This window comes from Cataglyphis hispanica, chromosome 11 (genome assembly GCF_021464435.1).
Source record: "Cataglyphis hispanica isolate Lineage 1 chromosome 11, ULB_Chis1_1.0, whole genome shotgun sequence".
NCBI classification, from domain to species: Eukaryota; Metazoa; Arthropoda; class Insecta; order Hymenoptera; family Formicidae; genus Cataglyphis; species Cataglyphis hispanica.
Window position 1 is genome coordinate 329,990 of NC_065964.1, and position 137,816 is coordinate 467,805.

Below are 137,816 nucleotides of genomic sequence, written 5' to 3' on the forward strand. Positions count from 1 at the left end.
GTCGGTCGATTTTCGTCTAATGTTTTTCATATTGGCGATAGTAACGACATCAATGGTTATAGCGATAGCAAAGTTGATAGACGGCAATGGTGATAGTGATAATGGTGATGGTGGTGATAGTGATGATGGTAGTGATCGCGTGGTGGTAGTTCTACCACAGCGGGCGAAAGGGAAAATCTGATTGAATGAGTCTCTTTTTCCTCTCGAACGTTGGCAAGCAAGATTTTTGAGACGGCCGACGTTCGAGCGGCATTTGTCTCGAAGCATTCTACCGATTATCGTCTCGACTTCCGAACGCGCGAAAAATCGGCGACGCTTCCAAAAATGCGCCACGTGAATTGTCTTATCTAATAATTTTGCCACTATTGTTCGCACGCATCCTACGATCTGCGATTTTTTCTTTTTATCGCAAACTCTTTTATCGCTGTAATCTCTATTGAAAAAGTGTTTATCTTTTTCCAGCGCCGTTTTTGTCCAAAAATATATTGTAATTTATTTATTCTTCCGACTTAAAGTTTCTTTGCTTCAACTCGAAGATTATTGGAGAAAGTATTACGAATTGCGGCGGTGAATTGTGTCGTGGTGACTTGAAATGAAATATTAGGATTAGACACAATTGCAAGGTAAGCATTGCTGAATCAATATTTTTTGTTTTTAAAATATACCCTATGATCAAATTTTAAACTATTTATAATTGATGATATCTGTAATTGATTACACGAAGATAAGATGATTATTAAAAACTTATATTTGAAGTCTGTTTGAATTTATAATAATGTAATTTTTTTATAATAATTTATTAAGATTTGTCATTGTTAATTTGTCATTGTTAATTTGTCATTTTTATAATTTGTCGTTATACATTGTGGTTGATATTTCTCGTGGATCGCAAAACGTGCTTTGCAATGTTAACAGATCAGGCTCAGAATTAACTAGCCATTCCTCAACTGGCCGATACAACTAGGCAAACCACTTTCACGTGCACGAATCGCCAGCTGTACGACCTCCGTTTCTTACATAAAACTCGGGCACCCGTGTAATCATAACGATCAGTTAAACGAAAATTTTTTGCTTCCGTTCAGCTTGTACTTTTTTGTATTTTTATTTAATGACATTTTATTTTTAATTATAATAACACAATTTTGATAAAACTAATCTAGGTTCTAAAATTCCCTAATTATTATTTTGAACTTGTAAAATACATATGTCAAAAATGAATATAATTGAATCATATTTTTCATATCTTATGTTATACACTTGATTTCTATACATGTGCATATTGTATAAATAAATACATTATATCTACATATATATATATATATATATATATATATATATATATATATTCTCTGTATAATATAAATTATGATATAACAGCTGTATTACAAGCCGCACAATGTTGATAATAATTTCTAAATAAAATTGTTGCGTATGTGGTTTTACTATTTCTATTAATTAAACGTTTAAATATGAAATTCTGTCATTATAATTAAAAATTAAAATGTTATTCTATAATTCGAAAAATATAATTTTAAATCACAATAAAATTAAAACATTTCATAATATTCCTTAGATATTTTTGGCACATTTGTGGTATCAGCCACTTGCTTATAAATATATAAACACTTAAAAATATAGTTAGTTGCATTCTTTGCAGCTTTTACGCCACAGAGAATAAAGCATTCCAAAAACCAGTACAATATCTGCATAAAACTTTACTTTCTATCGAGACTAGAAATGCAATCACACTCGATCTTGCATGCGTAAACAATCTCGCTTTCTGCTTCTTTTTTTAACAATATTATTATCTACAAATATTTTTCTTTCCAAAATTAACTCAAAATATGAAATGCCGTTATATATAACGGCAAATATCTCCAACAGGTATAGATAAGATAAATAATTATTAATTTGGCATATGCTATGCGTTATTGCCGAATTGAATGAAATAAATGAATTGCTAAACATTACGATTTAAAATAATAGTATAGTACAAACATGTATGTTAATATAACAATTGTTAATCCATTTTAATATTAATTTCTTCTTTTTTAAGTAAAATTTTAATAAATTTTTTTCCTCAAGTCGAGATTATAAATATTTATAATTGTAAATTATAAAGAGAATATTTGTAAATTTAAAAATAATATTTTTAAATTAAAATGTGTTAATTAAATTGAATTAATATTTTGTGTGTCTTTTAACTTACGTAGAAATTGATATACCAATTGATATATCAATTACGTAATTAATAAATAAATTTTTCGATGTAATAAAGTAAATGTAACAAATTTTCTTTATCAAAATTACTATATACAGTTTTAAATTAAACTGAACAAACTAAAATGTCTGCGTCGAGAGCAATATTGCCAGATTATTCTGAAAATGAATAGCTGATACAGGGGCTAACGACTGGCAAGATTAAAAATTAGTTTAATCAGTCCAAATAATATAGGATTGTGTTTAATTTATATATAATAATATATTAAATAACTCCAGCACATTCAATTTGCATTGGAAACTATTCATTCTATTTAAATGAAAATCAACATTATGGGTTGGATGTAAAAATAATATCACATAACTATCTTACAATTGTTATTAATTTTAAAAACATAGAGTTCATTTATGTACAATATTCTTCAGATTGGAAAGTAACGTTTGACGCCGTTACAATTACATTCATTTTTCTCAATATCTATAATGTTAATTGTGTTACAAATTTCTTATGTGACGAAAAAAGTAACTTTAATATATTGTTTCAATAATGATTATCGAATACAATTATTTTTATTAATTTTTGAATTTATATGGTATGATTTTCATATAAAATGACATAAAGAATATAATATAACATTACATGAAAAAGTGCTGGTTTTTTAGTATTTTCAGTGGTAGTTGAAACATGTATTTAAAATAAATAAATAGAATTTAAAATTATTATCAATAATACAAGTCGTTATTTTTTAAATAACGGTAAGTTACTTTTTAAAATAAAATTATTTTTTTAAACAAGGAAAGATAATGATAACAATTTACTTTATAATAACATATTTTACTCTAATTTTGTAGTGACAATACATTGAAAAACATACCATCTACTCAAAATTATATCAGTTTCAATTTTTATTTTGTATTGAAATTATTTTATTAAAAAAATTATTTTTATTTTATTTTATTTAAAAAATTTGTGATTAAATTGAAATTTCTTAAGGCTTCTGATCCCTTATTGACGTCATACTGATTTGTATCGTCAAAAGTAAAAAGCCATAAATTTTTTTTTTTGTAAAATACATAAAACTAAATAAATTTTTTTGACTGCGATCACTAGTGTTCGATCACTAGTTCGATAATATAGATTAGTAAGATATATCGAAAAAGCCTTTTTCTATTCATGGATTAATAAATAACTATAAATTTTTGTCAATTGTCATAAATTTTCGTCGAAAATGTAGAACAAATGCAAGTAAGTTAATATATCATATAAGTACAATCATTAAATATCAGTAAATATTGATAAAACGGATCTGCCTTCTCGTTGCAATGACGTTCACCTTGATATATATTGCCAAGGTTATTATCTTGAATAACTCGAAAAATTTGTAAAATAATATTTAAAAATAAATTGTTAATAAAAAATTTAATATTAGATACAATTTATATATGAATATTAATTAGACAAAATAAATCTTTATATAGAAAGTTGAAGAATCACCTAGATAGTGATATTCATATAAATGGTGTCGAATTTTTTGTTGCCAGTTTATGTTCGAATTTTGCTCTTTGCATGAAACTTTATCTGTTAATAACTTTTTAATAAATAATGAATAATAGCTAAAATTTTTTGGAAATTGTTCAGGATCATATAATCTTGACAATATATGTTAAGATCAAAATCATTGAAATTGGATCCTTTCATGTCCTTTTAGATCTTTTTTGGATCTTTTTTAGATCCTTTTAATTATTAAATTATTTATTAATGCAGGATAATAAGAAAGAGAGAGAGAGAGAGTTTTCGACATATTTTACTAATTCATATTATTGGATATGAGTGATCCCACAATACCTATTTATTTTGATATATTTTGTAAGAAAAAAACATTTATGTTTTTTTGCTTTTGACATCGCAATTCAATATGGTTGCAGTAAAAACATAAGAGCTTCAAAATGTTAAATATCTTTGGGTACTAAAGTTTGGTATCCCATGAATTGATAAATGTCAGAATTTAACAAGACTAGTAGTGAAAATCGAGATATTTTAAGGAGATGCATAATTCTGATAATATGAAGGATTAATAAATGAGTCAAAAACATTTTCTTTCCATTAATGTAACGAAAATATTAATGTATTAATAAATTTTTCACAGAAGATAATTTTTATAGCTTTTGAGATTAAAGGTTTTTATATATTGAATATTTCTTTTTTTATTCTCTTCAACATCACTCAGTTTATTTAATTTTGTGTAAGTCAGAAACACCAATTTATATAATTAACGTTCTTTTCTACTTACTTGTTTCTTGCGTAATAAAACAATCTCTTGACTTTAAGTCTTATGTTAGTAAACCTTAACATTTAGTAATATTGATTCATAAAACTCCAAAAAAAACTCCAAAAAATAAAGATTATTTTTGAATGTTTTTGAACTTTTATCAAAGTAGCTTGATAAATCTTAGAATTTATATGTAAATTTATATAAATATGTAAATTTTATTCTAGGTTTTTATATGTTGCAAAGCTAATAATATAGCATTAATATTTACACAACATTTGTAATTCTTAAATATGTAAATCTTCTTTCAATATTTTTGTTAAAGATACTTTAATGTACATTGCAATTTTCAAGTATATATGTTTATCTTAATTGATTCTTTAATGATTTCACTAAAAAAGACATCTTAATATTTTTCAGAATGGCAAGACAATTTATGTTATGCTTGGTAGTGACGTTGCTGATGGTTTTCGCTGTTATCAGCGTCTCTTGTGAACAGACTAATCAGGTAACTTAATTATTATGGTACATGATTGTGATTGAATTTACATGAACATTAATTATCTAATAATATGAATATAAGAAATGAATTTTACTGTTTATTCTTTTTTAATACATTTAAATATTTGAAATTATATAAGTGTATCACAGAATCGTGCGATAATATAATATGCTGCTAATCAAAATTTTTTTAAATCAAATTTATTCAGAAGATGCAGAGAGAAAGTTATTTATGTATATGCAATATAAAATTTAGAAGGAATGAACGATGAGATATTTTTATTTTTAATTACATTTTGTATATGGCGAAGGATATACATAAGCTTCAGTGTTTTTTCCAATGCTTTGCATTACAAGAAATAATGTTATATAATACAAACGTAAAGACAAATTGAAAACAGTTACAAGAGAAGGCCGTTATAAAATAATATATGAGATATACAGTATACGAAAATATATGAAAACCAGTATATGAAAACCGGCAAGATCTGTTTTACACGTGTTTTATGTCAAGGATGTGTGTGTATTTAATATCGACATTTACGATATTGCAACGTGCTAATTTTCTTTCTTTCTTTTTTTCTACGAAGGCCATCGACTTAGCGGAACGAGTCGATTCGCATTATTCGACTAAATCGTACAGGTGAAGTTGCATGCACTAGATAATTAGAGATCGACAAAGGAAACAGTTATTTATGATAATTACTTGTATAACGATGAAAAAGAAAATTTTTCGCATCATATGAGTAATTCAAGACAACAATACTTCTTTCTCATGAAATTAAATGTTGTTCAGTTGTATATAGACTATTTCGATTTATTTTAATGGTAAAAAATTGACAAATTCTGAATAACAAAATTTTATTAATTATTTAATTTCTCGATTGAAATTTTTATTTTCTCAGAATTTTAATTTGTAATAAAATCCGATTTACTCGATTTGAATGAACATTTACGTTTTAGTAAACAATTATCAATGCTGTAACTTTTTTTAAAGAGAAATCGACATCAAATTTAAAAAAAAAAAAATTTTTATTAAGATTAAGATGGAAAATTCTGCATATAAGATAAGTTGCAATTTATTTTATAAAATTGTAACATTTATTAGCATATAGCAATTAACTATAATTTATACATTTGGCACATAGCAAAAATGAGAGTGTGCATAATTGTATAGAAGAAAAACTATATTAGAAATATACATTAAATTGTCACTATGTTGAATCATTTATTTTTCTCTTACGATCATACTCAAATATTCAGTTTCAAGTTATTTGTTTTGCCTTTATCTATAATAATTTGTCAAAGATTTCGGACGCTTTCTCCGACTTTTTCACTGTAAAGATTGAAACGTGTTTTAATATGCAAAAGTATCATAGTATTTCTTATCAATAGGATCAAATTGTTATAAAAGCAAGTTTATGTATTTTCTGGTTATATTCAAAAGAAAACTTTAATAGTAAAAAAGTTTAAAGTAAAAGTAGCCTAACATGTATATTGATTATATAGTTAAAATTATTAAGAAAGTGCAAAATCGTGAAACTCTTTTAGCATTTCAAAGCTTGCTTACACATGCATACATATGCATACGCACGCATACATGTACACTCACACACGCATACACATATACATACATAATTCTTATTAAATATTTAAAAAAAAATTTTTAACATTTTTTATTTAATCATTTTATATTTCATACTGATGTATATAAAGATTTTTAAAAGAGAAAGAACTTTGAAAATTAATATAAAAAACTAGTATTTTATTGCGGATATACATATAATACTGTCTTATCTATTATTATATATTGATTATATAATAATGATATTTAGAATCCTTCATCGTTGTTATATATTTAATATAATACATAATTTGAGGATATACAATTAAAAACTGCCACTTGGATGAGCATAGATGTTTAAATAATATTTAACAAGAGAAAATTGTAATTTGCAAATAAAGTTAAATTTAATTCATAAAAATTATTAAATATAATATGATATAAATATAATATATATGATTTTATTGTGAACACTTTTTTATATAATCAATATGTTTTAAAGGAATTGTTATACATTAAATTTGCGCATATTCCACATACTTGCTACTATCTAATATACATTTTAATTCAATAGGTTAAGCATTCATTATTTTATTAAAGAAAGAATATGAAATTCTAAAATCGGAAAGGAATTTTCTTTTTCTTTCAATACGTGTATCTATTATTTGTACACTTTCTATGTAGTACTTATTTCATTATTTGATAGTTAATTATCATTATCTATCAAATAATACACATATAAATCTCAATGCAATTCAAGTTTAAACGAACAGTAATGATTTGATACGTATGTACTTTTGGTTATTCACACTCTGTTTTATACATTTTCCGCGGTAGAGAAATATGTATGCCTATACACGATAGATATACACGATGGATACAAATTGTAAAAAGTAATTTTTTAAAAGTTTTATAATAATTTTTTTTAAATATTGATTGCATTTTAAAACACATAATAATCTATGAATATATATATATATATATATATATATATATATATGAATACATATATATATATATATTTTATGATATATAATAATATCAGATAGATAAATATTAGGATTCGGCATAAATATTATTTTAATCTTTGTTGCTTACTTTATGGTAATCTCTTATTCTTATTATTATCATTTATATACGACTGTGATTTTCATATTTATTTTCAAGCATACCAAAAGTTTGCGCACTAATATATGTATTAAATCATGTAACAGATACAACGCAAAAATTGTACATATATATATATATATATATATATATATATATATATATATGAACATATATAACATATATGAACAGTGTAACAGATACAACGCAAAAATTGTACATATATATATATATATATATATATATATATATATATCATATATATATATATATGTACAATTTTTGCGTTGTATCTGTTACATGATTTAATACATATATTAGTGCGCAAACTTTTGGTATGCTTGAAAATAAATATGAAAATCACAGTCGTATATAAATGATAATAATAAGAATAAGAGATTACCATAAAGTAAGCAACAAAGATTAAAATAATATTTATGCCGAATCTAATATTTATCTATCTGATATTATTATATATCATAAAATATATATATATATATATATATTCATAGATTATTATGTGTTTTAAAATGCAATCAATATTTAAAAAAAATTATTATAAAACTTTTAAAAAATTACTTTTTACAATTTGTATCCATATATATATATATACACGAAAGTGAGAGGATACAAGAAGAAAAAAATGGATCGTAAAGGTTTGCATGGACCACGCCTAGTTGTGCACCATTCACTTTTAGTGAATGATGTACACATAATGCATAAACAAAAATATGTTTTCTTCATGTTTATTCTATTTTGTAAGGATATTATTTTGTAAGTGTATTATAATATTGTTTACAATTTTTTTTAAGAAATTAATATAAATTCCGAAAATAATTAATATTGTTATTAATTATTATAATAATATTTAATCATTACAAGTGTTAGATATTATTTTTATTAGTATTCGCGATTATTAGCAAAGTAACGTGTACATTCTTTTAATGAATATAAGCGCTCGAAGTTGATAATTATTCTGCTGTATACATCGATGATCGCAATCTCTACTGAAAGCAAGAATGAGATGATTTTCTTATTGATTTAGTGATGCGTTACGTAAAGCAAACTATATAACTTTCTTATTCTAGGACAGTTTTTATAAGTGAGTTGCTCTTATTGTAATAAGTGAATGGCTCTTCACAAAGTGTGCTAATATTCAATGACATCTTTCATATCGTCATATAATAATGAATAATTTGTATAATAATATGTATGTAGATCTCTATATTTTTTTTGTAAAGTATCTTAGAAATTCTTGCACAATTCAAGGCCTCTTACAACATAATTTTTGCAATATTATTTTGCATAAAGTATCAGAGAACATAGTTTAACAAATTACATTATTGAATTACAATAAATTATCTTCGCGTATATGTAATTATTAGAAATTATTAGATATTAAACTTCTCTTTATTTATATTTAAAATTTTATGATTTATTATAATTTTAAGAGGATTAAAGCATACACGCTGATTAGATCAAACTTTACATGTAAGTAATTGATAAGGAGCAAAAATAAGACAATCATATTCAATTTTGCAAATATCTCAAATTTATTCTTTGATTTATTATCCCTAAATAAAATGTCAAAGTTTTTAACTAATTTTAATATCTGCATATAAAATAAATGATACACTTCATGAGGTGTATTATTATCTTCATCTTCACTATGTTGTCTTCATATATTTAACAAAAGATCGTGTTGCAAGATTTTTAATTAAAAATATAAAATTATATATATACATGCAATATGTAATCTAGTAAAACACGATGAAATCAATATTAAAAAAAAGACACCGTTACATAAAAATCTCAGATTTCAACTTCCTTGAAAGAAAAATTTCATAATTTTTCAACACATTACATAGCCTTCGTTCAATATTAGAATGTTCATACATGTACTCACATAGATTGCGTATATTACACTAAAAACGCTCGCGGCACAATGTTTTATTGCGTATACGGATATGCGCGCGCCGACAATGTGCTCGCGGATGTAGCGAGCATTGCACAAGCGCGCATGAGTGCAATTTTAATCGGATTTTCTATCGGAGAGAGAGAAAGCGCTTCTCTTCTGCTGCATCGGTCATTTCAGCGGATTTCCTGATTTATTCATCTCTTATAAACTCTGATCTTTTTCTATATATTTCCATAATTGTTTCTAAATAAAAAATATTATATTATTAATTAAACATTTCATTATTAATTGAGAATATAAACAAATGACAAAGAATTATAAGTAATTAAATTTTTTAATTCATGAATTACATCTAGGATAGGGAAGGGGGAAGGGGAGAAGGATCTAAGATAATATGTATACACATATATATATATATATATATATATATATATATATATATATATATGTGTATATATATGTATATGTTTTATGAGAAAAAGCCAAAATTAAATATATATTTTCAATATATATAGTATCTTCAAAATAGAAGCTGCAGACTTTATTGTAACGTATATATATTATATATGTATAAATATGAGTATAATAATGAGTTTGAATTTAAAAAAATATAAATAATTATGTAATATAGCAGTTTTTTATTATCACATTCATATACATAATATAATGTGTGTGTGCGTGCATGCGTGCGCGTGCGTGTGCATGCGCGTGCGCGTGCGCGCGCGCGCTTGTGTGTGTGTATGTGTACATGAATCAGTTTAACTTGCAAGAACGATCATCTTCTTGCAAGTTAAACTAATTGTTAGTAACACGACCCACTTACACAAACTGGGAACTCAATTGTAACAATAAAATATTTCTTAGTTTTAACACTTGTTAAAGAGATGATACTTGATCTTAGCGATTTTTATTAATTATGAGAATAAATATATATTGTTTTCAGTGTCAGTTCAATCTAAGAAATAAGGAAAGAAAAACAAATTTTATTTGCAAAAAACTCAAGAATACTTCCTTTTGATATAGAATATATAGAATACATACACACTCAATTAAGAATCAAAATTGTTTTCCATATATATGCAATATTGAATGCAAGCTAATAAATTTTTTGTTCAACATAAAATCCGTTATTATAATTAATTTACCGATAATGGTAAAATGTAATAATTGTTATACAACTGTTATATTATAATTTTCACTGTTATACAATTCATTGTTATACAATTGTTATATTACAATTTTCACCGGTTCACTTAGACTTAAATGACATCTCGTATTAGTAGTTGTGATATAAATCTATAATGCATTATATGAAATTGCGGGCAGAATAAGAATTATGACCTATAATAAAAAAATTCAATTTATTTGATTTTTTTTTCACGTTACATTATAAAATTATTATAAGACGTTTATAAGATGCGTTTGGGCATTTAAATTTTAAATATATTTAAATTGTAAATAACATCAAGCAAAAATGGAATCACACTGATTATGCAAATTTCTCGCAAAGTATTTTGATATATTTTATACGTTTCCTTTTTTGAAAAGATTTATATTGTAGAAGATGTGCTTTCTCTTTTATGACCTTTCCAATAGTTACTTCCGTCTTTTTTATTAAGCCGGCTTCACACAACATGGCTAATATATACTAATGTGTTGGCCAATATGATATTGACCATATTATGTGTATGAATTTCATATAATCAACTTACAATTATGTATTGTCGTCAACTATTGTTCAACACTACCATGATATACATAGTATATAGCCAATATCATATTCATCAATACATTGGTCATGTATATTGATCGTGTTGTGTGGGTGCATAAAATTGAGATTAATTTTTAGAATAATCATAAAGATCTCAAGTACGAGATAACGTAAATTCATCATCACAAATTTAAAGCATATGATAATTGACTTAAAAGGCCAGAAGTCAAAAAGCTGTTAACCTGTTACGTCGTTTATGCATGCGTTCAATTTTATAATGTTTACATGTGGACAAGTGTTTTTTAACTATTATTTAAATTTCCTTATTACATAGTACGAAATTTACTTTATATCTTGATATTTCAACTTTTAATCAAGATTATTACAAACACTTTTCACAACACTTTTCGATTCCATACTACTTGTGTACGTCAGATATAGAAAGCTTCGAGAAGCATTACTCTGACGTAGATTTATGTTTTTTTATATCAACCTGATATCATCTGATGCTAATTTTGTATAACTTTAAATTTAAAATTAATATATATATTTACATTTTTTTGCATAAGAAGCAAAAATATATATAAGAGAAAGTGACGATTTTTAAGTAATCACACACACAAATACATTTTAGCATAAAGAATTTGACCCAGCAAAAAGACCACACCTCAAAAGTGGTTCTCTTAAACCAGTTTTTTGTAGGTCGCATTTATGTATATGCTCCCATTAAATATACACAAGAATACTAAGATAATAATTCACAAAAATATTTTTATCGTCATGTGCCTTAAAATAATCCCTATTATTTAAACGAAATCGACGAATTAAACGAATTAAACGAATTTAAACGAAAAATCAGGTTCGAAAATATTGCATAATTAAGTGTTAGCATAAATTTATTGTTCCTATCCTATAGCAGAAAAAATTAATATTGAAAAATTGATAAAGATGAGAATGATGACTTGCTATTATTCTAGCAACTTCCTTTTTTAAATAAATACTTACAGCAAGTTGCAAATCAAATAACAAATACATTAGAATTTGTTGCTAATTAATTGTTTAAAGTTGTTTAAACAAACAGATTTTGAAAATATTAAATTCTTATAGACGCTCCAACATGAATATTATGAACATATAAAAATAAGAAGCTAATAATATCAATTTATTATATAATTGATTCCTAAGTTAATTGTTCTCAAAATAAATTATTTGCAAATTTATTACTCACAGCTTAACTTATTGTTAGAGAAACGAACCAAATGTGTGATGGTATAAGCTTGCTTACAGGAGCATATTAACGCAATTAATTGCTACAATAATTTTGGTCTTAAAATTTTTCTAGAATTAATTACTATCAAGATATAGAATATTGAATTTATTGCTCTTGGTTTGACTTCAAAAAAATGAGTCAAACATATAATGTGCTAGCTACCCAAGAAAAAAATGGGTTCCTGTGATTATATAAGACCATATATATTAAAATATTTTCCGAACTAATTTAGAGCATTCAAAATGATCTACATTTGTCTCGCTTAAGAATGTGCTACATAAACAATTCAAGTATTTTTTTTATTTATCTTAATTATGATTAAATATATAATATATTTTGTTTTTGTTTTTTTAATAATATCATAATAATAGAGTTTACAATAGATTTTATCTGGAAAGGAAATACATTGATTTTTATACTTACTTCTGAAAATAAACGAGCTTTTAAAAGTATTTGATATACAATCCAGTTATAACAATTTTAATAATTATATAAAAATTAAAATATAAAACATATATATAATACTAAAATAATCTTATTTATTTATTCATTTGTTTTATTTATTTTTACGATTATTTTTCACCATTATTTCTTATTGCTTGCAATCATGGTCATTGATCTTGCTGATATCTTAAAGTCAATTACGTAAAAGAAAAAAAATCACAAAACTTCAAATTATAAATTGTAAGCGAAGATGAAACAACGGCAATAAAAACAAGTTTACAATACAATTGTGCAAATTTTCAACAAATAAATAAAGAATCAGTAGTTCAATAATACAAACTAACGTGAATTAAATGAATTAAATATAATATTACAAACGCAAATTTTATCGAACTTAAAGACAAGGATAATGTCTCCGAATATAAACAACTCTTTCGATTTGACACTATAAAAGTAGTCTACCTTCGGGAACTAGCATCTTTTAATTGTTCAAAAAAACATTTCCCATTTGTAACCATCTGTATTATAGATATGGCGTGTGATTTTGCAATAGTGTCAAACATTCAAGAAAATCTAAAAAAATTATGTCGTCTAAAACATTTTTGTTAATTTAAAAATGTAAATTTATTAAATTAATTTAATTTTTGCATTATTTTCTTTTAGGTCATTTTTTTCTTTCTTTTTTAGTTATAAATTCCTTTAGAAATATAGCATTTTTCTTTTAACAAACATTTGACTATATAATGTATCTTAACATATTTTAATATATTTACATATATTTTACATATTTTATAATATATTAATATTAAATATATGAGATTTGACAATTTGATTGACGATGCGCTGAAGTTATGTGAAATTAAACCAAAAATAGAATTGCACATAATAGTTCACAATTTTAGATACACACAGTTCAATAGATCGAACGAAGATCGAACAATTGTTAGTTTCTGAGATGATGAGTAGCTTCGTGGTAGAAGGCGCTGTTAGTCGATAGGTTCTAGTGATCCTCCAGGGAGTGATCGGTCTAATTGTCGTCATTTATTTCAAAAGCGGAAGTGGTATATTCAGCAGGAAAATTCAAACGTGTTTCAATGTAAATGTATATAATAAGTTTGTTTCATTGTCTTTTTCTTGAATTCTTTCTATCTCTCTTACTTGCTCGCTCCTTTTCTCTCTGTCTTGAAATAGATGGCCGCCGATCAATAGAAAACGATACCTCTTATACCAATCATTCCCTGGAGGATCACTAGTAGGTTCTAGTGATCCTGCAAAGCAAATCACGAAACTTAATTGTTTGACAGTGTATATTAAAAAAAAAATAACTGTTAGTTTTTGCGTAGGACGCTAGCTGTACATTGAATTCTTGTCAGACTTCACGGAGCAACGAGCAAATATAAAATTTATAAAGCTATTTCTCATCAAAACACGGCGATGTTGAGATCAGTCGGATTTGACATCATATTTTTTTTCTTTCCTAAAGTGAAAACTCTATTATAGATAAAACTCTACTATTCTCAAAGGGAAATGATTTTAGGCCGTAAAAAGACATTTAAAAAAATGTAATTGCCGAATTGAAAGTAGTTTCTTCGAATGCTTCTTCCAAAATTTTTAGAATGTTATTATATAACAATAAGTATATTAAAGTAAATAGAAATTATTTTTAATAAATAAAACATTTTTCGTGTTATTCAAATTGTTTTTTTTTTATTGTGCCAATCAGGGAATATAAATATAAATTAAATATTGCCAAACCTTGTACATAATATATATAATTTAAATTAATAATAATTTAAATTTAATAAGAATTTTAATAATAATTGTAATTTTTGATTATTGCTTTTCTTAGAGACATTTATATTATAATGATTTCTGAAAGAATTTGAAAGAAAAGAAAACCATTATTTTATTGAGGGACTTTTGTTATTGTTCTTTGAGTATTGCTTAATATGTTGCTTAATAAATGACTTTAAATATCTTAGATCATTGAAATTAAATTGCATTTTGTTTGTAGAACTTCGGAATTTTTCAAATTTTTTTTATCTTAATTATATGTAAATTCGAGCATGTTCGCGGTAATTCATTTTAGATATGCATGACGCAATTATGTGGCGGAATATTATACTGACTATAATTGTCAAAATGTCGATTGTACTATTAAATACACTTAGATAGTAAACAAAACTAAAACGTACGTAATATATGTAACATGAATCATCATGTTTGTAAGGCCACAATTGTTGTTCTAAAGAAATTCAATTTACACAGGTCTGCACAATATAAAATATATTTACATTAGAAATTTAATAAAATATATATTTAGATATTTTTTTAAATATTAATGAGAAAGGAGAATTTTGTTAAAATTAAAGTTAATGATCATTTTGCTAAAAATCATGAATATCCAAAAGTAAAAAAATTGTGATATTCCTCTTCCCTCCTCTCTCTCTCTCTTCTAATTGTTATATTTATTGCTCTTTATTTCTGGATCAATGATTTGTCAGATTTATATATAAATGGATTTAGTTCTATCAATTTGTTGCAAATTAATTTGATACGCAAAATTATAAAAACTATTTCAATACACGAAATACTCGATAGATCAACACGAGTACTATTATTCGCTTCTATAAATTTTCAAAATTCAAAATCTTGTTGCAGGCACGAAGAATAAAGAAAAAAATACATCAAATAAAAAATGCACACGCTAAAACTATTTTTTTCTAAGCATTAATAAGTCATTGCAATCACGAATGTTTTAATGTCGCAACCTAAGTGAGTGAAGGTATAATCTGTGACGAGAGTAAAGTCTATTTGCCGTAATGATTCGGACCGCGATCCATCAGACATTATCGTCAATAACAACCGATTAATCTATCAAGATCAGTTATTATTATTTGTGTTAATCGTAACTCCAGAGGATTCTTCTAATTGTATAATTGGTATCTTCCCGTAATTTCCAGATGTAGCAATCGATCTACAAATATCACTACAATTTTACTTTCTCCTGACGAAGTCTTGATTACGTAATACATTTCATCTTTTTCTACTAGAGATCACAATTTCCTGTCCTTTATAACATAACATAATCAAAAGATTATGATTACCGATTGTTTATCAATCAATGTAAATGACATTTCTAACTAGAATGTTTCTTGAAAATTATTTTATGTATTATTTTATGTATTCATGTTTATATTTTTGTTTAATTATTGATAATTTAAACAATTTTATTTTCTAATATTTTGGTAATCCATTCTAAAAATTTTTATGCTACTTATTTTGCGTTTATGGATGTCTTTGATTAATAAATGCAGATTACAGACATAAATAAATGTCTTGATTATCTATTATATAAAATTATTACAATAATTTTTTGAAAGAATGATTAAAAAAATCCTGTTTTTAATTTTTTGAAAATATGCGGCCAACATGCTTCCCAATTTTTCTTCAATTGATTTACAAATTAATTTTATGATAAAATCAAGATAATTATGAGTAGATTAAAAATATAAGTTTCAGAGTAGCTTTGTACCATTCCACAGAAAATGGATTCCAAACGTATCAAGTTCGACAGATGGTGCCAGAACATAAACAATAAAAAAATTAATAAAATTTATAATTTATAAAAATAAAACATTTTTATTATAATTATTGTTGATATCAAGTGTTATATCATTTAAATTCTCCTCAAGAATGACAAAATCATGGTTGTGGCTATATAACTTGAACATTTGTAGTACATTTTCTTTGGAACGATAAAAGATATTCTGAAACTTATATATTTGTAATCTACTCATAATTATCTTTAGCTTTATCATAAAATTAATTGACAAATTAAATAAAGAAAAGTTGGAGGACATCACCAATGGCAATTTGGCTTCACTTTTTTATAACATATTTTCATTTCTCTCAGAATTGTAAATGAAAAATAATATATGTACGATAATATTAGTTAACATCTTAACATTAGTTATACACTTTTATATATTTCGTATTTTAAAATAAAACAATTTTTATTACATTGTCAAAAATACTAGTATTTGTAATATATTTTTTAGGATGGACAGAAAATACAGAATCGTGGTACTGCACGATATCATTTCAAATTAACATCAGAATCGACTGACTTTACAGCACTGACAACCAAATCGCCCCGCAATAAAAGTTCTCGTGCAGAAACAGCTTTCAATTTAGAGAAACATGAAACACATTTTATGAAGGAAAATTCATTCAGATCACGATCAAGAATGGCTGATGGCGCCGCTGTTACAACACGAATAAATGCAAAATATTTAAATTCTAATGTTAATAATTTACAAAATCGTTCAAAGTTGCATACCTCACAAGTATTTAAAAAAGAAATAATGAATAGTAGACACGGTGATAATAAAGAAAATACGCCTGAATCACAAAGGTTGAAACAGCAAACGGCTTCTCCACGAATATCTTTAAGCGCATCTTCTGTTTGGATAGATAGTGCGAAATTGGATCACGAGGTATTTACAAAATCACCTGATTACTCGAGATCAAGAACTGGAAGAAAGATTTATACAAATTACAATGGAAAAGAATTAAAAAGTCAAATAATTCCATCTAGAAAGTTAGCAAATGAAAATATAGAAAAGGAAAAAAATCCGATCGATAAACTGGAAGAGAAAGAAGTGCAATTAAAAAATCCGAGAGTCGAGAATATTGCCTTAATAGCTAACATATCCAAAGTGATAAATACAAAAAACATGAACGACTCTAATAAACGTAAAGAAGAAAGTATAAAAGAACGAGACGTTCTGCCATTAGATTTCGAGAGTGTTTTAAGAGTAAACATTCCTCTAACAATTAAAAATGACGAAAATGCCAATCTTCTGACATCCGCGACAATCTCATCTGTCAAGATGTCTCTGAGACCAGCTTCAAGACTGATTAAGGAGAAAGTGGAGAGCAACGATATCGTGGGCTCGAACACGAAGAAGAGTAAACAGTCCGATCGATCGAAATCCCGCCGCACATCCAATGCAAACAATCTCGAGACAGTGAATTCCGAAAGCATCTCCCGACGGAGTTCGCCCAGATCCGCCGAGATTGCGAATATGGGGATAAACGGACGATCTTCTAGTGCTAGACGTAGATCTAATGCAAAAAATGTTAATTCCAGGAATCGATCCGCGCATAAATTAAGAGACATGAACACGACAGAGACAAGAAATAATGATAGAAAAAAAGATGTGGATACTAATTTTGAGACAAATGTAAATGAACAGACAAAAACACGACGAAAATTATCCAATAATGAACGCACATCTGAAGGAAAACGGAGATCCAGGAATAATCGCAAATTAAAAGTTACAGAAACCAAAATAAACCAAGATAAACAAAATGCTCGGGCGCAATCTGGAAATTGGTCGCGCACAGTTAGCAACCTTGGTAAATAAATTTTTTTTTATCATAGTTGAATAAAATTCGGTTAATAATAAATAATTTATAAATAAATCACGGGAAAATTATTTATTACTACTATTTAGTTAATTAATAATATATGTCCTAAAAAGGATATTATTCTTATTTATTTATAAAAATCAGTGTTTAATAATAAGATTTTCAAAAATATATATTTATCAAAAATATTTTATTTGAATCAAATATAATATATAAATATATAAATATATATTTTTTATATGCTTTACATATAGTTTTTGTAATTTAAATTTAATATCGTAATTAATAATAACAATAATAAAAAGTAATATATTTTTACATAATATTTTACAAAGGTTTTAATAATAATTATATATTTTTTCCAGACATTACCACTAGTATTCCAAAGGCGACCATTGCCGAAGCTACGACTATTTCTTCTTTGAATATAAAAATTGCGACAGTCAGTTCTCTTTCTACGACGATCAAATCATCAACACCCGCACGAGTATTCTCTTCAACCGAGCAAACTTCTCGGAACAAGGAAAAAAACAGAAAAGAAGACTCTCAAATAAAGAAACCCATGAAGGAAGATTTTTTTAATCATGGTTTAGGCTTTCGGGGCCGGAAGATCTCTATCGAGGAATCTTCTACGGCTATTGCAGATTTAAGGACTACTACATTTAAAAGCGAGACGCAATTACATGGCAATCCCGGGTGGACTCTTAGACGCCGACCTAATTACATCAATCACGATACTCCATCGACTACCTCTGCATCAGTTAATCAAAATCAGACTAACGAAATCATCTTGTCTAATGATTTATCGAAGAGTACCGAAACGCCATTAAGTAATGCAAAAGTTTTAAGAAGAGGCACTAAAAGACCAAAAGCGAAAGATGAGAACAATACTCTGTCGAGTGTTGCGCCAAAGAATGTAACGAGAGGTAGAAAAACCTTTAACAAATCCGAAAACTTCGGTTTACCTAAGAGCATAGAATTGGAGGAGAGCGACAATTATCCTTTGGCATTCCGAGATAGATTATCTCAATTGGTGAGTCTGAATTTATTTATGCTAAACATATTGCTTTTTTATCTTAAATTTTTTTTTCTGGTTTTTTCTGGTTTTATCTTAAATTTTTTTTTCTGGTTTTTCTTCTGGTTTATTTATCCTAATAATTTTTTTTATCATATAATATTCTACTCTGAAAAAGAAATGTTGATTTAATTAAATCCGTCCAACTAAATACCATTTTGTTAATTCAAATATTTAAGTATTCAAGTCAAATATATATCATAGATTTAACATATTGTATTTGACTTAAATACTTAAATATTTGAATTAACAAAATGATATTTAGTTGGACGGATTTAGTCAAATCAACAACATTTTTTTTTTTAGTGTAGAAATATAAAATATAGCTTTTTTTAACTTTGATTCTTGACTAAATTAAGAAAAGAAAAAAAATGATTTTATTGAGAAATTTAAACATTCATAATTTAATACGTAATATACACATACGAAGCGCATATTGGACAACCAATCATAGAGACATTATTTTACGACGTTTATTAAGCATTGTATATTAGCATGTATTACCGGTATATATACCGGTAGCATACAACGTCGGGAAAATGTTGATATATATCAGGTTAGAGACATAATATATGGAAATCAAGTGCAGTTATTTTGTAATGTAATTACATTCATACATTAAATTATTATATTTATTATACATAAGATTACTACATTCATTTATTGCAAAAAATTAGTAATGTTATAAAAATACATTGCTCAAAAAAAAAATTGGGAATACTTTTTATATCCCAAAAATTGATATTTTTAAAACTGACTATTTTTGAAACTCGACGAGAAATCATCGTAAACAAAAAATTAAAAAAAAAAAACATTTTAAAGCTTGAAGTTTCAACTTTAACGTGCTATCGGTGATTTTTAAAAATATTTTTGTCTTTCTTGTTCAGTGGTTTAATAATAATACATTGTTTTATTCTTTAAAATTATGTGTTTTTGACACTTTGTAACTCGATAAAATTTTTTTTTTAAATTCAACTTAAATTACATAAATTCAATTTAAATTCCACTACAACATTTTGCAGACAAAATGTTGTAGTGGAGTTTTTTTTTAATTTTCCTACGAAAACGTTTTTTTTTAATTTTCCGATTTTTTTTGACCGAGTTATATGATTTTAAAATTAAAGTGTATTTTTTAGAAATAATGTCGACACTCAGCGAAAAATCATCGTAGACAAAAAATTAAAAAAGCATTTTGAAGCTTAAAGTTTTAACTTTAACGCGCTATTAGCGGTTTTCAAAAATTTTGTTATTTTCTTATTTCTAGAAAATACAAGTTTAGATTCAAAATCGTGTAAAAAAATCGGTCAAAAAAATTATAGGAATATTTAAAAAAAAGCAATTTGTAGGCAAAATATTGTAGTTTATGAAACTTAAGGTGAATTTTTCAAAAAATTTATTTATCGAGCTGCAGAGTGTCAAAAGTACATAATTTTAAGAAATAAAATAATTTTTTTTTTTAAAACACAAAACAAAGAAAATAAAAAAAAATTTTTAAGATCACTGGTAAGCTGTTAAAGTTGAAACTTCAAGCTTTAAAATGCTTTTTTAATTTTTTGTCTACGATGATTTTTAGTCGAGTGTCAATGGTTTGAAAATAAGTCAATTTTTAGGATATAAAAAGTGTTCTCTATTTTTTTTTAGTAGCGTATATTAAACACATTTCAAAATTATTTTAATAAGCTTTTCATAATTCTGAATTTTTTCATGAACTGTTTCCATAATATTTGTTAAAATAATGTGAAAAAAATAATTAATAAGACAAGCGCTTATTTAATTAAAGAATATTTTCAGAAAAATTCTAACTTGAAATTTACTGGGGAGAAGAGTACAACAAGGACTAGCTTGCAGGTAAGGCATATTAGTTGAGATATACTCATTAAATTAACTAATAATTATTGCGTTGAATATATTAACGATTCATATTTGTATGCATCCTAAATCTCGTAACTTAAACTATTTACAAGTCATTGAATTTACCAAATACTGTATATTTAGTAGAAGTAGTGGTTCATTTTTGAACTTTTATCTTGGACTGATTAGCATATATATTTAAGTTAATTGTGATAATAATTTTTTTTTAGAATATATAATTCTTATACATTTGTATAAAGCTTGAAATATCACTCATAGGATCTTCTGAAAAAACAAAAGTTATGGACATACTCGACATACTCAGCATGAAACTAATGCATGTATTAAAAAAAATATAGAAAATGTTGTGTTTGCAATAGACATAATCTCACAGGTCGTTTTTACGAATTCCTTAATTCTGATATTCAAAACAAACGCAATATGTAATACATATAATAATATGTAGATACATAGCGATATAGTTAAATTAGATTTTTAAAGAGAATTTTTGAAATGTATACACATAAACTCTGGACTAGCTAAGAAAATACTTCGTATTTGAAATACTTTCCTATTTGATTTTATTCGCGTTTCGGAAAATTTCCGGATGTCTCTTACATTATTTAAACAGATGTCCGTGTACGAGAAAAATATCATTCTCTTGATATTATATATGTCTTTTAAATATTATCACATTTTTTCCAGCTGCGGATGGAAAGATTTTAAAGGAAAGATTTAAGTCTGATTATATTTTTTATCAGGAAATGTTTTATAAAAAAAGATTATTTCTCACAATCATCGATTGTGGAACATTAAATACTTCTTGAGATTACAATCGGAATAATAATTCAACACAAGAGATTACAATACGAAATAAGATTACAATACGAAATAAGGAATGATGTACTGATCGCTGTAATATAAACGCAAACTCACATAAATGCATCATTAAAAACCAATCAAAACTGGACAATGATGCCTTATTAACATCTTTACGATTATAGTGCTGTCAGTGAAGCTTATTTGGTGATTGGTAACGGTAAATATTGAAAAACCTACTTTTCAAAACTTTCGCCGAAAAGCTTACGAAATGCAAGAAGCTTTAGAACCTGGGTACAACAAAGATTATCAAACAAAATCAGATTAAACGATCGTGATGGAGTGGCGAATCTTCGACGAGAAGTTCTCTCAAGATATATTAATTACAAAAAGCAATAATTGTATTTTATAGCCGTTTCCAATTTTTAAATTTTTTATAAAAATCTTTTATCGATCTTTATTGATCGCAATTTAAATTTTGCTTTCTAGCATTTTTAATGAAATAACAGAAAATAGAAAATAAATAGATGTTTATTAATGATGTGCAATGAATGAAAAATATTTAACACATAAACTAGTTTCATATAATCAATTTTGATATAATCAACTTATACTATCTTATGCTGTTAGTTCGGAAAAGAAAGTACACTCGAAATAAATCATTAGAATTAAATACAGATACTGTTTATTCAAACAAATAAACAGTATCTTAAATTCAGTATCATAAATTTGATTCATTTTTTTATATGATTCATTTTTATTTGATTCATTTTTTGATATTGTTACGTCCGCGCAACGACGAAATAAATCGAATCGAATCGCGCACGATACAATCGGCACTCACGCTCCGCGTCATAAATAATAAGAAACAAAAGGAACTTTAATACAACACAAAATACAGAATACAGAACACAGAACAGATAAACTCGTTAATCACAAATACGTCCACATGTAATCAAATCCTCCGTGAGACTAACGTGGCGGTTCTAAACAAGATGGATGCTATTGTTTCCAAAAGAACTCCCTTAGCGATATGTTAGAAAATCATCTCCTAGAGACGATATAGCAAACTGCCATAGACGACACGCACGGACAAAATATATAAGGACGGACGTAACGTAACAATATAGAAACTTATTATTAGGATTTCGCTAACTGGGACACTAAATAGACTTTTTAAATACAGCTTTTCGCGAAATATCATATATCACTCAAAGTAATATTGTGTAATACTTCATACACTCACACCTACACCCGCACTCACATCCATCCACCTAACACACACACACACACACACACGCACATACACACACACACACACGCAGGCGCACGCGCACACACACACACACACACACGCAGGCGCACGCGCGCGCGCACCACACACACGCACACGCACACGCACACGCACACACACACACACACACACGCAGGCGCACGCGCGCGCGCACCACACACACGCACACGCACACGCACACGCACACGCACACGCACACGCACACGCACACACACACACACACGCAGGCGCACGCGCGCGCGCACATCACGCGCGCGCGCGCACACGCCACGCACACGCACACGCACACGCACACTATATATATATATATATATATAGGTGTCGATATTCGCGGATTACCTTTGCGGAAGGTAGATGTTATTCTGAATAGAAAGTCCTGTACCATTTTGTGATTTCTCAATATTTAAGAAAATATTAATTTTAAAGATCAGCCAACGAAGTGCCGCGAAAGCTGTGGCGCGAAATGTCTCCCACTGTCAATTGATATTGATCAGGCGAAGCAATGGAGGAGCAGTTTGCGAGCATGCTTCGCTATGGCAACCGAAAAATACACACATAATGAAAAGATCACATACATAAAACGGAGCACGCATTATGTGTGTATTTCTTTGGTTGCCATAGCGAAGCATGCTCGCAAACTGCTCCTCCCATTGCTTCGCCGCGACCGAGTATCAATTGACAGTGGAGGCATTTTCGCGCCACGAGCTTTTCGCGGCACTTCGTTGGCTGATCTTTAAAATTAATATTTTCTTAAATATTGAGAAAATCACAAAATGGTACAGGACTTTTCTATTCAGAATAACATCCTCTACCTTCCCTTAAAGGGTAATCCGCGAATTATCGGACACCCTGTATATATATATATATATATATATATATATATATATATATATAATTATTTATTTAATTATTAAAAATTAATTATTAAAAAATATATTACAGTATTCAAAAGTTTAAATCGTTTTATTTTTATCTTAGTTTTTGTAATAATAATTTGTTTTACTATATAATGAAAAGGATGATTACGATAACTACGGCCCCCTATTTAAAGGATCGTTTCTGAAGGCATTTTTGAAAAGGAACACGGGAAAAATAGTAAAAAAAATTTCGACTAATAGTTTTCGAGATATGCAATTTCACAGTTTTAATGCATTTTCTGTTATAAAATAAGGAAAAATAAAGTTTGTTTACATTGTAATTGTGTAAAGCAGACGTGGAAAAGGTGTTTGTTTACATTTCCAGAGACAAAACTCCTTGAGTTTTTCCACTTTCTACGCAAAGTAAAGTTCAACGCAAACTTATGTGTCTAATTTTTTGATAGTGTACCCCCCTGTAGAGGGAGGGTGGAACATACTGCCTTTACAGATATAGTTTTTAATGCAAAATGAGATTTCGCATGTTTCACAACTTCCCACTTTATATTTACCAAAAAATTATATAAATAACACTTCAATCAATACAAAGATTTGAGTTGAATCTCGATTTGTGTGGAAAGTGAAAAAGCCCAAGGAGTTTCATCCTTGGAAATGTAAACAGACACTTTTTTCACATCTGCTTTACACAAATTCAACGTAAACAAACTTTATTTTTTCTTATTTTATAACAGAAAAAAGCATTAAAACCGTGAAACTTTAAAGTCGCATATCTTGGAACTATATAAACTATTGGTCAAAAATTTTATTATTTTTTCTGTGTTCTTCGTCAAAAATGCCTTCAGAAACGATCTTTCAAATAGGGGACCGTAGTTATCGTAATCGTACCCATTAATTTTATGTTACAATTCCGATAAAGATTTCCGATAAAATATCGACCGTTATCTTGTCACTAGATATGTGAGTTATCTTTACATGTTTCTGTGCAAGTATTTTCCATACGAAATGATGGCATATATCAATATGTTTAGTGTGTTGGTAATTGCAATTATTCTTTGATAAATTTATTGTTCCATTATTATCACACTTGATTTTTAGTGTTTCTTTAGCGATCTTTGTGATTTCATGTGAAATATTTCTCAACCATATAGTTTCAACAATTAAAGGCGAGCACTTTGTATTCTGCCTTTATTAGATTGATTTTTCTATTGTACTTAGGTCAGCCGTGCATTTCTCCGATGTCATATATGCTATGTATCTTGTTCTGTTTAGTGATTTCCATTTGCGTTCGGATCTTCTAAATATAGCTTTGTGTTCGGCGTTTCTTTGTTTAATCAATTCGCCCTTCCTGCGCCAACTTTTGAATTTCTTTCATATTTCCACCTGTTTCCAGGAAATATCTTGATTTCTGTTCTTGTTGTTTTCTTCATCTGAGAAAACTGTGTCAAAATTTTCGTCTTGGTTACGCTCCTCTTGTGATTTTTTGATTAATTGATAGATCACAACCTTCTGCGTCCTTTATTCTTTTTTGAGACTTTGTTATGATAACCTTCACAAAATTCACCATCTCTACTTACAATTATCTTCTTTATTTGGATCGATTAACCAGTATTTTATAATATTTTCCATAACCAATAATAAATATTAACTCTTGTGCCTTTGAATCCTACTTGTCTCTTTTTTCTCGTGATACGTATGTCAAATACTCGTAGGCATTTTATTATCTTTTCCGCTCCTCTAGGATTCTTCCCCATAGAGAGTGCGCTAGCTGAACTTTTGTTAAGCAAATAAACCATCGTAGATCTTGCTTCAGCTCAGTAATGTTTTGGTAATTTTGTATCTATTAACATACATCAACAGTTCGCTTTATAATATTATGATTTGCAGGTTCTACTAAACTATTTTGTTGAAGATTGTACGAAACTATTGTTTGATGCGCTATTCTTAATAATTGTAGCATATTTTTGAATTCTTTACTGAAGTATCCGCGGCCGTTGTCCCTCTAAATTTTTTTTTTTTGTTAGTTTATTTTTCCTTTATAGTTTATATGTTTTAAAATTTTTAAATAGTTCAATTGCCTCATTTTTATATTTTGAGAAATATACAAATTTTTTTGTGATTCTAGTCATCTATGAAAATTATAAAGAATTTCGCGCCGCCTAGCGATTCTTTGGATATAGCCGCAAATATCCGAATATATTAATTCGAATATATTAAGTCGCACTGGTAATCAGATATGCATTCTTCCGCGTATTTCTTGAATTTATTGTTGATAGTAATTTGTATGTTACATTGAGCAAAAAGTTATGAGTCTGTAATTAGCGCACTCTGATCTGAAACTTTTCTTGTGAATCGGGACTATTAATCCGTTTTTCCATTTCTCAGGCATTGTTTCCGATTGCCAGATTTTGAGAATAAGATTATATATCCCGAGCTGACATTCTCTACCTGCATTTTTTAAAAGCTTGGCTGTTATTGTGTTTTCTTCGGGCGTCTTACTGCTCTTCAGGTTTTGTATCTTTGATTACTTCTTCGGGAGGTGTGAGCCCTGCTTCTTCCGTTTATGTTTCCTTATTATTATAAGGCAAGACTGTTTGGTCTGTCTGTAGTTCCGTTCAATCCTTCCTTCGTTGAGCACGTTTTCAAAGTACATCCTCCTCCGTCTGCGATCTTTCTTCGTCCTCAATTAACATCTTACTTGTGTCATTTTTTATATTATATAATCTTGGTTAGAAATCTTTTTGCTTACTTTTGATCTTTTCATACATCTCTCGCACTGCCGCTTAGTGTATTGATTACTAATCTGCTGCAATCTTTTATTCATAGCATTCTTCTTCTTAGTCTTACATCTTCACAATCTTCACAATCTTCTTTGCTATTTTTCTGTTCACATTGTATTTCTCTTACATTCATCTGGTACGTCGCTGTAGCAATCTTTTTCTTGCCATGTTTCTCTTGCATTCAGAGCATCAGCACATTCCAAGTCAAAACAATCTTCGTTACGTCTTTTTCTCTATTATATGACTAGTAGCATTAGTTATTGCACTTTCTATATTGCTCCATTCTTTTTCTATATCTTCGTTATTGTGTGCTCCTGCTAAAACCTCAGCTACCTTGTTTGGTATTCCTTCAATACCTCTTCACTTTTTAATTTTTCTATATTCCATTTTATTCGTCTCCTCCTTTAACTTTTGCTGAGCTGAATATTTTTTGCCTTATCTTTGCTTTCACAAGGTAGTGATCACTGTCACAGTTTGTACTTCTACAAGTTTTTACATCTATTACGCTGGATCCTCTTCTTGTGTTCACCAAAACATGGTCAATTTGGTTTACTATCCATTCCAGGTATTTGCCACGTGCTTTTTTGGATGTCTTTATGTTGGAAATCAATGCTTACAATTCTTAAAGAGGACTTTTCTGTCCACTGGCATAGCCTTAGTCCATTTGTTGATGTTTTATTATGTAAAGGAAATCTGCCAGCAACTGAGCTGACAATTTCTCTTTCCCTATCCTTGCATTAAAGTCGCCTAATATAATTAGTGAATCGTATTTATTAACCCTATTGCATACATTTTCCAATGTATCATATATAATAGGTCTATTTCTATTTCTTCATTAGCTTCAGTAGGCGCATATATACATATAAGTGATAGGTTCCTAAATTTTCCTCTCAATCTGAGCTTGCATATCCTTTCGTTAATTGATTCAAAACCTAAGATTTTGTTCTTAATGTTCCGATTTATTCAGAATGTATTCTTTTGTTCTGATTTTTTTGGAGTTCCGCTGTAGTACAATGTGTAATCCTTTTTAACAATAGCTCCTGCATCCTTCCATCTAAGCTCCTGCAGGGCTACAATATCTAATCTGTATTTGCTGAGCTCCGCCGCTATTTCGTTCATTTTATCTATCTGTAACGTTGTTCTAATATTCCATGTTCCGATAGTCAAGTTTATCTTGTTAGAATATCGGATCTAGGTATCCATAAATTCATTTCTAATCCGAAGCCGCAGTGTTGGGTTCATGATAAGTTTCATTAGATAGGATTGTCAGCCCTATGCTAACTAGACCTGGTATTTAAAACCCTCAAGGTCAGAGTGGCCCAGATATTCCCCTGAGCACTTGGATGCCAGAGTCTTTTTCATAGGAGCAGGGATCCCCGCTGGCAGGCAAGGTTGACATTTGACTCGTAGAGGCTATAGGTTGCGCTTAACAAGCCCTTGACCTCTAACTATGATCTCTACAGAGAGCAAATTTGCAGCTAGTCTTGGATCATATATTTTTAACACAAATAAATTTTTTGGCTCCGTTCATAGTGACCTCAACTTCTGCTTTCCGTTGCCGGACTGCTTTTAATTGACTGTAATTTACTGCCATTATGGTTCTATTGTACTTCTTCATTTCTCTCAGATAATTTGCGTAGCCTGTCATGTGCGCCGTTGCTCTGGAATATCACTCGTCACTTTTCGTGGTTGCTCGAGTTGCGAATATGTATCAAACTTTCCTTCTCCTTGGATTCTTCTTTTATTAGAACACTTGACTGCAAAGTGTTTGATCTTACTGCATGTGTAGTCTTTTTTTTCTTTTCTTCTTCCTTTTTACGTACCACTTTCACCTTCGAATATAATGCCGCTTCCGTTTTTCCTGTTTGTTTTCCGTCCGTTCTCTCATGTGTTTCTCCGTATCTGATCTCTTGATTGCACTTGACGTAACGATTGTATTGGCGTTCTCTAGACTTATGATCATGAGCTTGTGCTCGTCGGATAATTCGGATAGTAGCAACGCGCCTATTATTTTTTCTTTAACTTCAAAATCAAGTTCTTTCAAAGTATAGGCCATTGTTATTGTATTAACTTCCATGGAATTATAATCTTGTAGTTTGGTTTAAATTAAAGTGTGTAATAAATTTACTTCTCACGTAACTTCTACTTCTCTCTTTTATCCTCGAACGCGTTATTTAGATTCTCTCACACTTTTCTCAGGGTTTCTGATTTATATATGCCTTCCCTGCTGAAAATGTTGAATTAAAATCGATTAAAACATAATCCGTTTTAATCGGTTTTAATTGATTCAATCCGTGACGGGTTAAAAAATAATCGATTTTCCGAACAAATTATAATCGGTTTTAATATCGCTTTCGCGGATTATTTCCAATCCAAAATTATTATATTCTAATCCATATTGTTGTCAATCCAAATAAACATGAATAATCGGATGGATATATAATCCAAAATAATCCGTCTAAATCGTATATTTGTTTTTAATAGTTGCCGAAAATGTTCGATTGAAACATAATCGATTTTAATACCGTATTTTTGGTGCAGAAATCCCGATCGATTCGGATTACTTCTTTTTTAATCAGTTTTAATCGAACATTTTCGATAGGGTTAATTCTTTTTTTGCATCGCTAAGACAATCTTCGCTCTCGCCTTAATCTTCTTTATATCCGTCACATACGTCTCCTCTCTAAGCACACATCTTTACAAACACCGCTTCCAAATACGTTTGTATAGCGAGTTTATTAAATGTATTTTGTTTTAATAAATTTTAATACAATCAATGCAATTTTTGTCAATCAAAATCATTGTTCTATTATGAAAAAAAGTTTATTTCTTATCGATCAAAAGTATTTGTCTCAAAAATAATTTTTAAAATAAAATAAAAGTACATTTTTTTAAAAAAGTATGTGTATGTGTATATAAAGAATCTAAAAAAAATTTAAATAAAACAAACATACGTATTTCAAAGTTTTGTAGGTTTGTAGAAGACTCCCATAGACATATAAAATAGGCTCAGCATATAAATTTCCTTAGGCTAAAAATTGGCTTCGGGAAAACGGAGCGAGAGGCAAAACGTTAGTGAATTTGTCCTTTTCTACGCGCGAATTAGTGACAGCAACGGTTGGCAATAACTTAAAAATATTGTCGAATATCGTGGATAATTGTACAAAAATATTATCTTATAACATTAAAAATTAACATTAAACATTATCATTAACATTAAAAAAAAATGAAGACATGCAAGTGGTTATTGGAAAGATCCTGGCGAGAAAGAAAATATATCTTTCCACAAGTCAATGGCTATCAAGTGTCAAGAAACAACTGCGCAGATAAAAAAAAATTCCCCTCTATTTTGCTTTTTCGTCTGTTTTGCCAAGGACATACTGAGTCTATCTTATATATCTATGGTAATTTTCTTTCTCTCTCCACTATCCACTCTCCACTATCCCTCTCCGACGTAATATCAAGAGAACTATCGCTATTTTAAAGAATCTCTACTTAATACAAAAATAATTATTACAAATTATTAAAATCTATGGAGTGATATAAAAGTTATTTAAAGAAAATGCTTTTCAAATTTTAACTTTAAAACAAATATCTTAGTATAAGAGAAATATATTGTAGAAAAAAATATTTTAGAAACTTGTGGAGAGAAAGGAGAAAGAGACAGAGAAACAAAGGACATGATGGGGAGAGGAGGAAAAGAAAAGAAAGAAAAAGAGAAAGAGAGTTCTATTTACATGCTTTATGAGAGATTAACGACGAGAGATTGTCCCTTAACCCTGTATATGTATATATATATATATGAACCGCTAATCGCAAACACATGTGTGCAAGCGCACGTACTTCTAAATAAAAACATGATATGATAAAATAGATCATTTTTCTCACATAATTATATTACATTGTATTATATTACATTGTATTATATATTAGAAATATGCTTTACATTGAACGATTAATAGAAAATAACAATATAAATATACAATTTGCTAATTTTTCGTGCACTTTATTAATACATATTTCTCAAGTGTTTAATACATAAATTGTATACTTGTATATACGATATTATCTCACATTTTATTTATCTTGTGGATAAAGCAGTGTATTTAGATTATTGTATCTGACAAGAATGATTAAACTTTCAGTCGTTGTCCATGCCAACGAAATCTTGGTTTGAGTTTATTGTTAACCAGCTGGCTGCGTGGATCGTCTTCTTTCTTCAATTCATCAGACTTCTATTTTTCTTTTAAAAGCGAAAGGGTGGGTGTAGCATGTTTAGTAATTAATATATTAGTTTTTTATTATTATGAAAGTGAAGACTACGTACATGTTTCTACAAATGACTTTCACGAAAAATGAACGTCTTGTCGAGTTCGTCGCGCCATACTAACAGAATTTACTTCTGAGCTTTCTGCTTGCAAATGCTTGGCGATCTTCGACGCGCATCTAAAATGCAGCTCTTTGAACGACCTTTTCAGGCAACAAAATCAAGCACGGAAAATCTGTTCTCCGAAAAATCTAAGCTGAAATTGGACTTAGCTAGGAGATTAATCAAACCTGAACTAAACGTTGATGAGAATAACTTTGACGAAATGATTTTCGTCTCTCATTCTGATAAATCACAAGTGAAAGAAATTTTACCTGTCAACAAAGACAGAAATGTAGAAAAAACGACGAAGGCAACCAGCAAATTTAATGGCGTGCATGTATCGCACGAAAGTTCAATAATTGCAAATACGCAGAAAGAGAAATCGATTACGAGAGACAGATGGAAGATCTTGGAAGATAGACAATCCTTGAAAGATCGAAATATCAAAGGTTCGTTCAGATCATCCATGATTAAAAAGAATCAGATACCTACAGAAAAAGCGATCATATCTTCGTCTCTAGAAGGAACATCATTGAGCAGTATTACTAAATTTAATATTATACCACGCAGAATTACAATTTCGCGTCGCGGTACCATATCCGTAAAGGAAACAGCCGCCACGACTATCGATACGAAAGTTCGATCTTCAATGTTGCAGAGTACCTTGGTACCGCGAGAAGAAACATCAACGTTGGCAAATACGATGGAAACTCTAGACAAGAACAATATCGTTACAACCATAGAACCACTAAAGTTAGATGAAACATCTATTGAAATAATTAAGTCAGATAAACAAGAACGCAGTAATAATGACATACAAAAGGAAACTGCTGTGGCATTGGGCACTACGTCAATTATGGACACGTTAATAGAATCTAGGAATATTTACACTACGGAATTTGCTCACGAAATAACACTGTCACCAACAGTTACCACGCCGAGCAGCATGCATTCATCAACAACGGAGTCAAAAAAGCTGTATCCTGTTTATATTCCTGACGCAAAGAAATATGACTTGTCGGAAAACAAGAGCATGAAATTTGTGAATGATGCAAGGAAAAGTATTTTTCAGCCTCGTTATACAAAGCAACAGGAACCAGACAAAGTGGCAGTTTCTATGGTAACATCGATGACTGTTGGACCTACCAGCCGATACATTAAGAAAAAATCGGGCGTTTTCACACCATACGATGCCGTTCCCAAGCCACTCAACACTGAGGCGACATTTACGCAGACGAAACATAGGGAGTTCCGTCCGCGAACGGCAACTTATAGGAGACATTCCGAAGTACCAACTAGTCAATTGATGATCCAACAGTCGAGTAAAGCGGATAAAGAAGCGATTGCTGATTTCGTCACCATAACATCAAAACCAACTAAGTATAATACACATGTCACAGCAAGAAGTCATTCTAATTCTTCCAAGCCGCTCGTTAATGTGAAAATCGACACTTTAAATGATAACCTGCCGCTGGTATTTATTGAGAGCAGCAATAGCAACAGCAGCGATTCCAATATTTTCAATCCCACTAAAAGCGCAATTTTTAGCAAGAACGTTACCACACTGTTGGAGCAATTACGGAGTACTGTGGCACCGCTCTTGAATTCTTTAAGTGAAAAAACTCCCATTTTCTCTGGAGCTTATTCCAATGTGAATATCGGGGTGAGTAATTTTATAAGTTTATAAAAATCATCCAATAATGTTTAAGAAATGAGCATGTTTCAAGATATGTGTTGTAAACATGTATACATATATACATGTATATATATATATATATATATATATATATATATATATATATATATATATATACAGTGTCCCAGCTAATTTGACCACCTTGAATATCTCGTTTATTTTTAATGGTAGAAAGAAATGTTATAGATTATAAATGATATAGAAACAAGAATTATTTGTTGTTAGGGGGCGAATATTGTCCCGTACAAAAATTTTTTTTTAAAGTCATATTTTTTGAGATTTCAAGATCATCAATATTTTTTTAAATGGGACTAAATATTTTTTTATCATGACGTAATAGCAGAGGTGAAGATCTTTGCAACGACTTATTGCATAATGACCTTCACGTGACCTTTAGCATAAAAAATCAAAAAATAATTGGAAATATTTAAATGATGGAATACTTGCGATAAAAGGTTTAATAAAAAAATTTATTTCAACAAATGCTCAAAATGATGTCCAGTGACTTCAATACATTTTTATATACGGCCAATAAATGATTTTCTTGCACTCTTTATCGTTTTCTGACTGATATTAGAACATGCATTTCTAATACGCATCCTTATTTCTTCGGGCGTTGGAACGTTCATAAACGATGTCCTTAAGTACTCCCCATAAAAAAAAAAAATCCAGTGGAGTCAGATCAGGTGAACGTGAAGGCTATACAACGTTTGCCCAATCCAACGTCGAGGAAACTTTTCATCCAATATTCCACGGGCTACTCTTGCATTGTGGGCCGAACATTCGTCATGCTGATACCATATTTCAATCCTTTGAGCTAATAGTATTTCTTCCAATAGGTGAGGCAATTCTTCTGTCAAAAAGTTCTCATACTTCTTACCTTTCAAAGTATCATCAATGAAAAATCAATGAAAAATAGTCCAATGATCTGATCCCCGAGGATTTCATACCATACATTTACATTCCATGAACGTTGGTATACCTGTTGTCGAAGCTATTTCGGATTTTCAATGGATCAGTAATGCATATTATGTATATTTAATTGTCAATGGTTGATAAAACTTGATTCATCCATGAAAACAACGTTGGAAAAAAAATTCTCATTCATTTGGATTTGTTCCATTGCCCATTCACAAAACATTCACAAACGATTTTGGAAGTCAGTGCCATGAAGCTCCTGATGTAGGGAAATATGAAACGGATGCAATTTATAACGTTGAAGTACCCCGATGTACACTTTTGGAAATATCATGATAACATTCGATTTTCCGACAATTGATACGGGGATCGTATTGCAGTCAAACAGCAATCTCTATTGCTTCTCCAATGACAGGTTTCGATCGTTTCCTTTTGGATAGGTTAACACTGCCAGTGCCACGAAATAATTGAATTGTATAATCGAAACTCCTTCGAAAAGAATGATAATAAAAATGATAATAGTATATGAAATTGGAAGCCTATCAACATTTGTAAATTGAATTGTTTGTCATTAGAAGAATACGAAAACTTATTTATTAACATTAACCGAGGCTTTCAAAATATATTGAAGTCAATGTCAACATCATTTTGAGCATTTGTTGAAATAAATTTGGTAAATATGCCGATGAAGGGAAGCATCTCCGATGACTTTGACCTTGACATATGTTGTCAAGGTCATGATCCTGAACAACATTCAAAAAGTTTTAGCCGTCATTGTCGGTCATTGTCTATTAAAAAGTTATTAACAAAAAAGTTGAAATATACCAAAGTACATGCATGGACAGGAAGCGCGCGTGCGCGCGTGCGTACACACACACACGCGCGCGCACACGGGGGGGAGGAGAGGGTACAATGTAGCTTATATTTTCCAAGTTGTAAAGCGAGGTCCACCCAGCCTATCAGCAAGGTAGGTGCAAGAGGGGGACCGAAGGCCCTCCTTGCATGTACCCCCCCGTGCATGTACTTTGATATATTTCAAACTATTTTGCAGGGTGCACCGCGCTTTACAACTTACAAAATATATGCTACATTGTAAAGCAAGGTCCAAGCTGCCTACCGGCGGGGTGGGTGAGGCTGCGCCCCTCCCCCCCTTCCCGTGTGTGTATGTGCGTGCGTGCGTGCGTGCGTGGGTGCATACGTGCGTGGGTGCATACGTGCGTGCGTGCGTGCGTGCATGCGTGTATGTGTGTATGTGTGCGCGCGCGTGCGCGTGGTTCCTGTCCATGCATTTAGTATATTTCAAACTTTTATTGTTAATAACTTTTCTTTTGGACTTCCGTCGATTTAAAATTGTTATTTACATTATTCTCTAAGTATAAAAAGTTATCAAAAAAATTTACAGTCCATTTGCAGATGGAGCCATGATTCTGAATAATTATCATAACTTTTTAATAAACAATAAGCGACGGCTAAAACCTTTTGATTGTTACTCAGGACAGTGATCTTGACAACATATGTCAAGGTCAAGGTCATTGCGGCTGCCTCTTTTCATCGGCATAATTTATTACCATAAATTTTTTCTATTAAATCTTTTAGCGCAAGTATTCCATCATTTAAACATTTCCAATTATTTTTTGATTTTCCATGCTCAAAGTCACGTGTAATAGTGAAGTCATTGTGTAATAGGTCGTTGAAAAGGTTTTCACCCCTGCTATCACGCCATGATAAAAAAATATTGAGTCCCATTTAAAAAAATATCTATGACCTTGAAATCTTAAAAAAATGACCTTGAAAAAAATTTTTTGTACGGGACAGTATTCGCCCCCTGACAACAAATAATTCTTGTCTATAACATTTCTTTCTATCATTAAAAATAAGCGAGATATTCAAGGTGATCAAGTTAGCTGGGACACTCTGTATATGTGTATATATATATATATATATATATATATATATATATATATATATATATAATACATAAAGAAGCTGCGTTTCACATGATATTTATTTTGTAAGAAAGCTTTATTTTTATTAATTAATCTTAGAATAATTTAACATAAAGTTACAAAAAAAAGCTCCATAAGACAAAAATAAACAAAGAAACAAGCAGTCGAAGCCAAGCGCAGTGATTGGGCGCAAAGAATTAAATATTAAAAATCATATAATAAAATTACAACGAGCTATGTTTCGGCTATTTTTTTTAGTCATCTTCAGCGCAAGATAACAGCATAAATTAAACATAAACAAAAACAGACAAATTATTATGATATATTAAAGTCATCTAATAAAAATAATAAATAAAATATAAATAATAAAAATAATAAATAAATAATAAAATATAAATAATAAAAATAATAAATAAAATAAATAAAATAACAAACATCAGTGAATAAAAAAAAAATAAATTAATTAAAATGTACGGAAGAATTGCATGTTATTTTTCACGTCAATGCCACCAGACAAATCTCCGAATTTCCAGTACACTTCTTAAAGATGCATTGGGAATTTGGAGATTTGTCTGGTAGCATGATGTGAGATATAACATGCAATTCCTCCATACATTTTAATTAATTAATTTTTCTTTTTACTGGCGTTTATTGTTTTTATCAGACGATCTTAATGTGTCATAGTTTATTTTCGTTATGTTTAATTAATAATATTGCTATGTTGCGCTAAAAATGGCATAAAAAAGGAGCTGAAACGTACGCTCGTTGTAATTTTATTATATGATTTTTAATACTTAATTTAATATATATGTGAAAAAAATTATTACAATGGCTTAATCAATTTGTGATGCTAATATTGTAGGATATTTATTTATATTATAGAATATTTATTTATATCTTTAAATCTAAAAATAATATAAAAATATATAATTATTATATAAATATATGCAACATTTTATATATATTAATAACATTTATTAAATATAAATTTATTTATATTTATAGAGTAGTGGATTTCATATGCAAATTAGTCCAAAAGTCTGACTATATACGTTGGTAACTTTAGAATGGATAGAGGTAAAGAATTGAAATTTTGAGAGGTTTATGGAATTATATAAACTCTTTTGATCAGGCGCCTATCCCAAACCATATAAAATAAGAAAGTGGGGATAGCTTAAAAATCATATGTAGCATGAAAAATCGAATAAATGAAAATATTTTTAAAGACGAGAAAAATGGCTGTTGGAAGAGGTTGCTACGACCTCTCAATCCAAAACTTTAATCATGTAAACGATCATGTAAAAGATAGTTTTTATGATTCAATAATGTTCCTTAAAATTTAAATCTCTGTACATATTAAAGTTATCAAGGTATATTTTTTTCAGATTTTTGAAACCTATGATCAAGATGATGTATAATTTTTGTAAAGAATTATTTTTTTTGTAAACAGAATTCCGCTCCTAGGATAACGCCCAACGGTTCTGCACCCAGATTCAGTGCGAGATACAAAGGAGCGGAATTATTTGTAAGAAAACCGTCTATTGAGCAAGTTGTAATACCATCGATCACAACATCATCGACTACAACTTCGACACTAATAGAGGTAAGACTTTTAGGAATTTTGGATAGTATCTTATAATGAACATTTTGAGGACAGCTAAAACTTTCATAGTTTATTAATATTGTAATTATTTTTTAATACATTATTATATACATAATCAAATAAAAAGTTTATAAACTTCCTTTCCAATATTAAGCTTTTATAATGTCTTTAATAGTTTTATTAATAAATGTTAATATGATTCTCATTTTATTATGTAATAATATTGCTAATAATTATTCTACAATAAATTACAATAATTATAGCGCGATATATATACAGGGTGTTTTATTTTAATCGCTTCAGGCAAATATCTCTTGTCTTCAAAATATGAAAAATATGGAAAAACGTTTCGGACTAAAGTTGTTTGATTCGAAGGGGACATAAGATGGTGTCATTGGTTTGACCTTGAGTGAACGTGCCAATCTTATATGAAGTTCAATTTTGTTTTTTTAAATAAAACCCCTTATTTTTCATTACATATTCTTATATCTTACCTCGAGAGCTTTTTAAAACATTATAATTAAGTACTTTTTGAGTTACAAAGCTTAAAAGTTACAATTCCGCCGGCATTAGCATTACTCAAGATGTACCGGCCACTGAAGACAAGATCGATTCGGCCAGTGAAGGTAAGACCGATTGACTCAGTAAGGTCACATCGAAATCACATTGAGTGTAATTTTAGTCTACAGAAAATGTTCAAATGTTCAAACTACCATTCTGTTGGATACATAATTGCAACCATTTTTCGAATGCATTACCTGTTTTTTTGAGAACGTTGGCTGAATATTTCTACATGCCCGTCTTAGTGTAAAATTAATAGTTTTTTGAGATTGGATTAAAAGAATAAAGAATTGTAATTTTGTGAGATTAAAGTAAATTTTATTTTTTAAAAGAAAACTATTTTTGTACTTTCAAATTTATCTAATCAAAATAAATGTTTTTAGTACCTTAACAATTTTTTATAAAATCTATAGTTTCCGAGATATTGGGTTAAAAATTGCGATTTTTACGAGCACTAAGGCGCGCTGCCTTTTCATTTAGGAGGAATGCCTAAAACGCGTTTGAAGTGTTCGGAGAATCGCCGAAGCTTGATGTTTACGGAATAATGAAATAATCACAACATCCTTTTTTAGTATCGACAACTACCACAAAACACTTTCATTATTCCTATTCAGCTGATTGTTTTTGGTTAAAATCGACTCGAGTTGGCTCTTATTGCGATTTGTTTAATATGTTTGGTTATTAGAGTAAATTTATTTTATTCTCTTTCGTTAATTGTATCAATATTATCATGACAGATTATTCGCTCTCAGAAATTGTTGCCATGATTAGTATTTATTATGCCGCTGATAATAATGCTAGAGAAGCAGTTCGTCAATATCGAGATAGGTATTCGAATAGATAACATCATGATCATAAAGCAATTTTACGTTTAATAGCTAGAGTGCGTATGGGACAGATGAAACACAAACGTTTTAAAAAATCATTAAATAACGACGATACTATTATTGTAACTGTATTAGGAATGATAATAATGAGTCCATACATTAGCCAACGTCAGATTAGTCGTTCTTTAAATGTGTCTCCTGCGACTGTAAATAGAATTTTACGCCAATTACATTCATTCTTATCACATTTCACTTAATCAAGAGCTTTCTGATAATGATAAAGTTCTTCGTGTCACATTCCGCAGGTAAACTGTAGCTCAAACTCAGATCGATCCTATATTTTTTTCTCATGTTATGTTTAATGACGGCTGCATTTGAGAGCAATGGCATACTGAATAATAGCCATTATTATTCTAATGTCAATACCCACTGGGTTCGTTATGTCATAGATAATCAGTATGGAAGGTGGAAGGTGAAGTTTAGTACGGTATTTTAGATGGTCATTGTTGCACCCCACTTTTTTTATGGCAATGTTACAGGGGAATCAGATTTATGTATGCTACAAGATGTGTTGCCAAGGATGTTACAGTTTGTCGATGAAAATACAGTTCAACGTATGTAATTGCAACAGAACGGTGCATTATCATACAATACACGCCCTATAAGAGACTTTTAAATTTAACTTATCCATACCGTTGGATTGGACGAGATGGTCATGTAGCATAGTCACCCAAATCACCAAATCTAACATCACCAGATTTTTTCTTATAGGACTATTTAAAAAATATCGTTTACCAGACCGCACATACCACAGCTGAAGACCTAAAGGACCGCATCAGACAAACGTGTAGAAGTATACCAGTCAACATTCTCTGAAAAGCATTTAATGAATTCGAAAAACGGTTGCAATTATGTATCCAACAGAATAATAGTACATTTGAGTATTTGCTGTAAATCAAAAATACACACTCAATGTGATTTTGATGTGACTCTACTGAGTCAATGGTGTCTTCACTGGCCGGATCGATCTTGGGTCTTCATTGGCCGGTATCTTGGATAATGCTAATGCCGGTGGAATTGTAACTTTCAAGCTTTGTAACTCGAAAAGTACTTATTGAAAAAATACTTAATTACAGTGTTTTGATAAGTTCTCGAGGTAAACTACAAGAATATGCAATGCAAAATAGGGGGTTTTATTTAAAAAAACAAAATTGAACTTTATATGACTTTGGCACGTTTACTAAATGTCAAATCAATGACACTATCTTATGTCCTTTTTCATCAAACAACTTCTGAAACGTTTTTCCGTATCATTCATATTTTTCGAAATATTTATCTGGGGCGATTAAAATGAAACACCCTGTTTACACACACACACACACGCGCGCGCGCACACACACACACACACACACACATATATTGTATATATAGGGTGCATAAAAAATAGGGAACTGTAAAATATTTCAAAAAGCATTTAAGCATTTTAGAAAAAAAATGTTTCAAGTGAAGATTGTAGAGTTTCGAAAAATCTATTTATTGATACTATGAGTTTAATCTTGGGTAGCGTTATCAAAGTCAAAACAAGATTACCTTGAATTTTTTAAACGGGATTCCCTATTTTTTATTCCATATTCTTGTAGCTCTTCTTCAGATCTTTTTAAAGTACTATAATTTTTTTACTTTGAGTAAGTTTTGAAGTTATCGAACTTTTTATGATGTCCATCAACCAAGGCAAGATCCAGTGCCTTTTCTTCATTTGTTGCTGTGACTTTTCTGTTTTAGGACGATTTTTAACACTTTCTGTTTCTTCAAACCGCCGTACAGTTGATTTCAAAATAAGATTATTCTCATTTCAAATAGTTGCATTAAAAATATCCTTTACATCTTGATACTATTTTAATTTATCCCAGCCCTTCATCATCAAGAGATGTTGCTTAATTGATAAAAATTATCAAGATGGAAATTTTGAAACGAATGAATAATTATCAGCAATTTTGAAAATAAACTGAATTGGAAAAAAATGTACAGAAATAAACAAAATATAAATTGGAAATTCTTACAAGAACGTTTGAGAATAATGTTAATCTCTAAAAGAAAAAGTAGAGTCTAACGAATAAGCTAAGAAACAAAAAGATTTATTCAATAAATAGAAATTTGTATTTATTAAGTTGTATAATTAGATAACAAAATTGATAATTCAATTAAAGAAGAAAAAAAATCAGTAAGAAAAATTATTTATCTTTTCCGTATGAAACAACGCGTATTATGTACAAGCAATGTATTCTACTTCAAGTTAAATTCATTGCAATTGATTTGAAATGATTCGAATGTGAATTTTAGTGCTGTTATAAATTTAGTACATTAGTATTACTTTAATAGTATTAATGTCTGAAAGTCACGAAATTGTCCTAGTCGCTGGCTCGACATTTTATCATAAAAAACTCGATAACTTTGAAACTCAAAGTGAAAAAAATTATAGTGTTTTGTAAAGGTCTGAAGCATATGCTACAAGAATATGCAATAGAGGTCCCGTTTAAAAAATTTAAGGTGACTTTGTCCTGACCTTGGCGACTCCACCCAAGGTCAAACTCGTAGTCTCAGTAAATAGATCTTTTGAAACTCTACAACTTTTATTTGAAATTTTTTTTCTAAAATGATTAGTTTTTGAGATATTTTATAGTCCCTATACTTTTTATATACCATCTTACACCATTTTATATCCTTGTACTTTTTGTATACCATGTATATGTACATGTATATAAGTATTTTAAACATGTGTAATTTTATACTGTATACATATACAGTACCGTTTAAAAATATTGTATCACTTTTAGTATATAAAAATAGAAAAGTCATTACTTATTTTTTTTTAACAAAAACATATATACTTTATTATTGTTATTTTAAACTTTAATATCGTAAAAATTAAAAATTAGAACAAATAGTAACAGAAATAGTTTCTAATTCTTAACTTTTTTTAAACTCCTAGTAAATATTGCGATCTGTTTCATTTAAGGACATTTAACAATAGTTTTCTACAGTGTGTTCCCGGATTAAATAGCCAAACTTGAAATATGAATTTAGAATCTTAAAATAAGAAAAAATTTTTCTATGGCAGTATGTTCGCAAACGCTTCATTCAAGTAATATTGACTTTTGAAATTAGGAATAAATAATTTTGAAATAATCTAAGTTTATTCTATTTATTGCTGTACAGTAATAAAAATTTAATAATTAAATATTTTGTTTAAAATGATAGCCTCCAGCTCGGAGACATTGCACTTATCGATAACAGAATGAGTGACTGATTGACATTGTACATCTGTTACAATTTTTTGCACTATTTTCCGATTTAGTGATTGAAGGTTCATTAATAGGTACGAATGGACGGAGCTTTGTTTACAGTGCAAACACAAGCCTGTCAATGACCTTCGATCTTCAAAACAAGAATAAAAAAAACATTTCGAAATTATTCATTCCTATAGTTCTAAACTTCAGAAGTCAATATCTCTTGAAGGAAGCGTTTGCGAGCATACTTCCAGAGGAAATTTTTTTCTTGTTTTAAGGTCCTAAATTCATATTTCAAGTTTGACCATTTAATCCGGGAACACCCTGTAAATTATAATATCAGACGCACATGGAGAAAATCCAATGATCCCATATAAATGCTATATTCTATAAACTAATTTAAAATAAGAAGGATTTTACATTTGACTCTACGTTTTTTTGTTGTTAATTTTGAGCAGATTACTGGCACTAGTGTTAGGATTATTTTGAAATAGTAATTTGTATTTTTTTTGCTGCTTTTCCTTTTTCTTCTTTTAGTCGGGATGTTTAGATTTATGTAGAGAGTCTTGTTGGTTCCATGGTGCATTCACAATTAACCGTAGCATTTTTGATTGGAATCTATGTAAAATTGCTATATTGGAATTGGCAGTAATGCTCTAAAGTTGGATTTCGTATGTCTAAATTAACTTGAGTATGCTTTTATAAATGCAGTTTGCAAATGGTTTAACTGGGATTTCCGTCCTAGTAATTAATATAGTTTTCTTAATTGAAATCCCAGTTGCTTGCGTTTTTTTTGTAAATATATGTTTTCTCCAGTTTAGCCTCCTGTTCAGATTAAATCATCATCCTGTACTCATTAAACTTAATGCGCCATTTTTCTATGTTGTTAAGACTATTTTAAATTTCTTTGGATGCAGCGGCTAGATTTTGAGTTATTGTAACAATTGTATCATCTGCAAACATGCCTATTATTGTACGTATTGACATAGTTAGAAAATCTGCTATATACAAAAAATACAGCAGTGGTCTTAGAACACTTCTCTGTAGTATTCCGGGATGGATTTTGTTTTACTTAATTGTTTTGTCCTGACATCTAACTCTGAAATGTCTGTTCAAAAAATATAATCTTAAAAATATAATATTTGTTACATTTTATATAACAATCCATCATGCCAGATCTTATCAAATACGTGGAATATATGCAGAAACGCGCCAAGCAGTATATATTTCTTTGCCTGTAGAGAGCTATTTTATCTATTATTCTGTGTACTTGCTCTATGATGCTATGTTTACTTCTAAATCCAAATGAATTTTCAGAATTAGCTCGTTTTCTTCTATAATTGATTTCTCTTGGCGAGTAATATTTCCATTACTTTTGGTGGTATTAGAAGCAAAGTGTAGGATTTGATTTCCTTAACGGTTTTCCGGTTTTTTTTAATCAAGATTATTTCTACTACTTTCCATCAAGAAGGGATATAGCAGACCGCATAGATAAAAGTTAGAAATTTCATTTTAGTTTTAGGCAGTTTCCTTAGGACTTTACGTGTTATCAGATTGTAGGAGCCTTCTTAAGATTTTTTAAATGACATTTCTTATTTCTTTCACTGAAAATTTTATTAGTGTTAAATAATTTTATAAGTGTTATAATTTTATGAGTGTATAATATGGTCGTTTACATGAAAGGTTATAAGATCTCTCTGGTTTCTTATGTTCTTTCTTCTGTGTTGGAGTAGAAGATTTTATTAAGGTGGTCTTTAAAGTATTGTGCTTTTTCGGAATCACTTTTGGCCCAATTTCTATCTGGCTTGGGTATGGGTGCTGAAAATTGTGCTTATTTAATTTTCTTAGTGCCCTTTCATAATAAGTAATCTGTGGCAACATTAGCATCTAGGTTCCTGAAGTACTTTTTTATTTCTTTATTTCTTTCTCTATATAATATGTTCTTAATTCTTTTTGTTATGAAGTTGAGCCATTTTTTATGCATCGGATGAATTGTTTGCTGCCAAAGCATTTTACATATTTTTCTTTTTTTGACAATTAACGAGCATTGTGCAATGTTATAAAATAGAGGATGTTGAGATGAATTTCCATACAGCAGCTTGCTGTACACAGTCATTAAATTTATGAATTGTCACGAATATGTCATCATCACTTTTTAGAATAATTTTGGTATTTAGACAGTTTTCTGGACTTTCGCGGAAAAAATCCAGTTTATTTTATGCATTTAATTGATTTTCTTTGTACTCGGGAGTTCATTGTTATATTAATATCAAGAATGATCAGATGACAATTTATAGCATGATTTACAGAGAAAATATTGCCTTGATATGTCTTTGAGATGCATAAATCTATTAAATCCGATAGTTTTTATTTATCCGCAGACCAATATGTCGGTTGTTCTGTTAATATTGCATCTAAGTCCATGATTTCCATAGATTGGAATAGTTGATGCCCTTTAGGCGCTATTAACCTTGAATCCTATTGATTATGTGTATTTTGCATTGCAGTCTCCTCCTGCCATGAATCGTCTTCCCAATGTGTTAAAGAAAGCCACATATTCTTGTTTTGTGATATTGTGCTTTAGAAGATAGTAAACTGTGATCACACCGGATTGGTCTCCTATTACAATGATAGTGGCTTGAATATAATTTTCGCAAAAAGAATTACTTTCGTAATATTTAATGTTCGCATTCACGATGATTACTATTGTTCAGCGTACTTTATCATCAGATGTCTGATAGAATTTATAGTCTTGTCTGATAATTTATAATTAGACATAAAGTAATATTTTCTTGTGTGAAATGAGTTTCTGATATTATCATTATGTCTATTTTATGCATTGACATAAATGCTTTCAATTCAAGGAAGTGTTGGAATGCCATTAGCATTCTAAAGTGCTATTTTTAATGTATCATATAAATTGATAATTTGTCTATGTAGTAAAATATTGTTATTAATTGCATATAATATGCAATTGTTTTGTAAGTTCTTTGGACACTTTTATCAGAGCTTTTATATTGTTTGTGTTACAGTTTAGATTTGTATTATTTTAGAGTTTATTAATGTGATATCTTTTCTCGTATGACTGTCCTGTGTTTTAGACACATGGGCATAGGTTACTCCTGGTATGTATGTATGTGCATTGTTTGCTATGTTAGATGTGTTTTGTATTAGCTTTTCTATTATTGAAGTTTGTAAATTTTATGATCTTAGTTTCCGTTATTTAGTGTCTTGCAGTTCTTTGTATACTGTGCAACCTTTATAGTTTATCGGATAAATCTCGGTACATAATATGCATTTAACTTTGTTTAATCTTTCCTTTCTCGTACAATCAGCGGATAGATGATTCTGGACGTATTTCAAATACTTAGGCCTACGATAGCAATAAAATTTGATATGCCAATAACGCTGACAATTTGCACATTGAAAAAAATGTTTCTTTTAGAGTGTGGGAGTTTAATTATGATGAGACATTGTAATAAATTTTGACCTCATATATTGTTATTTTTATTCTGTTTTAAATCTACAATAAAGATAAGCACAGATTTCTTAATTACTTTTTATTTTATATTCCAAACATTCGTGACCGAGTGACCTAATTCTTCTAATGTAGATTTTATATTATCCGAGTTAAATGAGTAGTGCATGTTTTTTATTACTCTGAAGCTTTTTTTATGTTTGGGCTGCTTCCTGAATATTTGATGCGGGCTTTCACTTAGAGATTGAGATCGTGTTCTATTTAAGAATATGTTTATCTTTTGAAGTTGTTGAGTACAGATTACTCCTTTCATTGTTACTTTATATTGTTCGTTTCCATCATCAATTATCTTCATTTTTAGGATCAGTCTCCGTAGAAGAATTTTCCAGCTTTTTAATTAGTTTGCCACCTGATGTATTATACCAAATATTTGTTTTATTCATTACTCGATGTGCTGTTGTTTCACGAGAGATATTTTATTTTCCTCTTAGCAGACCTAAAACTGAGCTTACCCCCATCCGCTACCTCCGGGACGGTCTTCTGGTTACAATTTCACCGAGGAATTCATTAAAATTTCTTTGCTCAATACAGCCCCTTTCTGGCATTTCTGATAGCAGTTTTTTGTAAGTTGTTACTAATACTTTATTTAATTCTAACATGTTTTCAAATACTTCTATAGTTATTTTTGATTAATAAATCTCATTTTTCGGACACTTCCACTAAGTTCATCCGACAATATCTCTATTGCATTAAAATCCAGTAATCGAGATTGCGCCAAGGAACTACCTATTTTGAAAAATCAAAAATTTAATATTTGTTATTATTTTGTACAATTTTTAATTTTTACGATATTAAAACATAAATAATAGTAAAGCATATATATAAGCATAAATAAAAAAAATAAAATATAAGTTAATAATATATTTATATATGTTTTCGTTCATTAAAGAAATTACGCTCTGTTTTCATCAGATGTGCATGTTCTTGACCGATGCTGATCGGTCTCGATCTGACCACCCTACATACCTACCATCGACCGCCACTCACACAGCGCTGCATCGCTTCCATCCGCTGCTATCGTACTGTCGGCGATGCCATCGCCAGTGCCGCCATGCGACATCACACTGACGTCAGTTCGATGCACGCCGCATGCGTGCACACCTGCTGCCGGCAGACTATACGCATGACCTGGCCGCAGCAGCCTGCACGCACCACCTGCCACCTCGCGCGCCACACACACACACACATATATATATGCATGATATATATATATATGTATATATATACAAGATGTTTCATTTAACTCATCTCAAATAACTCCGTTACTTTTACATATACAAAAAAAATGATAAAGGAAAAAGTTGTATGAATCAAAGAGGGAAACACGATGATGAAATTAAAAAGTCATATTAAGATCATTTTGAATTATTTTAAGGTGATTTTTTTTTAACGAAATCATATAATTTTAAATAAATGATGTTTTAATTTATATTAGATATTTAACAATATCTTTAATCTTGTGCCCCATAAAAAAGTCAAGTGGTGTTAGATCCGGAGAGCTACCGCCAGTTAACACTTAAGAGGCTACCAATCTACTTTTCTGTAAACTTGTTGTTTAAAGTTTAAAGTATCATGTATTATTCGAGTAAAATGTGCTGGACAACCATCGTGTTGGTACCACATATTTAACCTGTTTGATATAGGCTATTTTTTTATGAAATATAGTTGAAGGTATTGTTTATCAAGATACGCCGACAATCCAGAATATGAAAAAGCGCATTAATAATCACATTGACTGCCGCGCGCATTTTACGTGGTTTGCCCATGGCGCCAACATGAATTTTTTATTATGCGATGCATATTATGTTGAAATATTATTTACAGCAGATAAGTTGAGTTGTCTAATCATGTAATGCATTTTTCGTGATGGGGATCACCGGTGACTCCCGAGGCGCTGTAGGCCATTTTTGCAACTATCACTTGTTTCAAATTGTTGTGCTCGAGTTCCTAAGCAACTACTCTGTTTATTTAGTCTTATTCAGTGCGTCCAACAATCAGATAAGTGCGTTTGTTATATTTTTTCGCTTTACATAAGTTTTTGCATTTCGTATCTTTTATTCAATTTTTTAATTAGCCCTTAGAAATATGACTTCAAATAAAGATTGTGCGTCAAGTATTTCATCCGACGATGTAGTTTTACAAAGACCCTCCAAACGATATCGACTGCTATCAGATAGTGAGAAAAGTTCATCGAGTAGTTCATCTGATATGATAAGGGCTTCCACAATACGTCAGCGCCGAATTGAGTCTGACAGTGAAACTGAAGTTGAAGATAACAATGAAGATGATATATAAGAGGAGTCTGATGTGAATTGGCATATTCCTTTTGGTAATCAAATCAAGATCACATTTTCGAATTCGCCTGGTATCAATACGTGTCAATCGAAGATTTTTGATTATACAGAACTGCATAATTTTTATTTTCTTTTTATCACGGGTGAAATATTCCAAATTATCGCGAATCAAACGAACATCTATGCTGCGCAAACAAGGTCAGGACAGCGATCGTATCGTCTAGATCAATAGCATGAAACAAATTGTAACGAAATAAAACGTTTCTTTGGTCTCATTACATGGATGGGATTAGTGCGATTACCAAAAATTGAGCTGTATTGAAGTAAAAATGAAGGATATAACCAGACATATCCACGTACAGTCTTGTCAAGAAATCGATTCGAATTACTTTTGCGGTTTGTTTATTTTAGTAATAATGAAGAAAATGATCCTCATAATAGATTATCTAAAATTATTCATATTATTGATCATCTAAACAATAATTTTAAGAAATATTATAAGATGAAATGTTGTGCTTGGATGAATCATTAGTGCCATTTCGAGGCCGCATAGTATTTCGTCAATATTTAAAACAAAAACGTCACAAATATGGAATAAAAGTTTTTAAATTATGTAGTGGGCCCAGGATACGCTTATTCATTTCAAATCTACATGGGCAAAGACGAAAATATAAATCGAATGTCTGGAAACAAATCGTCTGAGATTGTAATGTCTTTTTGTAAAGATATTTTGGACAAAGGCGATATATCTATCTGCTGCACAGATAATTGGTACACAAGTGTTGACCTGGCGGAAAAATTAATTACAATGCACACACATTTAGTGGGTACCCTGCGAAAAAATCGGCGAGGCAAAACAAGTAGTGTCCCAAAAATTAAAACGTGGAGAAGTTATCGCGCGAGAAAATGAAAATGATATAACAGTCTTAAAATGGAAAGATAAGAGAGATGTATTGATGCTATTTACAAAACATTCAGCAGAAATAGCAACTGTACAGAAAAAATGTTGTTCACATGAAAAACCAAAAATGGTAGTAGAATATAATTTAGAGAAATCTTCAGTCGATTTATCTGATCAAATGACTGCTTATAATTCACCACTGCGTAAAACTGTAAAATGATACAAGAAATTGGCAAAAGAGCTTTTAGTGAATACTTGTATTGTAAATTCAATGGTGTTATACAAACAAGTAACTCGAAAAAATATTTCAATTTCCGATTTTAGGATGAAATTCGCAATGCATTTAGTGAAATGTTCTGATGATGAAGTTTGCATTTCTTCAAGTAATTGCTTACAGAAAAAACCTCGTCACGAATTTTAAAAAATACCCGGAAAAGCACAAAATGTAAGACAATTTTGCAAAATGTGCTACGAAAAAAATTCAAAGCAGCTAAGTAGAATAAGTGCAAAAAATTCTACTAGAAAAGTGGTGACATATTGTGCCGATTATATTGGCTCACCTTTTCTTTGCCTAGAGTGCTTCAATATGATTCATCGCAATATGCACATATAATATGTATATTTTTCATGTGTTAATAAAATAATTTTTATATGTTCTATATGGCATTAATTTCTTCAAACCATTATAGTAACAATGGTATTATTGAAAAATTTATCAGTATCGATATTTATTCTAATTATGTATTTTTACTATTGGTCGCGTCGCCGGTGACCCCTACGGCAGTCAACGTGTTAATAATGCTTTGAGGAATATTACTCCACAAGTAAACGCAACAGCAAGGCACTCGTTCATCAGACGTTTATAAAAATATATTGACGTTAATGATGGACATTTTGAACACCTATTAAAATAAATAAACAAATATTAACATAAAAAATAATTATTAAGATTTATTGATTATCCTATACCATTATAGCGTAAATTTGGAGTACAAGATTACCTGAAAGTCATGTTATTATAAATGGTTAAATTTCCTTTAAAATCAATTAAAATTCCTCTATTTAACATCATATAATTCCATTTAAAAAAAAATCAATAACTTTGAAATAACATTCAAAATGACTTAATACGACGTTTTAATTTTACCATTGTGTTCTCCCTTTGATTCATACCTTCTTCCTTTACCATTTTTTTGTATATATAAAAGTAATGGAGTTTGTAAGAGTTAAATAAAACATCCTATATATACAGGATGTCCTGTAACTTTTGACACACCCGAAGTGTGAAGATAGATGAAGTAAAATTGAAAAGAAAAGCTCTGTACTATTTTCCTCTATAACTCTTCATAAAGAAATTGTTATTGAGTAAAGTGTAGCCAATCAGCGCTGATCTTTAGCCGGACGCACGTCAGTAAGCTGCGTGCCTGCGAGCCGCTGTAGCGACGGACAACTCTCGCACACAAGGCGTGTGGCTCACCGACGTGCGCCCGACTAAAGAGGGGCGGTGATAGGGCAGATTTCATTCGATAATAACTCCTTTATTAAGCGTTATAGAAAAAAAAATGATACAAGATGTATAGCCCAATCTATCTTCACACTTCGGGTGTGTCAAGAGTTATCGGACATCCTTTATGTATATATATATACATACATACATACATACATATATATATATATATATATATATATATATATATAAATGTGTGTGCATGTGTGTGTGTGTGTGTGCGTGCGCGCGTGCGTGCGTTAATATTCATAAAAAAATTTTACGTTTTCTCTGAATCAATAACAATGATGTTTATTATGTACTTTATGTATAATTATTGGCTGAATATTAAAATTGGCTGATTTCACATTAACTAAACATAAAACGAATACGCTTGTATTTTAAATGCATTTTATACGTATGTGTATTTACTGTGCCATACTATTCTACATATGTGAAGTATATTTTTTATATAGTTTAAAATAAAATAAAACAAAAGGTGAGTAAGTCATCATAACAAAAGTGATAAGAAAAGTCCCAGGTAAGGCGATATACCCGATGTTAATAACTTTTTTCAGAAGAAGTTATGTGAGGTAATTTTCTGTGCTTAAAAGGTTTTCTCTACGAAGGTACCAGAGGATTCCGAAGCAATTGTACTGTCATCGTGGACCAATTCTGTCGCTACAACCTCATCGAGCAATCTCATTCTTAATTATATCCATACAAACATTTTGCGTTAATCTATATTAATTTAAATGATAATCTTTTATCATAATGAAAAATAGTTTTATCACTGCTTTTATTAACTATTTTATTATTAATAATAATTTTTTAATTGATATTATCTATGTTTACTTGTGCATATCATCGCATTATCACTTTAAAAGAACACACATATATAATTATTGCACATAAAATTCATTAAGAATTGATTTATAAACGTCATTAGATGACATTTTAATACTTAGAGAATGATCAGCGAAGAAAGTTACTAATATTGATCGAAAAAGATATTTCCACAATTATCGAGCATGTTCATATCATCTCATGGCACTCCTGGCATTGCCATAAATCAATGTATATATGCACACAAATATTATATCATACAATATCATACAATTTTATATATACTTATATCCTTTATAATAAATATATTGATTTTAGCATCATAATTAGCAATTGTTTATTCTTCTTTAGCCAAGTTAAAATTAAAGTTAAAATATATTTATAAATATATAGAAATATTTATATTTTTATTGATTTTTTAATGATCATCATCGTGAAAAACGAGAGAGAAAGAGAAAAGAAGGGAGAATAAAAAAGGGGGAAATTAATATAGGAAAAGAAGTGAGTGAGAAAATGAAAGTAAAAAGGAAAAGAAAAAAGGAAAGAAAAAGAACAAAAAGGGAGATAAAGGGAAAAGAGGAAAGAAGAAAAGGCAGAGAGAAAGTGGAAAAGGGAAGAAGGGAAAAAATCATATTGTATTAATAAAATAGGGCTTTGATATTAAATAACTTTGATATTAAATAAGCTTTGATATTAAATAAGAAAGGAATAGCAGGTTAATTACAAGGGGAAAGGAAGCAGGATTATTGTTAGTGTATTAATAAAATTATATTTTTTTTAATAATTATAAAAATTGAGTTGTTTTATGGATCCAATTATAAAAAATATGCTACATATTAGTAAAACTTCTAATATAAAAGGCTAGAAATAGTTTACTATGTTTCAATTTTTTATAATATTAAAAATAGATTTCTGTAATTCTTGAAAATTGCTTTTAATTATCATAATAAACACGTTTTAATTTTCTGATAATATTGATAAATTTTTGTTAGATTAAATAGCCACAAAATTGTCAACATATTTGTAATGAATCCACAGATATTTGTTTATATGTGTCAGTATCTGTCATATAAATCATATTTTTATTTGGCTATTTTATTTCTCAGAATTAAATATATACCTATATGTTTGAACATTGTTTCTTAACAAAAGAAATATTAAATATAGATATAATATTTCTATCCTAATTCTATACAAATATTTCGTGCGTGTTCCCTATTATTCCAAATATTAGTCATAGACAGCATTAATTATAAATAAAGTAAGCACATTTACATATAATAGATTATATAAGTTTTTATATAATGGGATAGATTAGATAAATATAAACAAAGAAGGAAGAATGTAATATATGTTATTTTTATGGATTTTTTGTTAAATACCGATAAGTGTCTCATTTTTACACATACATTTTTTTTATTAATTAATTCTATATTTATTACACAGTTGATTCTAATATATTATTTCTAATATATTGTTTTTTATCACAATGTTAATATTATAAAATATTGAAATGGGCTTATGAAGTTAAATAAATTATGTGATACTTTTATATACATGACATAATTTTCGTACTTAGCATATACTGTAAATATTTACTCTTTTTGAGGTTATCATCGAATTATATAGGAAATGATAATATAATACTAATATTTCCATAATAATATAATAGTGAAAGTACATCAGTGGGGCTTTGTAAACGCAAGGTATCTTATCGCAAGGCATATTATAGGAATATATTTCACTTGAATAATAATAATATAATGGGTCAATTAGAGCCAGGCCGCGCTAAGTGCGTGAACATATTTATATTATATTGAAACAGAATACATAATAATAATGTCAGACGTTCTGGCTCGCTTCGAGCCCTCTTCAATGATATCGAAATACTTATAAAAACTACATAAACCTTATAAGAAACCGACGCGTCTCGAGACAGAGCGATAATAGAGAGGGAATAAGCATAAATACATTGAAAGTGTACGGAAACGCATACAATATCAAAATAAAATCCGTTCGCCGTGGGTAAACTTAAATAATATCCGTCGTTAGACATAACCGTCTCCCATACTGACCTCTTACTCTCATAGTGGTCTTACAAATAAAATTATACCGTTGTTGATGCATGTCGAATTTACAAACTTGAATTGGCGAATGATCGAAAGGGCGATGGATATTCTCATGACGAACTGAGGGAAAAAGATTCCGAAGCGAAATGGACTTCATGAGGGGGATTAAATGTGATGCCCCGTCAACAAGATCTATAGAACCATATGATAAAAAAGTTTAAAATATTGCATGGTCGAACATGATATTGTGATATTGATGATATTTTGAGATAAATTAGACGAAGTGATAAAAAATAATAAATGAAAGACAAAATTATAAAAGAATCATTAAAAATTATATTTAATAAGATGTGACAAGTAACAAACTGATATATCAGGCGTAGGAGCGAATGTGTGAACGACTTGGGAACTTATTATTTTTTATCACATCGTCTAATTTATCTCAATATCATCATGTTAAACCAATATTTTAAACTTTTTCATCATGTGGTTCTATAAATCTTGTTGACGGGGCATCACATTTCATCCCCTTCATGAGGTCTATTTTGCTTCGGAATCATTTTTTCCTCAGTTCTTCATGAGAGTATCCATCGCCCCTTCGATCATTCGCCAATTCGAGTTTGCAAATTCGTCATGCATCAACAGCGGTATAATTTTATTTGTAAGACCACTACGAGAGTAAAAGATCAGTTTGAGAGAGTTATGTCTAACGATTGCGACGGATATTATTAAGTTCACCCACGGCAAAAGGATTTTATTTTGATATTGTATGCGTTTGTGTACACTTTCAATGTATTTATGCTTATTCCCTCTACATTATCGCTTTATCTTGAGAAGCGTCGGTTTCTTACAAGATTTATTATTAAGTCTACCTCGATTTCATTGAAGAGAGCTCGAAATGAGCCAAAACGTCTGACATTATTATGTATTCTGTTTCAATATAATATAAATATGTTCACGCACTAATTACCGCGGCCGGACTCCAATTGATCCATTATATTATTATTATTTAATTAGATCTTATCTTTCGATCTTTTACATTTTCATTCATTTTTTTATATTTCACTTGATTATCATTATTGTATTTATTTGGAAGCACAGCTTTGTTTTTTTTGTAAATAGAATAACTAAAACGTATTAACTCTTAAGTTACAAACTACTATCGCTGTCTATGCTATAATCTAATTTTTTAAGTTAAATTAAATTTTACTCTACGAAAAAAATATAACTAATGTATTTAAGAGTTAATACGCTGCTCTCGACTTGTAGATTGTATATGATACAAATATTCTTGAGACCTATCTATCACACTATAAATTGCACCAAAGTGTGTACAGCACTTGCACGCACCGAATTTCTGATTGCAGAATTCTGACTTGGCGCCGCCCGTTCACATCAACAGCTCCGGCGAGCCCAGATTCATCACTTTTTATCAGGCATTAGAGTCAGCTAGCATAAGAAACGAAAATCTGAGCGTAAATGATGTATCTCAGCGGCAAAAACTAACTGGCGGGATAACGAAGGTAGACTCTAACGCTACTGTACCTAATGGCATCAATAATGATACTGCTAACAACAATGATATCGCAAGCCCAAAATCCGCAACTATCGCGGCTACATCCTTCCCAGATATTTCTACCATAGATATTACCACTGCTGTTCAATCGGCAAACCTTTCGTTTGCTTCGAGATTAGCTACGGAGATTATCTCTGATAATAACTCGAAAATCATCTCGACGATAATTCCAATATCCGCAAATTCAGATACAAACGGGCAAACGACAGCACCTATTATGAAATTGTCCAAAATCAGCGCCTCTGATAATACAATGACAAATACATTGGCTAGCGCAAATATTTCGAACACCTTAATGTTACTTAATGTTACCACGAACGAAATAGTCACGATTGACACATCGACAAACGTTGATGTAATTTCGGATACATTGCCTTCCATGAAATTTACTTCCGAAAATATTCGACCTTTTGAATCGGTGAATATAAGCGCTGAAACAATGAAGTTAATGACATCATCCACTATTAAACCAGTCACAGATGTATTCACACCTGCCTCTATGAATCTACAAATATCGACTAATATATCGGACACAACATCTCCAATCACCGAAAGCGTTATTGTAACACAAATATCATCTGAAGCAACGACTATATCCGTGATGAATAATATATCTGAGAATATTGAAACGAACACCGTGCAACAGTATGATAAAACAACGCCTCAAACGACAAAAATAAAAGATGTAACTGAAAATATAGAAATGAATATGATACAACAATTCGATGCAACAGTTCCGCCCCAAATGACGGAAAGTACGAGCACCATTGAATCCATAACGACAGAAGAAATTTCTAACGACATAATTGAGATTCAAGTAACGCAAGCACCTATTATATCTATGTTTCACACACGCTTTATCGATATCGCATAAAATATTTTATTGCATTTGCAGGACTCAACAGTTAGAACATCTATTGAAAAGCCTACTACTACGACTATTTCCTCCAAACTATTCAACACAATATTGGATTCGTTTATAAATACAAAAAATTTGGAAGAGACGACTACCTTACGGGAAACTAATTCGAGGAACGTCGGAATAATACCTATTCAAGATGTCGATATCGAGTTAATAACGACGCAAACAACGACAAAGAGACCAGGACAAAAAAATATAGTAGATTTGGTTACTGCGTTTTCAATCGCACACAATCGATCTAATGATCAAAAAATAAGTGCATTGAATATGCCAAATTCGAATACAACTCAGAATGCAAAAGATTCATCAATAGACGCAGAAATCATGACTAGCTCGCGACTTGCCGATTTTATTACGAAGAACGATTCACGGTCGTCTAATGATACATTGCTTACTAAACTAATGACTATTGCGAAGACACTCTTCTCGGAAGAAATAAATGAAACGCGACAATCGTTATTCATGTCAGATCAAATTAATGATTTTAAAATAACTATTATTCCAGATATAAATAACTTGACTCAAGCTGATGGCATGATAAAAAACGATGATAAAAATCAACTCATGCTTTCGAACAATATGTCAAAAAAAATTAATGCGTCTACCGAACTGTCGACCGTTTTAGAAAAAACTCTCGAACGTATAAATATCATAACATCCAGAAATGAAACAGAAGAAAGATCTAATCGCGGCCCTATTGTAGGAACAGAAATTTTGTTAATGGAACTTAACACGCAACCCACTGATATCACAAATTCAATTGATGTAGGTGATATTATTACACCTGAAATATCTCTTTTTCAGACAAACATCGAAGCATCAAACATAACAATGTCGATTAGCATGAGTTCTCAACTAATTATTAACATGTTCGATTCAATTATTACACAATCTAATCCAATTCAATTGTCTGATAATGATACCTAATCTACGACTTTAACCATTGATTCTAAAAATTCAACAAAATTAATTTATAATTCTTTTAAATAATAATATTGAATTATTAAATCGGAATTTATTACTATTAATAATCTTTTCATAACAAATTCTATTAACGCGATTATAAAACAATTACTCTTCTCAATTTAAAAAAATTCGCGATATATCAGATATTTCCGCGAAAATGGTAGCAGAATTAATTACTTGTGTAGCCATAACGAAGATAAACATTGCGCGAACGATTGCTGTAAATGCTTCTAGTCAAGCACCAAAACTTACATTACAATAGAACTTATATCTGAGTAATAGATTACGAAAAATTGATGCCTTATAATGAATATATCAGATATCATTACAACGCTGTTAACAGTACCCGATGATAACGCGATTAATATAAGTGATTCATCTAGTTTAATGTCTTCCAACACGGAATCAATTCATAATCTAGTAAGCTCCACTGATACTACCACTATTAATCAATTCAACAACATAACAACAAGTGTTCTTCAAACACTAAGTGATCTCGTAAGTGAAACACCAAATCTTATTGCCCGTTTCCAGGATACAATGACAACAACAATTGCCCAAGGGACGGAGATCGGCTCACGAATCATCCAATCTGAGCAACCAACTGAAACCACCATCACTAGCATTTTTACCACATCCTCTGAATTTCCCACGGTCGACACGACTATCTTATCCTCATCAATTGAACCGATAACGGACACTGCGACAATGACATCGACGATAACGACAACGACTCTTCAAACGACATCAACGAAACCATCGCAAGCCGATTTAGCTACCACTGCCAGCTTCATACCCGAGGCAACCACTCCAGTTATCAATATTAACGAAAACCTTATCTCTACCGAGACGACAATTATCGATACTCAAAACACCATGGTTGCTTCAATTGAATCAGAGGAACTGACGACAACAACGACAATCACATCACCCATGAGTATGCCGACGGCAACAACTATATCACCGACCACACAAAGTATTACTTCAGAACAAGTAATATCACATCCGCCATCTTTGGATATTATAAATATGGGATCCTATCTAAGATCTTTTGGTGGCAATCAGGCGACGACACCAGCTTCGAGATTCAGTTCTTCCAGCAAAACACCAATTCGCGATTATCAGGTTTATGGTATTTATCCCAACAAAACCATCGTGCGGAAGCGACCGGAGGACAATCTGATCGATGCCAGAAATATAAATAGTCCGTATGTAATATTCGGCATCTTCCCGGACGGCAGATTGGTTCGCAAGTTTCCCAACGGAACAATAATATCGGATTCACCTAGGAATCCAGTCGAGGTTGTGTTTACGCTTAGCACTACCACTACTACTAACCGACCAGCATCCAGGCCATATTATAACCAGGTTAACCAAGCGGGCACTTATAACCAATATAAATCTCCTCTATACTATAGTAACTCAATGTACTATAGTAAACCCGTGGACAAGCTGACGGGAGACATCCAGAATCTCAGCCCTGTTGATTTTGGATTTACCGATAATGCGATCAGCGTTCCCTCTGGAGTTGGCCCAAAATTCGCGACATCATTTGGTCCCCCTGCTAGCACTCCGTGCGCAAACAAAATGGTATTTTTGTCTGATCTCTTCATCAAAATCATATCAATTAATTCATACTTTATTTTGAAATTTGATCAAGAATCTCTCGGTATTTAAAGAAACTTTGTTCTAAGAAACAATTATTCTAACGGAGTGTTTTTAAGGTCTTCAAAAATCATTGCTGCGTGAGGATATGAATAAAGTAGTTTAATCATTAATAGAAACTATGATTACACAGTTCAACAAAAAAAAAAAATACCGCAATAAGACTAGCTGTTTCTTATAAGTTTTTGGCTGAACACAAATCCGGTTGTGAAATAGCACCATCACGTCAGAATTTTGAGAAATTTGCAATTAAAGTTGCAAAAAAGGATTATTTTCACGAACTTTATCATATTATAGCTACAATATGTGATGTGCTAAAAAAGTGACTTAAAAAATTCTTAGATTTAAATAAACTTAATTAAAAATTATTGATAAATCGAATTAAGTTATATCTAATTTCTGCAACATATTCCATATTTAACCGTGGACATCTTATTAACCATAATCTTATTAACTATAATCAAACATTCCTTTTGTGGGTCGAAAGTCTAACAACATACTTTATTTTGATTATAATAAAACTACTTCAGCACATATTGTAGCTATAATATGACAAAATTCGTGAAAATAGCCTTTTTACAAATTTCATTGCAAATTTCTCAAAATTCTGACGTAATGGAACAATTTCACAACTGGATTTGTATTCAGCGTCTAAAAACCTATAAGAAACGACTAGTCCGCTTCGAAAAAAAGTCATTTTTTGTTGAACAGTTATATATCAAAAAACATGATAGTATCTTGTGCCACGTTACTCACAGCAACAACATAACAGACCGTGTATCTATACACAAACTGCTCAATTGCGAATATCTTAAATTATTGGATCTCAATAACAACTAATGTTGTTCTACGTACACTAAAAATGGAGATATTACAATGTAAAATTGCAATATAAAAATGTGTGTTTGTGTGTGCGTACGTGTGCTTGCGCGCGCGCGCGCGTGTAGGTGCTGATCATCATAGTCATTTTTTTATTCTTTTCTATTACATACATTTGTCTTTTGTATATTATAAAAAATTTCTGTACAAATTGAAATTTTTATCACAAGATTGCACTAACGATACTTACAGTATGATATTACACCTTACAAAGTACGATATTTTATATTTACACAGTTACACAATTACACATACGTGTGAGATAGTATTGCATTACATTGCAAATATTTTAACAATTCTACTTTCACCAATTTTATTTTCATAGTCAGACATTAACGATTTGTGATAATTTTCCGATTTTCTTGTGATATCATCTCGTTTTATGGATGCAATTGATATCATGATATAAAGATATTATCAAAAAAGGATATGTGATTTGAAGTAATAAGTATATATTAGAAATGCAGATTACGGGGCAAAATTTTCAACATATGAACTAACAATAAGTATTTTGTTTTAAGAATGAGAGTAAACAAGAATGAAATATGTTATATTTTCTGCAAAGGTAATTATTATTCACTGATGATTCCGCTGTTTCACACACACACACACACACACACACACATACACACACACGCACACGCACACGCACACGCACACGCACACGCGCACGCACACGCACACACACTGTGATTAAATATACATTTTCTATTCCGTGGAAAAATATATATGTTTAAACTTTTCTGTGCTGTTCTTTCTGTACAATATGAATTAAAACCTTTAATGAAGCATATTAAAAATCTGATCATTCTATGTGTGTTATTAAGATCCAATAATTCAAAGATCCAAATAAGATATTTTCACTTAGACAGTTCGTGTCGGTAAAAAAAATAATTTAACTTGTAAAAAATTATTTTTTCAAGAAAAGATGAAAAAAGATGCTAAGTCTACGCATGTTTGTTCAAAAAAGTGTTAACTTAATACAATGGAATTTTTCGAAATAATACACCTTAAAATTGTAGACATCATTTGAGATGCATTAGATTATTTTCGAGTAGCGTAAATGGAGGAAACTACATCGATTTGTAGGCGCAATACCTTCTTCCGACAGTATATTTGAAATAACATATGTAATGGAGTGAGTGTAATCTGGTGTAATCTCATTATAATGGACTAAACTCCCGTGCAGTCTATTTCGAGGTTTCACTCATATAAAAAAGACATTATACAAAGCAGCATTATTTTATTGTCTATTGCTCAAATTTATCTTTCTTACAAAAATCATGATAGAAAAAAATTGCACCAATTTAAAATAAAAAGATTATTTAAACTTATATATTTTCGGTAAAACTCTTGAAGATGGGCCTATACGCCGATGACCTTGACATATGTTGTCAAGAAAATTCTTCTAAATAATTCGCAAGAATTAAATGGCGGACGGCATTACTTTAGAAGATATAACGGTAATTATATAGAAAGAGGACAACCTCATGTATGATTTTGACTTTGAAATATGTTGTCAAAGTCATCGTCCTAAGTGATTCTGACCTTGAAAAAACGCGGTCCTGATCCGTTTAAAAGTTATAAAACATTAAAGAGTGAACTTCACTTCGTATTGTAAAGTACATGTGTGGACACATGTACTTTGACCCCCTATGGGGGGGGGCTCCGCTTCTGGAAGATATAACATAACCCAAATCTATTTCTGATTTAATTATATACCTTTTTCCGCACTGTCAGCAGGAGACAGTGTTTTATATATAAAATTTTAATTTGCTATATCTTCTAAACTAACGCCGTCTGCCACTTAATTTTTGCGGAAAATTACTCAGAAAAATCTTGACAATATATATTAAGGTCAAGGTCATTGGCGTATTAGCCAAATTTCAAGAGTTTACCATATTTTACCATATTTACAATATTTTATCATATTTTCTTGTAAAAATTATAATATCAAAAAATATTATTCATATTACTTTGGTATAGCAATAAAATAGCATATACAATTAGTATAGCAGCGCTAAGTTTTTAAATTTGTTAAATTTGTTTTTAAAGTCATTAAATTTGTATGATTTTATATATCATATTTTTATATTTCACTTACTTTTATATTTTTATTTTTATTTGATATTTTTTGTAATATTTATTGATATTGATAATTCTTGAAGAAAACTATAGAAATTTTTAAAAAATTTTTTATTTTCAATTAACATTATCTCTTACATTATTTTTTTTATACAAAAAGATTTAAACAACAGACAATAAAATAACGCTTTTTGAAAACTTTTTTTTTATTATTAAACTCTTTCTCTCTCTTTTCTCTCTCTCTTTCTCTCTCTCTCTCTCTCTTTCTCTCTCTTCTTCCCCTCCTCTCTCTTTTTCTAATACCTTGTTGTATTACAATTTTTCGAATGGATACGTGTCGTGAATAGATGTCTTCCTTGCTATTTTTTCTTATATATACTATATCGAATTCATCTTGAACAAAATAAAATATTGTTTTATTTATAGTTTCTATGTATATTTCTATGTATAAGAGATTGTGTTTATCATCATTTTTCTTACAAGGGGAATGTAATATATTTTAAATTAAAAAAAGCAGAACTTAACCGCTTTGCGATACACAATCGAAATAGTAGCATAGTTCAGCGGATAGCACTCAAGTCTTATGAATGCGGAATTGTTGGTTAAAATCCTTGTATATAATTTTTTTCTCTTTAAATTTTTGTGTAATTTTTCTTTTTCTAAGTATAATAATCAACGTTGTGTCTCGAACTCTCGAGCTAATGGTGCTTTATTCGCAACATCGATAGACGGTCATAACATTAAATCATCCAAATAATCATCCAGGAATTCGCAGGAACCATACCAAGAAACAATCGCCCGATGAATAGACACGAGATACCTGCTTGTAAATTACCACGCTGAAGAAAGTCCAAATCCAGAACCGAAACGTCCAATAATCAAAATTTAAAACAATATACTTGCGCATCGAGTACCGTACCAAGCTCTTAATTAGCCCTTTTCATGATTATTATACTTAGTTATTTGAGTTTTAAATTATAATTATTTTCTTTTTCTGTTTCCAGCAACATTTTAGCATTAAATAAATAAATATTACGCGGATTTTTCATAATAACTTTACTAATTAATTTTTAATATTTTGTTCTATATTTTTTAATGAAAAATTGCAATGATGTCGAAATGCTTTCTATAGAAAAGATAAGAAAATGAACAATATTTAGTTCAAGAAATATGTTAATTAAAATAAAATAATAATAATCAATAATATTAATTATATAAACAACAAATTCACAATAATTAAAATTTTTTTTCTTACAAATAATTTTATTATTTTTCTTTTTGACAACTTTTTACAATTAGCATTAATATTAAAAAAAAAAATTTTAATTATTGTGAATTTATTGTTTATGTAATTATTATTAATTATTATTTCGTTTTAATTAATATATTTTTTGAATTAAACAGTGTTCATTTATTTTTTCCTTAATGTTCCTTTACTTTTTTGTAAAAAATATTTTGATGTTATCGCACGAATTTTCATCGAAAAAAATGAAACAAAATATTAAAAATTAAATGTTATTATAAAAAACTCTCGTAATATTTATTTATTTAATGCTAAAATGTTGCTGGAAATAGAAAAAGAAAAATTATACAAAAATTTAAAAAAAAATTACATACTAGAATTCTAACCAGCGATCCCGCACTTACTAAAATTTTAGCGCTATCTGCTGACATAAGCCCATTGCTTCGATTATTGCACATTGCAAAGCGATTAAGTTCTGCTTGAAAATCTTTTACATTAATTTTCTGACGAATACGTGAGAAGCGTGCTCTATAACTATAACACAATTTCTTTTTTATTGAGAACTTCACATAGAAAAATCGCGGTTTGAAACGGCGTCGGGCACGTCTGCCCCCTCGATGATGACGAGACGCCGAAGATTTGCTCGTTCGAGCTCGATTTCCTGACTTTGATTCGCCTTCTTGATCGCAGCTCCACGTCCCATTCTTTCTGGCCTCTCTCTACTCTCTCTCTCTCTCTCTTTCTCTCTCTATCCCTTTTTCTCGTCTTTTTCTCTCTCTTTTTTTTCTTAATTAGGACTCAGATTATATTCATTACATAATGTAAATATGATCCAGCACATGTAGTGGCTAATATTTAATTCTGATTTAATTTTTTTTTTTTATTTTAATTGTTAGCATAAAACAATAAAGTTTTTTAACTCTGCATAATTTTATATAATAAATAATATTATATTAATATTAATTAATTAGATAATAATACAGTCTCAGTTTTTCGCAATAACTTTGTAACTTATTTTTATACTTTTTCTGACAAATTTTTTTTTATAATATGTTTGTTTTATATAAGTATACTTCTGCTTTTATAGGTATACTTCTAATTTCTAATATTTCTAATTTTAATGAAATGCAATTTAATACTTTTTTGCAGGTCAAAAATATCATGCTACACACAATGCTGCACACAAATTATTATTGTAAATTTGTAAATAATTATATCATATATTTAAAGTACTTTGTGCTTTAACTGTCAATGCTTAACATTATCATGTAAATCATTTTCATTTGCACTTTTGGTTTTTACGTGCAATATCTTTTTTCTATTAAATATATATACAATAGCAAATTACATGTTTTACTAATATACATACTAAAAATATTTGATCAGATTTTAATATATAAGAAAAACTCCATTAAAATTTATTATAATTTACCAGAACCTTTGTTCAAGTTTCTCTAAAATTCAAGTTTATCTAAAGTTAAAAATTTTTTTAATTTTCTTAAGGTACCTAATATATTTTCTGTAAATATTCATAAAAGATTATTCCTCGCTAATTCTATCGCCACTTAGATATGTTGTAGGGGAGATTGTTCTGAGTAATTCCTTGTAAAAATTAAGCAGATGGCATTAATTTAGGAAACATAACAATAGCAAATTTCAGTTTGACGTAGTTTAAAGTTTGTGTATGGCATAATAATCTGTTACTTTTTGACTAGAAAATATTGTTTATGACTTTCATGCGTGGAGACGAGCAAAACTTCTTCTCTTGCACCTGCATTCAAAAATAATTCTAATCTAACTCAACTTTTCTCTGAGAAGTGAAGCATTATTCGCATATACATATACCAAGATAGCAATACCTGATGATCAGATTTTATCACGCCTTGATCTTTTGATATTTATAGCAACTAGACAACACAAAACGCGCTTTTTATGTGCGTCATTTATTTCTTTTTTTTATTATAAATTTTTAATAACACAATTTTCAATACACTATTAAACTCTTGATATAACTGTCAAAATATACAATGCTGCTCAAGTAAGCGCAATGACAAAACCAATCAACATCGCGGAAAAGAGGCAACAATGGTGTTTTGATATTGATTGCCAGTACTGAAAATCTGTAGCATACGTGACGTAAACTATATATTTTCAGTGGCAGTTAATATCGGAACATAGTCAATGATTGTGATATATTCGAGATTCGACTTTGCACGTCTTTTTCAGAAAGGGATATGATATATTTCAGTAAACATTGTTTATTGCAATAATTCTATAATATGAAAATAACAAATAATATCAAACTATAATCTTTCTTTACAACATATCTAAATGGCGAAAATCGGTGAAGTGTGACTTTTTATACATATTTATTGTATCTTCAAAAAGCTACATATACTGCATTTAAACATTTATATCTAGCATTATAATAAATTGTATTCTGGCAATTGCACATTTTTAATATTATAGTAAATATAAATTGAATCTGATTATTCCTAAATAAAATTGTTAAAAAAACAATATTTTTTTTTTAAAGTTTCAAAACATATAAATTTTTATTATATATCGCTACAAATTTATATATATTTGAAAAGGATAAAAACTTTATGAGTTTTATGTTAAAAGATAAAACAATATTTAAGATATAATCTATATGGAAAGGTATTAAAAAACATAAAGATTTAATATTTTTTATTACATAATAAATTACATAATAAATTATTTAATATCATATAAATAAATACAATTGCATTTGGGTTTTTTTGCACTATATCTTGAAGAAGACAACATGTTTATAAACTTTATTTGTGCATATTCATCATATTATGATCACTTTTTGGCAATATTATTAAATACGTGATGTAAATCTTTCAGAGCGATATTTTATTAAACACCCGAATGAATACGCTGCCGAATGTAGCTTCTATGTATGGTAAACTGCAAGGTCCAATTGGCTCTTCTATCATCAAGGATCATGAAAGTAGTGAAGCTTCTCGAATAAAAGTAACATCTAATCAACGCAGTTCTGTATATATCGGACAGGTAGTAAGAGACGTGAAATATTACGGAACTATATTGTGATTAAGCGTAAAAATAAAAATATTTTGATTTAACTATGAATATTTCAGGATAAATTTATTAATTATCAGATTGACAATGCACCTGATATCAATTCAAAAGTGGTTGATGTGAAAATAAATTCAGTGGCTGTAAGTAATTAAATATCGCAGAACTTAATATGATAATTTCACGATGATGGGATTTTTCTATCAAACCAAAAAAATTTTTTGTATTACTAATAAATTTTCTTGCTTCCTGATTGTTAAATCACTTCTTATTTTTGAAATCACTATGCTTAGACTTTTTTCATTTCTTAGAGTAACAATAAAATGATTTATTTCGCATACTGAATGTAACTTGTTACAAAAATATATTATAATATATTTATCCCCAAGATTGTGTAATATTTTCTAATAACATATCAAAATTAAAGTTAATAAAGCTAATAAAGATTGTGAGAAAATAGTATTCTTGAAATACAAACTATAGTTGTTGTAGATATAAATAAAAATTATCGCGCGCAATAAGAAAAAAATACATATTTATAGCTTATAAATATATATATATATATATATATATATATATATATATATATATATTTAATATACCCAGTGTATTCAAAAAGTTCGGAAACTGATTTTTTTTTAAATGTATTAATGACTATCTCTCAATTAATACTAGAACTAGATAGTACCAATCTTTCTGAGTCTCTGATAATATTTTCGTTTTATAATAGTTGCGTTTGGTGCAGTATTTTTTGAGTAGTGCACATTGAAAGATTATTTGTTCTTTCTGCGTTGTCACGATTTCAAGCAAGGGAGCAACGGGCCAATTAAGTTTTGCTTTAAAAGTGGAAAAAATATTTTTTTGAGATGTTATGGATCAACTTTTGAAGCAAATTTGACATGTCAGATGCGTTGTCATGGAGAAGGAACCATTCATCCGATTGGTAAAACTAAGAATTTAAAACGTCGAATTCGCCTCAAAACTACTAATCTACTCAAACTTATTCAAGAAATACTGCACCTAACATAACGAAAAAATTATGAGAGACTCAGAAAAATTGGTACTATCTAGTTCCAGTATTGATTGAAAGGTAATGTCATTAATGTCTTTAAAAAAATCTCCAAACATTTTAAATGTATCGTATATAAATATAGTTTATATTTGTTACAACTATTATTAAAATGTATAATTTTATTATCATTATAAAGATTAATTAAAAAAAAATGTTTAATTTTGTTATTAGACTTCTATGAATGAAGGTGTAGCATCATCTATGACATCGATCCCATCTTTTGAAAATTTGCTGAGTAACCAGTCGGGTGGTGGTATAGTAACAACACCTTCCGGTTTTCCTTGGAAGGATCCCCTCGATCAGATATTCGGTATTGCTACTAATTCATCTATACAAATAGCATCCGTGGCATCGAATCAATTGGTGCGTATCAATCAACACATAATATTGTGATTATTTTCTCATATAAAATAAAACTATAATAAAATTAAACTAATGCTGTTAAGAAATATATATTATTACAAATGAATATTATTGAATATTATTACAATATTAAAAAAGCAAATTGAACATTATTACGATATTAAAAAAACAAGTTGAATATTATTATAATATTAAAGAAGTAATTGAGTTAAATAACCGATTTCTTAAAATTGTAATATTTATAAAGAGAAATTAGAATAATAAGATATAGATTTTATAGATAACAATTTTAAATATCTGTTACGTGTGTCTTCTTCGTTTTCCTCTATTTCATATTTCCTAAATATTTTTTGTATTATCTATAGAATGAAACGACCGGAAATAATGGACCGATTATGGCACGTCCTATAAATCCCTTAGTGGAAGTCTTCACGCCCATTATAAGTGGTGTAACTCCAACAAACTTCAACAATGAAAGTAAACCAACAACCTTATCAATTAGTTCCATTACAACTACTACTCCTATTACCACCACTATACCGATTACAACTACTACTCCTATTATCACTACTATACCAATACCAACTACCATAGCAACAACTACTGCGGCTACTACTACAACTACTACTGCAACTACAACATCTACTACTACGACAGCTGCAACTACAACTACTACTATTTCGACAACTACTACTCCTACAACGACTACAATAAATCAAACAACAAGTAGTACATCTGCTCCTCGGCGTATAACAACTACTTCCTCCATAAATATTTCATCGGATATAACAACACATTCAAATATAGTCTCACCTACTGCGACAATATCGGCGGACAATATACTAAACAAGTTACAGATGAATACCAAAGAGAACGTCTTTGGTACAACATTCGAAGATTTAACTTTCCTAAATTCATTGGTAAACCAATTTCATTTTTTTCTAATTTGTATAAGCGATTTTTTTTAAATATAATTAATTTCACTAATTATTTACAATATAGGACACTTCGATAATGACATTAATCTTAGTAATGTTGTAAAGGTGAGAATCTTTTCTAAAATTCACATTAACTTTGTTTTAATCCACGCTCGTATATAGTTTTCACGATATAATTAAATATATAATAATTAAAAATTTTTCACACACTTTTTCGCGCAAAATTCCATTTACTTTACTAAAATAAATTCATGACCAATTTAATCCTTCTTTCTATATTCTTTCTCAAAAACAATTCTAATTCTAATTTGAATAAGTATACTTATATAATATATAATATATAGTATACTATAATATATATAGTTATACAGGGTGTCCTAAAAATTTTGACATACCCGAAGTGTGAATGTAGATTGAGCCAAACTGAGTCGAAAAGTTCTATATCATTTTGCAAAATTCACAATAGTTTTTGCGTTATTAATTAAAATCTGTGAGCTAATGAGCGCGTTGGAAAGCAGTAGGCCGGTATCGGCAGGCATGTACGACGGATTACTTGTGTACATCTCTTAATAACAAAAGCATCATCTAAACGAGAGGTGGAGTCACGCTGTCATCTCTTGCTTAGATGATACCTTTGTTGCTAAAAAACGTACACAAGTAACGTCGTACATGCTTGCCGATACCGACCTATCGCTTTTCAACGCGCTCATTAGCTCACATATTTTAATTAATAACGCAAAAACTATTGCGAATTTTGCAAAATGGTATAGGACTTTTCGACTCAGTTTGGCCCAATCGACCTTTACACTTCGGGTGTGTCAAAATTTTTAGGGCACCCTGTATAATATGTAGTGTACTTATATAATAAATAGTAATAAATTAATAAGACGTCATTTATTATTTATTAAAAAGTTATTAATAAATGAACATGTGCATATAAGTTTCAATGTAAACTATCATAAAAAATTCAATATTGTGTGAACATACTTTACGTAAATATTATTACGCATACACACACAAATCATACTTAACAGATACAAAAATTTTTATTTAGGATAAATCAAAATATCAAAAATATTTTATTTAAAATAAATCAAAATATTAAATATTAAATACATTGGTTGATAATTGCTAGAAATAAATTTTCTATACAGCAATACCATTCTCTGTTTACCTAGATTTGTCAACTAGTATATTTAAGCGAGGAAGAATTTCTATATGAGATTGATATTTTCTGCACAAAATAAAATTTCCTTTATCTAATATTTTCGATATAAAACAAAGTCTATACCTTTCTAATAAACAAATATACACGTCTATATACTTTTTGTAGATTTACAATTTATATTTACAATGTATTTATAGATCTCGTTTGTCAGTTTTTATTTTTTTATTCACTAAAAAATACTCAAACAGCTAAATTTTTATTTTTATTTGTAATTTTTATTAATAATTTTTTAATAAACAATGAGCGCGACAGCTAAGACTTTTTACAGATTACTCAGAATCGCGATAACATATGTCAAAGTCAAAATGACTGAAGACTGTTTATATATACTAATATAAAGTTTATTATTAAATTTAATTAAATTACATCGCGAGATTTATGAGCACGAATAAATAAAACAGGATTAACATATGTGAAAATCAAAAAAATAATCGGAGAAGTGTCCTTTATTAATATCATTTAAATAATTATCATTGTTTCTTCTATTAAAAGTTTTAGGAATATTAAAGTATTTTATATTCTATAATAAATCATAAATAATATGATAATGTTTTTTGCAGTTACAGAACAACAACGTTAAAACTACATCGAAAACACTAAATGATATAGAGCAAATGTTAGCAAACAGGGTGAGCAAAATAAATAGTAATATTTATTTAAACATACGTTCAAACAAAATAATATCTGTAATATAAGAACATGTTTATTTTTTTATTGTTGACTACATACAATTAAATAAATATGTATAATTATATATTTTTTTTAGATTTTAGCATTGGCTAAACCTGGATTGACACGATCGCCAAAATCGATAAAAACCGTAAGCTCAAATAGTGTTCTTAATGCAATTAAAGATTTTCCATCATCTGAGTCATCTTCCGAGCCAATAATAATTGATTTATTGCCGTCTTTGTCAACGCCATCACCAAGCATTAGCGCATCAACTACAAAGAAATATACAGAAGCAGAAACGTCCATGTTGGTACAACCTAACACCGTGCCACTTACTACTAAGGCACCAGTTGTTATTACTGCTAAATCTAAAACGACAATACAACCCAAAACTACTACTCAAGCACCCGTAGGATTTGGTGTAAATTTATGGCGGGCGTTATTTGGGAGTAATCGCTTTGAAGCGTCCACAATAGCGAGTACTAAAAAGAATCCGAAGTCCGTGACTCCAAGATCAGTTCAAGCCACTCAAAAGTCCATTGCGATTACTCCGAAACCAGTACAGATTATAAAATCAACTACGCCTACAAGTCATATAATGTCTGCTATTAGGTCACATTCAACGCCGAGAACCGTCGATATCTCAGACATCCAAGTGATTTCGACTAAATTGCATGCAGATAATGTTGATTCCGTCTCTGCTTCAACACTAAGTCCTATTTCAACACAACGAACACTTTTAAATAATCCAAATCCTAGATTGAACGATGTTTCTACATCTACATATTCATCCAAAGACGATGCGAAATTCTTGGCTGCGCTCTTGCGATCCATACAAACAGGTATAAAAATTGAAGTTTTTTTCTTTCTATATATATACATTTCTTTCTATGAAATATCTTAATAAAACGCGAATTTAATTAAGATTATAATAATATAGATTCAATTTAATTTGATTTGTAATTGCAAAAACAATTTCAAAAATGATTATTATTTAAGCTTGCTTAGATTGGTTTAAATAATGCTTCTTCATATTTTGTAAAATTAATGAATTTACTTGTAAAATTTTTATGATTCCTAAATTTAGGACCACGCAGAAATTAACAGATATGCAAAAAATTTTTTTTTAAATACGAAACTAATACTTATATTTTCAAAATTATCAATTTTTTTTTAAGGAATTTTTATTAATCTATATAATAAATTTTTAAATTAGGATCAAAAACGAGCACTTCCACAACGACATCTAAAATAATTGAGGATGACGAAGCTTTCTTGAGAGCAATTTTAAATAATCAAGCTAATATTTCTACTGTGATACCATCGTCCACCGAATTGAATCCTGCTGCTTTGCTGGCATTACTTTTAAAGCAACAAGGCATAGAACCATCGACACCAGCAATAAAATTCAAAGAACAATTGCAATTAGCTGTAAGTAATGTTTTTTTTCTGATATCTTCAAGATTTTCTGCTAGGTATGATTATTTAATAAAAATGTTTCTACATCTATATAAACATCTATATAAAAAAAATCTTGATGTGCACAATAATATTAGAGTACATAAAAAAATACTTAATAAATAAATAATGTTTATTTGCATATTGCAATATATTTTTAATTATGAGTAATCGAAAATTTAGAATTATTATAAATTACTACAAAAAATCTGTATATTAAAACTTTAAATAATATATATTATTCATGTAATTTTGCATTTCAGCTAATTTCAAGTTAGGATTACTTTAATAAAAATTTGATTTCAAAAATTTTTTTTAACTGATAATAAAACAGGGTGTGTGCGTGTGTGCGTGCGTGCGTGCGTGCGTGCGTGCGTGCGTGTGTGTGTGTGTGTGAGTATGTAATTCATGAAAAATGTAGTAATTTCGAAAAATTTTGTATTTATTAATGACCAAAAAATCTAGAAGAACAAGATCAAGAAACAAGCACATAATAAATTATTTTATACAATTTTTCTATAAGATATTTATTTCAAAGCTTTTTTCCACTTAAGAAATTGATGTGTATATCAGAATCTGGACTTAACTACTAGTCGATCAATGACAACGACTACAAATAGACCGGCCTTCAGTTCGAGCACTCAATCTGCAGTTAGCATGAGAAGAACAACTACACCAAGACGAAGTACACCAAGACAATCTTCGAAATCATCAGAACGAATTCCATGGTCTCCTAGTTCAACATATCCACCTCCTCTCTTCGGAGAAAATTCGGGTAGTGGATTGATCACTGCTACTAGAGCCATCGGTCAATTCCTTGGCGCTGCCATTACGGTAAATATTTTTCGTCATGAGAGAATTATTACTAGTTGTTTTTCTTTTTTTTGACTGTAACAAATTATGTAAAAAATTATATTATATAGAACTTTCAAATTTTATATCCTACTGTACAGTAAATTATAAATTAGTATCTTTCGTTTTAAAATGTTTGTTTAATAACTTATTACGTACATTTATTATTATAAATTACAATTAGATTCTTTTATAAAAAAATACAATTAGATTCTTTTATAAAAAAAAAATATTCTTTAAAAAGGCAATATTATTTAAAAAAAAATAAATTATAGCTACATAAAATAAGTTATAAAAAATTGTGCAAATTAGAAACTTGCACATTGCTTTCTCATTTTATTTCCCTTTTCCTCATAATATCAGTAAACGTAATTATAAATATATTCAATGTAATACTGATCTTTAATGATACTTTATTCATGTAAAAATATTTAGCGCGATTACTCGAAATATGCGAAAGTTAGAGCAACCACACTTTTTTCTGGAAAATTTCAAAATTTCATAAAAAATGAACTCTTTCATCAATTCTTATCAAATTTAGTATCAACCATTCTTTAATGATATTCTATTCATTTAAACATATTTAGTCCAATATCTTAAAATTTGCGGAAATTAAAACAACCATACACTTTTTTGGAAAAATTCAAAATTTTATAAACCATCCCAACAATATATTTAAGTGGCGATAAAATCTGTGAGCTATAACTTTTTATGCATTTACCAAATTCAATTAAATAATTAACCTTTAATGATATTCTATCCATGTAAAAAGATATATCTCAAAATTTGCGGAAGTTAGAGCAACCATGTCCTTTTTATGTATATATAATATATACATACAAGTATTTGTAAAAATGTGATTTTTCAATATTTTAAAATATTTTGAACACATCGGCATCGAAAATTAAAAAAAAATATATGAAAACAAACCTTTCTCTACAAAAAAAATATGTATGAATTAGTTTTCTTCTATTTATTTTATTTTCTGTTATTCATAAATAAGATAATTATTAGATAATTAAAAGAATAAAATAAGAAATTTTTCATTTCATATTCTATATACCACAAATATTAAAATAATTTTTTTGAAGTATATTTTTTATTAACATTTTTATTTCTGTTTTTATTAGGGTGCAGCTCAACAATTACAATCTTTTCTAAGAAATGGCACCAGAAGCATACCTGGATAATATTAGAAAAAAGAAGATAAATATATATTCATTTCCGTTTGAGAACAAAAATATCAGAATTGATATTATATTAGTTAATTAAATAGGATCTTAGACAACACCACGTCCAAAATCGGGGCATAAAATGTCTTAACCCTTTCGCTACAAGCGTCCTCCGAGAAATTCACGATGAATGAGACGCCGCCAAAAATGTATATACTGCGCGCGGACAGTCGTCAGCGGTTGGGTTTACGTCTTATTCCTATAAAAGTTGCTTTGATGATGCTTTTTGAAAGAAAAAGAAATTTTTTTAAAAGATGATTTATAATTTTAGTCGCCTGTCGTATGTATGTGGCATCTTATGGAGAGCGACTATATAGTCGCCCGTCCAGCGAAAGGGTTAAATTTATATTTTAAAGGGTTATATTTTAAAAATGTCTTAAAAACGTCTTATGATATGATGGCTAAAAGACATCTTATGATGTTTTTAGGATGTCTTAATGACACATTTTTAAGATGTCTTATGTTCCGATTGTGAATATGGTGTTGTCTGGAATTATGATTACCATTGAAAAGGCATATAATAACAACATAAAAATCGATGATAGAAAAGATTAATCAAAACGACAACAACTAACCCAGTAAACACCGTTATATTAATGTAATATAAAATTATGTAATATATTATATAAATACGACACAATTGAATATTATAGATAATATTACATAAATATTACCTTTAAGCTACTGATTGATTGTAACTTTCTATTCATAAATGTAACATATAATATAATACAATATCATTGTCGTATCGTAATTATATTCTACATAGTATATACTAACGATTGATGAAACGTAATTAAATAAATAATAAAATACATAAATTATATTTATTTATGATAAAAACTTAAGATTTAATTTGGATCTCTTATGTTTGTCTTACGTTAGCCGTCCTTTGTAGGCTATATATATTTGTAACGGAAACTTGAACATGAGATAATTTTACCTGTTTTCGTCGCATAACGACGAGTAAAGAAACAATATTGCAATAATATTTTAATACAATATCGTTATGTAATGTTGTAAAATAATACATATGAAATATTGCAGTTTTATATATAGATAATTTACATTATATTCAAAAAATTAGAAAGAACATAAAAAGCAATTAGTCCACAAACATATAATTTTGTTACATTATTTGTTACATTATTTGCTAAGTTATATTACTGCAACAAACAGTGTTTACTGGGAAGCTTTTTCAACTATTGTATTATAAATGAGTTACTAAGTTACAATGAATACAAATAAATTCTTTTTTTTTTAAAAAAAAAACATAGTTTTCTTAGAATAAACAAACTGCAGTATGTATTCAAACTTATATCAAATATTTAGAATTTCTAATATGGATTTTCTCTAATGATATTCGAGTAATTTTAAATCGAATGATATAATTGAAACAGCTAAAATGTCAATATCTTGATCGAACATTTCCTACTAATACCCAATTTAAAAAATAATTTAATATTATATTAATTTTTATATATTAATATTCTATAATAATTAATATTATAATATTTATTAATATTATAATACTTTATTTGTCGTTGTTAATTATTACTCGAATTTGAAAAATAGCACTCAAACACTCTTAAAATTTTGAGAAAAGAATTAATTAAAAATTGTCTCAAATTCAATGTCCCAATCTCAATCTCATTTTTTAAATTTTTGTGTAACTATATTTTGTATAAGAATTTTTATATAAAGAACACTTATGTACAAAAATAATATAATACACGAAAAAAATTTCTTTTTATAATACCACAGTTTAAATACTAAAAGAATACAGCATAAATACTTTATATGCACAAATATAAACTCGAAGATTTATAAAACTAATTTTTCCTTAAAATCTCCGTACAATTTTACAATAAATCATGAAAATTTTACAAAAATATTTTTTTTCAAACTTTTATTGTTGGCAGTGATAATTTACAACGATAATATTGAATGTATATTATTTTTAAACGGTTTTTAAACATTTCCAGAATAAATCCATTGATTTTTTTGGACATGAGCTTATGGAGATGTTTATAACAGTCGTTAAATATAATTAAGATAATATCAGCGCAATGTATTTAATTTTGTTGATTCTACTATCCATACGTCTTCTTTATACATTTTTTCTTTATTTATACTTTTTTTGTAATAAAGTAAAATTGTATGCGTGTGCTCTGATTTTTTATTATTTGAATACTACGTACAAATAACTCTACCTAGAAAACACACAGTTATGTTGATGTAATATTCCTATTATGAAAGTAAATGTTATAAGTAATATTACCAGTTTGCTACATGTAACTTATTTTACATGTAGCTTGCAATTTTCTATTTATGCATATCATATTATGTTACATATATGTTATGTTACAATTATATAGTTTATTTGTGTTAGAATATTCAAGTGATTATAATAAATTGTGTGAAAGAATTACGCCAAGATTAGGTTTGCAGCGATTTTTGCAATTAACGCGATAATCAATATCTTTAACAATTTATAACGTAAAAATTGTCTGAATAAGTTATATTACACACCCAAGCAAAATAGAAAATTACAATAATATCAAAATGATTTTTAATAGTCATTATAATGTCATTTTGATATCATTGTAATGTTAATATTGTGATTTAATGTCATTTGATATTGTGATTTTCTGTTCTGCTTGGTATATAATTAGTTATTGAGATAGTTCGTAATTAAATAAAAAAAATTAATAAATTATATACATATATCTAATTTATTTTTCTTTTTTTTTGTGAAGTGACAATCGTAGCATAGAAGGTTGTGCATCTGCTTTATATGTCTAACAGCCCGGTTCATCGAATCAGAATAAAGCGGGGAGCACACACTTTTGCATAAGCTCATAACAATAAGCATAAGGAAATTGATTGGTTCATTTTCTTATGCATACATTTGTGGACCAATCAATTTCTTTATGTTTATGCTTATGCGCTTATGCAAAAGTGTGTGCTCCCCGCTTAAAAATTAAAAACTATTCGATTGTCATCTTTTCATAGGCAATGGCAAACCATTGAAAACATCTTGTCCAACAAACTTTCTAAAATATGATCATTCGGCATAAGTCCGTAGATCCCATATATATGTGAAAAATTATAAAAAGGCACACAAAAATATATATACATGTCATATTTCTCAGCATGCATTGAGAGAAATTAAAGTCCAAATCCTTCCATGCATAAAAATGAAAAATGAAAGATGCTTAAGGTCCAGGAGTGGATTATTACACAGGCTGATACACAGAAGAAATTATCGAATATAGATATCTAGTGAATATCGGAACAATCAAGTTTTGAGATTTTCGTATAAAAAATTTGTTTTTAATCAAATTTTACATTAGACAGTTAAAAAGTTCGATCAATGTAATCACCACTTAACTCAATACATTTAGTCTAACGTCTTCGCCATTGTTCAAAGCAGCTCTGATAATCCTTTGAAATTTACCCTTTCAAAATTTGATTCACATTTGATTCTCTTATGCATAGCTGACTCTCTGTAGGCTTGTTGAATTATTTGTAGCATTTCTGTTGGCGATTTCTCTAATTTAATGCAGAATTTAATGTTGGTGCGTTGTTTCCTTCCTTTTCATTGATTTTAAAAGAAAATTTTGTAACGCAACTTTGCGTGACTGTATCTAATTAATTGTTGAACCTAATAATTTAAAACTTACACTATATGTATTTTGAGTATTGAGTTGTGAATATTTCCCTAAGATAGCGACATAAATAAATCATGGAAATGCGAAATATTGAAACATAATTATTTGAGGATGTATCTATTTTATGCTCATATCTATTATGGGTAGTAGATGAATAAAATATGTATATGTCTCAAATAACTAACGGGGATATCTAATTGATGGGTGCACATTATCCATATATTCATATCCACCAAAAAGCTATCAAAAATATGCATTAGATACATACATGTTATCCATATATGTCTACCAAGTAGCTACCGAAGATATTCATTGGATATTCATATATTTCCGTTTCCGGTAAGAAAGTGAGAATAGGGAGAAAATGTGCTTGGAGAGAAAATGAGGTGAAAACGAGATAGGGAAGAACGAGAGAAAGTAGAAGGGACAAACGTGAGAGGCAAAGTAAGAACATTAAGGTGGAACAAAGGGAGAGGCGATGAATGAAGGATCAAAACAAAGTCTCAAAGTTCGGACGAGTCGTAGAGTAGGTCGCATCGAAGAAGTCATATTAAACAAGCATAGCCAAATCAAAATCAATAAATCGTCGACATGTCTCTTCAGGAACAATCGCAAGTCAAAATCGCCTGGATAATCATCAATGATCTTCATCAGATCAATCGGCTACAAATCGTCGTCGCGGATCAGATCTTTCGTCATCAGCTCGAAGATCACTCTTCTCGAGAAATCCGTCGCATCACATTTGAACAAATTTCACATCACGATCACGATCGCGTCAGCAATCTCAGGCGGTCGTCATCATTCTCAGCGTCGATCAGGATCATCGGCGTCAAATCGATCGATCGTCGAATCGCGGCGATCCGCAGATCGGGCGTCAATCGCGTCGATATCCGCGCAAAATCGCTCACGCAAATCATCTGCATCGACGCTGTTTACAGATCCGAGATCAAAGATCGACGATCGAATCTCAGGGCAGATCCGCGTCTTGCGCGATCGACTTAGTCATCGAAATCGAGCGATCGACGAAATCAGTCGCTTGCGGATCAAGATCAGCGGATCAGCGAAGTCAGGATCCTCGCGGATCTCAATCGGCAGCGCATCAGTCACCAATCTTGCGGATCAGATCGCGCGCAAATCACGTTGCAGAGATCAGCATCCGTCGCGGGATCATCAGCGCAGAATCCGAGTCAGGATCATCGGCTATCGGCATCGAACATCGAACATCGAGCATCCGATCCGTCGAGCGATCAGGCGTCGGATCGTCGATCAGGATCAGTCATCGGCGCATCCGTCGAGATCGACGGATCGTCCGGATCAGCGATCAGATCCGGATCAGCATCGTCGCAGAAATCGATCGGAACTCGATCGAGCACTCAGAACTCAGACATCGTCGAGAGTCGGCGGCAACAAACAGACGCGGTATGGATCGTCGAAGACACAAGAGCCAGGATGGAAAGAGGGAAGAAATATTCTAAATAAAATGTCTTTGTAATCTTATAAGAGAACAAATAAAGACCATGAAAAGAAAAAATGAATTAGATATTCACATGTTATCGACATATCCTGTCTACTAAGAAACTATCAAAGATATTTATTAAATAAAAAAATGATGTCTATTTTTGATATATAACATTGACTAATAACACATAATTTTTTAACAACAACAAAAAACATCAAAACGGAACTAATCGTTTCATATAGGTTTTTGGACGCTGAATACGAATCCGGTTTTGAAATTGCTTCATCACGTTAGAATTTTAAGAAATTTGCAATTAAAGTTGCAAAAAAGCTGTTTTCACAAACTTTGTCATATTATAGCTACAAATGTGTTGTGCTGGAAAAGTTTCATTACAATCAAAATAAAGTATGTTGTTAGGATTTTCAACCTTTAAAAAATATATTTGGTATCGGTTATGGTTAATAAGATATCCATTAAATCTGGAGTGTATTGCAGAAATTTCAAAATCTGATTCGTATTCAGTGTCCAAAAACCTGTAAGAAACAATTATTTTCATTCTGGTTTTTGAAAAAAAAGTTTGTTGAATGGTGTAATTGACGTTTAAAAGACGTTTCTTATTATTAGACCAGCTAAAAACATCATCTTGAAGATGTTCTATGGAACATCTTGAAGATCTTCTAAATAAATCTTCCAAATATCTTCTTTCTATACAGCACAGAACATTGCAGTAATGTTACAATCTTACAAGTTGCATTGTAATATTTTTGAGACATTATTGGAACGTGTAATTGTAATATTGAATGATAATGTTACAACAACATTCCAAAAACATTACAAACACAATATTTGATAATTGCTGGTTTGTTCGTGTACCGCTATGCGGCGCATGTTGTGCTATCTATCCCGCATTTAATTTCTAGTCACGATTATATAAAGCTTACATAGAACGGCTAATAAGATTAAAGATATAATAACTATTTTAATAATTTTTTAAATCTATATGATACCCCCAACCCCAGGGTATTTAAACTGAAAATTTTTTTAGTCAAAAAATTTTTTATTTTTTATAATCTCCATTCCTATATAAAACCAAAATTTGATAATGATTTTCTAATATGCAAGATATTTCAAATTTTAATAAATAAACTTTAAGAATATATAAAGACATCCAAGAGACTTGAGAAAAAACTTATATGCGTAATCCAATCTTTTTGCATCCGGATATTTCGGATGCAAATTGTGAACTTACAATTGCAACAAGTTTTTTCTTATCTGTTTTGGATATTCTCAAAGTTTATCTGTTAAGCGTTTGAAGCGTTCTGCATACTTGTAACAACGCGTTTCAATATTAGAAATACATTGCACCATTTATGTAATGTTACATTGTAATATTTCTAAGGGCGGATATTTCAACGTTGCTGCAAGCTTACAATAACATTGCAGAAACATTTCGCAATATAACTTCCAATATTACAATGTTTCAATGTAAGGTCTATGCAACATTTTTGCAATTTTTCGGGGTTGTAATGTATGTATTGAGATTATAGTTCATTCGCTTGCCTCTATGCGGTGCACTATTCACTTTCTGTATCTGCAATAAAATTCTTATCATAAACGTATATAAAGCCTGCAAAATGCAGCTAAAAATATTTTGTATTTATTTCTTCAGTTTAATTTCTGATACAATTTGGCGAATTTAGATATTGAATGGTTTTTGAAAAAATGGACAGATAAATGTTCGATTTTTTTCCACTTATTTAGACAAAAATTGTTTAAATTTAAATAATTTATAAAATTTATAGAATTAAAAATATATATATATATATATGTATATATATATATATATATATATATATATATATATATATATATATAATTATCTATATAAGCAATTATCAAATATTGTGTTTGTAATGTTTTTGGAATGTTGTTGTAACATTATCATTCAATATTACAATTACACGTTCCAATAATGTCTCAAAAATATTACAATGCAACTTGCAAGATTGTAACATTACTGCAATGTTCTGTGCTGTATGGAAAGAAGATATTTGGAAGATTTATTTAGAAGATCTTCAAGATGTTCCATAGAACATCTTCAAGATGATGTTTTTAGCTGGTCTAATAATAAGATATATATATATATATATATATATATATATATATATATATATATATTCTCCCAATATGATTTATATTTAGTAGAATATATTTAATCCCTTGTGCTTTTTCTCGTTGTCAATTACAAGTGCTGCTTTCGAAGATTGCAAAGTCTTTAATCCTACTGATGAATCACAAGTTTACAGAAAATCATTTAAGAGCGTGCAACAAGTTCAACTATAAAGAACATACCTCATATGTGCGGCAAATTCTGCGGTAACCAATCAATCAAACGTTTGCAAAACCCGACTTGCATCTGATTAGTCGCCGCAGCATCTGCCGCATGCATGAAGTCTTTAGCATTACATTTGTCGCGCGGCAAGAAACAGTGCAGTAGCCAATCTTTCGCTTTTAAAGAAAAGTTGTAAATTTATTTGCTATTAGCGTCTTTTGTCGCTATAAATTTTATCGTGTTTGTGTGCAAGAGTCATTAGTCTGCATACAATTCAGTCAAAATCTGTTTAAACAGAATTTGCCAAACGTCTGCTTCAAATTTTTGTCAGCAGAAAGATTGCAGACTGAATACAAAATCTGTTATATCAGATAATGATAACAAAATGTTAACAGAACTATTACAAAATCTGCTGGCATAGATTGACCGCAGATCAGTAGCAGAAAACGAGCAAGATTTGCGCGCATCGCAAATTTCTTTCTGATGACAGATTGATAGCGGAAATCGAGCAGAGCTAATATGACTTGGCATCAGATTGTCGGCAAAAACCAAGCTAGATCTGTGCATGCGCAATCTGATAGCAAATTGGTAGCATAAGTTGAACAGAATCTGCAGCTTTTAGCCATTTATATAATTTATTGAAATAGTAGTTTATTTGCTTACCGCTATGTGGCGCAATTTTCACTTTCTATATCCGTATTCAAGTTCTTGTCAAGAGCGTACATAAAGCCTACAAAATGTGGCTAATAACATGTATAATTATATTTATCAGTTCAATTTCTGATACGATTCCCGTACAAGAAAATTCAGATGTTAAACTTATTTTTGAAAAATAAATAAATAAATGTTCAATTTTCACTTATTTGAAGAAATTGTCCGAATAAGTGAAAATATTTTGTTATTATCTACAATATAAAATAGAAATTCTATATAAATAAAATTTTTGATTTTCTAATTTAAATTATTTAAATTTTGATATATATATATATATATATTATATTATTTTAATTAATATTATATATTCATATGTATTAATACAAATGAGTAAAATAAATGATCATTTAATTATTATCTTTTAATAAACGAAACGAGCAATATAAATTAATAAAGCATTTAAATGCCGTTAAATAATGACGACAGAGCCTGCTCGGTTTCTGCCGCCAATCTGACATCTAATTGTGTTGCGTAAATCCTGCTCGATTTCTGCCGTCAATCTGCTGCCGACTTATATCGACATGTTCTGCTGGCAGAGTACAAGCTTAATGCGGACGCAGTTGATGTCAATCTGCTGCAATATTCTGCTTGTATCTGCTCGCATACTGCTGGCAGACTGCTAACATTTTGCTTATTAGGCAAGATGTGGAAACGTTTGCCGCGCGGCAAAAAGCAATGCGTAGCCATTAACTTTTCGGTTTAATGAAAAAATTTTAAGTTGAATGGCTACCACGTCGCTTTTAGCCGTGCGAAAATGATTGCCGCGTTCTACGTGCAGAAATCATGAGTTTTCATTCTACATTACTGGAATTATCATTAATTCGAAGAGAAACAGAATTTGTAACAATTCCGTCACATATTTGGTGACATCACGTTTTTCCATTGTTGTTTTATAGAAAAATAAGCAATATGTTCTATTCATATAACAATATATAATAATACAACAATATATAATAAACAATATATAATATAAAGATTGTGTTCAGAAATTCACTGTCAGTAGTGAAAATCTATAATATATATATAATGTAAACTACAGATTTCCAATACTGTCAGTGAATTTCTGAACACAATCTTTATATTATATATATTTATTTATTTTGTATACATGTGTGTTGTGTATATATTATATATATATAAATTTTTTTATGTATATAATATAAGTAATTTTAAAAAAAATAATAAATGTATATATAAATTATATATAAATATTATATTTTGATAATGATCTGATAAATTAATGTAATTTTTATATTTAATAAAGTTTATAGAACATATTAATTTTATACCTCTTTATTTTCTACAAAATATAATAATAATAAAATTTATAAATTAGATTAGTATATATTTTTAATTGCCTTTTTTGCTGCATTTCTGCCTCCAGGCCATGACAACAGGCTATTCTCGATTTTTGCTGCGGTTCTGCTTTCAATAGTTGATAAAATAAATCGTGTTCTATCCTTGTCGTATTTTCCCTTTATGAAATAAGGGCAGACTATGCTCGATTTGTGTTGCGTTTTTGTTGTCAGTACTTGATTAGACTGCTCTGCATTGTTATTTCGTTTTTGCTGTCACAATGGACAGCAGATCATGCTTGATTTCTGCTGCATTTTTGCCATCAATGTCTGATATGATAATATCGCTCGATATTTGTTATTTGCTGTCATGACATGATAGTAAACAATGCTTGATTTTTGCTGCATTTTTACTATCATACTACATTGGTAAAACATGCTGTCAGAAATTAAGCTTAATGGGGACGCAGCAGAGCGGAATCTGCTGTAAAGTTATGATTGAATTTGCTGGCATACTGCTGGCATATTGCTAGCATTTTGCTATCTGGGTATGTATTATTCCTAACCCAAACTATTTTTACCAATTTTTAAAGTGTTTCATTATCAAATAATATCATTAATAAATATGATTTTTATTGTATATATTTTCTCATTTTAAATACATGTGATTGGTTACATGCGCAAATCAATTATACATTGATATTATATACTGTCGCGGTAGTGCCGGTTAGAGAGCCTTAACCAGAGATCGGCCAAACCATTAATGATTTCTGATTGGCTTCGCTGCCTGGAGTCAAACCGAAAGTATGAGAGAGAAAGATATATATAGTGCAAGAGAGAAAGATATATAGCTAACTTAACCTACCGAGCTAACGACCTAGCCATAACTGTTCATTAAAAATACAAAAAATAAATAGTTTTGGCTATTGTATTTTGCGTGTTATCTAATTTTGTGTATTATATATGTATATTTTTCAAAGTGAGATTACATTGACAGAAATTGTGAAAATTTGTGCAAAGTAAAATATGTATATTACTTTATATATGTGACTATAATATAAGTTAATGTGATTTGTTTCTTAATGTAATCTCAAAATTAAGTCTAATAATTTTTTATTTCAAATCAAATAGGTATTAAAAAATGTCTAGTGGTTGCAGTGCCAGTTATCAGGATCAGATGTGTCGATTGCCAAAGGATCCGGAAAAAAAAATGGATCCAAAATATGAATCGCATAGATTGGATTCCAACTTCAGATGCAAAATTATGTGAAGTAAGTTATAAAAAAAGAAACTGTTTTAATATTTGCTAAAAAAAGTTATATAAATTATATTTTCTGTATAGGTCCATTTTATCCCTGATATGTGTATAACGAAAAAAGATTTATTTACGCAGACTAAAGTCTGATGCAATACCGACAATATTTGATGAGAATTTGCCAACATTTTTAACAAGGCAGAACTTTGAAACAGTGACTGAAGCTGCAATGATAGAAGTTGCAATGACAGAAGAAGCTGCAATGACTCAAGCAAAAAAAAATGATTATTGAGCATTCCACTCAATGAAAAAGGAACGGATTCAAATCCATATGTTCTCCATATGAAACGATTAGAAATGCTCTGGACAGAGGTGAACGCTTGAAGTGAACATCAAATGAAAAAAAAGTTACAACAAGCAAAAAGAAAAATAAGACTTGAAACTGAAGTATGTAAAAATATCTTTAAATATTAGTAATATTTTTAATAAAGATCAGTTGTGCTTATTGTCCTGGAAGTACAAAAAAATGCCAAAATGGTACAATGACAATTTAATAAAAGCTTACAAATTAAAATTTGCATGTGGTACTAAAGGTTATGAAGAATTATTGAAATCTAATTTCCCTCTCCCCTCTATTCGCATCTTAACTTGAAAGTTAGAAAATCATAAATTCAAAAGTGGGATAATTAGCAAAATTTTTTAATTTATAGAAATAAAAATTTCTGGATTCGAAAAAGAAATTGATAAATATTGTACATTAGTACTTGATGAGATGAGTATTACCTGGCACTTTTATGATTCATCAACAAACACGATCATTAGCAACATGTTACATTACCAGATCATGATGGAAGTATTTTTGCTGCCCACAGTCTCGTTTTTATGTTAGCTGGAATTGCCTCGAGATGGAAACAAGCAGTCACGTATTATTTTACAGGTAATAGAGTAAACGGCGAAAAACTAAAACCTATAACCTTGAAACAATTATAAAAAAAGCTGAGGAAATTGGTTTATTTGAGCATAATGTTTGGATGTACTTCGGATATAGGACCAAGCAATCAAGCCATGCCATTGTCATTGATTAAATGCGTATGTTAGAGGTTTATGATCCGTTTCCACGGTTACGTATCGTCCTTGGATTATATCTCGAAAATGTTTTACTGCCTCGTAGATGGCGAGAAGTTCTCTGTCATATGCGCTATATTTTTGTTGTGTTAGGCTCAATTTCCGTGATAAAAAGACTATTGGTCTTCGGTGTTTGTCCCGGTGTTGTTCTAACGCCTCTCGGATCGCGATGTCTGAGGCGTCTGTCGTTAGTACAAGTAGTGCTGAATCTGCTGGGTGCATTAGCAATGCTTGAGCTAAATCTGACTTGCAATTTTCGAAAGCTTTTTTGCTATCCGCGGTCCATTGCACCGGTCGCTTGTCGTTTTTCTTACTGTCTTTTAGAAATTCGTTCAATGGTGCTTGATTTTTTGCGGCGTCCTTCACATGACAGCGATAATAGTTTATGATCCCTAGAAATCGATGCAATTGGATTAGTGTTTTGGGCTGCGGATATTTGAGTATGGCCTTTACTCATTCTAGAAGCGGTTTGGTGCTTCCATCTGAGATCTGGTATGCCAAGAATTCAATGTTTTTCTGTCCGAAAATACATTTGGCAGGGTTAGTCGTAATACTTGCTTTTGTAGCGACTGAAAACTTGCCTCAGATGTTCTTGGTGTTCCTCTGCAGTGATTGACGCGACTAGCACATCATCAATGTTGCAGAAGCAAAATTCGAATCCTTGAAGTATCTTGTTCGTTAGGCGCCGCGTTTCTCAAACCGAAAGGCATTGCTGCGAATTCAAATAAACTAAATGATATAATTACAGCGGTTTTCAGAATATCTTCTTCTGCCACTGGTACTTGGTACCTTGTCTAGGTCTTGCTGAATATCTTTTTGTCATGCAACCCGACCGCAACATCGTGGATATGTGATAATGGGTAGCGGTCTGGGATTGTGATGGCATTTACCCTCTATAGTCTCCGCAAGGTTTCCATGTCCTCTGCTTTTTGAAGGCTAGGTGGAGCGGGGATGCCCCTACTGGACGGACGGCAAATACCGGAATCCAATAGGTGCTTGAACTCTGCTTTGGCAATTTTTAGTTTTTCCTATGGTAGCCTTCTTGATCGGCCTGCGACTGGAAGTCCCCTCGTCACGATGTGGTGGCAGATTCCGTGTGGTCACGTCGTTGGTCGACGATGTGGCTGCGTCAACCCGGGAAATTCGGCGAAAAGTCGATGGTACTTCTTTGCGGGATTAGTTGTTATTGTGGTAACGTGTGCGAATATCGGTTACGGTAGGTTTGGTTGTGTTGTCGATCAATCATCTGCCCGGTAGATTCACGATGAGGCCTTGGTTTGTTATTAGATTCGCGCCGATGACTGGACGCGTGATGTCTGCCAAGATGAAAGGTTCTATATGGCCTGCGGAAACCGAGATCGAGCGTCAATAGTTTCTCACCGTAGGTTTTGATTTGTTCGCTGTTGGCGGCGAAAAGTAAAAATGTAATCGGTGCTAGTTTCTTGGAAAAGAATTTGACCGGGAGAATTGACACGTCGGCGCCAGTGTCGATTAAGAACGTCCAACCAGTTTTTTTATCAGCGATGAGGAGCCTGTTCGAGGTGACGCGGTCGCAACTGTGAGCTCCTGCAACTGGCGGTCTTAATTGTTTTCCTTGTCGTCTGGATTATTAGCGGTGTATGGCGTTGTACATCTTTGCGCTTTGTCTCCGAATCGCTTGTGGTAATAACATCGGCCGTTTTGTATTGTCGGACGAGATCTGCTTCGGCTGTGCGATCTATTTCGGTGCTTGCGTCGGTCCCATCGGTAATTTATCTTGGACAATTCCTCGACTCTTGCCGAAAGTTCGCTCAGGCGGGTGATTTCCTGATACGGTCCGCTCTGCTTCTGTGGCATCAACGCGATGGCTTGGATCTCGTGGGCTGTAGGATGTTCCCACAATTTGTCTGCGCATTTAGTTTGTCTAGAATAATTTCTTCCACTAATAAAGCTGCTGTATTCGCGATAGGAGTCGTTGCAGCCATAACGTTCTCTACAGACTTTCCGTAGCAGCACTCCTCGCTAATGCATTCATCTCCCTAAGTAACTGTGACGGTTTTTTATCGTCTAGTTTGATGCATAATAACAGTGTACGTAACTGTTTCTATGAATCAGTAAAATGCTTTGAGTCGTTCTTTCGGTTCTTTGAGGTATTCATACTTGCCTGCTCGTGGTGGATTTTCTAGGACGTCGGCTACGGTGATCATCATGATTTCGTCTAGCTGTCGGACAAACGGCATTATATCACATTTCGTCGGAACGAATTCCGTAGCGTAGATTTCAGGAGGCTGCGGCTGCGGTAGTCCACTGTCTCCTGGTAAGGGAGGCGTCTGCGCATCCTGTAGATAGAGGAGCCGGTCCGTCGGAGGGTGTTCTCCTGTTCCCTGTCAGTGTTCCTGTTACTGCGCCCGCGGTCGAGTCCGTCGTCATCACCCGTGGCACTAGCTGGCGGCGAATGTAAGAGTAACATGGCGCCTTTCGAAAAGTTCGTTTCACGTGGTTATCTTCAGTATCATTTGTCGAGCGTGTCGGTCAACTCGATCACGTCGAGGTCACCAATTTGTGTAGGAATCGTCCCGTTTGCACACATTACGTATCGGACACGAACCCGAAACAGACGCAGACGCTATACCAAAGTACATGCATGGACAGGAAACACACGCGCGCGCAACACACACACACACACATACACACACACACACACGCAAGAGGGGCCTTCGGCATCCTTCCTACCGGTAGGATGGATCTCGCTTTACAATTTACGAAATATATGCTACAGTGTCCGTCCGGGCCCGTATCCGATTGGGTCTGTGTGCGATCGAACCTGTGTCCGATCAGGGTGGTGTCTAATTTGCAATCATATGTGTCCGATCCAAACTGTGTCCAACTGAGTTTGTGTCCGATCGGGACTGTGTCCGATCGGGTCTGTGTCCGATCGGGTCTGTATCCGATCGGGAAATTTTGTCGTGTCCGATCTGTAATGTGCGCAATCGAGACTCACTCTTTGTGTTGTGTTAAGACAAATGTTTATTTAACGTGTTAATATTCTTTATTCTCTAGTACAAGTAACAAAAATCAGGTACAGAAATCGTGTCGGCGATTGTACGACGTAAATCTCCCTGAAAGAAGTTAGATCTAAGGTCACGAAAGATTTAGAGGCGTAGCTTCTTAGGAACTAATGACTTGAATCTAGTGATTATCGGCGCTGTTACTAGACGTCGCCACAGCATGATAGAAATTTTGAATACTTTTTACTTTTGCGTCTTTCACAATATTGCATTGAGAACCTATTTTCTGTAATAAGATAAAAAAATGTTATTCCGAATGCACTTCAATTCAAAAACAATTTAAAATTGATAAGTATTTCTCAATACATGAAGAGTATATCCAATAGTAATTATAAAGATGATGACAGAGAATTTTTTTCAGAATTTTTAGATAGTTTAATTAAAAACACTAAGTCTGTGGACGAATCTGAACAAGTACAAATCTTAAATGTAATTCCAAAATAAATTGTCTTTAGTAAATTAGAGTTAAACAAAATTTATTATATTGCCGGATACCTAATTGCGAGTACTATAAAAATTCAAATTGTATGTCAGACCTGTATAAATGCAACAGGATCGCTACAATCAAATAATTATTATTACAGTTATTATTACTTAACACGTCTTAGAAGTAAACACGCAAATACTCTATTTTTTGTAAATTCACTTACATTCAACTTTTTTACTCAAATGACAAGAATATTTAAAACTTTTTATCCTCACATCCGATTTTTAAAAAATGTAAACTTGAAAAAATTTTTTGCAAAATTATGTAACAAAAACACATTTTCTGTACCTGCATGTCACAATTTATTAAAAAAAAAAACTATTATTACAAGTGTTACGTCCTGGCGCCTCCACGATTCCTTTCTTCCGTGAAATTACGGCAATCGTCTATTGGTGATAAAAATGAATTTTTTAACAAATAAAGCATTCTACGCTACGCGTTTCGTAAACTCTTAGTCACTTGTCAATAACCGTATATCCATGAGTAACCGTGAGAAAGACGCGAGAATATCGATGATGAAACCATGCCGATTCACTCGAATAAATAAAAATCTATAAATATCCCTTGCAGTAGAATTTTCCGGCGGAAGAATAAAACAATACCGAGAAGATAATATAAATTTTTCTAACGAAATACTTAACAAATAGAGTCGTACCATTTGATAAAAGTAATCATAAGAAAAATAAATTCTTTGCTAATCATGAAGAATTAAGACTTTTCTAATCAAATCACATGCACAAGAAAGGCCAGGAAAGGCAACAACCAAGGGACTTTGAACCGATATCAGACTCATCAATCGACGATCACCGCGAAAGTAAAAAAAACGAGAAAGTAGGAGAAACACCCCGCTTAATGAGGATACCGGAATAATTTCTAATTCGTCAATCCCTTCAAAAAATTAAAACACATCCTTGAAAAAGGGCTATTCAAGAGTTCTCGCTTTCTCTACTCTCCTTACGTTCGTTACGTTCAAATCACAGTTCAAATCATCGGTCAAAATTTTTTCTCGAATTCGATTTTTATTTTTCTTTAAATTTTTATTCTGTGATTCAAATTGTCGCGAAAGTGCAACTAGTGTCTTCCCTGGGCGGCATCGTTTCCAATCATCAACACATCCTAACCACTACTAAAAGTAAGTCTCAACGAATTTTCTGCACGCGATCTTAGATATTTATTATAGTTTTTTCTTCCTCGATAGTGATCGAGATATCCTTGTGTCTTTGGCTAATTTCGTCCGCGAGCTAGGCGCGCTTGTCGGGTCTTTTGCTGAATCAGGAAAACGTTGGCTTGGGCGCATATTACGGAGGAAACGTTCGAGACAGTCATATATTATACAAATTATAGACAATTTGACCGCGGCACAAGACATAATTAATAACATCAAGCGTATTTTTGACGAGCGTTATACAAACATCAACACCGACACAGATTCCAATAGTTCACATACACTTCTCTCTCTCTCTCTCTCCTTCTAATTCTCCGACATCGACTCGCCCACATTCATCTCCCTTTCTCTCTCCTTCTTACGCTCCTGCACATTCTCCATCCTCTTCCCCCCGATCATTGGGATCCGTTTCAATAGTGATCCTAATTAATGATTCTCCTCCCCCAAGTCCTATCCCTTCAGAAGAAATTCTAAGGGCGATCCAAGAACAACCTTCCGAATCTTGATGATCTCTCAATACATCCACCTGGATATCATCCCCTAAATACTGTAATTATTTCCTAGTTTTATTCTTTCAAATTATTAACTCGTTCCGTAATAGCCATAGTAAGCTTTAGAAAAAAACCTAATTTAACTAAACAAGCGACCATTTTTATATTTGCGACCATTCTACACATACACATGTTTATTTAATTTTATTTATCTATTAACAAAATTATTGTATAATAACCGGTCAGAATTAAATATTAACGATAGAATCTGCTCCCTCACTCACTCTGACCGACGTCCTCCGCATAAATGTAACACCCGCGAATAAATGAACACATACACATACGCTCAAATAAGATTAGTTTTCTAATGTACATGTATAGATCTAACTTTTTCTTATATTTTTGAATAAATGTTTGTTAATTAATTAAAAATATTTCTTTAACCCCCTTCTCTCATTTCCAAAGAAAAGATCGCACTTGGTCCCATCCCGAGTAATAGGGATTAAATTCCTTGACCAAAAAGGGACCACCAAGTGAACGTCGGAAAACAGCGTAATAGCGACGTGTACAGTCGTTTGCCTGATTTTCAGACCTTTGAGTTCGTTCGACCCGATTCTTACGCCCATAAGGCATTTGATTTCGGGATACTTGAAATAGTTATTCCTTATGACTCATCCTTTTGAGAGTCTGGACGTAATATTCTATTTTCAATTTATTTAACAATTGTTGCGCCCTTCCTTGTGACTCATCCTTCCCAGAGTCTGGACGTAACACAAGATTTATAACATTTAAATTGAAAAATTGTTCAAAAGCGATATCTCTGTCTAATAAAAATGCTATTCGTGCAAGCAAAAGCATAGTAATGCATGCATACATAAAATAATGTAAAACTATAAATTACTATTATAAAGAAAACATTTTTGATTCTTATTTATTCGTTTTCATTGTATTTCTTCTTATTTGCATGTAATTTCTTACTTTCTTAATTTCTATTTTTTTTACTTTTACTTTCAATGCTAACGTATTTTAATATATTTGATTATAAGCTTTAGATACAATTGTCGTCCAATATATATTCAGCTATTAAAGGAATTCAATTTCATTCTTATGAGTAAAAGATACGAGACTACAATTATAATTAGAATGATGAATTTGGATGGTTTCAATCGGATCAATACTATATACATTTTTTTAATCAAATTACATTCAATTATATTCAATTATATTTTATTTTTTAATTAATTATATTTTTAATCAATTATATTCTTTTAATCAATTATATTTTTTAATCAATTATATACATTATTATATAAAATTGTACATAAGTAAATATGAAAAACATCGTAAAATATAAACAATTGTATAAAAATTATATTTAAAAATAAATCGGAAGTAAACAAATTTATTGTTTTTTCATAAATATTATTGCGACCTATTATTCTATAATTTGCAATTAATTTTCTACGAGTCTAATTAAATATAATGTATAAATTATATTTGTAATAATACATAATATAAAATAAGGTAATAATAATGATAAAAATGTAATAATGATATAGCAATAACAATAATATAGTAATTATAACAATATATTTTTTAATAGTCAATTCAATTAATAATATTATTAATTGATATTAACATTAAAAAACTAATAAAATAAATTTGTTTATAATTTTTTTAAATACGTGTTCTGCTTTAATATTTATTATTCACTTAACTAAAAACGAAAGATATATATCATATTATTGTATTTATTCAACATTCAAAATAAACCGTCATGTCCAAAGACGTCAAAAACATCATATCTTTACTCCATAACGGTACATTGTCCATCTCTGGTTAAGGATCTTTAGTTTGTCCTAGCTCTCGGCGTCCCTGGGGTATAGTGGTAAAAGCAAGTTGCACTATAAAAATAGAGAGCAATCTTTTCTCACTAATCGAGGTATAGTAAGAGAAAGAGCGTCGCTGAGACAGTATATAGTTCAGTGGTATGTACATTTAGCACAAAAGTTCAAAAAGTGCAACACAAATAAACCCATTACCAGAGAGAAACTTGAGAGTGGCCATTCCGGCGTTTTTCGTATGATAGCTCTCGAACCCATACAGTAGCGCCTCTACGTTCATTTTACGGCCGCTTGGAACTACGTGACCACGTCCATTTTCAGGCAAGATAAAAGAGCCGAATGGTTTATTTCCGTACTACGTCCACTTTTCAATTTTGATTCATGTCTGTGCTACATCCACTTTTCGATATTGTCGATAATGGTAGTACACTGATCGCTAGACAAAGAGAGATGATTGCGCCATCTTTGTCTCTCTTTCATCGCGTATGTGTGTAACGTCCATGAAGGCACAAGCAACGACATGTTGAGCACATGGATGCGATTGTTGGGAGTTGGGATGAAATAATATTAGACAAGGAGCTACAATCGCATGCTATCCTTGTTTCTCTAGCGTATCATTTTACGGCCGAGATACGGGCTGAAAATGTTTTTTGGCCTTTCGTGTAGAAAGCAGTAACGCAACAAGGCTAATAAGCATCCACTTTTTGCAAATTTTATATTTACGTATATACATGTGAATATATATGTTTAAATTATAATTAAAATTATATTTATAGTAAGTTGGCTAGTAACGCCATCTAAACTTCTTTCTTATTTACTCTTTCTTTTACCTTTTCGTTCTCTCTCACACCATTTAGTACTCAATTAAATGCCTACTGAGTACCTTATTTAGCGAAATAAATGACATTTATAATATGTTGTTTATTGTACGATCGCGCAATTTATCAGATTTGATACGAAGCAATTATGAAGCGATTATAGAATAATAAATTGACTGAATGATAATAATTTGTATCTTCTATATGCATATATCATTAACATTAATTAGTAATTGTATTTAAATAATTATTTAATATAATTATAATTATAACATTATATATATATATATATATATATATATATATATATATATATAATTGAAATTTCTGTTTTTAGCATAATATATTTAATATTTTTTAAGTAATATTTTATTTTCTTTTTTTTTGTTCTTTATATTTTATTATAAGAGTGCCGTCACATGCAGCGTAATGGCGTACGCCTGCGTAAGCGTAACTTATGCCAAATTGCGTTAGCCAATCAAATCGTCTCAGCTGTCATACGCAAATTCGCCTAGTTATTTTTACGCGTTTTTTGCTATGACCAATGTGCCAAATCCAATTTTTCGCGTAAGAAACGCTAATATATGCGTATTAATAAAAATTATGTTGTTTTAATCCAAATTATTAAATTCACATATATTAGCGTTTCTTACGCCAGAAATTGAATTTGACCAAAAATAAAAAGATGAATAAGGATCAAATCAGGATAAGATAACAAATATCGAATTTATTATTAATAACTAATAGCGTTCGATTATATCTGATGCACTGCTCACGGCATGTTAATACAAAATTTTAAGGTTACAGTTTTTTATAAATAGGTCTATTCGTGTTACTTGCACTTTTTGCATTTAGAATCTTTATGTTTTTTTTCTCAAATATATAACATATATATATCTTGTTTTAAATGCATGAATTTTTGAGAAATTTAAAGTAACATAAACATCTTAATGCATTATTATCTACAATGCATGCTTGAATTCTTTCAGCACAAATGTGGGTATTATAGGTGACTGTTCAATTTTACTATTAATTTTTTCGAGCATTATGACGGACCGCTTCACGAGCAGTTGCGGATGCGCGAATAATGCAGTCGGGATCAGGGTTCGTGAAAGGTGAGACACACGATTGATTAGGTTGTTAATTTAAATTGTTTATTTGCCTTTATCGGCAATGGTCAGTTACATCTATTTACAAGGTCTTTAAGTTCGCGGTGTTGTGACGCGAGGCGAGACGGGCGTGTGTCGTCTGACTTTGGTGACGCGGGCGCATTGTGTTAACGCGCCGTATCTCGATGGCGCGGGACGCGTGCGATAGAGCGGGCGCGCTATTCTTAACGTGCGCGTTACAATTGAATCACGGCGCGAGACGCGCGATGGTGCGGGCGTGAAGCCGTCGTGCGTGTTTATCAATACTTCGTATATCGGAGCGTCGGTGTGCGATCGGTTGTTATTTCGCGTACTATTTATAATTGTAAATCGCCGTACAATATGTGTCTTACTGTTTATATAATTGCTGGATAGTCGAGCGTAAGATGATGTAGCTGACTACGGTGTGCGTAAAGCATCGGTAATAATGACGCGACGCGGATCCCCAGATCCTTTCGGGGAGACGCCTAGCGCGGAGTTCGGAAGGTCGGATGGCAGGACCCGAGTATACTCGAAAAGAGCGGCAAACTCGTCCGTTCTCGGACTATACGGGGTGATTTAGACGGATTCGTAGGCGAGCAGGTGTCGAGAATACTCGACGGAGTATGCGAACTCGTCAACCTCCTGCACTGCTGATCTAGCCATTTACGGAGCGGTTTACTGGTGTGTTCTCAGAGCGTACGGCTCGAGACAGATCAGGTACCTGAGATCAGGATCTGGTGTCGGGTGTAACGTCCTGCCAATTTTAAAACTATATTTTAGCTAGTAATTAGTACCGCTAAAGTACCGCTTTTATCCCCGCAAAATACCTATAGAATAGTTATGTAATCCATTTGCTTTTATTTTAATTGTTAACTAATTTCATTAATCGCTTATCATTCTAGTTCCATATGATTATTTAGCCTAAAACCGAATATATTTTAATCCTTTTAGTAATAATAATTGATGGCGCAAGGAATTGAGAATTCCTTAGATCGACGAATAAGGAAGCATTATTTAGAACTAGCTAGCTGCACAGTAGTGACTTTCTAGAACTAACCTGCTGATTACTTTAAGAACGGACTTGCGAGCGAGTTTCACATTCGATAATATCGATACTAATATCTAACTTTTAAGATTTTAATATTTAATCATACAGACAAATATATATATAATAATTACTCACTCTTATATTGAGGAGTAAATGCGCCGTACTTTATGGAATCATAAAACGTATATAATAATAATTTGTTGACTACGATTTGTTGACAATATTTATAATTATTTTATCCAAAACATCACATATAAAACTTTCAATACTATATTCAATACAATTATACTTTATAAATAATTAAAATCATATTAATTAAAACAGGTTATTATATAATGCGCGAATGCTTCCATAAAGAAATGATTTTAATAAAATTAATACGCTTTATTGTAGTAGTTTATTGTAGTATCGATCAAGCGACCATAAATATAAATTTAAAAGACTTATATTCTATGGAATCATAAATTATATACATTACATATAATACATATAAGTTATCCAAAATATCTATATTTTTAAACTATAGAATGCCACAACTTTTTTTAAACTGCTAACTTATTATCAGAACTGAAATAAATAGAACAAATGATTCCATAAATTAATAAGCATAAATATTAACCATATTATTAAGGATTTTATGTTATAAAATATTAATTAAGCTTAAGAAGAGAACGCGCATAAGAGGCCTCATATCAGTGAAATCTGATATTGCGAGCGATAAGTCGAACAGACACGCGACGGCTACGACCACGAGCGCCGAAACTCAATAGTCAGATAAACATATCGATCGACAATTCTCAGAAGAATTGTTGTTAAAAATCTTTCTTCTCAGAAGTCCTTCACTGAATCATTCTAAGAACATCCCAGAGCGCGACGCGTGTGCTGCGCACGGCCCGAAGACCCTTTGTTTCGACAGTATATAAGCCGGCGATTTCGAACCTTTGCAGCAGTAAAATCGGAGCAGTCAGTTCGGGCAGTCAATTCAGTCATTCAATTACGAGCTCTTCAAGCATTCGAATCATTTATTCTTAGCTAACATTATTCATTACTAATTCCTTACTATTTCGTACAAGTATTCGCACCGTATTATTCGTTCATTGTTCGCGTACTATTCACTATTCCATTTCGATTAATATAATTGTCAAATACGGGAAGAGATTGAGAATAAAATATAATTGTCGTAACACGGGAAAAAATCTCGCGGGCTTTTTATATCCGTCGTGGCGGGCCTGCGTTGTTTAACAGCACTCCTTAGTGGTAGGAGAAACGATTTTTTGGTACCGAGGGCTCGGAGCTTGTCGGGAGCGCTCGGCGTCGCTCTGTTAGCGTAGGCCGTATAACAGCCGTATAATGGTTTACTACATTCTTTTATTCTTCGGACATATTTTATTGTATCATTTTATTGTATCATAATAATTAAATATACCCATTTGTTTAATGATCTAAGGCAATACAAAGACTGCAGAAGGTCCTGTATGTACAGACACTTTGGATGAACTCTTGATTGGAGCAGTGAAGGAAAGGAAGGGATTCTACGACTATCGCATACCTGCGAAAGAACCTAACGAAAGAACCAATTTGCGTAAAAATGCATTGTGGGTAGCAGTGTCTAACACTCTAGGAAGTACTATCTAAATCTTTTGTGAATACAAATATGCAAATATTTTACACATTATAAATCAATTATGAAATTAAATCTAAGGCTCGCTGGAAATATTTGAGAGATAATTATGCAAGAGCTCGCAAAAAGGTCAAAAGCTACATTCCCAGTGGATCGGCAGCTAAAGCTAGTGGAAAAGAAACTTAAGTTTAGATTTTATGACCTCATGACATTTTTGAATGACTTCTTCAGAGACACGGCAGTAAATTCTTTCTTTTTAATGTGCAAAAATGTTTCACTTCTTTTTGTCAATTTGTTAATGAAAATAGATATAGAAGACAACTTTTCATGTTCGATACACTCACATAAGATGCTGTATGTATATATAAATATATATTTATTCCAGGACAGTTTTTTTTTATTCCGGTTTATTGCCAGACGACGTTACTGAAAGTGAAGAATATGGAACACTCGATCAACATGAGAATCATATTATTGATTTGGGGTTTACCGATGATATTTCTCCTGGGACTATCATTCATGCTTCTCCACCAATGATTCCCACTTGTGTTCCTCTGTGAACGCCCACACCAACTCTCGTTCCTCCGCAGACCTTAACATCCAAAAGCGTCTTTCCACAAATCTCGCGACCAGCTTCGCGAATACCGGTCACAAATTCGAGAAGTTAGTATTTGTTAATATGTTTTCCTCCTATGTCCTTTGACGATAATAATTTTACACATATCGAAATATGTATCGCTACAATATATTGTTATTTTGTTTTCAGGATCGTTGCAAACTGCTAACAACTATTTGGATGTATCCCGACAAATCTCCGCATCCAAAAATCATAAATTTAAAAAAAAGCAGTAACAAACTAAATATTTTGGAAAATGTAATTGGAATTTTTTTTAAATAAATTATTAGAATAAAAGTTTTAGTTGAGAATAAAATAGTTTATTTACAATGGAAAGATTAATAATAATTTAATTTAAATATTAAAACCTTTACATCTACATTCTATGTAAGGTTTATTTTCCACGTAATAAGGACACATTTGACCGCAACAGGTAAGTTCCTTGGGTATTGCAGTGTTGCCGTTGCCGCATCTGCATCGTTTTCTTTTACTTCTAGCAAAACTTGATCTTGGCTTTTTAAAAAACTGCTCGTAAACTGCTTATAAAAAAGCAAGTTATATTTGTAAAGAAACATCGGTATAAAACTTAATATTAAGATCAATGCGACGCGTGCGTTATTACCTTAAAAATGCTGCTAAATGCAAAGCTACCACGTATAAATATTATTCATTCACGTATAAGTATAAAATATGCGCACTTTATACGCGAATCCAAAGCTTGAGATCCCAATGATGCGTACTTTTCGTCACTTTTCGAGATGCGTAGATTACAACAATCAATCGCAAATCTATTTAACATTTCCGTTAAAGTGTACAACTAAAACTCTGATCTACAATTGGTTGTATTACACATTGCGCGTAATGCCTCATGTGAGTGCCGTCCTTCAGAATAGCGTAACCATGAAATAAGAGTAAGGAGAGTTATCTCAATAGTGTAGAGTGCAAAAAAGTAGTCACAAAAGATGTTCCGTGCGTGGCCAGGTTTGCCGAATGGAATAACTTGGATCATTTTGATCGCCATGTTGAATCGTCATATAAATATAGTGTTACGTTGGTTAGTAATTAGCAAGTGTTTAGTATGAGTGATAAATAATTTTAATAATACATTTTAGAGTGAGTATAGTTTAGTTACAATTTTATTTGTAATTGCATGATATTATTATTAAAACATTGAAGGAAATTATAGAACTTGCTTTAGCATAAACTTTAACTAAGCTTTTAATTTTTATAACCTAAAATTATTCACATATCAAATTAATTAATATTAATACTTAGTTATGAGCAATATCTTTTATGTTATTAATAATCAAAAGGTATATTTTTTAAATATATTCATATTTTCTAAGTGTATTCAAATATTAATATAAATAATTTTTAGTGATATTAATATTTTTCATTTTTTTAATAATTTAAATACATATTTTAATATTCTTAATTTCTAGTATAACATCATAAATAAAATAATAGATTCTGAAGTAAAATGGCCTGTTGCATCAAGGGATGCAATTCCAGAAGAGACCAAAGTGGATTAGCAAAAAAAAGTTTTTTTGCACCTCGCACAATAAATTATTTATGTTATGTAATATCTTTAATATAATATAATCTAAATCTAATATCTTTATTTAAATTTTTTTCAAAGTTATTACATGAATATATACTTTATGTATATTACTTCTAAAAGTAGAAATTTAATTTCTTTTATAGAATGATATGTTTATTTCTTGGTATAATATTTTGTATACTAAAAATATAAAAATAAAGAAGTATAGCAGAATTTGTGAACTGCACTTTAAGTCAGAAGATATTATTAAAGAAGATGCTTTTTTACAAAACGATGGAACAGTTATCAATGTAAAAAGAAAAAATCCAAAGTTAAAAGAAGGAGCAATTCCTTCACTCCTTTTTCAATAAAAAATATATCATGTTGTCAGCAGATAGAACATAATAATAGTGATGACATTATGTTTTGTGAGTTTTCAACTGAATGTGAATCCTGAGAAATAATTTCACATTCAGCGGAAGAAACAATTTCTTCTACATTGCATGGGATAAATAATGTATTACAAGAAGAAAATAGATCTTTTGTACAAGAAAAAGAAACAATTAAATTTTCTGCTGAAGATATCAATATTGCAAAAAATATTGAGGCTCCTACAAGTTATTGGTTTGCAAACATTAATGATAATTGTATGATGTGGACATGTTGGGCAAATAAAAAAAGCAACAATATATATAACATGTATCAAAGGATTTGAAAATTTAGTTTATATAATTCGTATATGCAATTATATATAAATACATATCATACATACTTATATATATATATATATATATATATATATATATACACATACATATATATATATATATATATATATATTATGTGTAATTTTAAAATATATATATATATATATTTATATATATATTATATATATATATATATAATATATATATATATATATATATATATATATATATATATTACTTATATATACACACATAGAATTTATAATTATTACTTAATTTAATAATTGAAAAATATAATTAACAATAATTTTATATTATTGTTTATTTATTATTGTATATTATATATTTATTTATATTAATACATAATGCATAATAATACATTTAATGTCAATTATAGTTGATATTGAACAATTTTATATTGTTATTCTTCATTACAGACTCCGAATGGGCTAGTTTCTTTAAAACATTGGTATGCAATACTTGCCATTGAAAATCCTCACAGTTTTAACTTAAAATCTAGTTATCATTTGGATGAACATCATATCAAACCTAAATATTATCAAAAAATGAACGTTGCAATGGCATTTCGAGTATGTAGCTTAAGTATTTATTTTTCATTACGCATAATTTGATTGCGTTGACAAAGATATTATCATAGACATTTAAATGTGTCTATGATTTACGTGATTTTTATCATTAGTTTTTTAGTGTAGCACCTACCATGCAAATATTCAAGGAAGCAAATCTTCATTATGATTTGAATGATGCTGATGGATCAATCAAATTTTGCAAAAGGGTGAATGCATTAATCATTGCCATGAATAGTCGCAAAAAATTATGAATAGTCCTAAAAATTCGTTACGACTGGATAACCAAATTTATAATGTAATCATATATAAGTATATATATGTATATATATGTAAATATATAAGTGTATATATGTAATCATATATAAGTAAATATCGCAAATCATTTTATATAATGTAGTAATTGTGACATTCATTGCTAAATTAATAAAATTTTAATCAAGTTTTAATTTTATTAACTTGATTACATTTTTCTTTATGATTATATCTATATATATATATATATATATATATATATATATATATATATATATATATGTTTGAACTTTGCAGGACATCAAAGACTTTTTAAATTTTTTAGTTCAATGGGAAAAAGATGCTAAAAAAATGCAATATAATTTTATAACTGAGCAAACTTGTTACAGTTTGAAAATTTCTCTAAAAGCTACTCTTGAGATTTGTTCTTTTTTGATAGATAAGTGTGGATTTGAGTATTTAATGACATCTAGATTAAATCAAGATAACTTAGAGATATATTTATCTTTTCTCAAATATTTTATTTTTTTTCAGAATGTTAATAAAATTTGTAATATATAATTTAAAATTATTTTTGTAGAGATTTTTTGGGATGATGCGAAATTGTTGTGGTTCCAATGATCATCCTGATTCTCAATTATTTATACAAATGTACAGGTTGATATCGATGTATTCCTTAATAAAACCCCCAAAAGATTGTAATGTGTCTACTGAAGAATTAATGAACGTTCTTATAAATATCAAAGACATAAAAGAAAGAGAAGAACAGTGGATAGATCAGATAGATACTATTCTGGACAGAGGAAGAAATAATGAAATATTGGCATATGCCCCATCAATTCTTAATGACCATGATTCGCATCTATGTACTACTTCAGATTACATTCTGACATACATAGCTGGATATGTGGCAAGAAAAGGAAACAGATTTTTGAAAAATATAATTATAAATAATAATAAAAATGTTATTTGCGAAGAATGTTTGAAGTCGTTGGTTTTAGATCCAAATGATGTAATACCAGAAAGACATAAATTAATTGAAATAAAATTAAAAGGATATTTAATAAATCCTTCAGTGGATTTATTTAATTTGATATCAAGACTAGAAAAAGGAATAATAGAAGCAACAAAATGTAGAAAAATTGATGTAAACAAATTATTTGAAATAACGGAATTAATTGACGAAGAAAAAAGTCCTATAATTCTCATAGGTTGTGAAAAACACAATTACGAATTTACCAAAAATATTATCCGTTTTTATTTAGTAACACGTATGTTTTTTCTGGACAAGCAGGCAAACAAAAATGATAATGTTGAAAAAAAAACCAAAGAAAAAAAAAGTTTGAAATTAATTAAATCAAAACCTAATATTACAAATATGAAATTTCCAATTAAAGAAACAAATGCGATTGAAACTGTAATACAAATGAAAACAAGTAGAAAAAGACATAAAATAACTTTATAAAACCAAATAATAGAAATAAGTTTTGTTTATTTCAGAATTTATTAATTAACTTGTTTATGATTTTATTTATGATAATTATTAAAATAATATAATATATATATTTTTAAAATAATTTTAATAAGTTTTATGTTAATTTAATACAGTAATTTAATACAGTTTAATGTTTATTTTGCAAAATAAAAAAATACAATTTTACTGTTTAATAATTTATGTTATATTTATTCCAATTCCTGTCTATATACAATATAAATTCATATATATACACTCAAAAATATGTACGTAATTTATAATATAATAGCATGATATCTCATATGCTACTGTTTATATCACACAGATAGCAATACCATTCTAAAATGTAAACAATAAATGTACAAATTAAAGTATGAAGTTTAAATATTTATTACATATTACATATTACATATTATTAAAGTTGAAATATTTATTACATATTAGAATCAAACTCAAGCTGTCCTAACTTAATAAATATTTTATTATTCTTATAATTCATCAACACTTTTTAAAAATTCATTTAGTTCCTCAATATTTACAATTACAATAAATTTTGAAAGAGAATGAATTTTATTATCTATATAAATATTAATCTGTCCATCATGCAAAAAAAGCAATTCTTTTTCTTATACTATAATCACTTTCTACTTTTTGGAAACCAAAAAACGCTTCATTTTCTTTTGAATAATTCCATTGTGTACAAGGAAGTGTAATCAATTCTAAATTATCTTGCAAGTATATAAAACTATTGTGTTCATTTTTAGATTTCATTATATTTTTTTGTAGAAGACTAAAAAGTAATAAAATATATTATTTTTCTACGCAATATTAATATTTTTATTGATTAAAATTGATTTTTATTTCTTTTATAACTATTTCTATTGTAAATAAATAAAATTTTATATATTATATTACCTTTCAATATTATTATCTATTTCTCTCTGCAGCAATATATGTATATATATATATATATATATATATATATATATATATATATATTCTTTCAATTTTAATTTCAATTAATTTCGTTGAAAATGTTAGTTATATATATCTATATATTCGATATATATTCAAAATTTTTTCTGGCGTTCTTCCTTCTGAAATATATTTAATTATATTAACTTTAATTAAGATAAACATAACTTATATTACATAATTTATTTTTTTTATTTTAATTTATATATTTATTTTTACTCATATACTTACTATTTTATTATAGATGTCGAAAATTTTCTTTCAAAGATTTATAACATTATTAATTTTTAATTGATTTTTATTTCATATTCACATGTTTCACTTTGCAATCATGCATTTCTAACCTCGTTTTTTGTCTTATCACCTGTCATTTACATTTTTAAGTGGGGAGCACACTTTTGCATAAGCGCATAACAATAAGCATAAGGAAATTGATTGGTTCATTTTCTTATGCATACATTTGTGGACCAATCAATTTATTTATGTTTATGGTTATGCGCTTATGCAAAAGTGTGTGCTTCCCGCTTTAAAATGGCGACAGAATGATCCAATTATTCTATTCAGCGAACCTGGCCACGCACAGAACATTTTTCGTGACCACTTTCAATCTAGGTAGATAACTCTCCTTACTCTTACTTCATGGTGGATTCTAAATCCCTACATCCTCATGAAGCGTAACGAGCTCATCGCGGACCAATTCGCAACCAATCACAAGTCATTATCTCAAAAGGGCTAAAACCGCGTTGAAACTTATTTAATTTATTTAACATTTTTAATCAATATTTCCAATTAGAACGCATTTATTTCAATATTTATGTACATGATGATAAAAAATGATTGATAAAATCAATATTTAAAAGTCATTTTAAAGATGTTCTGTTCGTTCTGCTTGCGCTCATTCCGCTCCATGGGGATGTAGGGATTTGAAATCCACGTAACAAATAGGACGGAACTGAGTATGTATATACACATATACTTTATTAAAATTATGGCAGCGTAGGCGTAAACGCCGTAGACCAACGTGGTCAGTGCATAAAAGTTAATATAAGTTAATATTGCTCATGTTGTTCATGTTGCTCATATTGCTACTCGAGGTTAGCTTTTATATACGGGTATGTATATAGATATAGATGTATATATAGAGATATGTATATGACTTTACGCGATCTGCGAAGATCCTTCGCTAAGAAGTACTAAAAACAGAACAAAACTGCGGAACGCTCGTAATTGGTTCCGCTCTCGTTCCGCGTTATGCTATTCCGCCATGGGTTCGCACTGTAACGTACTGCCAATTTTAAAAACTATATTTTAGCTAGTAATTAAGTACCGCTTTTATCCCTGCAAAATACCTATGGAATAATTATGTAATCCATTTGCTTTTATTTTAATTGTTAACTAATTTCATTAATCGCTTATCATTCTAGTTCCATATGGTTATTTAGCCTAAAAACTGAATATATTTTAATCCTTTTAGTAATAATAATCGATGGCGCAAGGAATTGAGAATTCTTTAGATCGACGAATCAGAAAGCATTATTTAGAACTAGCTAGTTGTACAGCAGTGACTTTCTAGAACTAATCTGCTGATTTAAGATTTAAGACTTTAAGAACGGACTTGCGAGCGAATTTCACACTCGATAATATCAATACTAATACTTAGCTTTTAAGATTTTAATATTTAATCACACAGACAAATATATATAAAAATAACTAACTCCTAAATTGAGGAGTAAATGCGTTGTACTTTATGGAATCATAAAACGTATATAATAATAATTTGTTGAAAATATTTATAATTATTTTATCCAAAACATCCCACACAAAACTTTCAATAGTATATTCAATACAATTTAACTTTATAAATAATTAAAATTATATTAACATATAATATAAAACAAGTTATTATATAATGCGCGAATGCTTCCATAAAAAAATGATCTTAATAAAATTAATATGCTTTATTGTAGTATCGATCAAGCGATCATAAATATAAATTTAGCTTATATTCTATGGAATCATAAATTATATACATTACATATAATATATATATAAGTTATCTAAAATATCTATTTTTTAAACTATAGAATGCCATAACTTTATATAAATTGCCAACTTATTATCAGAACTGAAATAAATATAACAAATGATTCCATAAATTAATAAGCATAAATATTAACCATATTATTAAGGATTTTATATTATAAAATATTAATTAAGCTGAAAAGAATGCGCATAAGAGGACTCATATCAGTGAAACCTGATATTGCGAATGGACTCGCGATGGCTACGACCACGAGCGCTGAAACTTAATAGGCAGATAAACATATCGATCGACAATTCTCAGAAGAATTGTTGTTAAAAATCTTTCTTCTCGGAAGTCCTCCACTGAATCATCCTAAGAACATTCCAGAGCGCAACGCGTGATCTGCACACGGCCCGAAAACTCTTTGTTTCGACAGTATATAAGCCGGCGATTTCGAACCTTCGGGGCATTCAATTAAAAGGTCTTCAAGCATTCGAATCATTCATTCTTACATTCAAGCATTCAATTAAAAGGTCTTCAAGCATTCAAGTCATTCAATTGAAAAGTCTTCAAGCATTCATTCTTAGTCAACATTATTCATTACTATTTCATTACTATTTCGTACAAGTATTCGCTCCATATTATTCGTTCATTCATTCGCTCACAAACTCATTTTCGAATCATTCATCCGCTCTGCACCTGGTCATTGTTCGCGTACTATTCGCTATACAATTTCGATTAACATATTAATTGTTATTACTGTCGATTCAAGTTGTGTAAAACTAAGGAAATAATAAAAACTTTGTGCATACGTCTGTGTACTTTTATCCGGCGTACCTCATCCACCGAGGTCTTAAAGGACGAGAGAAGGGCCAAACAGAATACGACCAAAACTTGAGCAGAAGGAAGGATTTTCCTGCCACATCACGGTAAGTACTTACAATTACTATAAACCCCCATCTTTCCATAAATATTAGAAACTTTATTTGAATTGACTGACAACCCCTAATATCATTCAATTACCTTTTCATCCTCTAAATAATAAGAAATCCCCTGTCAAGCATTAGCAAGTGGCTGACAGTTTCCAGTCAGTCAACTTTAATCTATTATCCTACTATTATTTTAAAACACCTCCATAATATCAATACTAAGTAAGATTTATAAATTCCATGCAAAATATACACTACTGTTGTCATTTAAACCTGAGTTAATATATATATATATATATATATATATATATATATATATTAACTCAGGTAATAATATATATATATATATATATATATATATATATATATATATATATATATATATATATATATATATATATATTAACTCAGGTAATAATATATATATATATATATATATAATATATATATATATATATATATATATATATATATATATATATATATATATATATATATATCTTAAGTAATAAGCCCCTTGCATATGGTAAACCCGCAATACAAGCAGGCTTGCCATAAAAAACGGAACCATAGATCCGGCATAAAGAAACGCGTGAAATGCATTTCTAATCTATCTCAGTTTAAACATTTTACTAATAAATCAAAACTTTGTATAATATCTTGTAAAAGAGTTTTTTTTTCTCTAGCCCTTATAAATTGCCTGAAATTTTCTCATAGATTTCATAAAGACATTTAAAAACATTCACGAATAAAACTTCGTAATAAAATTGACTTAACTAATAACGATCTCTATCTAATAAGTGATCCTACTGGCCTATTTACTTATACGCCAGAATTTATATTACTAAACCAATTATATCAAAATATAACACATGTTAAGGAAAGTTATCAACATAATTTAACAATTCTTTCTCGTGATCTAAGCTCCCAATTAAAATATCAATTAACTAAAATCATTTGAACATAGATGAATATATTAGATATTTAGATATATAATCGATATATTTCTTTTATAATATTATAATATTATAATATTAAAATTCTATTCTTTAAACCTGATTAACCTTCGAATTACATATACTTAGTTGCGTCCATATCCCTAAAATAGCTAGTGAAACTTCCTAGTAACTAACTAGTTCCGCGCTACATCATTTCATTAGATCCACCAGGTTAGTCCTAGCTCTCGGCGTCCCTAAGGTATAAAGCGGGGAACACACACTTTTGCATAAGTGCATAGCCATAAGTAAAAGGAAATTGATTGGTTCATTTCGTTAGGCATATGTTTGTGGACCAATCAATTTCTTTATGTTTATGGTTATACGCTTATGCAAAAGTGTGTGTTCCCCGCTATAGCCGGTGAAAGCAGGTTGCCCTATAAATGTAGAGAGCAATCTTTTTCTCACTAACTGATGTATAGAGAGAAAAAGAGCGTCGCTGAGACGTAACACGTAATAGCACCCTCAGACTTCTCTCTGGTTATAGAGATCAATGTTTCTAGGAAAAAAGTTACATGATTTCTGGAAGAAACTATTGCATCATCTATGTATATTTTATATGTCTATGTTCTATGTCGTTAATATGCACAATAAGCTATACATCTATATTGACAACATTTCCATGGCATAAATATGTAAATATAGTATAGTCAAAAAAAGCGGAAGCTTTCTTACATTTTCCTGAATGGTATTATACTATGTATCTGAGAGAGTTATAATATTCTGTTGCTCAATGTAATTTCGTAGATTTACGAACTTTCAAGTGAAATGACGTAAACAATTTTCCCCAAATCTTTCATAGCGTATTTCGGGGATTGATAAGAATGTCATTTGCTCGCCAATGGTGAGAGAAAGAAAGAGTTAGAAATGTTATGTTTATATTACTGCAAATAGGACACATTTGTGAGCTCAGAATATCGAGGAAAAATGGAATGCGCCGAACGGAAGTATCTGTGTACAATTTAATGCTATGCCACGACAGTCTTACATCGCGTGCCCTGACATTTCGTTTGTCGACGATGTCAAAATTGTAGGTACTGTCATGGACACAGATGTGGAACTTGGGAAAAGTGAAGGGTGTGAAACTATCCCAGGCTGTTCCGGTTACTCTAGCATGGTGCACAGCAAGAAAGTTATTAAACATGCGTTACGACAGCAAGCCAAACGGCGTAGGAAGAACACGACAATAGCGGCGGGCAATTCCCGCGCATTACCCAGAATCGTTGTCAAACCATTACCTCCACCTCCGTCAAATGATCCACCATCTCCAGTTAATAATGTACAACACATCAATACTGGTAATTGTAATTCTGCAACATATATTTGCTACATTTCTATTTTGTTTCTTATTGAATGTCTTGAACGAGTAGTATTTAATGATTTTTGAAAATTTATTTGTTATACGTACAAGATAAAAATTTCTAATATATCTTTTAAGTAACAATATAATAAACAAATGCAAGAATTTTAATATTGAATGGCAACTACAGAGTCAATTGTATACGAACTTATCTATATAGTTTATATTCTTTCCATTAGAAAAACACTATTAGTACAATTTACCAGTATAGAAAAAAATATGTATATATAATATAATGTAGTATATATGTTAGCATTACAGCTATATATACTATAAAAATTATTTTGGGACATGAGCATGTGTTAATTTATTAAGTGGTCTTCTTCTTTCTGTAATTAATTTTTTATTCTGCATATGATCTTTTTATCGCTATTTTATTGGTGTTAGATAGTAATAGGTAGAAACAATAAATATAAATAAAATAAAAGAAATAAAAAGGAAAATATGTCATAAAGCATATCTGGCTTATATATGCATATCTATTTATTAATATGTTGTTTTGACGTAATAAATTGTGCAGAATTATCTGATTATATTATAATTAGTGTTATATATAAAAAAGATATATTTTTAATTACTAGTAATGTGTGATATTTGCTTTGAAGCATTAATGAAAAAAACTAATAATGTTTGGTATAAATATACTCACATTTTCATTATATTTCTTATACATACACACACACACACACACACACACATTATATATATATATATATATATATATATATATATATATATATATATATATATAAACTGAAATATATAATATATATATAATAATAGTATTGATATTATAAAATTAATTATGAATTATTGTAAGAAATAATTAATTTTATTTTCTTTAGGTTTCTTTATTTTCTTATATATAAAATAGATAATGATTGTAAAAAATAATTTTATTTTATCTGACATGACATTCTTTATAACTGATGATTGAATAATTCTAATAATTCATATTTTATATGAATAGCAGCAGAAGAACCTGCTGCCACAATGAGAGAAGTTTTGGCTAGTTTACCTGGATTTAGCTTGAAGTCAGGCCGCAGGCGATCCACAAAGAGATTATCAGCAACTGCACAATTAGAAGCAGGTCTTGTGGATTTGGAATCTCCAGCGAGCATATTAGCAAGTACCAGTTTACGTGCTCTGTTAAATAGGCATACATTCCAAGGCTTACCTCCACTGTATCAACGGAAGCTCGCACAATTGTTACCTGCTGTAGATAGACAGGTATATTTGAAAATTTCTTAATACCTTACCATGTGTATCCATGATTAAAAAACCATTTAGAACTTTTTTAAGTATTTTCTTTTTTATTAAAAATTAATAAAATTTATTCTGTTATTTCATTGTTAGGATGCTGCAATTTCTGGGTTAAACAATGAATTTTTTGCAAGAGCTTGTTTAGAATGGCGGAAACGTTTAGCGGAAGGAGAATTCACTCCAGAAAATCAACAACGCTTGAAAATGGAGGCCGAACGAGATAAGAATAAGCTAGATCCATGGAAAGTGAAACATTTCGAACCAATATGGGGAGAGAAACGAGAGCCTAAACTTAAATCAAGTCTCCATTATATTACTGAGTCACGTTCTAGTGGTGCAGTAACACGTTCAAGTTTAAGACTTCGTTTGGAATCTAATGTGGATATTCCTGCATCAGAACATGTCTATCCCATTGTAATGACAGGAGATAAAGTCGATACTAGTTGCAAGACCGAAATTAACATAAAGAGTTCTGATAATTTAACTAATTCTGAAGAAGTGCAGCAAAATATGATGGATTTAGATTATAACACATTATCAAACAATTTGACCGATGAGAAATTAAATAATTCTATGCAAATGAATTCTATAGAGATAATAGAAGATATTCAAATACATGAAAGTAAAACGGAAGAAACTGGAAAGATCACAGATATTTGTGAGAAACAAGATATAATTGAGACTAATGACATTACAAGGCAACTTTGTCAAGATAACATCTCTAATATTTATGAAGAAGAAACAGATTTTTCCTCCAGTGAAAAAAATTTGCAACCTGCAGAAAATAATGTAATTGAAACATTAGAGGAGGATACTGTACTATTGCCCGATGGTAATTCATCACCTAGATCTAACGAACAAGTAGAACGTACGTCACACACGTCTGGAGAATCAATTTCGCATTTATCCAATGAATATGTATCGCAGACATCTATGGATCAAATAGATCAAATTTCGAAGGATCAGATTTCACAAATATCTAATGATCAAATTTATCAGATATCGGATTGCGAAACTACAAGTATCCTTGAAGGTTCGTCACCAAAGGATGAAGTAAGACCGACAGATATTGTTATAGAGGACACAAATATGATGAGTAATGATCAACCTGAAACTGCACATGTTTCGCACGAGAATCCAACAGATAGTGAATCACAAATTCCAGAAGGAATGGAAATTGATAGTGAAACCTTACAGCGTATTCATGAACTCGAGGTAGGTAAAAGTTTTAATACATTGAATGAATTATTAATAGATTGTTAATATATTATTGTAACCCTGTATTGTAATCTTGGCAATTTTTTGCAAAAAATGAAAATATACTATTATTAAAGATTGATATCAATTATACTTTAGGTACGAGGTGAAATGCGTGAAATGTATGAAGAGATTTCGGGATGTCCCGAAGAGATAATATATCCTATTCTTGAGGGAATGGAAATGACTTCAACCAATACAGAGGTAACCGAACCGCAAGTATCTGGACAAACTGAAGATAGTAGGGAAACAGATGTAAATGCCGGTAATGAGGATGAAGCTCTCCGGGAGGCAAATAATTATGTCTGTTCTGAAATGCTAGAATGCAGTTGGTCGGTGGATCCAACTGTTAATATCAGTAATAATAATAGAGTAAGTAAATATAATTAAAACAATATAGAGTTTAGTTATAATAATTTATATAAATTTTAAACATATTTGTGTTACTTTTTAATAAAAGTAACTAATTTCTCGATACAAGCAATAGCGACTTGTCAATGCAAAATTTGAGTTTAGACTAATTATATGGTTAAAACAAAATTGTTCAAAGATAGAGAAGATTAAAATTTAATGCACAATTACAAATAAAAAACAAGATGCTTATTTATATTGTCATTTGCCACTTGAATATGAAAAAGAATTAATTTACCTTAATATTTACTTTCTTAAATATTCAATGTTTTATCAAACTTTTTTATTATTTTAATATTTAAAAAAATTTTTTTTCTAATTTTTGCAAAGACGCAAGAGGAGCTGCAGGTACCTTGGCCTTTGGTGGCAGCTGCTCTTGATGGATCTGTAGCAGCTAATATTACAGTAACAACACAAGATGAATGTAGCGAGACCTCTACAACAACCGACTCTACGACTCCTTCGCAACAATTTATTAACGCAGATACCAATGTAGAATCTGTAAATTGTATTCAATTACCGGTTGTTCAAGGAACTACGTTTCAATCCGACGGCTTAGCCATCACGCGAAGCAGCTGCGTTATGAAGAGCTTACAATCGCAAAGTCCGCCGATTATCACATTTCCACAATTGCAGTCTATCAGATTTGTGCAAACCAGTTTTAATCCAGACCAAGATGCAACGTCTTTGCTCACAAATAACTCGCCTACAATCTCAGCACAACTTCAGCCTCAACAAAGTACTACCGCGCAAATAAATATGATACGAACGCAAGATACTATCACTCAAATAAATACTCAAAACAATAATACATGCAATAATGTAAATCAGAATGCTATTGTGACGCAAGGTCAAGTACAAAATACTTTATCAACTACGATGGGAATACAATCTCAGAATCGTGCACAGAATGCGATTGTTATTCAACATCAGACTGCTGCTTCAGCTCAACCTCGACAAATTGCAGCTGTTATGCATCAACAACAACAGCAGCAGCAGCAACCACAGCAGCAACAACAGCAATATGCCGGATCATCGGTAACAATTCCGTCGCGATCATCGCGCGTGTCTAATCAAGGCAGCCAAAGAGGCTCCAGAAATAATAAAGAACAAGGAGGAAGTAGATCCAGAAGTTCTACAAAAGAACCTCCAGGCGCTGTCAATTTGGAGCGTAGTTATCAGATATGTCAAGCGGTAAATTAATCCAATATCCAATCAAGAATTATATAAAACATTATGAAGATTATAAACTTATCAAACGCGCAAAATCTGCACATTGATAGATGAAGAAACACTGGTATTATTTCAGGTTATACAAAGTTCACCAAATAGAGATCAATTAAAAGCTCACTTAAAACCACCACCTAGTTTACTTGCAAGAGGAGATGGTGCATTCACAACCAGTAAATCTGGTGGACGCACCTTAACAACTGTCAAACCTCAGAAAACGCAACAAGCGATACAACATAACAAACAAGCTCAAAATAAAACACAAGCAGTTATGCTGAGACACGTATTTGCTACAGCGCGTCAAACTACATCAACGGAGGTATATATCATATATATATTAATTATATTAAATTATATTTAGGTATTTGCGTGTCAACTTCTGTGCAGCACTTGTAATTTACTCTAGATTAAGGATAAAATATTGTAATTTATATTGTGATATCTATCTTCTCATAAAACTAATATTTTTGTGTGTTATGCAAGTAAAATGTCTTCATTAATTTTCAAATACTTGTAACATGATAAAAAAATTTAAATGAAAATTATAATAAATCAAGAAAATATATTTTTAATAATTATGATAAAATAATTTTTGCTATAAATGTAGTTTTAATTCGCGAAATTATCTTTTAATATTTTTTTTGTATGTACGGAATACTTGAACATACTTGCATACCATTTTATCCTTTTCTGTGTGTATAGTGCTAATCTTGCGGGTTGCTTGTGATGATCTCTAAATCATATAGGTACCTAAATAAACAAATCTTTACATTAGTTGTGGGGTTCTAAATGCAGTAGAGATAGTGTAACTTTAATTGTCAGAGACAATGACAGTAGCAAGACACGCAAAAAGTTTTTTTAAAACTATGATAACACACAAATAGAAAATGTGTTCAAATATATTTATATATTTATATACACAATCAGATAGATTTTAGAGAGAATACTGTGATTGAAACATTACTTGTATAATATATTTCTTTTGACAGACAATAACTTAGACAGACAATAAAACAGACAGTAATTTGAAAACAGTGAAACATAGTTTAAATTATGTCAAATGTTTATATAATGACTAATCATATTCTCAATGTCTTGTAGGTTACAGAAAGCACCCCTATAGCGCAGCTTGGTTCCAACACCAGTAACAATTTCGGGCAATATATACTTGTACAAAGGACAGGAGTTGGAGATGGTGCACCAAGAGCGTCATCCGCTCCACCATTACCGCCGCAAATTGCAGGGATGGGCGTCGGGGTTCATTTAGTGCGAGGAAGACCAGCGAGCGCAGGGGAAGGCTCTCATCAAGCTGTTACTTTGAAAGCGAGAGGTGCGGATAGCAGAGTGACAGGCGGTGCGGAGCCTAGTGCACCCGGCATGATAATCGGCGGTGACCCACCACCCCCATGTGAATGTAATATGCGAGGAGCCATGGTAATTTGTCGGCAGTGTGGTGCCTTCTGTCACGATGATTGCATCGGGCCTCAACGTATCTGTGCTACCTGCCTCATACGTTAATCATTCTTTATCCAACACTGTTCGTGTATAACTTTAATAAGCCCGTTATAAGAGTGCTGATCATCTATTTCTATTATAATATTGGTAAATTAAAGAAACACCAAACACACACATCGTAATGACAAATTTATTAAACAACGTCATAAGGGATTTCACGTGATGTATTTAGAGATATAACAAAAGTTATGCGACACATACATATATAATACACATAAAGTGTGATCGAAAATTTCGGCGAGATAAACTGTAAAAATCTACTAAATAGTATATTGCGATCAGTTTTTTAGATTGCATTTAATTAGAAACAGAAGTTAACATATCGATGTGTAGTTTTGGAAGAGTATTATATTATTTTTTAAAGAAGAAAATATTGAATTAAAATTTTAATATAATTTTTTCTTAATAGATACCAATTTTCTCGATTTTTTAAATCATGCGTTGTACAATATGTTAACATATGTGAGCAGTCTATTAAAATTAATTGCCAAAGTAATTCGTTTAAAGCATATGAACACTATTAAGTGTAAGAAGTAAAAAAAGTTAAGAGTAATATTTTATTCATAGCAAACTTTTATCTACAATTTTCTATATTCTTTCTGATATTAATTATTTGTATTAGATTTTTTATTATACTGTAACTTTTTTTATTATATTGGAATAATTTAAAACTGAAATATTCATAACTTACAAATTTTGTTTTTTGAAACATAAGAATATTTATATTACATTTCAGAAAAATATGCCTTCCTTTTTCAAATTCTACTCTTGAAGTTATCATATATCAATGTAGAGAGAGATCTAAATATTTTACTTTTTTAAATATTTTTTTTTTTTTTATTGTAAAATTATTAGATTAGATCGTGTATTAGAAGTAATCATGTTTCTCAAATGTGATTTGACATTCCACAAGATACAGTGAAATAGTTAAAACTATTGGCAATTCATTTTAATAAAAATTATTTATTTAATTGGAATACTCGTAAATTTTTTATTCTTTGAAAATTATAAATTACATTCAGCACTCTTACATTAACGGAAATCTTTATAGATTGAAAGTAATAAAGAATACAGTTGTAGATATTGAAAGATTCAATATTGCTACATTATACTGCAGATAAAAAAATATAAATGCTTGTTTATTATTTCTTTTTTGTATTTTATTATTATCTTGCCTATTATTTTATTACAAATTGATAAGTACCTATAATACATTGTTCTAACATACAAAATAATAAAATATATAGATTTTACATTGTATACAAAACTATGTTAGAGTCTAGCGATACTTGCCTATTTACTATATTTGTGACATAAATATATAATTTGCTGAAAAAATTATTTATTCAATAATCAAAATTTCTTTAATATTATTTTTAATATTTTATCTCATTAAACTGATTGATATATATATTATTAATATCTACTATTTCCATTCGCGAATAATATAAACAAAAAATCAAGAAATATTTAATTATATATTTGACAAGTAAATATACAAAAAGAATTTGTAGAAAAATGTTTCATGCAATGTTTATTTTTATGTAATGTTTATTTTCATGCAATGTTTATTTTTTTCTTTCTCAAACTCTAGTCTGTATTATATTTATATCGCTTTTATATTTATTTATTACATTATTTATTGATGATAATATTATTTATATTTTTATAGTTTTTTTTTTATATTTTTGTAACATTTCCATTTCTCATATTCATGATTATTAAAACATACAAAAAACCATATTTACTATTAATTTATAATTTATATAATTCTGTCATTTAATTAATAATATTATTTGTACTATGATTTATTAATGTATAATGTAATTCTGGCTAATAATTCCAATATTTCAGCTGTATTCTTTAGATCTTTTCTTAAAAATTTGATATATAAATCTCTTATATATACTTACCCTTAATACAGTCTTCCACTAAACATCACGCTCTATATACTCTGTAATTGTATGTTTGTTATTTATTTATTAACACGAATTTATTTTTATTATAGCTGTGTAGAAAATATTCCTGTACATGTTGATCTCGAAGCTATACAAATCCTTTGTACACACACACACATATACACAAACATGCTCTCTTTTAATCATTCCTTTTGAAATAGGATGATGTTGGACTTTGAGTCTTATATGTAGTTCAGACTACTTTCCGCATATGTATTAGTATATGTAGTTAAACTAATATCATCGAACATTGTGTACAGGAACAGTAATATATCATGAAAATGGATAATTGATTAAGATAAACAATTTATTACAAATAATAAGAGAAATAATTGAATATTCATAGCTATACATATAAACATAGATATACATATAATCTGTATCGTTCAATTTTCCCATGATTTGTTACGATTAACTCTAATATTGTTATTTATATCGAAGAATGATTTATTGAGAAATTGCAAATAGTTTTGTTATTGATATTATTTCATCTATATGTTTTAACGCAAAATGATTACAATCAATCTATGTCTCCTTTGTCATAATTGGTCCCAAAAATTCAAATTCATTATCAAACAATTCAAATTCATTATCACATCAAGAAGATTACCCAATCGATTTGAATTGCTTTCATTTCTTTCAGTTTTTTTTTTTTTTTGAATGCATGAATAAGACATATATATTCTCTCTGACACAGAGATTGGCAATTGGATATTGTAAGCATTAGTATTTGTAATCAAATATGCATTGGATATGTATTTATTCATACTAGTTCTTTTTTAATTTCAATGTAAAATATTTTTAATGATTTTTATTAAATTCTTTTACAATTTTCTTTAAAAATTTCAAACTTTTAAAATTTCAAGGATATTTAGTATGATTAAATATAATATAAATTAATAAAAATAGCGTCCTTTATCGAGAATATTTGTTAAAAAACTAAAGGTTTATTTTGTGTGATAAAAAACATTATTTAATATAATTTGTAATAATTAATTTTATTAATTTTTACTATAAAATATTTTAGAAAAAACTCATGTATGAGAATTTAATATTTTATTTCAACAACGGTCTAATGCACATATATTGCAGAATCAGTCAGCATTCTTTTTTCAAGTTGCCAAGCTTGTACTAGTAAACATGTACATATTTAGATAAAAAATTATTGTTTACATTTTGTATTATTAAGAATATCACACACACACACACACACAAATAAGAAAAAAAAAAAAAAAAAAACAAGACAGCAGAAAATGTGACTGAGATCAAATGAATTACAATGGTGCAGTGTGTTAGAATATGTTTTATGTAAATTATATATTCATTCTATTTTATCTCTCCTTGTATATGTATACAATCATCATTAGATACTCTCCTGTCATATTATTGTTACAATCTTATAACGATTGAAGGTTTTGAGGCAATAATATGCTAAGTGACACGATATGCTAGATCTTAAGCTTACATTTATTTGCTGGCTCCTTTGTGTTGTGAATGAAAGCATCTATACTGTTTGAAAGAAAAAATAAGTGCAAAAAGTATTTTCTCTGTTGTATATCTGTGAATATTATTCTGTGTGACTTAACGTGTTATCGTCCCTAATATTAAAATTCTATTCTTTAAATCTGATTAACCTTCGAATTACATATACCTAGTTACGTCCATATCCCTAAAATACTTAGTGAAACTTCCTAGTAACTAACTAGTTCCGCGCCTACATCATTCCCCTAGATCCACTTGATTAGTCCTAGCTCTCGGCGTCCCTGGGGTATAGCCGGTGAAAGCAGGTTGCCCTATAAAAGTAGAGAGCAATCTTTTTCTCACTAACTGAGGTATAGAGAGAGAAAGAGCGTCGCTGAGACGTAACAGTTGCAATGGCATTTCGAATATGTAGCGTAATCTATTTTTCATTACGCATAATTTGATTGCGTTGACAAAGATATTATCATAGACACATTTAAATGTATTTACGTGATTTTCATTAGTTTTTTAATGTAGCACCTACCATGCAAATATTAAAGAAAGCAAATCTTCATTATGATTTGAATGATGCTGATGGATCAATCAAATTTTACAAAAGGGTGAATGCATTAATCATTGCCATGAATAATCGCACTCCTAAAAATTCGTTACGACTGGATAACCAAATTTATAATGTAATCATATATAAGTATATATATATGTATATATATGTAAATATATAAGTGTATATATGTAATCATATATAAGTAAATATTGCAAATCATTTTATATAATATAGTAATTGTGACATTCATTGCTGAATTAATAAAATTTTAATCAAGTTTTAATTTTATTAACTACTTTTTTTTTATGATTATATCAATATATATGTTTGAACTTTGCAGGGCATCAAAGATTTTTAAAATTTTTTAGTTCAATGGGAAAAAGATGCTAAAAAAATGCAATATAATTTTATAACTGAGCAAACTTGTTACGGTTTGAAAATTTCTCTAAAAGCTACTCTTGAGATTTGTTCTTTTTTGATAGATAAATGTGGATTTGAATATTTAATGACATCTAGACTAAATCAAGATAACTTAGAGGTATATTTATCTTTTCTCAAATATTTTATTTTTTTTTCAGAATGTTAATAAAATTTGTAATATATAATTTAAAATTACTTTTGTAGAGATTTTTTGGGATGATGCGAAATTGTTGTGGTTCTAATGATCATCCTGATTCTCAATTATTTATACAAATGTACAGTTGATATCGATGTATTCCTTAATGAAACCCCCAAAAGGTTGTAATGTGCCTACTGAAGAATTAATGAATGTTCTTATAAATATCAAGGTCATAAAAGATATAAAAGAAAGAGAAGAACAGTGGATAGGTCAGATAGATATAATTCTGGACAGAGGAAGAAATAATGAAATATTGGCATATGCCCCATCAATTCTTAATGACCATGATTCGCATCTATGTACTACTTCAGATTACATTCTGACATACATTGGGGATATATAGCAAGAAAAGGAAACAGATTTTTGAAAAATATAAATATAAATAATAATAAAAATGTTATTTGCGAAGAATGTTTGAAGTCGTTGGTTTTAGATCCAAATGATGTAATACCAGAAAGACATAAATTAATTGAAATAAAATCAAAAGGATTTTTAATAAATCCTTCAGTGGATTTATTTAATTTGTTATCAAGACTAGAAAAAGGAATAATAGAAGCAACAAAATGTGGAGAAATTGATGTAAACACATTATTTGAAATAACGGAATTAATTGACGAAGAAAAAAGTCCTGTAATTCTCATAGATTGTGAAAAACACAATTACGAATTTACCAAAAATATTATCCGTTTTTATTTAATAACACGTATGTTTTTTCTGGTCAAGTAGGCAAACAAAAATGATAATGTTGAAAAAGAAAAAACCAAAGAAAAAAGAAAAAGTTTGAAATTAGTTCAATCAAAACCTAATTTTACAAATATGAAATTTCCAATTAAAGAAACAAATGCGGTTGAAACTGTAATACAAATGAAAATAAGTAGAAAAAGACGTAAAATAACTTTATAAAATCAAATAATAGAAATAAATTTTGTTTATTTCAGAATTTATTATTTTAACTTGTTTATGATTTTATTTATAATAATTATTAAAATAATATATATATATATATATATATATATTTTTTAAAATAATTTTAATACAGTTTTATGTCAAAAATGTTTATTTTGCAAAATAAAAAAATACAATTTTACTGTTTAATAATTTATGTTATATTTATTCCAATTCCTGTCTATATACAATATAAATTCATATATATACACTCAAAAATATGTAATTTATAATATAATAGCATATCTCATATGCTACTGTTTATATCACACAGACAGCAATACCATTCTAAAATGTAAACATTAAATGTACAAATTAAAGTATTAAAATATTTATTACATATTAGAATCAACCTCAAGCTATCCTAACTTAATAAATATTTTATTATTCTTATAATTCATCAACACTTTTTAAAAATTCATTTAGTTCCTCAATATTTACAATTACAATAAATTTTGAAAGAGAATGAATTTTATTATTTATATAAATATTAATCTGTCTATCATGCAAAAAAGTAATTCTTTTTCTTACACTATATCATTTTCTATTTTTTGGAAACCAAAAAACGCTTCATTTCCTTTTGAATAACTCCATTTTGTACAAGGAAGTGTAATCAATTCTAAATTATCTTGCAAGTATTTAAAACTATGTTCTTAAAACTGTGTTCATTATTTTTAGGTTTCATTATATTTTTTTGTACAAGACTAAAAAGTAATAAAATATATTATTTTTCTATGCAATATTAATATTTTTATTGATTAAAATTGATTTTGTGATTTTTATTCCTTTTATAACTATTTCTATTGTAAATAAATAAAATTTTATATATTATATTACCTTTCAATATTATTAACTATTTCTCTCTGCAGCCATATATATATATATATATATATATATATATATATATATATATATATATTCTTTCAATTTTAATTTCAATTAATTTCGTTGAAAATGTTAGATTAGATATATATTCAAAAATTTTTTTTTTCATCGAGCATCGAGCGTCGAGCGTCTGCGCTGCGCAGAAGATCATTGCGCAAGATTTCAAAAAGATAGATTTCAGCTTCTTGTTGCTTTTTGCGACTAATAACATGGTGAGTCGCACGAGTACGGTCGAGATTAAAAAGATTATATTCTAATATACATTATTATACAATATTGAAAATTAATATTTATTAACATTATACATAAATACATATTATTATTAAACGAATATATTGCAGAACGTCACTACCGATAGTGTATATTAGAATCTAACCAAACGTTAAGGGATTAATTTTCATAAATTTTTTTACGTTTTTTCATAATACACACTATCTTACTTTATATATCTTTTTTTATGTTAAAATTACTTTGCAACATTGTTTTTTATAGGTATCGAGCTTAGAATTTAAGTGTGGAATCTGCAAGTGTAGGTGGAAAAGAAATTTTAATCTCGATCGTACTCGTGCGACTCACCATGTTATTAGTCGCAAAAAGCAGCAAGAAGCTGGAATCTATCTTTTTGAAATCCTGTTGCAATGATCTGCGCAGCGCAGACGTTCAATGCTCGATGCTGCCATTAAAGGCACTTTTAAGGCTAATCTACAATGTGCTCTTTGCTTCCTGTTTCTTGCTTTTTGCCTCTTGTTTTTTGCTTCCTCGTGCACTGTTTTACTGACTGTTTACTGACAATCATGTTTTTTGTCATGTGTTTCTTGTCTCTTCTGGAGTTCGTCAACTTTTATCTCAAGCGACAAAAAACGAAGAAACGTCGTATTAAATACGACGATATCGCGGACGTGACGAGGCAAACGTGTAGTGTGATATAACCAAAAAATAACATGTCGGATAAAGAAAATGAAGAGATTCAGGTGGATGAAGTTTTTGGCGAACTGCTCGCCAATTTCGTCCAAAGAAATCCTTGCCTCTATGATAAAAAGTGCAAAGAATATAAAGACAAGAAATTTGTAGCTAATACATGGAGCTTCATCACAAGTGCCTGCAATATGTCAGGTATATAAACAAAAAATTTTTTAATTCTGAAATAAAAGCTTAGATTGATTTTAATAGTTTGTACATATTTTATGGATACTGGATCATCGTATAATTCAAGGGTTAGGTTTAGATTATATTGGAGAGATTATAGTTCATTCTATTTTGCAGTGGACATGGTGCAAACAATGGAAAATTCTTTGCAGCCAATTCACTCGAGAACACCGCCTTGAGAACATGTACATCCGGTACAGAGAATGACATTTCTAAGAGGCCACGGAAGACATGGTACTTGTACCACTCCCTTCTCTTTTTAGCACCACATATAGCCCATCGCAGTACATCTAGCAACTTTGTGCGAAGAAATATAATAATTACTCAGTCATCCCCTTCAACAACACAGTCTGCACCGCAGACTCTACAGTCAGCATCATAATCAGCCTCTGAACCATCGTTTAACAATCTGTGGAATCCAAATCTTTTTGGTGATGGTTCGAATGTCTCATCTCCACTATCAGAGAGATCAATTCTTCAGAATCTTTAGCAACTTCAGCATCTTCAGTTAGTCAGCCAAAATCATTAGCTATTGCAAGGAAGGATTTACTTTCCCCACTACCTGATCACTCTGCAACTCGGAAACTAAAGGAATCTTATAAAGAAGGAACAATTGTCTAAAATGATAGGCAATACGACTGAGGCTATAAACATGCTTATGCATAGTTTAACAGAAAAACGCTCACAACCTGTCAGTGATGATAATGAAGAGGAGGCAGCAATGGCAAAGGCAATAATTTATATTTTGAGAAGAATAAACTTCAAGTACAAAATCCAATGTTATATGGAATGTTTATCTATTTTGGATAAATATCAGAACCTGACAGCAATGGAAACGGTTCAAAATCTGTGATTCTTTTACAGTTGGAATACTTTCTTTGTATAATTATGTTTTGTTATGTAAATTAAAGATTTTATTAATTATATACAGGGTGTCCGATAATTTGCGGATTACCCTTTAAGGGAAGGTAGAGGGTGTTATTCTGAATAGAAAATTCCTGTACCATTTTGTGATTTTCTCAATATTTAAGAAAATATTAATTTTAAAAGATCAGCCAACGAAGTGCCGCGAAAAGCTCGTGGCGCGAAGATGCCTCCCATTGTCAATTGATACTCGGTCCGCGGCGAAGCAATGGGAGGAGCAGTTTGCGAGCATGCTTCGCTATGGCAACCGAAAAAATACATACATAATGCGCGCTCCGTTTTATGTATGTGATTTTTTCATTATGTGTGTATTTTTTTCGGTTGCCATAGCGAAGCATGCTCGCAAACTGCTCCTCCCATTGCTTCGTCGCGGACCGAGTATCAATTGACAGTGGGAGGCATCTTCGCGCCGCGAGCTTTTCGCGGCACTTCGTTGGCTGATCTTTTAAAATTAATATTTTCTTAAATATTGAGAAAATCACAAAATGGTACAGGACTTTTCTATTCAGAATAACGCGGATTATCCTCTACCTTCCCTTAAAGGGTAATCCGCGAATTATCAGACACCCTGTATATAATATGAATATATAAAAAAATTATGTTTACAAAACATATAACAATTAGAAAAACATGTGATTTTTTTGTTGCTATACATATTTTTTTACACAAGACATAACGTATAACTTTTTTAGTTAATAACATTTTATTTTTTATACATTTATGTGCGCTTGACATAAAACAATGTGATTTTTTAAGTCATTAATAATTAATATTTAATTTTTTTGTCCTTGGACAAGTGTTTCTATTCTTTAGTTATTTAATTACTTTCTATTTAGTTATTAAGAAGTGCAATATGTGTTCGTGACTAAAGTGCAAATGTTCAGTATCTAATGTATTTTTGTTTTTTATATTGAGGCTACATTTCCAGAACAATAAATGAAAGTGATTATTAAATATACATTATATTTATTTTCCCCTTTTACAAGTTTTATTTATACATACACTTACTGTTTTATTGAACTCAGCTCAAATATCACAATCGTTCAAATATCACATTAAAAAAATACAAATAATGACAATTCATTACTGCTGAACATTATACATAAATTTAATACTAAACTTAAAACTTAAACTTAATTTATGCATTTAAACTTAATTTATTATACATTAACTTATCCTATCATTAAATGGGATTAACATTATATGCCCTTAGTGCTTGTTCCCATTGCCAATCCAGCTGACCAATGTCTGAACAAAAATAATCTTTAAGAATATTTCGTTGAGCATCAGCCCTCACTGTGGGATTGTTGGACCCAAGTCGACCAACATTAGTAATCGGTCTCCTGTATATATCTCTTCTCCAGTCACCTTCGATGACATTTCTATCTACTTTTTCTCTATCCAACATAGATGCAGGGCAGTAGGTCCTTTCCAGTGGTGCTAACTCGTCTTCAGATATCATCAGAAAGTTATGAAAGCATACAATTGCTTTTACAATGTCTTCTGCTGCTTCTGGTGTGCAGCACAGATCCCTTCTCAGAATACGCCAGCTTGATGACATGATTCCAAACGCATTTTCGATGGTACATCTACCACGACTGAGTCTATAATTGAATATTCATTTTTCATTGCCAAAGGTTCTGTAAGTTCTGGCATATGGACGCATCATATGGATGCCAAGTGGGAATGCTTCATCGGCGACAAAAGTGAAAGGGAGAATGACATCATTACCGGGAATCTCCTTTGGAAAAGGAAAGTCAATTTCACCTGCATCGATAGCCTGGCCGAAAGCACTATTTGCCACACCTCCATCACTTTGAGATCCTGCAAGAAGAAATAATGATATAAATCAATATAATGTAAACTATACTATCTCGGTGATTGCTGCACAAATACTCACCATAATCACCAATATCCATCCATGTGAAGCGATATTTAGCATCACATGCAGCAATGAGGATTATAGAAAATCTTTTCTTGTAAGAGCTGTAAAACTGAGAGCCAATTTTTTTTTTGGAGGGCACTGTATTGATACGTGTTTACCGTCAATAGCTCCGACACAGTTGCGAAACTGCCATCTGTTGAAGAAATCCTCAGATATCTGCATCATAGTCTCTTTTGTTAATGCCTGCAAATATATTGGTTGAAGAGCTTTCCACAAGGCACTACAGGTTTCCCTAAAGACTTTGTATGCAGTGGAACGCCCAATTCTATAATTCCATGAAGATGTCCTAATTGATGTGCCTCGTGCTAGCATCCTTTAAAAAAATAATATAGGGCTCAGTGACAAATAACTTAACATTAATAATACATAGAAGTACAAAATATATTTACTCAATAGTGAAAGCCACGCGTAACTGTAGAGGCAATGAAGTTCTGATGCTTCGCTTAATTAAATATGGTCTCACTAAATCATAAATGTAATCAAACTGCTGTACATTCATGCGCGTATAACCGAAGAATTCTTCGTGGTCTGTAGTTCTCAGTTCTCTAAACAAGTTCCTATAGATTCCCTGGGTTTCTCGAGAGGAAAGCGGGGAGCACACACTTTTGCATAAGCGCATAACCATAAACATAAAGAAATTGATTGGTCCACAAATGTATGCATAAGAAAATGAACCAATCAATTTCCTTATGCTTATAGTTATGCGCTTATGCAAAAGTGTGTGCTCCCTGTTTAATTAACTGGACGCACTCACCAACGTCTGATTCTTTTTTTCTTTAACTGCATTTTTGCGAGAAAAAGCATTAGAAGGAAAGTCCAACATTGGACACTAACCAAAACATTTAATTCTTCGTCCATTTTTAGTAATTACTCAGACATTAAAAAAACACAATTTGTAGCGATCACATAACCTTATTACAATAATACAACGCCGAATGATTTATTTTATGGTCGATATTCATAGTCCATATATTAAGATCGTCTTAAGTATTGCTTTAAACATTATTAGCCAATAAGTATGCTGTATTAGCATCTGAGACTTTTACTTAAGATGATCGTAATATAAGAACAAACTATGAATATCAATTTATGATTGATCTTTGTGAAATAACATTTCTCTTCGAAAATTCAGAAGGGACAAATTGTAGATGACGATGTTTCTCGGTTCCATGCGACAAAAATATAAGTAGTAAAAAACAGAAAACAGAGGACACGAAACAAAATTCAAAAAGCACATTGTAGATTAGTCTTTAGAGAGGAAGAGAACAAGGAGTAACCACGTAGCACAGCGGGAAATTCAAATATACATATTACATGCTTTGTAAAAGTGCATAATTAATCTGTATATTTTAATTGGCCGGCTTTTTAAAATATCGAAAAGATTATCAGATTGGGAACCAGCTAAGTTCGCAATCACAGCTAATTTTAGGCGCAATGACATATTTCGAGTATTGGGGCAATAAAATACTATGTGATTAATATCTTGAGAGGGTTGCCCACATAGACAAGATTCATCTCCAATTAAGTTTTTTCGAAATATCTATGTTTAAGATTATAGTGATTAGCCCGAATATTAGATTAACCGGAAATTGTGACAATAGTTTCTCTAAAAAGACTAATATGATAATATCACGGTTTATTGCTTCTTTGGTAGATTTTCTCAAAAAATGCAACATCTTTAAATCGTGCCTAATGCTTCAAATATTTGTCAAAATCAAAATCTAATTTTTTTTTGAGAATAGCAAAGAGATAAGAAAAAGGAATCTTGAAATTAGTAGTAATACCTTCTTTAATTGCTAATTTAGTAAGTTCATCAGCTCTTTCATTACTATGAATACTCTTATGAGATGGAATCCAGATAAATTGCATATGAATTTGTTTTTTAATCACGCGCTGCCTCAAGTTTGACCTTAATAAGAGGGATTAAATAATTGCTTTTTTTGGGTATAATTTCTTGAAGCGCTTTTAAAAACACTTATAAAGCCAGTAATAATAGTTGCATCAGAAGTATGAATATTAAATAAAAGCAAAATAGCATTACATATAGCCCAAGCTGCAGAGAAGATGGAAGCATAAGGTGAAATTTTATGCATTAATTAAATTAGAGGTTGAGGGGAGAAACAGGCAGAACCAACATACTCACCATCTTCCATTTTAGATCAATCCGTGTAAAAAATCATCGATCCCGTAATAAATTTATCAAAAACCTGCATAAAATGGTTTTGAGCATGATGTTGTTTAGGAAATTGATCCAACATATTTAAAAAATATAAATAAGGATAGATTATTTCAGGCGCAAAATAAGAGGAATGATAGAAGTGTTGATATTGAGGGAGAAAAATAGATTTATATATAATCTGCTTATATGGAGTTAGCTGACAAAAAAGATTGATTGCAAAAAATTTTGAAGAAAGATATTCAAAGTTATTAGGATTATTAATAATGACATCTGGAAGAACTTTAAGACAGTTAGTTCATAACAGGTGATCGGAAACTGAAAGAGTTTATTTAAAATTTAAGATAAAAATTTAAGATAACGAAAACGAAAACGAAAATGGAAGTTCTTTAGGTTCCGCAAACATAAAATTTATAGGAATAGAGATACGATATTCAAGACTCAATCGTATCGCTTTGTTTTGAATAAGTTTTAATTTATGAAATTGAGTAGTATCTTTAAGGGCAAATATTTGACAGGCATATTCAATAGAGCTTCTTAACAGTGAAAGATAAGTAGGAGTTGAGGGTGAGAACCCCACCATACACTACGTAGAGCTGATATAATTTGTAGAATTTTTTTAGATTTATAAATTATATAGTCCAAATGAGCATTTCCGGTAAGTTTAGAATCAAAGAGTACACCCAGAAATCTAACAGTTAAGATTTAATAATAGAATCATTAAGAGAAATGAGATCCGTAGGACGAATATTACGAAAAATATTACGTGAAAAGATGATAATTTGCGTTTTATGTGGAGAAATATCAAGTCCTTTGGATTTAAAAACAAATCAATATTAGACAAAGAAAGCTCGACAGATTTACGTGCTTTATCAATGTTAGACGACGTTGAATAGGTAACAATATCATCAGCAAATTGAAGTATTTTAGTACGATGATGTAAACAAAAAGAAATTTTTCTAAGATATAAATTAAACAAAGTGGGGCTAAGTACTAAGCCTTCAGATATTCCTTTGCGAGACAATAGAGGATCAGAAAGTTGACTCTGAATTACAAATTGCACCATTCTCGATAAAATAAGATTTTCAGTAAATTTAGTGATTTTAGGAGAAAGAGCTTAAGCTCTTTCAAATCATTAATTAAAATGCGGAAGAACAAATGGCACTCATTTGACCACGTTAATATTGACCACGTTGCAATTAAACACGATCCCGATTGACCACCCGTCCCGATTGATCACGGTTCCTATTGACCACGATCCCGATTGACCACGGTCCTGATTGACCATGGTCTCGATTGACCACGGTCCCGATTGACCACGTTGATATTGAGCACGTTATAATTGATTACGGTCCTGATTGACCATGGTCCCGATTGACCACGGTCCCGATTGATAACGTTGATATTGACCACGGTCCCGATTGAGCACATTGATATTGACTACGTTACAATTGATCACGGTTGACCACGTTGATATTCATCACGTTACAATTGACCACAGTTCCGATTGACCACGTTAATATTGACCACTGTCCCGATTGACCACGGTTGACCATAGTCCCGATTCATCACACACGACACGCATTGAAATTGGGATTGTCCCGTTTGCGCACATTACGGATCGGACACAAGCCCGATCGGACACAGGTTCAATCGGACACCGGCCCCATCGGAAAGAGACGCTATATCAAAGTACGTGCATGGACAGGAAGCACGCGCACACACACACACACACACACACACACACACACACACGGGTGCAAGGGGCCTTCGGCCCCCCTCCCGCACCCGCCCCGCCGATAGGCTGGGTGGACCTCGCTTTACAATTTACAAAGTTCATGCTACAGTGTCCGATCGGGCATATGACCGATTGGGTTTGTGTTTGATCGGCAAATTTTTTCGCGTCTAATCCGTAATGTGCGTAAACAACAATCACAATTTCAATACATGTCGTGCGTGATGTATCGGGACTGTGGTCAATTAGGACCGTAGTCAATCGGGATCGTGGTCAATCGGGACCGTGGTCAATTGAAACGTGATCAATCGGGACAGTGGTCAATTGTAACGTGGTCAATCGGGACCGTGGGCAATCGGGATCGTGGTCAATCACGGCCGTGGTCAATATCAACGTGGTCAATATTAACGTGGTCAATCGGGAACGTGATCAATCGGGACCGTGGTCAATCGGGACTGTAGTCAATCCGGACCATGGTCAATCGGAACCGTTGTCAATCGGGGTCGTGTTTAATTGTAACGTAGTTAATATCGACATGACTATTCGCAATGTGGTCAATTTCAACGTGGTCAATCGGGACCGTGGTCAATATTAATGTGATCAAACGGGACGCTCCCTTTTTGATGAAATAAGATTTTCAGTAAGTTTAATGATTTTAAGAGAAAGCTTAAGCTCTTTCAAATCATTAATTAAGATGCGGAAGAACATTATTAAATGCTCCCTTAATATCTATGAAAATCGCGATCGTGACACCATTATTTAAGAATCCAGAAAAAATATTAGCAATTAGAATAGTTAAATTATTTTGAGAGGATCTAAACTTTCTGAAACCATATTGAAATTCTGAAAAAATATCTAGCGTCGCGACGCCAAGTTCATAAAAAAAACGCCAATTATAAAAAATATTTGTCTGGCTTGTCAAGAGTTTTGCCTGTACAAGCATGTACAAGGACCGCGCTACTAAGTAGCTTATACGGAGTTTTATGTCTATAATTTTTAAAATATCTCAGAAACTAAAGCCGTAATCAAAAATCTAACTGCACTTTTATGATATAATGTGAATGCAAGCTTTCGATTGCGACCAGTTTGAATAAGATTGGTGCTGTCAATCCTGAGAAATGATATTCGTATATAGTAAACCTGAGACTTATTTTTCCCGGATAAGTTTCAGACTCACGTAAGTATGCTCGCACGCACACACGCAAAGCGATTTTGTCCATCAAGGGACATTCACACTATTTACGTTTGATTATTCTTTTGTGTACACTCTTTTATATATGATAAATGAGAGAGAGAGAGAGAGAGAGAGAGTGAGTATGTACATGTATAACCCACTACGCCGCATTGACAAATATATACTGCAAAATATATAAACAAAGTCATACGTCACTATGCGGCATATACAGCGCTATTGTTTTGTGTTTAAAATTTCTCTAATTTGCAAAGTATGTTTTACAAGATGTATAATTTGAAAGACAATTTTTCGTAAACTCTATGTCACATAAAATATTTATACCGAAGGAAAGTATAAAAATTTGACGTGCCCAGATTGCATTAAAATATACTACTAAAAAAAATAAGTAACACTTTTTATACTCTAAAAATTGAGCTATTTTCAAATTGTTGTAACTCGACGAAAAATCATCGTACACAAAATTAAAAAGCATTTTAAAGCTTGAAGTTTCAACTTTAACGCGCTATCAATGGTTTTAAAAAATTTTTTTATCTTTCTTGTTCTGTACTTTAAAAAAGAATACATTGTTTTGTATGTCTTAAAATTACATATTTTTGACACTTTGCAATTCAATAAAGAAATTTCTTTTAAAAAATTTATCTCATGTTTCATAAACTACAACATTTCTATTTTGCCTACAAAATGCTTTTTAAAAAATTTTTTTTTAATAAGTTACACGATTTTGAAGCTAAACTGTATTAGAAATAATGTCGATACTCCGCCAAAAATCATCGTAGACAAAAAATGAAGAAAGCATTTTATAAAGCTTGAAATTTTAACTATAACGATATTGTTGATTTTTAAAAAATTTTTATCATTTTTTCATTTTTAAAAAATACAGATTTCAATCTTGTGTAACTCAATAAAAAAAAATCGTAGAAAAATTTAAAAAAAAGCGTTTTGTAGGCAAAATATTGTAGTTTATGGAACTTACATTGAATTTTTACAGAGTTTTTTTATCGAGCTGCAAAGTGTCAAAAATATGTAATTTTAAAGAACAAAACAATGTGTTCTTTTTTAAAGTACAAAACAAACAAGATAAAAAAATATTTAAAATATTAATTATTTACTGATAGTGCGTTAAAGTTAAAACTGCAAGCGTTGAAATGGTTTTTTAATTTTGTGTATAATGATTTTTTGTCGAGTTTCAACTTCATTTGAAAATAGTCCGATTTTAGGTATGAAAAAGTTTCCTATTTTTTTTAGTAATGTATAATTTCGGTTTGAAAATAATCCAATTTTCAGAATATGAAAAATGTTCCCTATTTTTTTTAGTAGTGTATATGGATCCAGACTTGTCCATACAATATTCCACGTTATATGAAAATTATTGTTATGTTATATAATAAAAGTATTATTATATTAAATATTTGTAGTTTATATAAAATTTTATAAAGTTTTATATAAAAACGTCAAAAAAGACATAATAATAATTTACTAGTCTACTAAAATTTCAATTTATTAGTATATGTTCATTTATAAATTTAAAAAAATCATATATTTTACAAGAATTAATACAATATAATTTTTCACATTGGAATAATATTCAAAAAATATACCAATTGTAATGCTGTCTCAGTTCTTGAAAAGACTGATATAATAATAACAGGAAGTATTATCATCTTACAGTTATTGTTATTTAAAATTAGTGATACAAAAATTATTAAAGTAATAGATTTAAAAATTAAAGCTGTACCTACGGAAAAGATAAGTATTGGTGCGAATATATATAAAGTTAATAGTGGAATTTTTCATCAAGGTAAACGTATAACTGATGGACATTATGCAAACATAGTACGAGCTATAGGTATCGAGTGGCAATTAATAAATGATTTAAAAGTACAAAAGTGCAGTTGGTATCGAAATGCATATATATTCTTTGCAGAAAAAATATAAATTTTTACAAAAAGCAATGAGATCACTATAAAAAAACTTCACAAAGGTAAAAAAAGTACGCCATACATAAAAAATATTCCTTGTACACAACAGGAAAGTTGAAAAGATACTTATCTCTGAAAAATAACTAATAAAAAATTTTTCTCTAAAAAATAAAAAACTAAATGAAATCAATAATTAACTGGTCAAGTATTTACAAGTAATTCAGTTTGTAAAGATTTGTGATTTGAAATAATAGATATCATAAAATCAATTTTTATAGAAGTGTTTTAGACAGATTTTTTCCTTAAAATTAAAACACATTTAATTTTTATTAACAGAATGATTTCCGAAATAAGTTCAATTTTGAATAGTATATCACAAATTACATTACTTTAGAGTTTATTAAAGGTGTTATATATTATAATATCAAATCATATTATTAATGTTAAGTGCAATTAGAATTCTCTTGATTTACAAAGTATATCTTATAGGATGTATAATTTGAAAGAAAATTTTTCGTAAACTCTAAGTCGGGGCGCGCGTATAAAACAAACTTACAAAGCAAAATATAAATACTTGGCGTGTCCGGGTCATAAACATATACAATTAATTCGTGTTGTACAATATTTCATATTATATAAAAATTATTTGCATCATTTATCATTATTAGTGCAATTAGGATTTATTTGATTTGCAAAATATATCTATTAAAATATATATAATTATATTAGTATTTCCTTGATTTGCAAAACATATTTTATAAAATATATATAATTATATTTTAAGATTTCTTTGATTTGCAAAATATATATGTTATAAAATATATATAATAATTATATTAGAATTCTTTTGATTTGCAAAATCTTATAAAATATATCTTATCTAATATATAAAATATATATCTTATAAAATATATATATAATTATATTAGAATTTCTTTGATTTGCAAAATATATCTTATAAAAATATATAATTATATTAGAATTCTTTTGATTTGCAAAATATATTTTATAAAATATATATAATTATATAAATAAATATATGATATAATATGCAAATAATTTTCATATCACATGCAATATTGTATAGACAACACAAATTTAGTTCCATGTTTACGACGGGCACGCCAAGTTTTTATATTTTGCTTTGTAAGTTTGTTTTATACGCGCACCCTGACCTAGAGTTTGCGAAAAATTTTCTTTAAAATTATACATCCTGTAAGATATATTTTGTAAATCAAAAAAATTCTAATTGCACTTAACATTAACAATATGATTTGATATTATAGTATATAACACCTTTAATAAACTTTAAAGTAATGTAATTTGTGATATACTATTCAAAATTGAACTTATTTCAGAAATCATTCTGTTAATAAAAATTAAATGTGTTTTAATTTTAAGGAGAAAATCTGTCTAAAACACTTCTATAAAAATTGATTTTATGATATCTACTATTTCAAATTACAAATCTTTACAGACTGAATTACTTGTAAATACTTGGTCAGTTAATTATTGATTTCATTTAGTTTTTTATTTTTTAGAGAAAAATTTTTTATTAGTTATTTTTCAGAGATAAGTATCTTTTCAACTTTCTGTTGTGTACAAGGAATATTTTTTATGTACTTGGCATACTTTTTCCTTTGTGAGGTTTTTTTATTGTGATTAAAAATATCTAAATAATAAACATTAGGATCTTCGTTTTTTTATTTAAAATTATAATTATTGTTAAATTTTATATTTTTCTTATTTTATTATTAATAAGTTATTTCTCTAACATAAAAATAGAAGATAAATTTTATTTATTTTATTGTGTATAATATAAATATTTTTATTTTAATTTGTTTTATTATTTGGATTTATTGTGCAAAAATGCATATATTGCAAGCGAATAAGAAAATTCTACGACTGAACATTTGCGAGCGGCGATTTTCGTGATCCCTCAGTGTCTATCTCTATTCTCTATCCTCACATACGAATTTTGACTACATGTACACGCGATGACGTAGCGTTATGTCTGTTTAGTAAGCTCCTAACACACTTCACTTACATGATAAGTCATTGGACAGAGTTCTTATTCCTACTACAGCATTCTTATTCTTATGTCGCCACCGTCAACTCAGAGTTCCGCGGCGACTACTCAGGAGCCCTCTTTAGATATGATGTCTCTAGATTATTTTTTATGAGATCATATAAAAGAACATATTTACAAGCAATAAATTAATGATCACGAGAAATTCCAAGAAAAAATTATTAAAGCATTAGCTACAATAACGGCAGCAATGATCATCAATGCAACAAACAGTTTACTATACGTGCAAAATTGTGCAATGGTGGCCATTTTGTACATTTATAATAATTTAGTTGATTTACTTTACAATTAAAATTTATTAAATATGTTTCATTTTTTAATTATTTATTCAATTATTTTCTATTAAAACGATTGTAATTTATATTTCATTGCAAAGATTCCAAAATATTGCAAAATGCAAAATAAATAAATATAAATAAATATTAGGATTATTATTAGGATTTTTGTCTTGAAATGTTCTAAGGAATCTGCCTTTAAGAGGAAATCCGATAGTTTTAAGACCCTGTATATATCAAAATATCTATTTTCATAAGAAATATCTCGAAAATTGATAAAGACGAAACATGATATGTCAATGAATATTGGATTGTATCGAAATAACTTTTATAATCAATGTTTATTTTGATTAAAAAGGGAGAACATGCAAAGTCCTGAAATTATAATTCCGAAATTTAAGATATGAGATATTGTTCTGAAAGGGCAAAATCCTTAAATTTAAGAAGCATTGCCCCGAAAAATCATAAGACCGAAATTTAAGAAGCAAGCATACATCATATATACACATACATTAAGTCGTCTTTGTTGAGCGTCGATCTACTAAGTTTCTTTCTATTAAGTGTCTCTCTATTAGCACTTCAATTTTTATTAAACATTTTTTATTGCACATTATTGCAAATCTTGCATTTATTACTTGCTTTAGTGAAAGACTATGATTTGGATACGTATTTATATATTTTAAGCTTTAAATCTTTTCCATAATTTTGCACTTATATTATGTATATATTTTAGATTTTTTATTCACTATATATAGATTTTATAAAAAATTATAAATGATATATAAGGAAGAATAACAAGACTGAATATACATTTGTATGGTTTTTTATTATATTATAATTTTAAATAGTTTTAGCAAATTGAAATTTCTACGTGTCACTTGACTTTAGACACATAGATTCATCAACTTATTTTTCTACTTATATTTACCTTAATTTTTTTAGACATTGGTATCTTAAATTTTATATGTATAAATCGTATTTTTTTTATATACAAGTAACCTAAGTTAATAATGCAATAAAATAAATTTATTTTGTTTTTCGAGTGCTCTTTTATTTTAGCCTGTATATTTCACATTAGGCTTTAAATATATAGGAATTAAATCGAAAGATGTATAGAAAGGCTTGCAATTTTTATAACAAAATGAATAAAGTTGTACTATTATATGTGTAAGTTTCTTTGATAATTTTAATTAGGATTGAAAAGTCGCTGCGCTTTTCAAGAAGAAAGTACAACGTACAATAAATCGGAGAAAATCAATCAATTGATCTTAATTTTTATTCGAGGTTATTACCGGCAAATTTCTATTACGAAACGGACTGTCCTCTTATGGAAAAAACCCTCAAATATTGAGAGTAACTCTCAATTTTAGGAGTTTATTCTCAAATTTGAGTGTATACATTCAAAATTTTGAGTGTTTTTAAAATTGAGTGTACGTACACCAAAACATTGAGTGTTTAAACTCAAAATTGAATATGTACACCAAAACATTGAGTATTCATATTCAAAATTGAGTATGTACATCAAAACATTGAGTATTCATACTCAAAATTGAGTGTGTACACCAAAAGATTGAGTGTTCACATTTAAAATTGAGTATGAACATCAAAATATTGAGTGTTTATACTCAAAATTGAGTATGAACACTAAACTTTTAAAAGTTTATTCTTAACACTTGAATATGATACTGAATAGATGAGTGTAAACCCAAAACTTTAGTGTTATTCACAAGATTGAGTATTTTCAAGAGACAATTGAGTGTTAACTGAGTAATAATTGAGTATTATTATTAACGCTAAAAATGTGAAATGAATCTTGCAAGTGTTGCCATGTAATATTTTTGAAATATTATTGGAACATGTAATTGTAATATTGAATGATAATGTTACAGCCACATTCCAAAAACATTACAAAAACCAATATTTGGTAATCGCTAGTTTGTTCGTTTACCGTTATACAGCGTGCGTTGCATTATTCATCTCTCATTTAATTTTAAGTCACGATGATTATATAAAGGTTGCAAAGAATGGCTAATAAGATTAAAGTATAATAACTAACAGTATAATTTGTCTGAAAAAATTAAAATTTTGTTTATTATCTACTTAAGATGTGAAATGAATCTAAAATCTAATATTTATATAAATAAGAATTTAAGTTTCTCAAATTAAATTATTTAGATTTAATTATTTTATTATTTACTTAATTATGTTTAAATATGTTAAAGTGTTTTTGTCATATAATATGTATTCAGTAATACTTATAAAAATGAAAGGTTTAGAAAACGTATATAAATGTTAAGATAAAAAACATTTATATATACTATATTATTATAAATATAATTGCACCGTAATGTATTGCATTGTAGAAGTATAGATATGTTACATTGCAATTCAAGACAAACTCTTAGAAGGATTGTTATTAAACAATTCTTTTTGGAAGTTCTCTACCGAGTCATTTTAAGAACATTCCAGAGCGCAACGCATGATCTACACACGGCCCACAAGCCCTTCGTTTTGATAGTATATAAACCGCCGATTTCGAACCTCCGGTGGCATTCACTCATCGCCATTCGCTCAGTATTCGTGCTTCATTACTATTTCATTATTCGTCCAGTTCCTTACCATTTTATGTCATTGTTTCATTATCTGTTTGCGTCATTACTGTACCGTCATACTAGGCGCGTGTATTTTGCTTCAACGATTTAGCTTTTTCTAATAATGTAGTAGCAAAAATCATGTCTGCAAAAATAATAATGATAATATAAATATAAGAAAATAATCATTACAACAACTTATGGCCTATCCAGACAAATTTATATAAATACATAAGCGTATGCTTAAAGAAATTGATTAGTCCATTTTCCTTATGCATATACTGATGCCTCTATACAAGTTTGTCTGAATAAGCCCTTAATCTTCATTTTTGAGTGGTTTGTGATGTATCATAAATGTTATATTAATGATTGCTATTATGTAAAATATAGATTATTATAATAAAGTCATACCATTATGAACACGATTATACACATCTTTATTTGCTTTTAGATTATATTCCACATTTGTTGCCTCTTCGACTAATTTTAAGTTTATTAATTGTTGGTTATTATTGTTTTTTTTCACATAGAGAAATACTGGATTGCTTAATATATCTCTTCTCCATTTCTTTAAACTTTTATCAATATTAAAAAACAAATTAAACATACAATTTTTTTCAAAATTATTTTTACGATTGCTTGGGACCACTTCAGCAGTTTTCCGTTTTACTGGCATTTACTGGCAGTAAAATCAAAACGCAGCACCAGTAATTAGGGATATACATAGGTGCAACTACGTATATGAAATTCAAAGGTTAATAAGATTTAAAGAAATCATAAACATAGAAATATAGGGACCGAGCATAGATATAGAAAATATAGAGACTGAGCATAAACTTCTGCGATAGACGAGGGAAATGAAGCCACTGCAGGATGATGCAATGAGGTAAATTGTGCCTAATTTTGACTGGCGCGTTATATCGTACAAATTCACGTTAGTGATATTCGTGTTGGCAGCTATCAAACTCTCACAGGTATTTTGACACTATTTGTCTAAATGTTGAAGTAATTTATCAGAATTAAAATATCTAAATATATAAATATAATTTAACATTT

At 29.8% G+C, this 137,816-nt stretch overlaps 3 protein-coding genes and 1 long non-coding RNA gene across 5 annotated transcripts; 3 read left to right on the forward strand and 1 right to left on the reverse strand.

The window, feature by feature from the left end:
* Window positions 1-245: 245 nt before the first annotated feature.
* LOC126852966 (uncharacterized) lies at window positions 246-76,409 on the forward strand. The gene is made up of 19 exons (XM_050598279.1): window positions 246-623; window positions 4,911-4,998; window positions 17,067-18,429; window positions 18,807-19,474; window positions 21,308-21,364; window positions 31,611-33,164; window positions 37,512-37,664; window positions 54,841-55,866; window positions 55,945-56,736; window positions 57,472-58,527; window positions 65,684-65,851; window positions 65,938-66,018; window positions 67,119-67,310; window positions 67,676-68,230; window positions 70,037-70,105; window positions 70,243-70,990; window positions 71,365-71,579; window positions 72,180-72,440; window positions 73,589-76,409. The coding sequence occupies exons 2-19, from the start codon at window positions 4,912-4,914 to the stop codon at window positions 73,646-73,648; spliced, it is 9,105 nt and encodes a 3,034-aa protein (XP_050454236.1). The 5' UTR covers window positions 246-623; window position 4,911; the 3' UTR covers window positions 73,649-76,409.
* Window positions 76,410-98,788: 22,379 nt separating this feature from the next.
* Window positions 98,789-100,126, forward strand: LOC126853022 (uncharacterized). The gene is made up of 3 exons (XR_007687899.1): window positions 98,789-98,924; window positions 99,254-99,390; window positions 99,516-100,126. It is a non-coding gene; the product is annotated as an uncharacterized LOC126853022 (long non-coding RNA).
* Window positions 100,127-107,936: 7,810 nt separating this feature from the next.
* Window positions 107,937-117,544, forward strand: LOC126852972 (polycomb protein Asx). 2 transcript variants are annotated; one of them, XM_050598295.1, is made up of 7 exons: window positions 107,937-108,594; window positions 109,627-109,886; window positions 110,013-111,134; window positions 111,276-111,548; window positions 111,918-112,781; window positions 112,897-113,136; window positions 113,919-117,544. In XM_050598295.1, exons 1-7 carry the CDS (start codon window positions 108,267-108,269, stop codon window positions 114,333-114,335), a joined length of 3,504 nt encoding a protein of 1,167 aa, XP_050454252.1. In that variant the 5' UTR covers window positions 107,937-108,266; the 3' UTR covers window positions 114,336-117,544. The 2 variants fall into 2 exon arrangements, with proteins under 2 accessions (XP_050454252.1, XP_050454253.1); XM_050598296.1 differs by having other exon boundaries at window positions 109,630-109,886.
* Window positions 117,545-123,781: 6,237 nt separating this feature from the next.
* Window positions 123,782-126,008, reverse strand: LOC126852909 (uncharacterized). The gene is made up of 5 exons (XM_050598193.1): window positions 125,535-126,008; window positions 125,170-125,382; window positions 124,799-125,093; window positions 124,567-124,659; window positions 123,782-124,453 (listed from the first exon to the last, which is right to left on the reverse strand). The coding sequence occupies exons 1-5, from the start codon at window positions 125,636-125,638 to the stop codon at window positions 124,019-124,021; spliced, it is 1,140 nt and encodes a 379-aa protein (XP_050454150.1). The 5' UTR covers window positions 125,639-126,008; the 3' UTR covers window positions 123,782-124,018.
* Window positions 126,009-137,816: the final 11,808 nt, after the last annotated feature.

Excerpts from the sequence above, each read along its gene's own strand:
- LOC126852966 (XM_050598279.1), top strand. The coding sequence starts at position 4,912 with ATGGCAAGACAATTTATGTTATGCTTGGTAGTGACGTTGCTGATGGTT. Across the intron at positions 21,365-31,610 it reads CAACAAGGACTAGCTTGCAG|GCAACAAAATCAAGCACGGA; the intron begins GTAAGGCATATT and ends CGACCTTTTCAG. Across the intron at positions 72,441-73,588 it reads TCCTTGGCGCTGCCATTACG|GGTGCAGCTCAACAATTACA; the intron begins GTAAATATTTTT and ends TGTTTTTATTAG.
- LOC126852972 (XM_050598295.1), top strand. The coding sequence starts at position 108,267 with ATGCCACGACAGTCTTACATCGCGTGCCCTGACATTTCGTTTGTCGAC. Across the intron at positions 109,887-110,012 it reads TACCTGCTGTAGATAGACAG|GATGCTGCAATTTCTGGGTT; the intron begins GTATATTTGAAA and ends TTTCATTGTTAG. Across the intron at positions 111,549-111,917 it reads ATATCAGTAATAATAATAGA|ACGCAAGAGGAGCTGCAGGT; the intron begins GTAAGTAAATAT and ends ATTTTTGCAAAG.
- LOC126852909 (XM_050598193.1), bottom strand. The coding sequence starts at position 125,638 with ATGGACGAAGAATTAAATGTTTTGGTTAGTGTCCAATGTTGGACTTTC. Across the intron at positions 124,660-124,798 it reads TTACAAGAAAAGATTTTCTA|GATCTCAAAGTGATGGAGGT; the intron begins TAATCCTCATTG and ends TTCTTCTTGCAG. Across the intron at positions 124,454-124,566 it reads TTTTCCAAAGGAGATTCCCG|ATATTCAATTATAGACTCAG; the intron begins GTAATGATGTCA and ends AATGAAAAATGA.